Below are 108,813 nucleotides of genomic sequence, written 5' to 3'. Positions count from 1 at the left end.
GATCAAAAATCCGACATGCTTTAACATAAATCATTGCATTTAACTACAATTATGCTCTTTTTTTATCCCTGCCTCTTTTTTAGTACATAATAACCTTTTGATACAGGGCAGGTCACAGAAGTGTGTGTCTGTCTGTGTGTGTGTTGCAGGTGCTGTCGCTGCCTCATCGCAGGTTGGTGTGCTGCTGTCAGCTGTTCGAGGTTCCTGATCCAAACAGAGCTCAGAGGAGCGGCGTCCACCAGAGAGAAGTCTTCCTGTTCAACGACCTGCTTATGGTAAACGATGCACTCTGTGTGTGACATGTGCTTTTGCTTCTCACAGGGATATAAAGTCACCAGAACAACTCACTTAAATCTAAACCAAGGTTAGGTTTCAGTTTGCATTGCGCTTCTGGCCCGTCAGCTGTGGATTTAGTGGAAAACAGAGTCATTTAGTGTGACTTTGCAGAGTGTGTGTTTGGTTATTGCACCATTTAAGGACCAGTGTGACCACCGATTCTTGCACAACCTTAAGATTCACTCACATGTGAGATAAAAGGATTTTTGCATCACTGGAGTACCATTTTATCCCATAATGCCCTGCTCATGTTTAAGCAGTGCTCCAGAAATGTCAGGAAGTCTGACAGCGCGACTTTACGAGAAAAGACCAAAAAAACCAGGATTTGTCAGCGAGTTTTACCCATCGGGTCTCATGTTTCTCCACTGAGACTTTACGTTTCTGGTTTTCTCCGCTGTTTTCGTCATGCATGCTTCAACAACCTGCTCAGCAGCAAACTGCAGAGTTTAGAGTCGAGTGAGCGAGTGCAGCTGAACTGGAGAGAGTGGAGACCAAACTGCAGCTAAGGAGACGCTCAGTATTTGGCTCAAATTCTCAGTTTTCTGGTCAGATGCTGCTTGATTTTTGCTGTTATGTTTTTAGGCAGTGCTGCTAAGATTTAGTAGCTGAAGCAAAATCAGTAAGAAGTCCAGGGCCCTTTCTCAATTCTCAAGTACGCGAGTCCGGACTTGCCGAGAACGCGAGCACGGACAATTGGAAGACCAGCGTACTTGATGATGTCACAGGTCCGGAGTTTTTACTGCCGTCCCCTCTTAATTTAACTGTGAGTAATATGTTATGAAGCTGAACTTTAATCACAGCCCGATTTAATCGTGACTTATATATCATGTTTAACCTCAGCAGTGAAATCTCTATTAATAAAAATAGTGTACATGTATGTCTTAATAAAAACAAGCAGGTGAGATGTTAGAACGCTTTTATTTTTATTGTAGTGGACACTCAATACAATAGACAGCTGCTGGGGTTTGTTTAACCTGAGTAGCGAAAAGACCGCGGGGGGGGGGGGTTGGAAACAATGTGCCGGGAGTCCTCGACCTCGCTGTCTGCTATGGAGCTGGCGGGTCACGGATGTCTCCGAAAACATCGGAGCGCGTTTGGAAATATATGATATCTTGATAAATCGAGCAGATATTTGAAGTTTACACGCTTGAAAATAACTTAAAAGTTTATTTTGTGACCCAGAAAGAGTAATATTTAAACGTTTTTAGCCCCGCTCGTCCGCCATTGCCGCGTTTGAGTTTTGGACGAAATGCATTCTGGGATATTTAGCTGTACTAAGTCCACACAAGTCACCACCGATGCATGCTCGATAAAACGGGCGGAGAACACATCCGGGACTTTTTCGCGTTCTCGGCTTGATGCGTACTTCGAATTGGAACAGTACTTGGTCTCCGACTGATGCCGTATCACGAGTACACGAGAACACAAGTACGCACATTGAGACAGGCCCCAGGTTTATCAGCTGGGAGAGCTTGGTTTAGATTTCGACCTTTGACCTTCGTTTTTCTCCACTCGCTGATTCGTTTAGTCTTCACTCGCTGGTTATGGTTTGAACTCTCTGAGGGAAGACAGTGTTTTGTGTCTGCAGTCACCAGGAGCTTCCCACGGAGAGATTTTAATTATATTCTCTTTTCACTTGTTTCTTTTTTAAACTTTTTTACAGATGCACATCTGCTTGTTTTCGACACAGTACCTGTCGGTGTTTTGGTGTTTGTGTGTATTTTCACGCAGGACTTCTTTACCTTCTTTTCCCTTATTTTAATTCCTCCTCCTCAGGTGACAAAGATCTTCCAAAAGAAGAAGACTTCTGTGACGTACAGCTTCAGACAATCGTTTCCTCTGGTCGACATGCAGGTCCACACTTTCCAAAACACCTGTAAGTACTGCTCTCTGCTGCCTCCTCTCATCCATCTTCCTCCGCCTCTCTCGTTTTGGTCTCTATGTCTCCTTTTCTTTTTTGTACTTGCTTGACTCTATTTTTACCCAGCAGTCAGCAGGCGCACTGAAAACAGTCACACATGCATGAAACACATGGTGCTGTAAATATATGAATACCCTGATTGCTGCACACGTGTTGTCTGTATGGATTTGCCAGCTCATTTCTCAGGGCTTTGCTCGATTTAAGGATATTTCCAAGCATATTTTTGACATCCCACTGAAAAAGATGCTGCTGTTGTCGAGCTACTCAAATACTTTATTCTTTATGAGAAACTCTGAATCTGAACATGCTGAATCTCTGTAGAATTACAACGGTTTAATTTACAAGTCCTGCAACTTCCTGCTAATTTTGTGGCAGCTTTTCACATAATTGCAGGTCTCTTTCCAAGAACGTCCTACGTAATTTGGTATCGCTGATTGCAGGGGAAATGGAGAAAGTGTTAGTTGCTTCAGTAAGCAAATACCTCCTAGTTAACTTCATGTTTTAAGAAATAAAAATAAAAGTTATGAATATGGGAACTGAAAACGTTAAAAAATGTGGAAAGTCTAAACTAATGTGCCTCCATTTCCTTATATTGGAGGTATCAGCTACAGTAAAATACCAGCTGAGTTCAAAATGAAGCTTTCTTGATTTCTTTGATCATAATGTCAGACTCTCCGTCCATGCTAACGGACGAGGCTACACGGCTGCAGGTTGTCATTGTGTTATCGCTGTACTCATGGCAGAATGTAAAGAAGGTTCACAGAGGTTTAACAGATGCAGAGTTAGTACTCAAGGGCTGTACAGCTGCTGTGTGTACAGTCTGAGGGGACGGAAAGCTGCAGCGTAGCTACGTGTAGCGATCTGGTAACAGCATATCCACAAGGAGGGTTTAAGGAGACGAGACGTCACCCTGGGAGGTGCCTGTGTCACTCAGCATGTCTGCGATGCTTCAAATAAAAACCGTCCCAAATGTCGGAGTCATGGGAATTCATCAGGATCCGTCTTTAACATTATCACAATACATCTGGTGTCTGTTGGGGCATTTCACAAGTGTTGAACCAACCAGCCACAAATGCCGTCTTTAGGTTACATCTCTCTCATCCTTTGGACTTGTGAAGGTGAGTTTTTGCAGTTTGGTGCCATAAAACATCCAGACACAGCCGTCAGGTGGGTAATACATATTATACATGTCAGCGAGTCGAAAAAGGGGAAACATTAAATACATTAACTTACCTGAAAGTTAATAATGGCTTAGATATGGCAGTCAAAACACAAAAGAACATGTTCTTATTTCTTATGCATTCAGTGGGTTAATAATTAAAACTGCAGCTCCTTTGTAAAAGCTTGACCAACATTTACACGACAGGCTGTGTTTTTCACGTCACGTGCCTTCGTTTGGTACGAGCAGGACACTTTCTCTTGGATTTCATATAAAAAACAAAAATTGGAGGTTCTGTCCTAGTTGGAAATATTCTCAACAATCTGTTAATAATCACTTGGCAAAAGATTATTTTACTTCCTTTTCCAATTACAATGATCTGCCAGCCGTTTCTTTAAAAGACAGACACCGTCAGTCAGCACAGCACCAACAACACAAGCCGTGTTTGAAAGGAACGGTGGAAGCACATCACAGGATTTCCTAAATATACGTCTGTCAACCTGAAAACGAGGCTGCTTGACAACGTTTCTCAAAACATTTTTCAATAACAACGTTAACACAGTCCTATAGAGTTATGTTTGTTTGTGTGTGTGGGCGTGTGTGGTTTCCAAGCCTCTGCTTCTTCAGCAGAGATGAATTGGCTCTCAGCTCCACGCAGCAGATTGGAGTTGGAGGTGTTTCAAATCTGCCTGAGCGCCTGTTAACAGGATCTCTCACTCAGAGAGAGAGTTCGGCTCTGAAATTACATACCCACCCCTTTCTCTCAAAGAGCCTGTATGTATAAATATGTACGTGAAACGATGCAGAACCTCCCACAAAATCTCAGCTGACACAAAACTAAAGTCTCATTTGAAGCCATTAAATGGATCTTAACAGCTAAGTGATGTAGAAGCACCTAGAAGTGCCTACACCACCACCACTGCTGGGTGCAGTTAAAAGGGCACAAATCCACACCGTGTCTCTCGCGCGTGCACTGGGGTTTCCTGATGTCCTCAGATTATGGAATCAACCATGTGTCTCACACTTTTTGAACATTTTGAATCCCCAGTGCTAGCATTTTGCTACCTGCCGTGTTGTTTATTTATTTATTTATTGTTGGAGCCGGCAGTTTTCATCTTCGAATTAAAAGTGTGCAAACAGTAAACGAGCTAATAGGTGACACTGTAAGCCGTATTATTTGTAAGAAAACTACATTAAACTATTTTCCAGAGGAGACCAACTGCACGAAGATGGACGGAAAGGTTCATGACAGTGAGGAAGTCTGTCAGTGTAAGCTGCTGCACCCATAACTCCAGTAACCAGATATCCGAGTTATAAAAAGTAACCCACCTCACAGCTTTTTGTGTCAGGCTTTAAATGTCTTTCTTTCTTTATTTGTATAAAGTTGGACATTTTACAGTGTTTGGATGTATTCAGCCCCAGAGGTGTCCAGCTGCACACCGAGCATCCTTTGGTGACTCTCTCTGTCGTACAGGCTGCTACAGTATTGGTCTGAGGGACAGTAGTCCTGTTTTACAGAGAACACTGTAACATAAATCACAGCCATAACAGCTAAACCACTGTGGTCAGTCTCTTATTTCTGCTTTCAGTCAGTAGTTATGATTAGACAGTAAAAAACACTCGATTTGGTCAAGAAAAGATTGTTTGGATTAAAATGTGCCACTTTACGACATTAACCCTGTTTGACAGAGGTGGCCAAAATAAACACTCATATAAAAGTGCAGGTACTTGTCCTGACAAATATTCTGATGAAGGTTGAAGTACTGATTCAACTTTTTTACTGAACTACATGAGAAAAAGTACAGATGCTGAACTGTAATCAGAGTACAAAAGGAAAAGAGTAAAGTACTCTTCAAAGGGCATCTAACCAACTGATTTCAGCAACATCCAAACAGATATTACACAGACTCTCGTGGCTTTTATTCCACTCTGTTTTGTCCCGTTTTCCTCCATCACCCCCAACTGTCACAGATGGCTGCCAAAGGTTTCTTCCTGTCAAAAGGGAGTTTTTCCTTTCTATTGTCGTCAAGTGCTTGCTCATCTGATTGCTGGGGTTTTCTCTGTGCTAATGTTGGGTCTTTACATACAATATGAAGCACCTTGAGGCGTCTATTTGTTTTGATTAGGGTAAGCATCAACATCTTAAATTTAATTGAACTTTGTGCTGTCAGCTGTGGTGTTCATGTCACTGACCATGAACACCACAGCTGCTCTGCACCAGTCCCACAGAGTGCATTACTAAACATTACCACAGTACCACCAACCGGTATAGTTAACCTGCCTAGCAATTTCATGCAACATCTAAATAAACAAAATATTAGTGTACTTTAATTTCATACCCCAGCATCACATTTGCTCAAAGACGCTAAAATAAATGAGGTCCATAACATGTAAGCTTTAACTATCCAGTCTGTCAAATGTCACTGAGCAGTCCTTCCTCAGCAGCATTAGAAGATAACTCATGCTAATGCATACCGATTGGTCCATTAAGGATTTACAAAAGGAGACGGCTGTTGTACCTTGTTAAAAATAAAAAATCTAACGAGACAGTGGGAGTGTCTGTGAAACCACAGCAGAAACATTTGTGTATAAGAAGCAGCTGCTGGTGGTGGTTGAAGGTGATGCTCTGAGGAGGCTGTATGCCTCACATCATGGAGGCTTTACCGTGGCTGTTGCCATGACGTCATCAGAAGAAAAAAAGATTACCCCCCCCAAAATGCCATTGTGTATCCCACAGCTCCACAGAGCTTCATTCGCTCTCGGGAGCATTCCTGATATAATAGAAATCCTCCTGTGTTGCTTGGGTAAAATCAGACTGCGCCTCTGCACAGCTCACGATTATGCAATCTCCTGTCATTCCTGACACAAGTGTGCATGTTTTCCAAGACTCTACTTCTTCAGAGATGAATTGGCTCTCAGTTGCATGCAGCAGATTGGAGCTGTTGGCGTTTCAGATCTGCCTGAGCACCTGTTAACAGGAAGCCTCGCTCAGAGAGAGAGTTCAGCTCCCAAATTCAGAAAGAGGTTGTTTATTATGTAGCAGAGCCGCCCACAAACTCGTGGCTTACCTAACAGGGACATTACATACCTGTAGGGAGCCATAAGATTATCTCTGAGACTGTGCCGGCACACATGGATGAAGCCTGCTCCACACACTCACATTAACTCTGAAACAACCTCTGCAGAGTCACAGGTTTAGCCGCATTCTCAATGCTCGGCTTTCTCATCTCTTCTGCTCTCACCTGGCAGTGGTGTGGGTCTTTGCAGTGTGTTTCTTGTGGCAGACCACTGTGATGTGTCCGGCAGTGCTACTAATCATGGCACAAACAGCCATTTGTATGGTTCACAGAGTTAAAGGAGCTCTTTACACAGACAAATATTTGTGATCATGTGAGACATTTGCTTTCAAACCTGTGGTCAGCATTATGTTAGAGTCTATTTGAATCTTTTCCTTAACTTAACCAACTGTTCCATACCAGAGATGTGAAGAATAGAGTTCCAGGGTTTTCATTTTCTTTAGCTTCTGTTTTTATTTCGTTTTAATTCAGTTTAGGTTTCAGAGTGAAAGGTTCTTTAACAACAACAAGCTATCAGTTTAAAGCCGTACTAGACAAGAAGAATATCCAGGGGGAGTAATCAAACCAAAGCTGTAAGAAAGCTGATGATTCTTGGTTTGCTCTCACATCATATTTCCAGCCATAAAGCAGGACTGGACAGTCTCATGAGCTGCTGTGATGAACATTAAGGTAACTGATTCACAGCCATGACATCCTAGTCTCAATAAACACATGATATAAAGATTTCCTATTTTTATTTCTCAGCATCATCATGGCTAAAACTAAACTTTGGCAGCCTTCTGAAAAAGAAAGAAGACTGTTGGCTGTAGGTTTCGTGAGACAGAGATGATAATATTTTGAGCTGTCTTCTGTTCCTTACGCTGTATTTGACTGGATTGCATCACATTACATTGTGTCATGTATATGTCGGTTGTTCCAGTGTCGCCTCAGAGCTCGTTCACTTGGTGCTTTTTGTTGCTGACAGTTCTGGTTCTCCAGTTGGAGCTAAATGGGTCTTGGGCGCTGATGACTGAGACCAGGACAGATTGTCCCATGTGATTCATCAGCACAGTCATGCATCAGCCGCGTGGGTGCGTGTGTTTGTGTGTGCGCACGTCGCGTGGGAGGCAGGTAGGAAGGTTTGTGTGTGCGTGTACACAAATCTTATTTTCTCAATCAGATTAATGCCGCCCGTGAGGAGGGGTGAGGCTCAGAGATCAGCACACTGTTTTCTGATGAAATTGAAATAACACAGATTGCTCCAAATACCAATTCATTATTTTCAAAGTACAGGCTGTTAAATTACTTCAGTTTCATTACTGAACAAAGTTTAGGGTCTGTACAACTGTCAATCCAAGCAGATAAAACAATACAACATAAAACGCGCTTTAATGCATACAGTTGCTGCACATCTGCAAGCCACTTTGGAACCCACCTCCACCCCAGCTCCTCCTTTTAATGCATGTCTGCCTCCAGCTTTCCATCCATACACGTTGAGGCGTACATTACATCTGTTTGATTTGCAGAGCTTGGAGATGTGAGGAAGGATTTGAGGGAAGGAAATCAGTGCAAAACGAGCCCTTTAAAAAAATTGAATGGATCCATCCTTCTGGATGTCCCTTAGATTAGACTCCCACTATGAACTCCTCTTTCAGGGAGCGTTACTGTGCTCTTCATCAGAGTTATATTCCTATTCTCAGCTCTGCAGGGAAACCTTATTTATGTTATACTGCAGCCACTGAGTTCTGTTCACAGCAGGCCATGTAACCTGCCTCTCCACTGTGTCTCCAAAAAATATCCACATCCAAAAAAACAAGAAAAGACACTCTGCTCCCCCTGAAGCACGCAGGCGTGCAGCAGCGTCTTTCTTGCCTCCACGATCATCACTTCAGATTTGAGTTGCAGGTATTTTCTTTTTCATTTGAATCACTCTCTCTTTTACATATTTTGACCATTTATCAACACCAGAAAAAAAATATCACAAAAAAACGTGACAAAGAGGCAGTCTGAACCCCAAACAGGTTACTGACAGTTTATTAGACACGGCAAGGAAGCTGACAAAGAGCCTGTGAGGAGCTGGGCTGGTGTTAGCTTAGCAGAGAAAATACCAAGGAGCTAGAAATGGAGGGTGGAAAACTGGGAGTTAGGCTTGGATTTGTAAGTGAGAGCCTGAGACTGAGACCAAAGCTGGGGCTCGGGTTAGAATGAAGCAGGGAAGAGCATCGAAAGGACAAAGCAGGTCTGGAAACTGGAGGTGGGTGAACCAAAAGAAGTGCAGACAAAGGGAAACATGAGCGATTAAACAGAATTCTCAGGAGCAGAGATAACAACTGACTGCTGATGCAGAGATGACATTGTGCTGGTGAGCTGGGCTGAAACAGCTGCAGCTGGTGGCACTCCGTCCCAGCTCCAGGGTACGCACCACCAATCATGTAATCAAACATAAAGGAGGAGAGCGAAAATAGAGGGCGTGGCAAAATGTCCTCTTTAAATACTTTGAGACCATTTGAGCTACACTAACATGACGCAAATCTAACCGGATGTTGCTGACAGGTGCGCCAAATGCTAACAATCATCTAGTGGCTGGTGTTTGCAAAATTTGGGGGTCCTTTTACTTTTTAGGAAACTATTATAGTTCAAGTTAATCAACAATCATCTTTCTAACCCCCAACCCTCCAGAGATCAGAGGACTAATGAGGTTGAATGTCTTTGTGTTGTGTTTCACTCAGATTATCCTCACGGTATCCGGCTGACGTCCGCGAACCCCGGAGGAGAGAGGAAGGTTCTGATCGTCTTCAACGCTCCGAGCCAGCAGGACCGGGCACGCTTCACCTCTGACCTCCGAGAGAGCATCGCAGAGGTCCAGGAAATGGAGAAGTACAGGGTGGAGTGTAAGTGTTCCTGTCACAGCAGTGGGAGGCTCAGTGGGACCTTAAATGAAGGATAATTACACAAAGCAGTACTGAAACCAGCAGTGGACACAAAGGTTGTGGTGGACGTGGTTGTAGCTGTTAGCGGTGATCGTTACAGGGACAGAACCAGATACTTTACTCTGAGCGTGTCTGCTGCACAGGTACAAATAACTATTTAATTAAAGTCGCTTCATTGGACAATTTTTTTTTTTTTTTTTTTAAATAACCATTTTTCTGCACCTCGTCTGGGCTCTGCTCACAGGCTTTAGACAAACCTTGGCCAATCACAGGTGTTTTCATACACAGCGGAGGAGTTCCAGTAGAGCTTTGAGTCTGGAGAGCGGGGTTTCACATGAGCTGATTTGGAGTATGCACTGTGGGCGGGGCTTAGGACAGGGTGTGCCGTTGGAGGAAGACTATTTTCAGAATCTGTTTTCTCATTTCTTTTCTCTTCTGGATTTGTGCTCACTGCAGCTAATAATACATCAATTGTTATACCATTAGAGTTCAGGCCGGTTGCCAGCAGTCACGGTACATGAAGAACTTCCCACACACAGACTTCACTTTGGCAGGCTGCTCACATATATTAACAGCCAAACAATTATATCTGTCAACTCATCTTAGCATTTTAGCATCCATATGTCTGCGAGTACAACACCTCCCAGTATCAGCGTGGACCGTCCTTGGGGTTTCTGAAGTTCTTTTGCTGCTGGTTTCAGCAACCAAGGAATGAGTTGCTCCCCCAGGATGAGGAAGAGCTCAAGTATCTCAATCTTGTTCACTACTGAGAGAGGAAGGGAGCAGGAAATTGACAAATTGATTGGTGTGGTGTCTGCAGCGATGCTGTACCTGCCTGTTGTGGTGAAGAGGTAGCTGAGCTATCGGTTTACCGATCGATCTACATTCAGACCTTCGTCTGTGGACTCAAGCTGCGGCTAGTGAGCAGAAGAATATGAGTGGCGTACTTCTGGGTTCTTAATTAGAGGCAGTGTGAGGAGCTCGGCTATTTAGGAAAGAGCTGCTCCTTCTACACATCGAATTCCTCCTCCACGCGTCCTAGGTGAGGGGTGTCAGGCATGTCCAGCTGAGAGCACTCTGGTGTCTGACAGGGAGAGCATCTCTGCTTAGGCCTGCCCACACCCCAAGATAAGGGGCAGAAAATAGATGGGTGAAATTTACTGCTGACACTGTGGCTCCAGCCTTATAATTCAGTTATTTATGTGCAAATTCAAATATTTCAGTGTTATAAATGCATTGTTTAGCCTGCATGTGTTGCCTTTCAAGCTTCCACGCCTGACTTCACCAGCAGTAGATTCCAAATCTGCAGTGAACAGCGATCCAGCGAGTTGTTGTTAATGACAGCTTTCCTGATTTTCTTTTTTCCTTTCAGCTGAGCTCGAGAAGCAGAAAGGCGTCATGCGTCCTGGCGTGTTGACAGGGGGAGGACCGGGAGGCATGGGCACTCAAGGAGGCGGGGCAAACAGCGGTGGAGGAACCTTAAAGAGTGAGGTGGTGAACGGTACCCTGGGAAGGCCGAGCCTCGACGACACGTACGCAACAGTGGACGGACTCAAGCGCACGGCACTCAGCTCGTCGCTCAGAGACCTCTCAGAGACAGGTGAGGACAGGTGTACGATGCGAGGCTCACCTTGTTCACATGTTACAGATGCACTCAAAAAAATGAAACGTTGACTTTAATTAAAATTTTGTCAACAGGTTCCACGAAATTGAATTATGTTAGTTTAAAGCAAAAATCTTTAGTTCATCTAATTTAAAAAAAACTACTTAAGATTAACAAGACATATTTAAGACTAACTAAATCAAGTTATGTTGTATGAACATAGATGATATATTTTCAGGTTAGATAGTTTAGTTACTTCAACACATTTCTTATTTGTGGCAGTAAAATGTTAAATTTAAGTTAGATTAATTCAAATATTATATTTTCAGCCACCTTGTGCTTTATTAATTAGTTTTACATAAATCTATTTTGTCAACAGGTTCCACACAAATGAATTAAGTACATCCAACTTATTTTTAAAAATTTCTTTTATTGCCAACACATTCAGTGAGCATTTGTGTAAACCCAGTCCAAAATAAAACACAACAGCTCATTAGGGTTAGTAATTAACAGTATGTAGACAGATGCAACATCAAGACTTTAAATTAAATGTCTGTATCTACCAGAAATAGAAGAAGAAAAAAAAACGCATTGAAGATCACATAACACATTGATAAGATGACACTTGAGTTATGCACATGTGATGCTAGTAAGGTCTGTGAGTGTTTTTTTCTTTTAGTGTCTAAAATGGATAGCAAAGTTGCTATTTGCAATGATTGCTTAGGGTCAGTCCAGTAACACAATGCCAATGAAGTGCTTTCCTTTAACAATGCAAAGTGAAGTGTCCACCTCAACAGCCACAATTAAAAAAAAATTTATGTAACAACAACAACAACAACAACAACAACAATAATAATAATAATAATAATAATAAATAGTCCACTGATATTAGCAATCAAAGAAAATTACATCACCATCCCAAATAAAACTTTAACAAAACTTGCCAACATTATGGTCTAACAATAAAACAGCTTGTCAGCGTTCAGTTTTTTTGCAACAGCACAGCAGTAACCATTTAACACTTGCCACTGTCAACATTTATTTTACCAGTGTTTGGGCAAAAAACTTCAGATGTAAACATTTTAACATGGAAACAATTGTTCGTCTTTAAAAGTCCACAAAATATACATTCATCCTGCATTCCCAACTTGGATGATCTGATATCCTCGTGTTGGTGTTGTTCCCAGACCATCATGAAAATGTTGTTCCAGGTTCAACATTGCAAGTGACCAATCACATTGTTGTGACGTTATTCTTTTGTGCGCCAAGCCATTCATGCATTTATGAAATTCCAATGTTGCAAGGACAATATCAATTCTGCTTACCGTTTATTAAAGGGTTACGGTTAGGGTTAGGGTCAGTTGATCGGCGGACAGAGGCGGTTTCAGGCAGCTTAAGTACAGTTTTTTGTTTTACGCCGGTTTTTCCCGAAGTCGCAAAAGTATGACGTCACAACATTCTGATTGGTCACTTGCAATGTTGATCCTGGAACAACATTTAGTATGATGATCTGGGAACAACACCAACACGAGGATATCAGATCAACCTCCTAACTTACCCTTATTTTTAGTATGTATTGCAATTACCTTTACAATGCACACAATGTAACACAAACTGAATATGAACATATTTCCACCTCATAACAATATGCCTTGAACGCTAATATACACACCACCCTTCAACATTTCTGGTGCAGTATCATCTCTCAATTAAATCCTTTAAATCTCAATACTTTTGATTGTCTCTTACTAGCCCCCCCACAACAGTAAAATCTCTCAAATTGTAGTAGTTTACAAACTTTTCAAAATGTTCTAAATTTCTCTTAAATGTAATTTTCCCGTTATCTGTCATTTACAAATTACCATTTTATTCCCATTCAGCCTCCGAAAAACTTCTGTCCATCTGACAGAACATTCATCATCCAAATTAAAGGTTGGCTTATTCATTCAGTGTATTCTTGAGCATCTGTACCTTGGTCAAGAGTATGCTGACATACAGATGAAGGAAGAGCTTCTGAAGTACTTCAAAGAAAGCTTTCAGTCTTAAGGTTAACTGAGATTCAGTGCATATATCCCACCCATTAAGAGTGCACATGCAGAGGCCAGGTCTTCCAGGTCATGCAGGACACACTAGATGGTTATACCCACATCGGCTGGAGGAGTGCTGGCATCAGCTCTTTCGATGGTAAAGATAGCAAGGGTAATTTGTTCCAGCTCCCTCTGAACAGCTGTAGCTTAGACACAAAAACATAGAAAAATGGCATCCAGTTTTAAAAAAAAGAAAGAAAAAGGGCCAAAGCTACCCTTTAATGACGTAAACACAATATTAGGAACATGCACCCCAGTGCGCCACTATTTCAGACTACAGATTCAACGATAAATAGAAATAGTTTGGGTATACAAGAAGATTTCCCAAAACATTTAAACAGGTTCCATGCAAATTACAACAACAACAACATTACAACATGCAACAACATTAGTTATTCAAAATTTGGTTTAATACAGATAAAAAACTAAACTAAAATTACCAACCAATTATTCTTTGAAGAGGATGCTTGGGTCTTCATTCAGGTAAAAAGGTAGTGCCCTGAGGACACACTCCCTCCCCTTTTCAATAGTTTCCTTCTGTAGAGAGTGGCAGAGATACAGGAAGAGAAAACAGATATACTTTAGGATGACAGAAACTCACATTATACGCAAAATGAATGACATATCCACTGCACAGATAGACATGTACACAAGACCAACTAATCATCACATGGACATGAATAGTTAACCTGTTGGGCAGGGTTTCCACCACATTATATATGTCCATAATGGAGGTAAAGACAAACTAATACATCATCTTTTTTGCATTCAAAACATAACATAAAAACATTCACTTCTGGTTTAACCTAAATCAAGGGATCAGATTTTACATATGTTTAGGTAATTTAAATTTTCCAACGTTTTGAGTACCAAACTTTGTCTTGCTTAATATAAATGTAAGTGCACTGTGCAGCTACCATACACTAGCTGTTTAAATTTGAAAATGATCTTATTAGCCATAATATTTTGCTACCAACAGAATAACGCACCTGTGTGGCTGGGGCCAAAGTTTGTCTAATTTTCTTCCCTGCAACGCCTCCTTTTTTCTTGAAGACTTTTATGAGCTGGTCAGTGTATTGGTCAAGTTGTGTAAAAAGCCTTGGAACATGTGCAGCAGTAGTAATCCTCACATATTCTGCTTCCACCTGAAAATATGTCAACAAACACAACATACTGTACTGTAAATATACATACGATATGTACACATATACAAACTAAAACTAATGTAGTAAGACCTCATTAATATACACTGAACAATCCACCTCATTCATTTTTTTGAGTGTGTGTGTGTGGTTCTCGCTCTGCCTGTTCTGCGACAGAAGTTCTGCAGCTCCAGGTTTTTAGTATGATGTATCGAGTCAGAGCAAACCTGTGCTCTTATGCAACTGATGAAATCTAAAATGGTAAAATGCCTGTAAGATGGAAGTTTGATGTGATGCTGTGGTGCTCTGTCTCCCCCTGCTGGATAACTGTAGGAACTACAGCATGAAAATGCAAAAAGTTACTGTGGAAACTGTGTGGTTTACTGCTGTGATTTAATCAGCCAATACAAGTAATACAGCCTTCTGTTAATTAGCACTGATGCATAAGTATGTAAATATCAGGTTGGTCAGCCTCATTAATAAAAAGTTTGAACAGCAGGAAGAAGGTGTAGGTGATGACCATATAAGGGTATTCCCTTTTCATGACATCATACAGATCAAAGAGTGGAAAAAACTGTGTTTACACTGAGTGAAGAATGCATATGCAACCACGTTTTAACCTGCCTCGTTCTGATTGGGTGACAGGGAAGCGGGGTCGTAGGAACAGTGTGGGGTCACTGGACAGTACCATCGAAGTAAGTTGGGCGGGACACGACTTCCCAGCATGCTGTCTGTCACACACCCTGCTGATGCATGTTTGTCTGATTCATAACTTGTGTTTGTGAAAATATTTATGCACGTATGACGTGAGCGCTGAAACGTGGCTTCAATTGTATTCATGACCCTTTTTCATTTCAGAGTTTAGCCACCGTGTTAGCCTCAAAATAGGACGGGTCAGCCTTTCTCTAAAGTTCTCTTGAGCACTGAGGCCTTTTCTGTGAAATAAGTAAAACATGAAGTGAAGAATAAAATGTAAAGTAACGTAAGTGTAAAGTTGCTCCTATAAGGCATATTTGAAAATGTTTAAATAATTCAATCACTTGTTGGAATCAGTCCACCTTAGTCAGCTGATTTAAGGATGACTGACAGCTTTGTGAGCCAGAATATCATGGTCAGAGCTTCGAGTTCAGGGAGCTTCCATCCTTGGGATTACAAGACTGAAGAGAAGACGCCACTTGAGGCTCTTTAGACGCTCGTCCCTTTGGATTTTGTTACGTCTTAACACTTCAATTATCTGGTGCATGGCTACTTTGATTGGCAGGCCTTCGTGATCTATCTTTCAGTCATCAATAATTACTTTCCTCTGTGGCAGAAAAGCAGGTTACAGACACGTTACCTTCAGGAGCTCAGTGTGTGCATTTCTATCGTCTGTTTTTTAACCTCTTCAGTGATTCTTCTGCACGTTTGTCCTAAAATCTGCATGATTCATGTCAAGGTTTTTTTTTCCATCAGAAAGATGAGATGGTCTGTGAGAATCTGAGGTAAATGCTGACCCAGTATGTTAAACTCGTCTTCTTTTCTTCTCAGGGTTCCATTATTAGCAGCCCCCGGCCTCACCAGCAGCGCCCTCTGCCTGATGGAGGTCTTTCCTACAGCCCTATCATGGTTCCTACATCTCCAGCAGCCTACCGGCCACACCGCCCTACTCAGAGCCCCGGTACGGGGGTGGGGGGTGGGCCGGGGCTCTGTCACAACCAGGGAGGGGTCACCACCTCCCCACTCGCGAGCGGGGGAGGGGTTGGGGGCGGCGGAGGGATGCCGGCAGGGGGCGGACCGACTGGCGGAGGCCGACTAGGGAATTTCTTCGGCAGTCGCAGAGGCAAAGTTCCTGGTCCCCTGACGATGACCTCACCCCCTCCACAGGGTCCGCCGAGTCCCCTGATGATATCATCACCCCCCCACTACCCCGCCCCCGCGCCTCCCATCCCCCACCCATCCTCCCCTTCCCCATGCCCCTCCCCATCGCCCAACCTCGGGCAGTCGGACTCGGGAGGAGTTGGAGGGGGAGGCGGTACGGCAGGGGCACAATCCAAGCTCCAAGCGTTGCACGCCCAGTATTGCCACGCCAACAGTGGAGGAGGCGGAGTCAGTGTTACTGGGCACCAGCAGCAGCAGACACCGCCCCCACCTTACCATCACCATCACCGCTACCACATGCAGAGCGTCCCGCAGCACCACGTCCTCTTGCACAGGTTCTCCGCACCCCGACGGCAAGGCCCGTCCGGCTGCGCTCCCTCTCATACCCAGCAGCATCAGAGGATGCAACATGTCATCATTCCGCACCCGCGCTACAACATGGCGTCAGGCTTCACCACGCCGCCGCCGCTGTCCCCGCACTCCCCTGTCACCCCCATTACCCCACACGGACTCTTCCACTCGCACCCCGCGGCGGGGAGGCCAGGTGGAGGGGCCAAGCTCCCGCTGACCATCTCGCACTCGCAGCCCCACCCCCACGCTCACACACACTCTCACAACCACGCCGTGCACACACACTCCCCGCTCAGCCCGTCCCCGTCCGCCTCCCCCTCCACCCACTTCATCTTCTCCACCCCGCCACCCCAGACTCCCTCAGCACGCCTCGTCACCCAGACGCCTCCGAAACCATATACCCCCCAGTACCCACCGCTTTCGTCCATCCCGCCTCCCCCGCCGCATTCACCCTTGCCTCCCCCGTCAACCGCCCCGCTCTCCCCGCACCCCCCGGGGGTGGGGGGAGGCCAAGGGGGCGGCCCCAAATCCAAGCCCGTCAGCCGGATCAGCACGGTCGTGTGAGGAGGCAGAAGTCTAGGACAGTGGCGCGTCACCCTGCAGTGAGCCGCCGGGGGGTGGTAGTGAGCAGGAGAGGGAGGAGGAGAGGTGGAGGAGGGGGAGGACAAATGCAGCCGTATGAAAGCGGACGCCTGGTGAGGAGGAGAACGGTGAGAGCGGGGAAGAGGAAACTTCTCAGCCTGTGTTATTTCCACATCCACTTCCCCCGCAGGTAGAAAGACGCACACACACTGACGGATGCTTCTTACAGGGAGCAGATCCTCCCAGAAAAAGCTGCTCGCGGAGCGAAAAGCATCCAGAACGTGAATCATGCCGTTTTCAGTCACGTGAAGATGAAGAAAAAACACCCACATTGTCCCGATGTCTTGGTGAAAACGTCCTCATCTTCCCCCCGTAGTGCCCTTCAGAGGTGAGCTGGGAGGACATATTTGTAGTTCTTCATCGACAGGGGAAGTGTTCGTGCCACATCGTAGGAATTTGTGTGCTGTCGTGGAAAAAAACGGTTCAGGGACCAGACGTGAAGGGAACAGTGCCTGAGAATATATATCCCAAGGATTACGCCTGACATAATGTACAGAGAGCGGAGAACGAAGCGAGTCCGGGTCGCGTTTTCCAAAAAACACAGTCGTCTTACACCACCTTGTTTTCCGCACAAAAGCACTCTTGTTTTGGTTGTTGACATATTTACAAGCCATGAGGCGTTACGGACAAGCAGAGGTGGTTAGCGTTAATATGGTGCAGTTTCTGTGTCTTAGACAGGCATGCATGACCTGTGCAATAGCTAATAAGTGTCAGTGTGACTGTGGTTAAACTTCTATATGCAGGGGGAGGGAGTTGTTGTGATTTAAAGCCCCAATCCAGCATTTATTTGGCCATAAGAAGTGAAGAATACGGAACACTTGACCGTCTAGGTGGACAATAAACTTTCTAAAACCTTTAAATAAGCCATCATAACAAACACTCCAGGTGTCTTTTTACCTTTGCAAAAATAACTAAAAGCCTTTAGCGTCTGTGGATTACAGGGTTTCAGCAGGGACTGCTACGCTGTTGTTTTGGATTGGGACTTTAAAAAAATTCCCAATTATTTCCTCATGTAACGGGGATTTATTTGATCATTTGTGCTAAACCTGTGAATGCTCTCCCTTGTTATTAAGTGTATATGAAAGCATAAGCCTGAATTTGTCACAAATTATAATATACTCAGATAATATAATACTGCAGCTTTCAGCTGTACTTCATGCTCCATGTTGTATGTGACCCTCTACGTTGCCACAGACGGAGATTGGGCCCAAAGCTGCCGGACAGGGAGATGAGAGCTGCGGTACCTAAACGAAGCGATGTAACTGTTCAGGTTAAGTTAAATAAGGTGTAACTCTCTCTCTAACTTATCATCTTAACAGAACTGGGTGGGAAATTAAAGGCTTGAATTTACTTTACGAAACCAACATTTTGACGCAAGACTCGTTTAATAATTCTGATAATCAAGCTTCATCACAACGTACCAAAAGTTTCAAATGTTTCATTTCTGTTGGTTCCTTTTTGTTTTGCTTCACAGCAGAACGTTGATCACTGATGAGGCTTCACTACATTATGTTAAACATCTTCAGATAAAGATCCTTGAAATCAGGATTAGGAGACAGAGCCGTAAAGAAAAGAAATACAAGTGATGGTCTTTAGATGCACAGACAGATATTATTTAGATTATTTCAGGAGAGTACTTTTTTTATTTTAAATTACTGACATCCCCTAAACTCATCGCGTGCAGGTGATCATAAAGTTATTGATTTGAAAAGCTGGCAGCTATGAACAGACTCATGATGTGTGATTGTGTGTTTAACTGCATGAGTGAGTGACTGAAGTCATTTGTCACAACAAACCAAAGACGACAGTTAAACGAAATTCAATAAAACTCGCCAGGTTTCATTTGTAATAAACAAGATTTAGACAATCAGACTGGATTTTTTAAACTATCAGAACTTCCTCTTGTCCCGCTCTCTTTGTTACAACTCTTTAAAGGCACGTTTAAGGGTTAAGACTTTGCTTTAGCTTTGGCACTTAGCAGAAGAGGAGGCTTGGAAGAATGTTTCAGTCACACTAGGGCAAAGACACTGTGGCACCACCACTTGTGACCTTGTTGCCTTTGAAGTGGTTGTTTCAAAGATGGGGGCCAGGTCTCTAGCTGCCATCGTCAGCGCAACTTTGGTGCATCGAGACATCGATAAAAATGCAATATGACGAGTTGGTCTGCTATCGATCTGCTGCCAGTCTGTGACTGAATGAGGCGTTTACATGCAATCTGTTTGTGATCAGTGCAAATCTGCTGCCATCGACAGACACAGAAGTTCACATGAAATCCTTACAGTCGAACCTCATTGATTTGAAACAGAAATTCAGAAATTCCTTCACAAGTAGTGACGTAGTGACGATTTAACTCCAGAATGACGCGGGTGTAGGAGCTTAACCAGAATGCAACCGCCACCAGAGATGCAGAATATGTACGCCTATCAGGACAGGCTGACTCGGGCTGATTAACATGTCTCTGTACAAGCCTTCACCAGTCAGTCTGAACCGGACTGCAATTGTTTGGAGACAGGTGGCCTCCCATAAGGAGGTTGCAGTCCCAGTTTTAGTCCAGTGTGACGGAGTCATAGAATTAAATATAGCAACTCAGGTTAGTCTTTACTGAGGTTCAGACAAGTGGGTCAAAGGGTGTTTTTCCAATAAACTTGATACAGCCGGCCTTTGTTTTGTAACCAGACTAGTTGCCCTCTGACTGACTGCCGTCAGAAATAAATTGGATTTAAGGCGCTTCAGCACCTACGCCTGTTTTCATATGTAATGAGTAGAAAACACTGGTAACAAGGAGCAAGCTTTATTCAAATAAATAAGAACCTACTCATCCAGATGATCTCAGATTCACCTCTGCACTTACTTGGGTTCTCAGAAGTAGTTAGAAACTCTCTATTATTTTACTAAGATATAAAACAATTGAGAAAATATGATAAATGGAAAATAAGGGTTAATTTCCCACCCAGTCCAAACTGCGTTAGCGTGTGAAAAACTCGGAGGGTGAATCAACTTTAATCCCATTTGATGTGTGGCAAAATAGAGAATAAGGTGCCTTCAGACATAGTGATGGTACAGTATAAATAATAATGTTCACAAAAGACCTCCATGGAATACAAAGACAGTTCAGCGTCTAAATCAATAATATAATGATTTGTGTCCATTCAAAACAGCAAATCGAAGCCATTTACTGCATTTTTTAAAAGTCTGGCTGAAGGACTGAGCCGCTCGTCGCCTTGTTCATCCAACAAAGACACAAAGGAGCCTGAAACCTGGACCGAATTTCATTCGAAGGACTCGCTAACATCTCACAGGACTGAAGTGCAGAACATGTTTCCGTGTCACACCGAGTGAAATCTTCTTGAACAAACTCATTTTTACACATTTTTGCACTTTGAGTTCAAATCTACCATGCCAGTATTGAAGTGTATTTCCTTTCTTCCTTTAATCAGTCTCACCGGATGTCAGGGCAGGAGGCCCGTGATGGCCGGTAGAAAGTTCTTCCACCGCTTGAACGATTTTACCAGCCATTTGCATTTTTTGACTAGAAATGAAACTTTCAGTGTTGGTTGCTAGTCAGCCTCATATAAATATTTGCCAGAGTTTAACTGGTGGATGATGGGAAATTCCTCTGAATGCAAACATTAACGACATATTTTTAGTCTCCCTGTGATGACGTGAATGCACCAACTGTAGATATTAACTGTACAGTGTGTTCTATTTTCAGTGGGGCCAACAGCATCAATCTGTAACTGAGGTTCAGAATTGTTTGAATTAACAAAACGTGTGCTCTAAAAACCAAAGTTCATCTGGGTTCTTCGGGCTATTCGGGCTTCTTCGTGAGAACAGTAAAGCCCTTAGTGTGCGAGGTTTGTGGGAATACAGTCACATATTGGAATCGTTTGACGGCGTTCCTCAGGGAACCATCTTGGGTTCCCTGTTGTTTTCAATCTGAAGAACCCCTTTGACTTTTTAGAGCGTGCTACTGATATTATTATCAATATTGTTGTGTGGCAAGCTTCTACTAACATACTGTACTCCTTGGGCTGTTTTGTATTTTTAGCATTTTTAATTTTGTTATGTGCTTATAATGTGAGATTTTATTTCTTTTCTGATTTGGGCATCTTATGGAAGTATTCAATCCTTTTTATTTTAATATATTTAAAAAAAACAAACAATAATGATTTTCTGTAACTGACATACAAGTTCTTCTAATATTTTGATTATAGACTGTGATAATTACTTTGACTCAACCCACAGCATGCTCAAGCAAACACACGCCTGCACACTGAATCATCACAAAGCCTCTCTTCACTCTTTTAATGGAAACAAGCAACACCTCTGCTATCAAACAACATTGAAATTAACACTTCATGTTGAGCTGCTAAGAATTTTTGGACCGTAGGGCCATAGCATGCATCTACAATCACCTGCAGAAAGACTTTGTCTCTTTCTAAAGGCCTTACAGTGACCACGTCGACTCCAGACTAAAGCGGCAAACACCACAGAAACATCAAAACAAAGTTCTCGAGGAACACTGGATCAAACCTACCTCGTAAGGGAATACACAGCATTTCACTCAGTCTCAGTGCATGCCCAAGCACATCCTCAGTAAACATCCCATCTTAAAGCTCCATACCCCTCGTTTGCATGTTTATGAACTTCAAACCGTATTTACTTTGTGTTACGGCGCTACCATGTCGAGATTTCTTACCTTCCTACGTCCACTGTTCGGTTTAAGTTTCACTTGCATTGAACTTGACACTTGCTGCAGATAAATCATCCATCACTGGTAACATCTAACAAGGATCTAAGTCAGAGGTGTTAAATGTAAGGCCCAGGGGCCAGACCATTCCCACTGTAATTACATAAAAGAAACAGAGAAATGATTGTAAAGTTCCTGTTTTTTCACTTTCCGCTATAGAAATTTCAGTTGTTTGTTTGGGTTTGTTTTACAACAGGTCCACAGTAAAAAAAAAAAAGAAATTTTAAAAAGTGTATATATATATATATATATTTAATATATATATAAAATATATATATATATATATATATATATATATATATATATATATATATATATATATATATACTACAGGCTGATTACTGTCTATTCGCCCCATGGCAGGCATGACTGGAAACAGCCTATAATAGTTACACTGCTGGACTGCTGTGTCAAACTTCACCTGCACGTGTCAGATTAGATTTCTCTCGTGTTTGCTAGATTTTGCCTCCACTGCCTTAAACTGTGTGCTTTCTAAATTCTTTCTAAATTGCCACTTGGTCACCCAAACTGTGAGAACCCCAGATTTAGTCTTTGTGGACCAAAACAGTAACCGGTGACATATAAACGTCCTGGCTTCCTGGCGAGCCGTTGCCCACCATGTGCCAAGTGTCTGTGGGTTAGGGTTAGGCCAAAATCTGCTTCCTCGTGTTTCAAGGCCACTTTTTTTGTTAGTTCTTGGATTGCTTTGCTGCCATCGGAGGCCGTCGGTGCAACGTTTTTGTCAGGTCGCTGTCAATTCTTACACGCAAGAGATAAGAACAAAACTCACTGTGGTTGATTAGTTATCTGCAGCAGGATTCAAGTGTCTGTGAAGACATGAACTTGCAGTCTGGGAGGACACAAATCTGCTTAAACCGCGTCGGGACTCTTGTGAAAGTAATTTACAGTATATCCAGTTTAAGAACATGCAGAAAAAAAGCAGGTATGGTCCTTTAAACGCTTAAATTAGGTCTTTTTCTCCTGCCCGGGTCTGCTCTCCACTATCGGTTTGCATGTGGTATTTATTACAGTATCTGCACTGAATGAAACTGTATTATAACATGAATGTACATAGCAGCCGTTAAATGAAAATAACATTGCGAGTACTCACTTTGCTCAGTTTGTCTGTGGCTGGGTTTACATCGGGAATGGAAGGTCTGATGTTTTTTAAACACCTGGAGAAACAGATCTGGTCTGACTGCAGCAGGCAAACAGGGAACATTTTTCAAGATTCAAAGCACATCAGATCTGCTTCAAGTACAGTTAAAAAATGTTGGATGATTCTGTTCCTGTGTAAAGACAGTCTGTGTTGTGTGCATCTATACAATGGCGTTGGACGGGGGGCGTGTCCAAGCTGCTGGACCGCTTTCTGGAGAGGACATATTTCTTGTTTATAATGTAGAGCAAAGAGAGACTGGAATAGTCCTTGTAAAATTGTACGAGTAAAGTGTCAAATATGTGTCAACAGAGACGACATTATTTTAAAAATTACGTATGGAAAATTTTAGCTGTGTATATAAATATATATTACTTGTACTTTGTTTTTGAAATTGCAGAGAAATGGAAGAAGTGGAACTATTTATTGCTCTAAAGATATAAAAATCTGTTCATGTGGATGGAAACACGTGTCCTCTTTGTTTCACTGATTTCTCATTCAAGTGCTGTTTCAGCGCAGCATTACAGCAGGTGGAAATCACAATCTTCAGCAAACTTCATCATAAAACTGTAAATCTGTTGCTGCCTATATACGCAAGAAGTCACATCACATTAAGAGTCCAATCAGAAGCTGGTAAAAATAATAAAATACAGAAATTCCTACATAAATAGTGACGTAGGTGCTGTGGGACGGTGCAGAATAACATAAGTGCTCGCCAGCCTTCTATATCGGAAAATAATGAGAATGAAATTTCCTCATTGTGGGTTGTTTAGTGTCCTGTTTTTTACTCCATAAAAGAAGCATTTTAGCTCCTGTCTCCTTAAGACCAGGTGGTTGATTATACTTTTAATATTTCATAGGAACAGAGAGAAAAAGATGCATTTCAGTTTGTGGCTTTGTCAGTGTTTCTGAGCGTAATTCTTATTTATAGCTTGTAATTCTTCTTATCAAGCCAGTGACAGGAGGATCCAACCTGCGACAGTCTCCCAGGTATGGAGAGAAATTGAAGACACTAAATGTGTGGATCTACATAAGGATCTACCCCCGACATCTGCCTGCATATGGATTTGAAAACTGGTTTCCTCTCATGGTTTTACAGTTCACACATGGACAGTCCAGTTTCTTTTTGTTGTAACAACCTAACCTCCAGTCCACCCAGCATTGTGTGTATTATCATCAATATTCTCATCAGCTTTTAATGTGAAAACATAACAGCTGGTTCTCACACAGAAATTTACCAAAAAACGTGAACTGTGTGAAGCTTTTTTCAAATAACTAAATTACAGAGTCTAAATAATCTTAGCACAAAAAGTGAGGAAATTTGTGTTTGGTCAAACATTAAATCTTATACTATTGGAAAAACTCTTTATTTCCCCTTAAATGGTGACACATTTGTGGCAGAGAAGATGTGTTTTTCATGGGTGCAACCCACAAACTCAACACTGCTGCTCAACCCACACATGCACCTTCCTCACAAATATGGCGCCATTTAAGGGGAAGTAAACAGGTTTTTACATGCGGGAAGCATTGTTACAGCAAAGAAACAATCGACCGATTACAACTTTGTATCAAGCATTATGTACTGCTCAGAGAATTAAAGGAACACTTAAATCACATATCGGCTCTTGATAAATATTCAAGCGTTACAGAAATGCACTGTGTAATTTGTTGAGAACAAAAGGTTTTAACAACGCTTAGTGGAAACATCATAAAATGTTGTGTTCTCTTATTGTATTTATTTATTTTTGAGCAGTTTATATTTTTTATTCTTTCAACAACCTGCAACTTTATCTAAATATCTCAGTCTGGCCCATTTTTCCAGAATGATTCATTTCTTTAACATTTTAATGAAAATTTTAAAAAAAATGTTTTCAATTTTATGTGATTTATTGAATTAATTTTTTTAAAATTGATTTCGAAAATATAAAATAATAATCTTCCGTTTCCGGTAAACCGGAAGTTCTTCTTCTAACTCCTGCGCGTGTGCAGTTTGTTTAACAAAGTTCATAAATGTGGTGAGTTACGGTCATTTCAACATAAATTACAGATTATTTTCACGCAGTGGTGACCTGGTGGACTTATTAAACTCACCTGTGCGGCCGCAGAAGCTGTCACTTTGTACAAACGCTCATTTAAAGCTGAAGATTTAACACGAGTAACCCGCTGAGTTAGCAAGCTAGCACCTTTAGCTGTCTTTGCGTTTAGTTTACACCGGGCTAATGCTAACTGTAGCCGCTGAGCAATGAATGAGCAGAGGTCAGCGGTCAGTAACAGGTTCGTGTAGTTAGCACCTCTTAGCTCCGTTAAAGGAAACAGCAGTTATCGTGACGTTTCAGCTGCCGGTAGGTCAGCGGCGGATTTAATTCACACAATTTAATTTAGGAGTCGGAGCGATTTGTAATCATTGTCCAACAACAAGAAGGATTATTAGTGAAGTGTCGATCACGGAAGCGCGGTGATGTGCAGAAGCTTTCAGCCGCTATATCGTGCTATTGTCGGGGTAAAAATACCCTCTGCTCATTCTCTCCAGGCTCTTATTTTGAAATAAACCAGGAGAGAGCAGCTCAGCATGTGTTCACATGTGTGTCATAGTTCATGCTGATAAAATAAGAACTGTTGAGCCTTCAGATACTATGGAGAGACTTTATTTCTGCATGCTGAGGTTCAGGTTTTCATAATTTAGTAAAATGATTTAACACTGAGCATCACTTCATGTTGTACTTCCTCCTCCAAACTGTCCGGTACACCTTCCTCAGCGCCTCCCTGTCTGTCCTTGGATCGTGGGTTAAATAGAGAGCGATGGCCGGTCCGGAGCTCCTGCTGGACTCCAGCATTCGGATGTGGGTGGTCCTGCCCATCGTGTTCGTCACCTTCTTTGTTGGGGTCATCCGACACTATGTCACCCAGCTGCTCCACAGCGACAAGAAAGTCAACCTGGAGCAGGTCTCTGACAGGTGAGTCTGAGAGCACACACACACACAGAGGTTTGTTTTTTTTCTTTTTTTAGAGAACCAGCAGATTTAGTAATACAATTATATTGCAGTATCAGTCACGTAAGAGTATTATTGCGACTCGCTGAGCATCCTGATCACATATATTGGAATTTTCACCTCTTCTTCTTTTTTTCACCCCTCGGCAGTAAAAGGTTTTGGGGGTTTTGTTGTGTTGTTTTTCACAGAGGTCATGGTGAACCTGTTTCCCTTTTAGCTGGCAAATATAGCCATTACATAAGCTGCAGATCAACAATGTGTCAGGACCCAGACGCAGCTTGACCCGTGCTGCGTTCACTGGTCGAGGGAGTAACAAAGAACAGAGGGAGGGAGGGAGTCCATCGTTACCTTTTACCTCGTTTTTACGCAGTTAAGAAGCTTTGATAGAGCTGCTGTGTTTGGACTCATAAGAAAACTTAAGCTGTGTCTGTTTACAGGATCCTTTATTGTGTATTACGTCCATGTTTACTTATCAGACCAGTCGACAAGAAGAACTTCTAAAAAATGTTTGAAGTTAACACTGTTTGCCTTCAGGTGCTCAGCTCATATCTGACCTGTTATGATCCCTGACTGAGCTCTCCTCGCAGTCATGTTGTGTGTCTGAAGTGAAAGTGGCGCCCCGGGCAGCATCGTACCCTAACCGCTCCCATGTTCATGTTTCTGTTCAGCCAGGTGCTCATGCGCAGCCGCATCCTCAGAGAGAACGGAAAGTACATTCCCCGACAGGTGAGAGCCCCTTCGGTTTAAGGTAGAATTTGACCTTTATCCTAAAATATTACATATTAATACATTTACACCCTGTGCTTGAGGGCGTCAAATTTCCCCTCAGTACATCCTCCGTATTCTTTATTCTGTGGGTCCTTATTCCATGCATCATGTGTAAATCGTATTTACTTCTGATGAAGAGCAGCGGATGTTTGTCTGTCTGCAAAGTAACCACAGACTGTTCTGTTAGAAGTTACAGACATTAAAAAAATCATCCTTTAAATAATCAGCTGTGTTTAAATGTCACAGTCTGACTGTGAGTGCATGAAGTGTAAAACTCGCTGAGTGAAGTGTCTCCGCTGGTTTAGTCCTTCGCCATGAGGAAACATTACTTCAACGACGCCGAGACCGGCTTCTTCAAGAAGGCCAAGAGGAAGGTTGTCCCCAAGAACCCCATGACAGGTGTGTTTGAACACATGATCGTCCCTTCATTATAACCAGGTCTGCCTGTGTGAACTAACTGATGATCTGTTGGAGGGTGCAAATGTTTCTCTTTGGTTCTCGTCTTTAACGCGCCTCAGTTCTTTGTCTCGTGGTTTCTAAACAGACGCGAGTCCCTCAGAAATGGTTTAGCTGCTCTGTTCATGTTCAGTCTGTTAAATTCTCACTGTGATACTGCAGCCTGTGAACTCGCAGTGGACATTAAGCTCAGGATCGGGACGTCTGCATAGGGAGAAGCATTAACGAACCTCGTGCTATGGATGGATCACCTCAGACGTCTGTAGTTCGTTTACTTTGCTCTTAATCAGTTGACAAGTTTGTAAACGTGTAGCTTTTTTTCCATGTTTTGTTTTTTCCTTTAACCCAGATAAAAACTCAAACCTGTGAGAGCGTTCGCTCTGATTATTGGTCAGCTGTGTCTCAGACGGGAGCAGCAAAAGCAACAAGAAGAAGGTGCTAGTAGGGCAACATGTCGGGGCAACATGTGGAGGCTAGTTACCTCTACTGACCGATGCACACGTCCCAGAATGCAAAGCATACCTGGCTTTGAGAAGGTGTTTATTTGACTGAGACCACTTCCTCAGCACAGTTGTTTTGGTTCACACCTGAGTGACATCTCCAGTGAATAAAACAGTTTGATTTAAACGGACTGAACCCGCAGTTATGACATCACCGTCATCTGAAGTTCAGTCCGTCTTCTGCGTCTTCTTCCTGCCCTGTGTTTGTCTCCGCCCATCAGACCCTCAGCATGACCTGTGATTGAGGTCGGATTTAAGCTCATCATCCTTCATCTTCCCGTGCTGTGTGTTTAGGTCCATCGAACCACTGCAGGTCATTGTCTGTTAGCTACCTTTGCGGTCTTTGTTTACGTCCGTTTACAACAGATGTGTATTGTTTTAGGCTTCCTTCAGTCACAGTGTGGTTATAATCTTTGGATGGAAATCAGCCTCATAAGTCTCCTTTACGCACACCTGGACGTTAAACTTTATGGAAACACCTGCAGTGAGATGATGAGGGAACACACTCGTCATCTCACTGCAGCTGAAAGAATCTGGATGTTTTTATCCGTCAGTGGAGCCGTGCTCTGAGCCTGTTGTTTGTTGCAGACTCTAGCATGATGGTAGACATGATGAAGGGAAACCTGACCAACGTCCTGCCCATGATTGTGATTGGTGGATGGATCAACTGGGCTTTCTCTGGATTCGTCATTAGTGAGTTTGTCCACATCCTGATGTATGACACACACACAGTTTAGGAATGATCTGTGAGCGCTGTTAGATACCTGACACGTATGCGCATCACTACAATCACATCTGTAAACAAAGCGGCGCCCAGCAGGTCCGACTCGTCTCACTGGTTCCCGATGTTTTTTTCACAGCTAAGGTGCCGTTCCCGTTAACGCTGAGGTTCAAGCCAATGTTGCAGAGAGGGATCGACCTGCTGTCGCTGGATGCCTCATGGTAAAAACTCAACTTGAACACTGAAACGCACAAGCTGCTCAGCAGACCGTGAATGCAGCACAGCAGAGATCAGAGTGCAAACATTTACCGCTGTAATCCGCAGCGTAGAAACAGTTCAGTTCATTTTTATTCAGTTTCAAAAGCATCAAACACGACATACATCTGTCTTTTATTTACAGTCTGTTGCTTTGGCCCTGATGTGTGAATGAAATGTGATGAAAGTTTATTTGTGAGTTTCATGAAGGAGTATTTTCCTTCCAGCTTACTTCCTGACATGCAGCTTCTTTAAAGTCACGTGATTTGATGTTGCAGGGTGAGCTCGGCGTCCTGGTACTTCCTGAACGTGTTCGGGCTGAGGAGCATGTACAGCCTGATTCTGGGTCAGGATAACGGTGAGGTTTCACTTTCTCGTAAAGCTCAGCTCTGTTTCCTTTCACGGACTAACGCCAGCGTTCCCTCTCAGCTGCTGACCAGTCCCGGATCATGCAGGACCAGATGACAGGCGCTGCCATGGCGATGCCCCCTGACCCCAACAAGGCCTTCAAGGTGACATTTACACACAACTGCACAAAAATGCTGCTTTGATTGTCTGTTTCCTCTCCAAAGTGAAACATGAATTATGAAAGAATAACAGCGTTTGTTCGTGACCACACTAAACTTTGTGTGTGGGCAAAGCCTTCATCCTCCCAGTAACTCCCATTTAAAGTGAAGCCTGAGGATCAGGCTATGTCCACACTAATACGTTTTCGTTTGAAAACGCATCTTTTTCTCCCCGTTTTGGCCTCCCGTCCACACTGAGACGGCGTTTTCGGTCGAGGAAAACGCAGCGTCTTGAAAACGCTCTCCAAAGCGGATACATTTGAAAATGCCTTTTTTCACGGTGCAGTGTGGACAGCGAAAACGGAGCCTTTTCAAAAACGATGACACATTTTAGTCATGTAATGCAGTCATGTGACCAATTAAACTAAGCAGAGGGCATGTTGTTTTGTTTGCTCTCAGTTTTGACAGCCCTATTAAAGATTAATATCAGTCAGCACTAGAGCTGCCACGATTAGTCGACTATCAAAATCGTCGACGACTGATTTAATAGTCGACGCGTCGTTTGAAGCTTTGTAAGATCCTGAGAGACGCAGGAATAAGTAGCAGGATTTAAGAGTGTAATAACGGACTGAAACAGAAGATGGCAGCACTGCATGTACAAGGATGCCAGCTGCCGTTAAACCCCGAAGAAGAAGAAGCTGTGTCCCAGAATTCATAGCGCAGCCTAGAGCTGGGCGATAGAACGATAACGATATGTATCGCGATATAACTTTTACTCGATAGAGAAATTAAGCTATCGCGATAGACCTCGCCGCTCTTGTCCTCTAAAAAAAAAAATTAAAAAAAAAAAAAAAAAAAAAGGTCAGCCAATCCAAATTCAGTAGCGCAGAGCCGAACCAATCACAGCCGCAGCGTCACGTCGCGTGACTTGTTACGTACAGCACAAGTGCCAAGCCGCACGTGTGTTTGTTTGGGAAGCAGCCAGCGGGTAATGGAGGAAATGAGTGTGCCGACTAGAAAAATCAACCGAGCGTGACCGAAGAGAAAACAGATGATGGTTCCAATGCCGGAGAGATTGTCGAACGGAAGAGCCATAGAAGTTCCGTAGTTTGAAGGTATTTTGGCTATTTCAAGTCTGACAAAAAACAGAGTAGCTACACTGTAAATTGTGCCGAAAGCAAGTCTGGAAATACAATAAACTGGTGCATGCGTCACACTGTGCGCCACGTTATTGTTTCGGTGAAATGAATTTCTACAATACTGTTAATTCTACTCTCTGCAGTGTTTAAATGCTTACATATACACACAGTTACTGTCCCTCCACACATACGACTCTGTTCTGCTTCTATGCCCCAGCTTTGTTTACTTTTTCCCACCGAGGCTTCTAGACTTCTGATTGGCCAACATTTCTGCACGGTTAGGAATCTAGCGCCACCTGCTGCTTTGGCATGTTCATAGCAGCGTTTTCCTTCATTTCTGCCTTTATGTGTGGACGGGATTATTTTTTAAAACGAAAACGGAAAATCTCTGTTTTCAAAAACACCCGTGTACGTGTGGACGTAGCCTCAGTCTCTGACTGGAAGCGCTAATTCGTCATTCGGCTTTTGTCAGACTAAAGTAACTGTTAAAACTGTTTGAAAAGCTCAGCTATACAACAAGGAGAGATTGAGAATTTCCTTTTAGTTCTCAGTTTATTTGATACTGACAAAAGTTAGTCAGTTTTGTCTGTTCTTCTGTAAAACAAACTAAGATTTATTTTTAGAATTAATATTTTGTTTCTAAGTGGAATTGACAATTTAGTCTGTTTCATTTGTTCTATTTTGAAACTTAAACGCTTTAGCGGCTGCCTTTTGTGTAGTTTGCAATATTTGCCTTTATTTATCTGAAAAAGTCTCATGTTCCTTAAGTACATCTACCCTGTTGAACTTATTATGGGAAATAAATATTTAAATCAAAACAAGCTGCTGATTATTTCACATTTTACTTGTGAGCAACGGCACATTTAAATCTTACAAATATAGTTATTTGGCTTATATCGTGATAGATATCGTTATCGCCTGAAATGAAAAAAACATATCGTGATATGAAAAAATCTCATATCGCCCAGCTCTAGCGCAGCCCAGCTCAGTTTCCAACAATGGCGGCAGCTAGTTAGTTTTAATATAACTCTTATTATTCTTTCTGGGTCACAAAATAAACGTTTAACATATTTTCAGGCGAGAATGTAGCTGTGTAAACCTCAAATATCTGCTCAGTTTATCAGGACACCACATATTTTCAAAAGCGCTCCGACGTTTTCGGAGACGTCTGTTACCCACTAGCTCGTTAGCTAGGCGGGGGCAAGGCTCACTAGAGCCGTGAGAACACCGGACTCCCCGCAAATCGTTTTCAAACCCACCGCCGTCTTTCGCTACTCAGGTTAAACATGATATATGAGTCACTTAGATAACTTAAAATGTTATTGTTTGGCTTTTTTTAGTATTTTATTTGTTCCTGAGTAAATCGGTTTGGCTGAGATTAAAGTTATAGTTTTCACACAGCTGAATAAACGTCAAGCAGACAGCTGATTATCAGAAGTGTGAGATGCTGGAGAATTTACTCCGGTGTCCTGTTATATTTTAGATAGCAAGGAGTTTATTAAACTTCACCGAAACAATCTGCAGATTTCATTAAACTTTAATAAACTATCATCTTGTCTTTACTTTTTTTTTAAAAAACGTAAAATGCTGCAAAAATGTTACTACAGTAAAAATATAAAGATAAGCTCTGTTGAGACAAAGTGATCGTCACTGTGGAGTTAAATGCTGCGACTCGTGTCCCTGTTGTTGATTCAGAGCGAGTGGGAGGCGCTGGAGGTCGTGGAACATAAGTGGGCGCTGGAGAACGTGGAGGAGGAGCTGATGTCCAAAGACCTAAACTTTGGGGGCTTCTTCAGCCAGGACAAGTCTGCTGTATTCTAGGACCACGAGGACGCGCTGGAATCCCGGGGGTGTTCCTGAACCGCCCTGCTCTCCCCTCAGTCTGTCCTGAAGGCTCCGGGATAGTTTTCACAGTGCAGGATTTAAACACAGAGAATTATTTTTATGGAGCTGCCTCTGAAATCGTCTCTTTGCTGCCCCGGGCGCTTCGCTCACTCTCAGCTTTTGTACGTTTCCTGGAGTTCGAGCCGGGCTCCGGATCTTCCCTGGGTTGTTGTTAGTTTATATTTGAGAAAAATCTAAAAGAAAAGATTTTATTTGTACTTGAGATTTTACTTTGAAATGATGTTTGTGTCGTGGGTGTTTAAGTTACACATTTTTACATCTAAATTCAGCGATTCAAGTCCAAATCCATTACACAGGAAGTAGTGACTTAGGACACAGATCGGAGCTTTAAAATCCTCCACACCGGCAGGCTGAGCACCTGCTGAGATCTGAAACGTTTCTCCGGAGCAACGCTGGAAACCGAAGCATCGTTTTTAAAAAAACGGCTGGAACGTTTACAACAGGACGAAGCGGGCGAAGGCTTCATGTCGTCCCGCAGGACGTTTTGGATGTACCTCTGTATGCTGTGGTGTGACGCATGGAGTGAGTGAAATAAAGGTGCCATCACAACTAACCACATTTCTCATCCTTTCATCATTCAGCTCTTCATTCCTGAGTCTGCCGGCCTTTGTTTTTCTGCTTTTACCCGGTAAGCTGAGTCTGTTTCAGTGGTGGTGGGAACACATTCAGTGTGGCTCCACACACGGGTGGAGGAAGGTAAAAGACTGTCAGTGAAACAAAGCCTGCAAAAAGAACTGCAATTCCCCAAATGTCCACTAGAGGCTCCAGCAGTGAGTCCCTGTGTTAAAGGTTCACATGAAGCAAACATGTTGACAGTTTTTGGTGTCTGGATGTTTTGAGATCAATTTAAATTTTTAGTAAAGCTCAAATTTAGGGGCGTGGCCTATTTGAATGACAGGTGGCTGTATCTGAACGTCTGAGTCGTGCATGTCTTTGTGTTGTTTTAATAATCTGACCAATCATACGGCTGCTGTGCTGTTTACAGAAGTCTGAGCTCCAGATGTGCTGAGTGAACTTTGGGGTTTGGTGTGGTTGTTATGGAGCACTGATGAGCGTGTGTCTGTGCGCCTCGTGCTCCGTGCAGTAAGCTCGCCTTAGCTGATAACTTGGTTCTACTTCTCGTTCAGCTGTGGTCATTTTAAAAACGGATGCGTCTCCTGTACGATGTGTGAGCGCGTCCTCCTCGTCACACACGCAATTAAAGCTAAAATAACGAGACAGAAGCCAAGAGTACAGAAAAACTGGATGTCTGGTAATAATCGTGTTTTATTCATATCAAAAGATTGAAGTACAATAAAATATTCTCATCTGATATTTGACAGGAAGACCAAAGAAAGAAATCACCCCAAGCCTCCCTGCTGCTCCACCCAGGAATGATCATATTAATCTTACATTACTTACAATACAAAAATACTGTACACAGCGCTGGTTTAAAAATCAGTGAGCAGCTCGCTCTGCGCCCGCCTCTGCACGCGCACACCCGTCCTGTGTTTTCAGCCTGAATCAAAGGTTTGCGTATAAATACGAAAAATGTCCCACACCACCGTAGTCATGTGACAGCTGCAATTATTCCATTAAAACAATAAATACCCGAAACAAAACAACCAAAATATACAGAGAAAAATTCATTTCTCATCCCTGACAGCTTTGTTTGATCCTCTGATTACCCACAACCCCCTTCAGCGAGCGACTGAGGCGTGCCTGTTTAGAAAGAAGAAATAAGGAAGTGAAACTGTGCTTTATGGATTAGTATTTAATAGTTTTATCTGTCGTAGGTCGACGTTGAGCTGCAGTTCAGAGCTGGATTTTTAAACGATGTCAGATCAACAAATGTTTGCGCTTCAGGACGAATCGAAACTCGGAGGGAAAAACAAACTTCAGTCCTTTAGTTCAGAGGATGGTGTTTTTACAGGCGCTTACAATAAAAAAAATCACTGCATTAATATCATAAAGTCAGTCTGATCATCGTTAGTTCTGTTAAATCAGATTCAGCATGAACTCGCTGTGAAATCAACAACTTAAGAAAAGACTGGCCTGTTTTAGACTCGGATCAAAGCTGTAATCAGTGCATCTACGAACACTTTACAGCAAATACAAAAGGTCGTCGCAGGTTTGAGCTGCTCGCGAATTAAGGCCTTAACTGAAACCATCTCTGTGCTCGTTTCCTAAACGTGTCTTAGGAAGATGACCTTAAAAACTTTTATTATTTCATTTCTGCCTCAAACATTTGCTACGAGAAACTGGCTTTTCGAACTCGCTCAGCTTGAATAATTGTAAAAACTTTGAATGTGGAAAATGCAACAATGTGAACGTGAACTCGTCTGCACTCAGCGCGGCCTCTTCAGTCAGCTGACGCATGAGTGTCTGCGAGGTTTACCCCAGATAAACGAATGCTGGTGGGCACGTTCGCCGGTGCCCGTCGGCATCGTGTTTGTTGAGGGAAAGAGGGAAAAAACATGAACTGGAATGACCTCAGTGCAGGTGAAAGTGTGCGGTGACCTCTGACCTCTGTTAGTGGTAAATCTCGCAGACGTTGGCATGACCGCAGAAATAAAACAATGTGTGAAAGTGAAACTAATGCTGGTATTTTAAATCGGCCCTCTAACGACCACCAGGGGGCGACTTTCTGTGGCCTCACTAAACGCTGCTCGATGAGTCGCTGTTTAAGCCTCGCTCGTGATTATAATGAGACTGTCTGTCTTTTATATACAGTTTAAGGAAAAGAAAAAGTCAGCTGACTGCAGAACTGCTGCTGATTGGCCAAAGAGTCTCCCGAATGCGCGCTAATCTGGAGTTTGGTCTTCCCAACCTGGACGAGCATCAGACATCCAGAAAAATTCAAATGATTTTAATTAAACAGCTTTTCAAACGTTTGAATGTCAGATTACAAAAACTGAGTCAAGAGGAGATGAACTTATAAATGTGAACAGTCAGAGCTTAAATGCCAGAGTTCAGTTCCTCCCTGAAGCAGGAAGCAGACTGCTTTTCTGTATTCAGGTGTGAGTTTAAGCTCCGCCCTCCAGCAAACGTCACCTTCAGTCTTTGTGCACCAAACTACCTGAGTGTCGAGAGTTCACGGTGAAGGAGGAGGAGCAGAGGAGGAGCTGCGAGCTCCGCCTGCTGATGTGCTTTTTCCTGCTTTTGGAAACTTGGAATGAAGAGACGTCGTTAGAGGAAGTTCAAGTGTCGTCACCATAAAATTAAAAAAATAAATAGACTGAGAATTCTAAAAGAATAAAGACGAAAACCAAAGAAAAGGCTGCTCTGATGGAGAAAACCAAATTACTCAATCATTCTGTTTCCATAGTGATGCTGGAGGCGGCGCCCAGCTCTGCGGCATCCTCGTCGTCTTTGCAGGAAGCAGTGTCACTGGACGTCTGGCTGGAGGAGGTGGGGCCTGTGTTGGGGGCGGGCAGTGTGGGTTTTCTGATCTTGTCCTGTCGCTGGTAGAACAAAACGTAGGCAGCGTTGGTCTGTGGGAGGAGAGACGCAGACAAACATTACGTTGGTGTGATTCAAATAAAGACAACGCGCTGCTGCTTCCAACGATCATTAGTCAGGTGACAAGATCAGAGTGAAATCCGACTGAACAGGTGTGTGCGAGAGAGCGTGGGGGCGGGGGTACTGACCACAATCTGGTCCTCTGTGGCGTAGGTCACTTTACTGTCGTCAAAGTAATACCACTGACCGTTGTCCTTGTTCTTCGCATAGGTGGTGTCTGCAGAAACACGTGATGGTTAAAGTCATGTAGTCATGCGACAAACAAATCGCTGACCACAACATGAACGACAAACTTACAATGTCCATCTCTGAGTCCTCCGTAGTGATTGGACACGGCGATGAGGTCATAGCGGCTCGGAGGCTCCTCACTGGAGAGAGTCTTCCTCAGGAGGAAGCCGGAAAAGTCGAGGTCTCTGTAACATGAACATGTCAGCTTTCAGTGTGCGACTCCTCCATCAGTGTGTGCGTGCGTGCGTGCGTGCGTACCTGAGGGGGAAATCCACAATGCTGTCAAGCTTCTCTCTGGTGAACTTGGTGTAGGAGAACCTCTTGAGGTGGATGATGAGAACCTCTGGCAGAGACCAGAGATCCAGCTTCTTTGTGGCCAGCTGGTGCTTCTTACACACCGGACAGTACCTGAAGCGCACACACGGAGCAGATGTGAGTATCTGCAGTAAAGCTGTGCAGTGTAAAGGTTTTTAATACAATACAAATTGTATTTGTCACATACGCAGTACAACATATACTGAACATGTAGTGAAATGCTTGTGTCCCAACTGCGGACAGGCTGCAGATGTAGCCGCGACATTCAGGGGTTGTTGTTTTTTTAAGCACGGGGCGTCTAGCCAGGACCCTTTTTCGATACCGGATGGGAATCAAACTTGCGACTCCTGAGTGTTATTTTGCTGCTTTGAATGACAGGTTTTCATCATTCAGTCAAAGAAGCAAAACAACAGCAAACAAAGAATATCTCATCATGCCGGGGACGCCGCTGCTGGGTTAATCAAGCAGGAGGCAGGAGGACGCCGGAGTAATCGGGGAGAACCCCGACTGGATTCAAGCTCAGGACCTGCTGTGAGGCAGCCTTGCTACCCGCTGCACCACCATGCTGCCCAGCATCTCAGTTCATCAGATTTTACATGTTGATGAATGTAAAACCTTGAAGCATGCCCACACTCTTTTTGTTGACTGGACTGAAAGTGTGATCTGACTCCAGGGCTACCACTAGAGGGCACTGGGCGAGGTCGATCACCCAGCACCACAGCAGCTTAAATTAACACCACTGAAATGAAAACGTGGACGGCATCTGCTTTTCAAACTCGGGACAGAAGCTCCACCCTGGATCTGGACGTTACAGACGCAGATGTTTCGTGCTGGTCTTTACCTGAAACAGGTGAAACCTTCAGAGTATTTAGTCTTTTAATCGAGCTTGTCCCCCAGTTTACTTCTCACTGGTTTCCGTGTGGTCAGCTCTCCTCAGACTCTCACTACTGTGTCTGTGTGTGTTACCATGGGTTCTCCTCCTCCAGCGTCTCCACAGTGGTGAACAGCTCGATGCACTGCTGCAGCTGAACAGTCATGTGCTGCTGAGGGACCTCCATGCTGGCATGCTTCACGTACTTCTACACAGGAGGAGGAAAGACAGATTTTAATGTCAGAGGTGCAAGAAGACAAATGAGTGTCAAACGTCTGTCATTCAGGTTTCATCGCAGTCAGAGTCCTTCTGTTTGCACCTGTGTGTTAAATTACGTCCTCAAACCACTCAGCCTGTTAAGATGTTACAGGGATGCTGTTCTTGTACCTTGGATGTTTAGAGCCTCTGTTTAAACCACTGACCAGACACCAGATAATTCAGATCAGTCTCTAAATGAACCAACAGATAAGGTCATGTTGTTTTTGTGACCCACTCAGTGCCACTTGTATTTGAACACATGACCCTCAGTTATTCAGAACACGCCCTGTGAATGTGTTACATACAGGCTGTGCTTTATCGAGGGTTAAATGTTGGCGCTGACCTCAGCCTCGTTCTCGTTGTAGAATCTCTTCTTCATGTCGGGCTCCCAGTCGATGGCCACGTAGGGCTGAGCTGCAGAGACAAAGGAAGCGTGAGCTACGCTGATACGCTGACGACAGGATGTGACATCGTCTGATAACATGGTTATTCTGCTTTCCTGCTGCACTGATCCATGTTAAGCATGGTTCAAGTTTCCAGTAACTACCAATAATCCCCATTAGCCGAAAGCTGTGCTCCGCCCATCTGCTGTTCAAACCTACTGTTTAGCAGAGGCAGCCAATCAGAAGAAAGCTTACTTGAAGGTTGAACTGAGGGGCAGCAAATGGCTCCACTCAGATGTTTTCATTTTATTCTGATTCATTCTCATCTGAGGCTCTTTCATCATCATCATCATCATCATCATCATCGCACTGATGAGTGACATCAGTGTGATGTCACAGAGGTTGTGTTTGTGCGTTCACACTCACAGCTGAAGGACACGGCGCTTCCTCCCTCTCCCATCCCCCTCTCGGTCGTCCCGTTGGAGTTGACCGCCTGGATGCTGAACAGACGCTTCCTCCTGACGTGACACGCCCTCCTCTTAGCCGGATGCTCATTGGCTGGCGGGCTGGGAGAGCAAGCCTCCTCCTGCTTGTCTTCTTCATTTTCTTCCTCGGTTGGCTCATGAGGCTGCTCCGCTGGAGGTTTTGAGCTGCGGTCGGCTCCTGCGGGACCGCTCGACTGCTCGCCGGGGTCCATGTCATCGGCGCTGTTGGCGTCTCCGCTGCAGCCGGGCTCCGTCTGGCTCTGGGAGCCGTTACTGTTCTCACCGGGGTCTCCGTGGTCCGGTAAAGGCTGAATGTGGTTCTCCTCAGCCTGTGGCTCTGTTGTGTTGCCGTCTGATTTCCTGTTGGGGGTCGCGTCACCGCAGGAGTAATCTGTCTGGGACGGGCCAGCAGGCTCCACTTCCTCCTGCTCGTCATCTGAGAAAACAACACAAAAGCAGCAGCTGCAGAGCTCACTCAGCCCAGATAAAACGTGTGAAAAGCGCACGAACGCGTTGTGTCGTTGTGTCAGCGTTTTTTATATTTGCTCGAGGAAAAGTTAAAAAAACACTGCAGGAGCCAAACAAATACGTGTATGACAACATGAAACGAAAGGCAGCATCAGACCTCAGAACCAGAAAGTAAAGATTTATACCATCACTGATGCCGTTGGTCTGAGTCTTGTACAGCTCCTCTTCATCATCTTCCTCCTCTTCCTCCAACTCCTCAGACGGATCAGGCAGTCGCACGTAGCGCCTGCACACACAGCGACACCGCCCAGCAAAACTCAGTATATTCAAAAACTGTGCGTGCGTGCGTGTGCGTGCGTGTGTGCGTGTGTGTGCGTGTGTGTGTGCGTGTGTGTGCGTGTGTGTGTGCGTTCTGCTCACGCCAGTCTCTGCAGGAACAGGTTGTAGAGCGCCTCCTGGCTGCAGCTGCTGCGCGGCACGTTGAGCAGCAGCGGGTGTCCGAATAGCGACGTGCCGTACGAGCCGCCGCCCGAGCCGTAGTCTCTGTAGTGCGAGCGCTCTCTCAGGTAGAGCGCCAGCAGCACCTGCTCCTCAGGCTGCTCCTCCAGCACGCTCAGCTCGTACCTGAACACGGGTTCAGCAGGTGAGTCACAGAAAGGCTTTTGTGTTTGGTCATTAGAGGACTGATTTTTTTTCCTTACACAAAGATGTCGTCTCGGTCGAGAATGGCGCTCAGACTTTCGCCCATGTTGTAGATCTTGTAGAAACGATGATTGAAGACATCAGCGACCACCATCTGGAACACAAAGTCAGGGGGAGGAGCTTTAAGGGACAGTCTGCTTCATACAGGATGAAATGAGGCCCAGTGTAAGATAAAGAAGGATTATTTTGAACTGAGTCGTGCCAAGCTGCCCTGACAGAGTTCACACGTTACAAACTGAAGCCAGAAACATACAAAGGCTGGATTAATGTGCAGCCAGTGAAACCACTTTTGATCTGCACGTGATCACAATCTTCAGTTTAGGTTAAAAGTGTGTTTAACCGAACCGAAACCTTCTGAACACACACTGACCTGAGTGGGCGGCACGCTGGTCATCTCTGACAGAGCTGAGCAGAGGTCGGACACTTTTCCTGCTTTAGGAACCACAACACGATGCTGCAGACACACACACGCACGCACGCACGCACGCACGCACATCACAGAAGTTAGAATTTTCCTGGATAAGAGGAGAACCAAAGACCAGAAACATTTATTCAGTGTAACTGCAGAGACGTACACGACCACGGTCAGTGATGAGCGGTTACCTGGACAGGTTTGGCGTACGGGTCCAGGGAGACGAAGAACACCTCCATGACACGCTCCTTGCTGACAGGAAGCGGGACGCTCAGGTAGCAGAATGGGTCAAAGGTCACAGAAACCTTATGGCACTCTGGACAGACCAGCGTGGACTTGAAGAGGCCGTGAAAAGTGTCGACGATCACAGAGTCGTTCCGCCGAAGGTGGTTACGCCACGCCTCCTCCGCCACTTCCTGTCAGATTAAACAGGAGCTGAATTGATCACAGCTAAAACCAACGAAGACGCTTTCAAACATAGAAAATGACTGAAAGGTGAAATTTAAAGACAGGAAGTGAAATGAAGCCCATCACACGCCTTTGCTCTGGCACCGCTCACCTGGTCCTGACGCCCATCGGCGTCCCGCAGCTCGATGTACTCTTTGTTTTTGACTCTGTTCAGGTCTTCGTGCAGCCCGTCCAGCAGGAAGGACAGCAGCTCCTGACTGTCGTGCTGCTGGTAGCCCAGAAACTGAGAAGCAAAGTGGCCCACCTTCGTCTGCACATAAACAGGAAGCAGGGAAACGTACCACTTCAGTCAGACCGAAGCTTCTGCCACACAGACTGAGATTACTCCCTGCCCCCCAGTCTCTCACCTACGCCCAACACCACTGCATGTAAATTTACTACAATTTACTTAAGTAAATAAAAAGAAGTAAATTCAAGAAGTATTTCTACGTTTGTAGCTTTCTGCTCTTCCTTCAGTACATTTGGGATGTTAACGTTTCATTTTTCAAGTTTTAGTTTAGTTGCAGAAACATCAGCCTACTAATATGTGCACACGTCCTTTAGTATATATTTAGATATTTATGTGCTCTGTAAAACACTGAGAGTAGCAGAGAAGTTTTGGGACATGAAAATAAAGCATTTGACTTTCACTTCACTGAACTTATGCATTTACTTTTTGAGTTTTTCTGTTTTGCATTGATAGTTTAGTTTATTTGGGATTTCATGACATTTCCTTCAATTGGGAACAAAATAGAGACAAAAGTTTTCTACTAAATCTCTGATTTCACATTTCCTCCTGTTGCTTGTCCTGCTGTAATAGGTGGGATAATAAAGTCTGTGTTTATATCTGTTTTAGTTTCCTGTGTAAATGTAATCACACTTAAAAATGTTCATTTAAAATGTTTTCAGGTCAGTTCGTGTCATTTCTGTCGTGCCGAGTCACAAACTCCGGCTCTTCTGGACGACGCGTCGCAGCCTCAGCTTTAGGGTACGTCAGTGTGTTTGTTTGGCTCGACGGGTGAAACACACCCGAGTGTAACGGGACACCTGTCAGGGTAACGTGCGGCTACCTTGAAGACGCGCGGCACCACAGAGTAATGCCTCCCTGACCACATCTGCTTGATGACGTCGGCGTAGGCCTCGGCGATCTCTCCCTTCATTCCCAGAGGGTTGGTGAAGTTCAGCTCATCCACATAGGAGTTCTGCAGGAAGTACTCCGTCAGGGGCGGGGTGTTACTCAGACACTGCAGAGAGACGAGGACACGAGGAGTTACTACACATCTGTTAGTGATGGGCAGCCAATCAGAACAGAGTTAGCTTAAGGGGGGAGGAGCTGAAACAGTTGCTTAAGCCCGAGGATAAACTGAGGAGTTCGAGGGCCAGAGGAAAACCGTTTGAACCGCGAGTTCTGCAAAGATCCTTTAGTCCGGGGATAAAACTACACAGAGATGGACGACTGTTTGCTTTTATTATTTTACACAAGAACGTTGCTGCTGCCGCCTGGTCAGAGCACGCTGCAGTGATGTCATCTGATTAAAACGTTAAAAAAGTGTTCTCGTGCATGAAGTGATGTTTTCAGTGAATATTAAACCGAAGCTCAGCTCCAAGTGAAATCCAAGGAGCAACACTGACACCACACAGGTGTTAATTATGCACCGAGCAGGTTTCATGACTCACTGCGAAACAAACTGCTAAAATCCAGTTAGAGAACTTCAACGATGCACAAATGTCCTCGAGTTCTGATGAACCAGGGATTTCCTTCACAAAGCTCGCCGTCAGAGCAACATAATTACAGAGCGAGAGGGATCAGACACAGGGAGGAAGACGCTGCAGCATTTCACCTCTGCCAGGAAATGCAGAAAACCTTTATGTGACTATTTTACAAAACAACCAAAACATACAGTCTGTGCCATATTTAGACAGTTACACATGTCTGGACGAACCCTGCGCTTTATTCTGAGGTTCACACCCTGCACATGTTCAACAGTACCTGAACACTCAGCTGCCAAATGCATCATTTCAGTGTCGAGCAGCTCACACGTGTCGGCGTTCAAGCTGCAGTCAGAGTGACGAGTGAAAGAGAAGCAAACGTCTCTCACTGAAGGCGCCAAAATGAAAACAAGCTTCAGTCTAACAAAAAAGTCTTCTAATCTGGTTCTCTAGTCGAGCGGGACCGTAGCACAAACGACAAACCACAAGTTGGAAGAAGAAGAAAAGCGTCTAATGTCCAATTACAAACTAAACTAGTTCAAATCATTCTATTTATACAGCGTCAAATCACAACAACAGTCGCCTCATTGCACTGTACGGTCGACCCTACAATAACACATACAGAGAAAAACCCAACAGTCATATGACCCCCTATGAGCACTTTGGCGACAGTGGGAAGAAAAACTCCCTTTGAACAGGAAGAAACCTGCAGCCTCTGCCACGACCAACAAGTCACTGCATACTTAATAAAAACAGAACACGTCGGGACGCCGTGTAAAATCACAAAAACACATATTTGGTTACAGCAGAAGATAAAAACAAAAGGTTTGTGAATCACAGCGTCCTGTTTTCATTCATGTTCGACGCAGCAACATCGTCAGTGCTGGGTTTGCATTCATACAAATGGTGCTGATGGTCTGGACTGACTGACACTCGCAAGTATCAGGTATTTGTGTCAGTGGTCCCGGCTGGAGTCCAACCCAGGCCCCGCCCTGATGGACGTCACCTGCTCAGCCATGTGACATCTCTCTCTGTCACATGATCCATGTGTCTGGTGTAGCAACCAAAGTAAAAAAGATCAGTTTAAACCTGTAACGCTGAGTTCATGAAGCAGGTGTTGCCCAGGTTGGTGAGGCCACAGACGCCCGGCTGCCCTCTGTACGAGTCCTGCTCCTCCACAGAGTTCCTCCTGCAATCGAGAACAGAGTCAGCCGCAGACTCGCACACGGGAGCATTTACAACACCTGAGCAGCGTTACGGTGACAGAAACGCCTTTTTGCTCTTGAACAGGAAACCAAAACAAAGGGTCAGCTGACCAAATATGTGGGAAAGTCAGCTGAAACATGCTCGGACCAGCTGAATTCATTAAAGCGCACAGCTGTCCTAACATTTCATCATTCAGATCAACAGTCGAGTCAATGAAGGAAGCATTTTAACACTTTTTGTGACATCTAGTGTGTGAGAGAGCGACAGACAAACATCACGATGGTGATGGTATCACGCAACTTCTCCAAACAGGAAGAGGTGAAATCAAAGATGAGGAAATGACAAATAAAAAAAGGAACAAGAAAAAAATTCCTGCAAAAAAACTCAAAGTAAGCAGGTGAAGAAAAGCAGAGACGACGGAACGTGGAGAAGGATGACAGCGACGAGAGAGGCGAGTGCGCTTACATGATCTGAGGCCTGGAGCTCGGCCAGGTGCCGTCTGCATTCCTCGTCTCCATGATCACCGTCTGACACACACACACACACACACACACACACACACACACACACACACACACACACACACACACACACACGTTCCAGCTTATCTCTGAGGTGGACAGCTTGTTATTTTAGAGTGGTGCTATGAGGAGAATTATTCCACACATGCAGCGACGTTAAGACTGTAGCGTCATGCTCACCATCCCCGAGCTCAAGCAGGCGTCCAGCACGCTCATGTGCACGTTCCTAAGACGCTCGCAGCTGCTGTCCGAACTCTTCATCCACAGGCGGCACTCTGAGCCCGGAGGTACCGAGAAGGCCTGACACATCGCCCTCTGGATCGAGTCTACACACACACACACACACACACACACACACACACACACGAAGCACCGTGTTTGAAACAGCTGTTCGCGAACCCTCAGGGGAACATATTCTGCCCCTGACATCAGCTTCCTGTTAACATAAAGACGAACACGTGTTAGCACGACGCTCGTGATGAACCGCCCCCTTCCTGCTCGTGAAACAGAGAGACCACAGCACTGAAACTGATGCGAGAACTCTGCAACGCCGCGGAAGTTAAACTTCCTTTAATTAATGCTGCGACCCAACAAACTGCAGCGCAGCGTGACTTTGTATGTGGTGACGGAGGAATCTGTCCTCAGGTGAAGTTTCATGAGTGAATGTCATCAGGTTTAGTCTTTAAATCTTTCTGAGTTATTCGTTTGTAGAGAGACGACCTTTCACAGGCTTCAGTTTTCCTCAGTAATAAGTAACTAAGCAGTGACCTCTTTATCACTGTATATATGTATTTATCACACAGCTTCACAGCTGCTGCTGTCAAATTTGCTCTAAAACTGAATCTGATTCATAAAAAGAAAATGAGCTCACATGTAAAGCAGGTCCCGCCTTCTCCTTACCTAAACAGGTAACCTCTGAATGAACTGACAGCAGCTCCCCTTCACAGCTAGTTGGTTGAGAACAGGTTGGGTAGCCTGAGCTTTATCGGCTCATTGTTACCAGGCGGTTATTCACTCGTTTCCAAACTCTGTCTGCCGCCTTTGTTTGTGTTTCTGTTGCGTCACGCGGTGTGAAGCCGCTCCTGTGCATGTAATCTGCCACATGCAGTCACCTGGATGACATGGATGCACCGGCAGCCGGCAGGTTTGGACGAGTGTGGTTTAGAAAGTCTGGGAAAGTAACTAAACTACGAAGCATTTTTGTCTTTAGGGAGAGAAAAGGCCGATTAAACGTGAACCTCTCCTCTCGTTAGCATTAACCTCGCCGACACACAAAGCTACAGACGGACTCACGTATGCTGTCGGTTCGGCTGAACTTTGTGGTGACGGCGTTCTCCATGTTGCTGTGGAGGCAGAGGAAGATCTCGATGGGGTAAACCTCCACCTTCAGAGTGCTGGGCAGGTCCACCACCTGACACACACACACACACACACACACACAGACACACACAGTTGTCACTACACTAACCTGTCTGAGCCATAACCATTACTAATATTGCTTCCTACCCTTTGATCCAACATTAAACCAATGCTTCACACAAGCGAATGATTTACTTTGCTGGGACTTTCCTCCTGTCACCAGTTGAGGGTCGGCTCACCACAGCGTGGCTGCCAGCAGACTCATTATGGTAAAAGTTCACGGCTCTGCCCATAAAGCTCTCTGCTCGCTGCTGTTCCTCGCCTCCTCGTGCAGCTCTGGCTGCTGCTGCTGCTTCTCATCAGAAACACGAGTCTTCATCGTGAAGTTTTATTTCAGTCAACAGACAAATTTGCCAAATCTGTCACGTAGCGAACAAAGACGGTGATGGCGTGCAGACAAATGTTTGCCTAAGGACGGATCGGGACCATCATGATTTAAAATATCTGAATTTACGTGGAAGTTACATGAAAACGATGCGCAAACTTCACCAGGAAAAGAGAGCATGTCACGAGTCTGTTATCCCGGCCGCTTAATAAAAAAGTCAACGTTTTCATTCGCCCTCTTGTTTCTGTATCATTTCATTTTATTCCACCCGTCATATCAGTGGCAAGCTCATACTAGTTTTGCTTAAAAGACTCGTCCTTTCTCACGAGATTACAGGAAAACTCGTTGACAGTCGGAGGACGAGAAACAGAGAGAGTGACGATCACGGTGACGTTCCTGCCCTGCTGCTCCGCCCTCGGGGGTCAGCACTGATCCTCAGTCTGACGGCGGCGCTCAGATGTGAGAAAGAGATGCAAAACAGGGATTCCAGGAAGTGATGTAAACACAGCAGCCAGACTACAAGCAGCGCAGAGCTGTGCGAGGAGACGCCTTGAAGACGAGAGCAGCCAGATTTACATCAGGGGAGGTTTTTCATTGTTATGTGTTTCAAACCTCACCAACAAAAACTCTCCGCTCTCATTCTGGACTCAGGGTACCGCGCGGCGCGTGGTGACGTTACCTTGCGTTCTAGCGGCGGCTGATCGTCCACCATGCCGTACCAAGACAGCAGCTTGTGCCACGCCTCTGCCGGCACCAGCACAAAGTCCTCGTCCTCCACCAGACGATCCTTCAGGTGGTACGAGTCCAGATCTGAAAGCAGGACACGACACTTCGCTCAAGGAAACAAATCATTTTGTGTCTCGCTGAAGCAAACGAAGCGTAACTGACCCTCGAACAGCTCCGCGTTGTCGATCTGACCCGGGAAAGACGTCGAGTTCTGATCTCCAGTCTCCACAAACTCCTTCCATTGGTCAAACCAGCGGCGATCTACCACATACCTACAACACACACACACACACACATTATTACACTGCTCTTTGAGGACACATTCATAAAACACTGCTGCCTCCATCATAAACTTTACCGCTAACGAATCAGCCGAACACGAATGAATCGACGTCTTACCTGAGATTACTGCCAGGAATGGGAGTAAGAATTACTTAAATAATCAGTTAATACCTGATAAACAAAACAAAGAAACAAAGTGGCTGCTGATCATTTGTTTTCTTCAACCAAAATGTGGAAACCCCCAAAATATCCTGATGAAGGCACCAAAACCTTTGAATGAGTCGTTATTTTCATTATTTTTGCCTAAAAATGAAGTGACAGGATGATGTGTCAGAGACATTATTTCTGTGTCACGGTTTTATTTTAGTGGATTTTCTTTTTAAGAACAGTCCAAACAAAAGCAGCAGGCTGGGAAATCACACTAATGTGAAATCAAGAACAGATTACATAAATCACCGTAAACAGTTCACATTGGTGTGACATCGCTGCTCCTGAGACGCCAGAAGCAGCAAATATCGGATGTTTTGCTAAAATAAATTCATGGTAATCTTAACGTTTGGCATTTCTTCTGCTTTCTTTGTGGCCAGAAGCAAAAGCCGGAGCTTAACGTAGTCATCACTTCATGATCCCACATTTCTAACCTGTTTTCATCAAACCAGAGACTTTCTGTCATATTTGAAGCTGCAGCAGAGACACGACCTGCTCCAAAATTAGATGTGAAACCAAAGCTGCTAAAACCAAAGCAGCAGAGCAGGAAGCGTCACAGTGGCAGGCGTTAATAAATCTGATGGTTTGGATTGGAATGAAAATCCATCGCAGCATCAGTCCTCAGAGGTTAGACTGCAGCGCTCGGCCTCTGTGCTGTTCTGCTTTTAAGGACTCATTATTCTTTTATTCCTGTTTGACAGAAAACCGCTTTGCCTGCCGACGCTTCATAAAAAATGTAGCTGGCACTTTCTTGTATGGATAAATAATTTTCCATCTGTGGCTGATCTCCTGCAGGAGTAAATGTGAGCAGAAGCATCAAACTGTCAGCCTGGATGGCCTCACTGTAAACCTGTGAGCAGCCGCTGGCCTGCTTTGTGATTTATTTGCATATTGAACAGAAAGTAAATCCCGGTGACGTCTGACTCTGCAGCGCCACAAACCTGCAGAGTCACGGTGCTTCTGCTTCTGAGACCCTGAAGTCGGGTTTTTTCAAGTGTGAAGGGATGAGGGGCGTGTTCTAACCAGCGTCTGGATTTTATTGTTTATTTCCTGTCGCATGTCTGATGCAGCCGTTGTCAATCAGCATTTCAGTTAATCAGCAGCTCGCTGCACCCGTAAACACACCGAGTTTCCCTTTAAAGGTACTTTCTGTGATCGCAGCAGAATTCTCACTGACCGTCATCGTCTTTTAAATGTTTTAATAAAACAATATTTCACTGAAAGCTTTTTACAAATGAAATAACTCGAAATAAAAACGTGTTTTCAAAGACTTGCCGGGTTTAATAAAGGCTGCACTCACACAGCGCTGAATCCTTCAGTGTCTGCTGAAGTTTGAAATAACTCTGAAGAGTTATCCATCCATCCAGAAAAGGTGAAAAATAAAAACGCTGTAATAACATTTAACGCTGCTTTTACTCTCTGCTCAGCTAAGTTCACTTGGCTGAAACAAGACGTTTTCATGGTGTGGACTTTGCACGCTTCTCCTGTTTGTGCAGTCAAATCTAATCTCACCGAGCAAACAAGGAAAAAACAAACTGTCGTGGATGTGTGATGATAGCCTACCCAAGTTCTTTTTGATGCCTAAAACGTAGAAATAAAGCTACTTCCAGCTGCTCCTCGTGGGCACCAGAGGGAATTGTGTTTCCTGCGGTGTGCACAAACGGTCTGAACCACTACACTGTGGAGTCGGCCCCTAACAAGGGATCGTCACAGCAGATCATCTGCCTCCTGCCCACCCCATCCCACCTCTGAGCATCCTCCTCTGTCACACCAGCCATCTGTATGTCCTGCTTCACTACATCTATCAATCTTCTCTGAGGTCTTCCCCTTTTCCTCCTGCCTGGAAGCTCTGTCTTCACCATCCTTTGTCCAGTATATCAACTATCCCTCCTCTGCACGTGTCCAAACCATCGCAACCATGCCTCTCTAACTTTGAGCTTGTGTACTCATTTCCACTCCCGCCCGTCCTGCTCACTCCTTGTGAAGATCTGAGCACCTTAAGCTCAGCCACCTGTCTTTCAAATCACAATGTCTTCTGTGAACATCACAGTCCACAAAGACTCCTGCCTCGTGTCCTCACCTCACCTGGGTGTTAAAGCTAATTCACTGGAACTTTCTTTCCTTTTAAAAGGGCAAAATATTAACTGTGAGTAAGTGGACAGAGATCGGTATATATGAGACCAGACAGATGAAAACTCAGAGTCCACAAACAGGTTAATAAATTATAGATTGTCACTATTTGACGAACTAATTAGACTATTTTGAAAAGCCGGTCTGATGAAGAGCTGACTGATCAGCTGATTTACAAATATCATTCCTGCTGATAATGTTTCAATCATATTTTTCTATTTCACTTTCAGTCGTGACAGAGTGTTAAATCTTTCCTTCTTCACTGGAAAATGAAACTGAAAATATTTACTGGCGGCCCTGCTCTGCATTCCAACACCTAAATGAGCAGGAGGTCGCCCAGAGGAGAATAAACTGGGACTGAAACCGGCTCGGCTTCGGTGATAAATAAACACACGATCCGGGGGATACGAGGCGACCCTGAACGCCTCACCGGAGATAGCTGGTCGACAGGCTAACGTTAACAGCGCATGCTAGGTCAGAGCAACGTCTGCCTGCTTAGCATAAGCTAACACGGCTAACACGTAGCATTGAGCCGTTAAACCGTCCCAGAAAAACTCCAGCAACCACACCAAAGCTGCTCCACCCCACAGTTAAAGCGGTTAATCACCGTTTAGCAGCGTTACCCGTGTGGAGATAATTGTTAGCCCTGTCACCGTATTTATCTGTGTGTGTGTGTGTGTGTATGTGTGGAGCGGAGAGGCGGTCGGACTCTCACCAGCTCTCCCCAGCGCGGAGCTCGCACTCCCGTAGAAGAGACTCGATCTCACGTCGCTGGGTCTCCAGGCCCGGGGACTCCGCGGCGGAGCAGCGGCTGTTGGCCGTCATGACGCCGATCAATCACTCATAAATGTCAGAGGTGTCGGAAATGTTAAAGAGAGCCAGGAAATGAGAAGCAGAAGTCCGCCGCCGCATTGATCTGCCGATAAACGGGGAAGCTCGCAGCCCTCTGTTTGCGGAAGTAGGAAACGGCTCAGACCCGGACGATGACGAATTCCGGCAGGAGACGCGCGAACTACCCCGGAGTCACCAGCAGGGGAAGCAAAACACCAAAACTAATATATTAAATTAAAATAAAATATTAAATAAAACAAACAGACTACGTTTAGATAAGTAAGAAAAGATTTAAAAAAAAAAGAAAAATATATATTTTTTATAAAAATTTATATGGAGAGAATCATAAACAAATAGCAGCAAACGTAAATAATTCATTTAAATAAATTTATTTTTTTAAGTTAATAAAACTAAAATTGAACACAGCAAAAAATTAAGAAAATTATTTCAATGAGAAGATCGATTTAATTTGTCCCGTTCTGTGTTGTATCTTGGCTGTGAGCGGCAGTTCTCTGGGATAAAATGTGTTGTTGAGGCCAGAGGTCAGAGCCAGTGTTGGGACTAACGCGTTATTAAGTAACGCGTTACAGTAACTACGTTATTATTGTGGTAACGAGCACGGTAACTAGTTATTATGCCAAAACCGGGAACGCGTTACTCGTTACTGGGATTTAGATAGGCTCGTTATTCGTTACTTCGTGTGGTGGCTATCGCGGAGCTTCCACAGATTCAGTAACATTAGCAAGTGGTGGAGGCCAGCAGGTGGATGAAGGAAAGGGGACGCAGAAGGAAAAGAGACCCGAGGCTGCCGCCGGTCCGAGTGTGAACTGAACTTCAGGTAAGAAGTTATGACCTGCAGTCTCTCTGGGTCAGATATGAACCAAGTTTAGGTGGAGTTTATTTTCGTTGTGCTGACTTTTTCTGTACTGCGTGCTAGCTAGCATGACGGAGTTTCTATACAGCTGGGTGGTGCTATGAAGTTAATGATGTTGAACTTTATTTTGTTCATAAGTTATTAGAGTTGCCAACCGTCCCGTCTGGTATTCAGAGGAAATATTACGGTTTCTTATTGAGGTGAAAAGGAACAGTTTGTCCCGTAATTCAGCTACAATGAAAAAGACACAAAGCTGGAGTTATTCTGTGTCTTTGCTGCACAGCTGCCTCTTCTTCTTTCATTCTCCCCCCTCCCTCTTCCGTTTCTACTTCAATCATGAAAACTGATCAGTGATCAGCTGATCGGCTCTCTTGTTTGTTTATCGCCCACTTTGCGCCGAAAGAGGAAACCAGCGGATGTCGCGCTAAACAACAGCAGCACGTTTAAGCTTGATCAGCTGTTGTTAGAATTTATTTAATATTAATTTCTAGTATCAGCTGATGTTTGCTGGAGCCACAGCTGTAAAGCTGCTGGTCATGATGTTGGTTTGGATATGTGGTGAGAGGGAAACATGAAGATGAAACCAGGAGATGTCCTTACTGAATCATCAGAGCTGTGATGGAGAAACAGGTTTACCTTTTAGGTGACATGAATGAGTTGAAGGGAAGTTATGAACTGTTTCTGAGAGACAAATAACACCAGGATCCTTTTCTAAGCAGCTGACAGCTGGTAACTGTGCAGGGGCGGCTCTAGCAAAGTGTTGCCAGGGGGCAGGTAGGGCATTAACAGGGAGAGGGGGGCACAAAGAAATACTTTTCTTTCTTATTCTCATTTAAAATGTCTCGCTTTTAAAAAATAATTATCTGAGTCTTGCAACAAACGATTGATAGATTGATGCATATATACCATCAGAACAGTGCACATCACTGTCACAACAGTGTTTATTATCATTCAAAGGCTTTATGATTTTTCCTATAATGGCGGCCGGTCTCTAGTCAAAATGCCCAGGACGATTTTCTGTCCCAGTCCAGCCCTGTATGCAGCTCATCTGCAGTCTGGTGTTACCTGCATCTTCCTATTCAGAAGGCAGAATTTCCGAGTTCTGAGTACAATCGAAAGCACCACGACTGCAGTTTTTGTGTTGGATGTAAAAGGCGCACATGACGCTGTGACGTAGGCTAGAATCATGGCAGCAGTCAATGACGGTCCAGGCGTGGGATTTCTCTCGTGGAAATGTGCACATTATCTTTTCCTTTCTATTGGTAGGTGGCACAGTGCACTGTGGCAAGTAAGCAAGCTAGAAGACTGGAAAAGTTATGGAAGCAACACATTAACAAGAGAATTCTGAGTAAAACCAAAGTTACTTTCCCTAGTAACTAGTTACTTTGAAAGTAACGAGTAACTTGAAGTAACTGAGTTACTTTTGAGAGAAGTAACTAGTAATGTAACTAAGTTACTATTTTAAAGTAACTTACCCAACACTGGTCAGAGCTGATAGGAAGGCAGCAAGTCATACAACCAGTTACGACCGAGGCATGTAAAAGAACATCTCTGAATACACAACACCTTGAAGCAGATGAGTTACAGCAGCAGAAGACCAATACTGTCAGCTAATAACACGAAACTGAGACTGAAAAATGTTACGTGCTCTGAGCCTTGATTTGTTTTTCAGACGGTTGGCTCAGGATTTGGGATAAACAACGTGGATCCAGCCTTGTGTCAACAGTTCAGACTTCTGCTGGTGGTATAATGGTGGTGGTATTGGTGTAATTTTCCTGGAACACGTTTGGCCCATTAGAACCAACTTAAACTGCAGTGTACCTAATAATTGATACTGAGCATGAGTGTGCCTGTGTGTAAGAATACAACCCATTTCAAAACTACGTGCAGCCACTGAAAACAACGTGTAAATAATCTTCATGTAAAATAGCAAGAAAACGGTGAGAAATGTGCATTACTGATGTATTTTTGTTTAAACAGAAGGAAAAAAACTTCAAGCATGACAAGAAGGTCCTAAAATGTCAATAACAAAGGAGCAGGAATGAGTAAATGTTTAGTTAAAGCTACTAAAATGATTATTTAAGTTGTGAACAGTATGTTTCTGTTCTGAAATAATCGACTAATCGTTGCATTTTTAAAGTAAATCATTCATATTGGATTTTGAAAAGACCCCCCCAAAAAATAAAAAAAAATAAAAAAATTAAAATACGATTACATGTAGTTGAAAGAGTAAATAAATTCGTTTTCACGTGAAACGTTTTTTTTTTTTTGTTTTTTATTAACATCTCGCGTTTATACCGTTGTGAATGTGAAACATCGCGAGGTTTTCCTTGGCCAATCACGACCTTCGCCCATAAACACTCAGCCAATGAGGAGTTTGTTTGCTGTGGCGCTGTTGTCAGGGAGGGAAACCTCCGTTCGCGGGCTGTCAGGGAGCAGAAACAGACATCATGGATGTGGAGATGGAGACTGAGTGTAAGCAGAAACCCACAGAAAGCGGACAAAAGGCGGACACGGAGGCCGGAGAGTCCTCGTCTAAAGGCTCCGGGAGCGCTTACGAGCTACCGTGGGTGGAGAAATACCGGCCGCTGAAGCTGAACGAGATTGTGGGAAACGAGGAGACGGTGAGCAGGCTGGAGGTCTTCGCCAGAGAGGGAAACGTCCCCAACATAATCATTGCAGGTCAGTGAGGACTTTTACACGGTTAGGACTTCTCATGCACAGGGTTGGAAGGGTTATGTGCTCCCCAGGCTGCCGCTAGGTTAGAGATTAATTTACAGGAAGCCTGTATGGAGGAGAAGAAACAGTACAGCTACTTCGAGGAAGAACTAAGTTACCAAAAAGTTTGATTACCTGCTGAGAAACTCCTAAATGACTTTTGTACCTGCAGGGGGGGGGGGAAGCACATTTTCAGAGTTGAGAAGCACAACTTCTTTATGGTGGACATTTGACCATCATTTTACCAAAATGTAATGCAACATTACAGATCTCTGACACATGGTGTTATGTTCCTCATCGGTTTACTTTAAAGACCAAGATCACGCTTTCTTTGACTGAGCTCAGTCACACACAACTTAAAAAACTAGATCCCAAATACAGCTGTGCATCCAGTCATCAGAGGTATGACTATCAGGGTCATTCAGGGTTTTCATTTCTTTGACCTTTTCTTTTTCCAAGATGAAATGATTGTACAGCATACATCTTTAATAAACGTAAAAATTAAAAATATATATGCATTCATTGGATTTATGAATGTTCAGAGCCTGGTGTAGTTCTAACAAGGACAACTGTAAATTCACAAGTTGGAGAGTTGTCTTTTAGTAATTTGTAAACAACTGCAGTTTCGAGGTTGTAAGGTTGGAGATGTGTCTGGAGGAAAACCTAAACTTTTCCCCTCAGGTGCAAGGAAATTTGTTAGGATGTTCTGGAACAACTCAGGACCTGTCGTGGCACAACACTGCCATGAGCTGGAAACTGCTGGACCACCAGTGTCACAGTCCACAGTGAAGCCAGTTTTGCATCTCCGTGAACTAAGACGACCAAGGAAGAAGCCCATAATCCAAAATCAACACCTTCAAGCTCACCTGAAATTTGCAGCTGCCCAGATGAACAAGCCAAATGCCTTCTGGAGAAGCGTTTCATGGTCAGAGGAGACATTTGTAGGAGTTAATATGATGCTTGAAAACCCAAGAACACTGCACCAACTGTCAAGCCGTTAGTAATGGCAGCATCCTGCTCTGGGACTGTTTTGCTGCCAGTGGTACTGGTACATTCCACAAAGGATGAAGGAGGATGACAATCTCCCAATTAGTCAGCTTGATATCAAATCAAATCAATTAGATGGTTGAAACTAAGACACAGTTGTGCGTTTCAACAGGACAGTGATCCCAAACACACATCAAAAGTAGTTTTGGATAACATTAAGGAATAGTCTTTCCAAAAGTCTGATCGCAACTCTGAGAATTTTGAACTACACTTAAAAGTTGGTTGTGGGGCCGCCAGTGTAGCTCACAGTGATGAGCAGGTGACCATATGCCGTATGGCTGAGGACGGCTGGCCCAGGTTCGAATCCGAACCCTTTGCTGCCTGTCTTCCCCTCTCTCTCCTTCTGCTTTCCTGTCACTCTTCTGTGCAACAGGCTAATAAAGCCTGTATCAGGAAACTCACCAATTCACCACAGCGGTCACATATCCAGTCAGTTATAACAGAAGCTAGTTGATGGCAACTAAAAGGATCAGGTCAAAGTGCAGCTTGCTAAGGGACATTTAACCAAATATTAGTCTGGGAATATTTCTACATATGAACCCGTGTGGATTAGAAAAAATAAAATTAAAAAAAAAAACCAAGAATTGTGTTCTCACGCTTTAAAGTCATTAAAGATGTGTGCTGCATAATCACCACCTACCACCAGGCAGATAATTGGGAAACACTGGCTGAGTCATGCATGTTGTTATTCAGGTCCTCCCGGCACTGGAAAGACCACCAGCATCTTGTGTTTGGCCCGCGCTCTGCTGGGAACCTCGATGAAGGACGCCGTGCTGGAGCTGAACGCCTCCAACGACAGGTGAGGCGCCGCTCAGGACGACCTCTGGTTGTTTGGTGGACTGGGAGTTGACTAAGCTTTTTATCTGCAGGGGCATCGACGTGGTGAGGAACAAGATCAAGATGTTTGCTCAGCAGAAGGTCACACTGCCCAAAGGACGGCACAAGATCATCATTCTGGACGAAGCCGACAGGTAAGCAAGCCGTGCAGTGACTTTTTAAAAACAAGGAAATTCCAATACTTCGGCTAAAACTTCAAGGTAACATGAAGTACGAGGGCGCTGCCAGCAGAAAGATCTGCTGGCAGCGCCCTCGTCGGTCATGTTCACACTGAGCTTTTGTCTCTTGGTCCCCGTCTTTGTGAAAGCTCCAGAAAACATGCTTTGCTCCCACGAAAGCCACAGAACGAGTCAAGCTTCAGTAGCACTGCATTGCACACAACGGCGAAAGTCAACTGTTCTCTAAAAAAGCACAAAAAACCAACAAATCTCTCAGCCGAGGTCCTTCGGTCGTAAAGTCCGTTTGTGCAGAGTGAAAAAGACAAGCAAGTAAAACTTTACTGACATCACACACTTCATCAGAGGTAGAGTAGATTGCAGTCAACTGAGTTCTTTTCTCATCCCTCCAAGTCTAGGGTGTGCTCCTGGCTACGGTGGCTGCTGTAGGACAAATCGGTTTTAGTCCGCCGAGATATCAAAAACATTAAATCGATATCGTCCCATAACGGTGGGGACCGGCTCCTTCTGTGTCATAATATACATTTTGCACAAACAACATTTTAACATATTTGAATAATATCAACACTAATAATTGAATGATAAATAAAAAACATAAAAAAATTTAGGCTTTTTTACATTTTATCAGAGTGAACTTAATATAAGCTGTGAATGAAAATAAAAAGTTTACATCAGTCATGGTGTAACTGATGCGTAGATGCAGCCGGACAACCTGCTCAGTTGCACCTGCCCTCCATCACATGTGACTCGGCAGCAGCTGTTTGACAGTAAAGAATAGAATTGAATAGAATAGCCCTTTATTGTCATTGTACATGTACAAAAAATGATGGGTGCTCCACGCTGTGCAGTAATAAACAACAAATAGGAGAAAAACATAAGTAGTGCAAAGGACTTGATGCGAGTATAGAGTCTGTGTGTGTGAGTGGCCTGAGTGACGTGGGTTACCTCAGGCCGTGGGTGGGCAGGTGGGGGTGTAGGCGAAGCTGTTTGACAGTAAAATAGTCAGTCTGGCGTGAACGCTGATTTGAGAGCAGTTTCTGTGACGTTTCCATCCTCCCAGCATGACAGACGGAGCTCAGCAGGCACTGAGGAGGATCATGGAGATCTACTCGAAGACGACGCGCTTCGCTCTCGCCTGCAACGCCTCCGATAAGATCATCGAGCCGATCCAGTCCCGCTGCGCCGTGCTGCGCTACTCCAAACTGACCGACGGCCAGATCCTCGTCCGGCTGCAGGAAGTGGTGGAGAAAGAGCGCCTCTCAGTGTCCGACGATGGACTGGAAGCCATCATCTTCACTGCGCAGGGAGACATGAGACAGGTGAGGGGCGGAGCTTAGTCAGGCGCTCATCCCAGAGGTTGAACATGGATTTTCTGAACTTGTTTTGGCCTTTTCTCTCCAGGCGCTGAACAACCTGCAGTCCACTCACTCCGGCTTTGGCTACATCAACAGCGAGAACGTGTTTAAGGTGTGCGACGAGCCCCACCCCCTGATGGTGAAAAGCATGCTGGGACACTGCGTGGACGGGAACATCGACGAGGCCTACAAAGTCGTGGAGCAGCTGTGGGCGCTGGGCTACTCTCCAGTGGACATCATCGGGAACATCTTCAGGGTCTGTAAGACCTACCAGATGGCCGAGTACCTGAAGCTGGAGTTCATCAAGGTGAGTTCATCAACGGCGCCGAAAAAAATCAGCTGATCGTGACAACTTGTAAACCTCTGGTGGTCCCAGCACATGGCAGCTGCTCTGTGAAGGCAGATTTTTATATCAGCATCAGCAGTTTATAAAAATAAATAAAGCCCTTCACTCGTACGCCGCCATTAGTGTTTTCAGAAGTGAGTTCGTAGGCAGGCGTCGTTATCTGGACTCATTTACCAAACATCGGGGAAGAGCAGGTAAGCAGTCAGTGTAGAACTACACTTATACATCACCACAGTAATTCAAGGACATTCCCGTCACAGCATGATGCACTTTTGAGATTAAATATATAAACCGAATTCAAATATAGTGTTTGTACAAGATATGAGTTGAGAGTGTAGTTGTTCTGTTTTAGTATCAGGGCGTGTCCAAATTCATGGGCTGCGTCCTCCTGAGGCCGCATTCGTAGACCGATTACGTCACAGCGACGCGCCGAAGGCTGTCCAAATTCGTCGACTCCTCCGAATGCAGCCGACGAATGCGTCCTCCTTTTCCCCGAATTTGAAGGATGGGTCGGGTGTGTCCTTCGTGGCCCACCATATCCCAGAATTCATAGCGCGGCCCAGCCAATTCCAGTTTTCAACAATGGCGGCCGCTACTAAAATTAAAATTACTCTTATTATTCTTTCTGGGTCACAAAATAAACTTTTAACATATTTTCAGGCGAGAAAGTAGCTGTGTAAACATCAAATATCTGCTCGGTTTATCAAGATATCGCATATTTGCAAAAGTGCTTCGATGTTTTCGGAGTCGTCTGTTACCCACCAGCTCGATTGCTAGTCGGGAGCTCGAGGGTCACTGAAGTCGTCGAGAACGGCACAACTCCCGGCACATCATGTTCAGATCATCGCTGTCTTTCGCTACTCAGGTTAAACGTGATATATAAGTCACTTAGACAACCTACAAATGTTACTGTTTGGCTTTTTCAGTGTTTTATTCGTGAGTAAATCTGTTTGGCTGAGATTAAAGTTAGTTTTCACACAGCTGAATAACGTCAACCAGAAAACTGATTAAACAGAAGTGTGAGACATCGGGGGGCGAGCAGGTAGAACTACATTTATACACCACATTCTTGACCGAGACAGTCAAGAATTTACGCCAGTGTCCTGTTATATTTTTAGATAGCAAGGAGCAGACGGCAGAGTTCATTAAACTCCACTGAGTCAGCGGTGACACAAATCTGAAGGCGAGACCGTCCCATTTCACATCTGTTTATTTCCGGCCTACCCGACCTTCTGAGGACCCGGCCCACGTAGACAGAGAAGGCCGGGTCCTCAGGAGGATGCAGCCCATGAATTTGGACACAACCTCAGATGTTAATGCTAACAGAAAAGTGTCTGATTGTGCTGCGAACAGGAAAAAAAGAAGTAAACATTTGTTAGTGATCAGGCAAACACAAATTCCTCAGACGCTCCTGCTCTCCCAGCAGAGAATCGTCCAGGAGTGATGACAGTCTTTTTCTGGAGAATTGATTGGTCAGTAGACGATAATTTCATACCTGTTGGTCTGCAGTATAAGTTGCCATGGCGATTTACCCCATTAGGAAGTGAACCACCTTCGGAGTACAGAAACCCGAGAGTTAACCCTAATGTTACTTGGATACGGTGAAATCCTGCCGCGTGGAACAGATGCTGCTGCTGACCCTGAGCGCGTCCTTCTGTGGCCGCTTCCTCTTTTGGTGTAACTTCTGACTCAGCTTTCACTTAAACGCTCACGTTAAATCACTGAAATCTTTTACAGTTGAGTTCCTTTATTTCATCACGTTCATCGTGGAGCGTCAGCAGGTTGCTCAGGACTCTGCGAGTTACTCGCGTGTCAGTTACTAATTCACTGCACCAGCTCCTTGTTAACTTCAGAGTGGAACTCCAGATTCTGGAAGGTCCTGCACAGATGAGGATCAGCATACATCTGAGAACTTTTACATGCAAACGTGCCCAGCGGGTCTGTGAGATCATGTGATCAGGGTCTGAGCCCTTTGCTCAGAATAGTAGCAGAGGTCAGATTTATTAGTGTGCATCTGACGGTGAGGTCATGTTTTTCTGTTTACCCACGCTCACTCAGAGGAAACGCCTCACTCATTGCTTTTTCTTCCTCCTCTGACGTTTGTGTTTCAGGTTCTTGAGGCTTCTGCTTATTTCTTATTTTTAAGCACTGTAGGCAATGAACTGAAACCAACTTTCAACCAAAGGTTTCTTCCGCAACAGAACAGGAAGTAAAGTCTCACGCTGCTGTACAAAGATCCCTGTTAGAGCACCAGATGTGACTGAATTTCCCTCCTGAGTCACCTGACGGGGAAATCCCCTGCTGACTGGATGGATGGAGGAGTCACCCGCGGGGGACTGTCAGCACTGTTCACACACTCTGGAGGTTTTCTGTTAACTAGGGGACGGGACTCAGAGCTGCTTCTCTTTGCAAGGCTGACTTGTAATATGCAAATCTTTGTCAGACTGTGACTGTGAGCGGCACCCAGGCATAAGTCAGCGGCTGCTAAGCCACGCCCATGCAGGATGTGATTACTCAGTGCTCCGGTAGAGCAGTTGAACGCCTGTTTACTCTCACTGGGCTCACGTACCGCTGTTTGTTTTCTAAATTTAAATTACTGTCAACTGTGCTGGTTCGAGCAGCTGTCATCTGCTTTCCTTTTCAGCTTCCTGTCACGCAGAGAAACAGGAAGGACGATGCTGCTGTCTGCTGGGTTGCTGCCTTGGGCGGACGGTGGCCACTTGCGTACATCTGAGCGCTCAGGAAATATGAATAATAACTGAGGAGCAGTTCTACTGATGGCTACTGATTTAAGGAAAGCTTAAACAAAGTGCTGAACACCATTGATGGACTGCTCTGGTAGCACCACAGGACAGGCTAACAGACGCCCTCCCCGCTGCTGTTATAGATCTGGATGTTTTAGGTTTTCGTAGTGGGAATTTTCCTGAACTTTCTGAGCTCAGGCACCCAAACACTGATTTTTACCTGGATCGTGTTCCTGAGGGCAAATGTCAGAGCTGAGATATCCAGACTTTCCTCTCCACAGCCACCTCCTTCCCCGGAAACTCATTCCAGCTTCCATGATTTATTTATGTTGTCCTGTTCTGAGGTGAGGACGGGAACAGATCGAGGAGTGAAACGGCTTCACCATGACAGACCGTCTGCATCCATCAGTCCCACTCATCAGCTCGTCTCTAGGCAGAAACCCGTGAGCACTTTATGGCGTCGTTTCGGTCGAGCACTGCAGCAGCTTCAAGCTGCTGCTCAGTCTGAGCTGGAGGAGCTCAAGTGTTGAAATCTGCTTTGTAGAAATCCCTGTGTTTACTTTTTATTCTAAATAATTTCTTGAAGCAAGTCTTGGCTTCAGAGCTCACGGATCTTTGTACATTTTAATTTCACTGGGATACTCTTGGTGTACTTTCAGGCTACTTTGAGTTGCTTTTATATTTTTTGTGGGAAACATCTGAAGTTATTAAAATAGAAACCAACTTTACCAGGTCAGGTGTGTGACTGAAGTAAAAACTGTTGGTAATCTGAGTATTGTGACTGATTCTTCCGTTACTATACTCAAAGGTAACTTCATTTAAACTCTGTCTCATTTCTGACCGTCTGAGTCGAGCAGGCGTGCAGTTTCACGCTTCCTAAAGGTTTCAGCTGTTCCTTTAACAACGACTCTACACGCAGATTCGTCCCATCTCAATGTTTCTCTGTTGCAGGAGATCGGCTACACCCACATGCGGATAGCTGAAGGCGTGAACTCCCTGCTGCAGATGGCTGGTCTGCTCGCACGGCTCTGCAGCAAGACGGCGCCCGCCGCTGCCAGCTAAACCCCAGCGACCCGCCGAGCGCGTCGAAGCTGCCCGCTCAGTATCAGACTTGTTCACTGCTGACAGAGTCAAGACTGTAACAGCACATCACGCATTCCTGCAAAATAATGTAAAGAAACTTAAAGCTGCATCATTGGATTAGATGTTCATCGGTCAGATTTTGTCTTCTGCTGCTTTCTGGGGGTTTTTTTAGCTGTGAAAAAAGTTTTAAATTCAAACCTCAAAAGCTGTTAAAAATATTTGTTGCTGACCAGCAGAAGTGTTCTGTATGCTTTGAGATCTTTGAGAAAATAAAGGTGAGACTGTTGTGAAGGTAAACATGAGATATCACTGATACTTATTTGAACCTGTAGGGTCTACCTTACAATATAAAGCACCTTGAGGTGACTGTTGTGATTTGGTGCTGTTAAATAAAACGTGATTGAACCACAGAAGACACAGAAAGCCCACAAAAGACCCCTACTTGAATCAGAATCTCTCTCGCTGTGGGACTATTCTGGACCACGTCCCACTATGGACGTGCCACTCAGCTTCATTGAACAGCTGATTTATTTCCAGTAGAATCTGAATGTGAGTATTTTTAGCCACTAAAGAAAAGCTGAGACGCTCGGCCTCGACCGTGTCTCTGGATAACGAGTTTTATTTCATTACAAACCGTGTTTACATCGTGGAACATCCAGTGAATCAAACTTCTCTGTAACAGAACCGCTACCAAAGCTTCAGTAGAAATTTCCAAAGTAATAATACACAAATGAGTGTAATAAATACAACAAGGACAGAACCACAGTCAGAATATAGAGAAGAAAGGAAGTGAACAGTTTATGGGTCGACCCTGCTGTCCCCGCCAAACCTGAATGTTTCATAAGAGTCGACATGAAAAGCTGCTGACAAACACTGGCGTTCGTTTCCTGCTGAATCGTCCAGCAGGGGGCAGCAACACCATGACCAAGGTCACCCTTTGGCCTCGGCTGTATTTTCCATCACGTTCCAAGAAAATGTTCCTTGAAAGCTGCAGGACATTTCCAAGAAAGCCAAACAGCCTGCTGTCAACTGTAGGAGAAAAGCAGCTTTTCAGTGGGTGAAAAAACCCTGGTTCATTCTGTTTCTTTTACACATCAGCTGTTTGTTTCCAGTAGAAACGCCTTCTGCCAAGTGTGACACTTTTATTATGCAGTGAGAAAACTGACAGCAGCTCCCATCTCATGTCTACAACATCTACGTACTGCAGAGATCTCAGCCAATGCTGAAACAAGGCTGAGCTGTACTATCACGTAATACCACTTTGATCCACTAGATGGAGCCGTGAATCAGTGTTAACATCTGTACAGTAGTGTTTCTTTCACAGTCATCACAGCTTTCTGGTAAAACACCGCCACCTTGTGGTGAAAGTTTTCATTAACATTTTTTCCCAAAAAACAATTCCTACAAATAACCAGAATCCAAGAAATGCTCCAAGATTTCTGCAGCAACTACGACCACCTCCAGCGCCCCCTGCTGCCAGCTTCAGCCTAGAGAATCCTCATCTGAGGTTTGGTTTGTTTCAGATGGAGAGCAGCAGGTTTACAGCTGAACAACATCTCATTACTCACTACACTGACACCACGGCACAGTTTGCATGCCAACACTCTACAAGGAGCATGCTGTGGACGGGCCGAATGAACCGAGCTTCAGAGACGGGAAAGAGAGGAGACTGTGGAGGTAACAGGCAGACTTCAGGATGTTTCGCTAAATTATCTGGAAAAAAATCTCTAAGTTGTTTTTACACTTGAAGCTCAGGCAAAACAAATTGTACGGCCACAGAAAATCCCGTTTAAACATCAGCAAAACAGCATCGGACGAAACCAGCTCAAAGTTCAGTCCCACTGACCTTCATGTTTTAATGTGTTTACTGAGCTGTACGAGGACCCGGCTTCATGGTGCACGCTCACAAACACCGAGGGAACCATTTAGGGAACCGCAGCTCGCGATGCCGTTTTTTGTCGTTAAACCAGGTCAAACTCGCGTCACAGATCTTCTGTCAGTGCGATTACAAAAATACATCTGGGTCGGAAGCACATCCACTTTGTAATGGGCACCAAAGAAGGGTTCATTTAAGAAACGAGCTTCATATCAACCAACACCACCAGCAAAGATAAACAAAATATTGATTATATAAGAGTAATGACTAAAAGAAGAAATCAGGAGTGAGAAAGGAGCAGTGAAGGAACACAACAGCTGTGTATACACACAAACCGACTGACCTGTGTGCAGTAACGCCTACAGAGCGCAGGAAAAAGGAGCCAACATGGCGGCAGCTAACACCAAAATGTTTATGACATCATTCAACGAACCCTAAACTCACAGGGAACAACTTTAGAGAACAGGCAGCTGGAAGTGAAGCTTTTGAGGGCTTTCTATTTTCAGGAAAAACATTTACAACTAAAAGAAAGGAAGGATCTGATTGGACGAGAGAACTGCAGGTACACAGAGGAAACGGGAACAGTCCTATGCAGTCATTTCAACGGTGTGTACTGCAGTGTTGTCAGGCTCGGCGCAGTTGGCGCCCTCGTTGGTGGTGCTGCGGCTCCGGACGCCGTCTGTGGAGCCCACGCTGGAGGCCGAGTGAGTCCTGGAGCGAACCAGCCGGGTCATCCCCGCCGTGGGCACTGAGGGGGCGACACAGATGAAAACGCGTTAGTGACAGAGTAACAGAGGGCGGAGCCAGCGAATGTATGAGCGGAGGCTGATTTGAATCGTCCGCGGTGAGCCGAGCCGCTGGATTCAAATCTGATGACAGTCTGTTCACACTGAAGCTTTGTCCTGTCATGCGTGACGCTCACTTTACACACAGACGAAGAGAAGCCGCTGTAACACTCAGGCCTTCTGCACAACAGGAAGTCCACGTGTTCTGCTTTCACTCCACTGCTCTCATTGTCCGGACGGATGACTACTTTTCAGGAGGACACGACTCGAAGCTAATGGTCCAGTGTGTGGGCTCCCTCTGCACGCTCCCTCATCTAAACACAAGCCCCGCGAATGGTTCAGGTGCAGACTATCACCTGCAACACATCCTGACCAACTCTCCAGCCCTCTGTTCATGTGAGAAAACTCACTTCGACTTAAGCGAACACAGATCCATCTGACTGAGTCATGATTGTCCTGCTCTGTCTCTTCTCTGAGTGTCCCGGTGTTATGATTAAACTGTGTTAAAAGTGACACTTTCAGAGGTACTTCGTTTTGTGCAGCATGTTTCTGAAGTGCTGAGGTTTGTACAGCAGTGGAAACAAAGCAGAAGAGTTCACAGGAAGTGTTGGATTCCTGCAGTGGGACAGGTGTGTTCTCGGCCTCATAGCTTTCTCATGTCACAGTGTTTTCAGCCTTTCAGACACGAGCAGCAGCTCAGAGTCGAGCCCGAGAGCCGACAGTGTGAACAGAGAGATGTGCTGGCATGCAGCGCAGCCTGCTGGTCGCTCACTGCAAAGGAAGAAAAACGTCAGCGTGATCAGCTGATCGACAGCATGCACACACATATGAGGGGGAGGACGATGGAGAGGACGAGAGGGGTTCAGATTCTGGTTGGAATCCTGATACCTGATTGGCTGCTGATGTGGTGTAAAGCAACATGAGGGACTGGAGGAAAAGAACAACAGAGAGAAACAGGAACAGAGAGGAAGGAGGGCAGGGTGAGAAACCAACATGCTGTAGTTTAATATCACACACACACGCACACGCACACGCACACACACATCAGGTGTGTGTGTTTACAACAAATCCTAAGGCAGGTCATGCTGTGCAAACTGTTACTTACACAGAAAATCTAGTGAAGCTGAGCTACAGACGGACAAACAGACAAAGACACGAGTGTGAGGGCACCACACGCTGCGTTAGTCCTGCAGGAGGAAATGTCTACAAACGTAACGCACAACCACTGTGGGCGTGTGCAGCTAGCCAAGACCTGTAAACGTGCTGCCATCAAATTGATGGTGAAGAGGAATGTGGTGCTGCTACGGCTGCCAGCAGACTGCTGAGGTCGCCCGTAGTTTGTCTGCAAACACTCGCTCACTGCTCTCTAAGTAGTAATGAAAGTGAAAAACACAAACTGGAAACGGCTCACTTTCAAAGTAAAAGTTGTGCTCCAGCAAAACAGCTAATATGTTTCAATGTGTACCTTTACTTTAAAAGCAAGCATTCTGCATTACTGGTGATGTCACTTTTTCCTGAACTGCGTGTCTGAACTGCTTTACAGACGCGTCGGCGTCTTCCATATAAATTGCAGGCGACTGTGGCCATGTGACCAAAGTGATCACAAAGAGATTTTTGGTACAGCACCGTCGTTGTGACCAGTTTCACCCGGCGACAGCCAGCAACTGCAGGAACCACTGGCCAGCTGCTCGTAGAATTCATATGTTTTTACACTGAATACAGTGCACAACTCTCGGGTAATGTGCAAACCATAAACCAAAGCTGAGATCATACTTAACAAACTGTTAGACGCTTTTCATTTAGTATTAAGGGGAGTCATGAAATGGTACTCACTGTAACCCATCCCCTGCACAAAGTACTTGAAGGCCTCGGCTAGTTTTCCAGGCTGGTGAAAAACAAAACACAAATTTCCTCAATTTGACACAATTACTAACAACTACAAACATTAAAGTTGTATTAAGTTTCAAAACTTCAAATATGAAGGACAAATCCTGGTCCTAATCTTTATTACAACAGGATTATTTTCTTATTATTACAACATGGTGGAGGAGAAGGAACAAGCAGGGAGTTGCTGAGGCTCACCTGAACCACCTGAGGAAGTCCTCCACAGTCTGCCATCTAGTGGAGACACAAAAAAACATCATGGGGATAAAACAGCGACCCTTTAAACCAGGGGTCTCAAACTCCAGTCCTCGAGGGCCGCTGTCCTGAAACCTTTCCATGTGTCCCTGTTGCAACACACCTGAATACAATTAGTAGCTCATTAGCAAGAGTATAGAACTTGACTGCATGCTGAGGTGGCAACCCCTAACATTCATTCACTCATGAGCTGCTGTAACATGAATGACTGAATTGCCTCCTCAGCATGCAGTCAAGTTCTATACTCTTGCTAATGACATACTAATTGTAGTCAGGTGTGTTGCAACAGGGACACATGGAAAGGTTTCAGGACAGCGGCCCTCGAGGACTGGAGTTTGAGACCCCTGCTTTAAACGCTACGATGACCAAAACTAACAAGCGCATTAAAGTCTAGGTTTGTAAGGCTACGTTCACACTGCAGGTCTTAATGCTCAATTCAGATTTTTTGATCAAATCCGATTTTTTTGTCTGCTCGTTCACACTACAAATAAAATGCGACAGCAAACGCGCTCTAGTGTGAACCCTCAAAGCGGCCGCATGCGCAAAAGAAGACGTCACACACAACGCGCCCTGTTTAGACCCAGAGCAAACAGTATGTTTGACTGATGGCCCTTAATATAAAGACTTTGGACTTCATGTTTCCCAATTTTTGCTTTAAGTTATTTTGTTATTTACATAATAATGTAAATAACCTAATAATCAGAATCAGAATCAGAATACTTTATTGATCCCTGGGGGAAATTATTTTTTGTTACAGTGCTCCATTTTAAACCAACATTAAGACAAGACAGACAATACGCTAACTAAGAATAGTACAATATATACATATATATACATACATACATACATAAGTCACTTATAAATAAATATTTGGAAAAGAAACATGTGTAGTTGTAGCAGCAAACAGTGTGTTAAGTGGATGCGTTGTACAGGGAGCCACAGGCAGGAATGATTTCCTGTGTCGTTCAGTGGTGCTTTTCGGTAATCTCAGTCTCTCACTGAACGAGCTCCTGTGACTGACCAACATGTCATGGAGTGGGTGGGAGGTGTTATCCAACATTGTCTTTATCTTGGACAGCATCCGCCTCTCCGACACCACCTTGAGGGAGTCCAGCTCCATCCCCACAACATTGCTGGCCTTACGGATCAGTTTATTAAGTCTGTTGGCATCTGCGACCCTCAGCCTGCTCCCCCAGCATGCAACAGCATAGAGGATCGCACTGGCCACAACAGACTCGTAGAAAATCCTCAGCATTTTCTGGCAGATGTTGAAGGACCTCAGTCGCCTCAAAAAATAGCGTCGCCTCTTGCCCTTCCTGTAAAGTGCTGTGGTGTTTTTAGCCCAGTCCAGTTTATTGTCAATGTGTACTCCAAGGTATTTATAGTCCTCCACAATGTCAACACTGACCCCCTGGATTGAAACAGGGGTCAAGTGTTTCCTGGTCTTCCTGAAGTCCACGATCAGTTCCTTGGTCTTTGCCACGTTGAGCTGCAGATGATTCTGCTCACACCACGTGACAAAGGAGTCGACCACAGCCCGGTACTCTGTCTCATCATCCCTGCTGATGCATCCAACCACCGCAGAGTCATCAGAAAACTTCTGAAGATGGCAGGTCTCTGTGCAGTGGCTGAAGTCTGTGGTGTAGAGGGTGAAGAGGAAGGGGGAGAGGACAGTCCCCTGTGGTGCCCCTGTGTTGCTAATCACCTTGTCAGACACACACTGTGGGAGACGTACATATTGTGGTCTTCCTGTCAGGTAATCAACAATCCAGGACACCAGAGAAGCATCCACCTGCATCGCTGCTAACTTATCACCCAGGAGGGTCGGCCTGATGGTGTTGAAAGCACTGGAAAAGTCAAAAAACATGACCCTCACAGTGCTCGCCGGCTGGTCCAGATGGGTGTAGACACGATTGAGCAGGTAGATGATGGCGTCCTCTGTAATGATCCTTATTGCTGTTTTAGAGGAGCGGTGCTTCAAAGGATAGCTGCAGATTTCTGTCAGAATCTGCAGATTATACAGTACAAATAAAATGTTCACGTTTCTCCAACGTTGTCTTCCCAGCACTTTCACCAGATGGCCAGGAAGCGTTCACGATGTCTTCTCGGGCGCTTCTCTGGCGCTGATAATTAGCATCTGTCTTGTGTCAGTGACGTAAAAGACGGATTTAATGCGACTTGACCGTTCACACAGCAGTCGCTTTCTAAAACATCGGATATGTATCGGATTCAGGACCACATACGAAAGTGACCCAGATCGGATTTGAAAATATCAGATTTGTGCCGTTCACACTGTCATAGTATGATCGGATATGGGTCGCATAGGGTCAAAAAAAATCGGATTTGATGCGCTTTCGCCTGCAGTGTGAACGTAGCCTTAGACATACAGAGACTCTTTTAAACAGTCTGAACAAGTCTGAGAAATATTTATTAAGAAGATTAATTTTTGGATATTCAGATCACATTTCAATAATCCCTCATCAGTGGTGGTGGAGTATGATGGGAAGAAAGATTAAATTAACCCCCATGAAAATCCCACTTTCACGATAAATTCATAGAAACAAAGACAAACAATTAAAAGTTAAATTCTAAACTCAGAAAGTCAAACCGTGTCATCCGCCCACCCAGCGGGGTGAGCGGATGACCTTTTAGCCTTTTACAGCTGAAGGACAAAAATTAAAAATCCAGATCTGTGGAGGGTGGGAGTTTTAAAGGGTGCAGGGTATTTATTATGATATATGAGACTCTATTAGAAACATAAATACTGTGCAGCCTAACATAACAGTACTGATATGGTTAGCTGTGCAGTTCAGACCATCCAAGATGTTTGTGTTTCAGCTGCAGTGAGTGAAATTCGGGTGTTTTTATGGGTCCCTTACTTGGTATGTGTACGCTGATACATGTGTTGCATCCACATAGTTTACGACTGCAGCTAATCCAACTAACTAGCCCCCCCACCCCAGGTGACATCAGGTTTCATAAATAAAATGATGAGTAGAGACGGTACCTTGAGCAATGTGGTCTTGGTGGGATTCATTCTGGAGTTACACTCCACCTGCAGAGCGCACAGACAGTGTTCACTAGAATGTGACATCATTTACTGGCTGTTGTCATGGAAACAGGGCAGCCACTCACCACGACATCAACGGCAGGCGACGAGTCCCCGACGACCAGCAGAGTGGGACACCTGAGAAACGAGCACGCCGAATAACGGAACGAGTCACATGACCGTCAGACATGTTGAACGAGGTGAAAGAAGACGAAGACATACCTGACGGTGGTGGCTGTGTTCTCATTCAGACCAGAGACAGGACGCTCCATCTGCAGCTCGGCGCGACTAACACACACACACACACACACACACACACACACACACACACACACAGTAAGGCAGTGAAGTGGACACAGTGAGCTGCAGCATCAGTGAGTCTGGGATTTTCTTTCTTTCTAAGGAGCTCGGATCAGATCGAAGCAACGATAAAACCAATGAAAATCTGAAGCTTTCTGAAGGGTCCTTCAGCCTGTTAGCACTCTGCTCTGAAACTTGATGTGAATAATGATTTGCTCACACCTGTGATGTGAGGATGTCTGTTCTGCCACCTGAGCTGTCAAAACACATGTGTCTTCTTCCTAAAGATCAGCACAGCTCTTATTTCCAGCTCCCGTCCGCTGTCACTGATGATGATTACAGGGGCTTGAAAGCAAAGCTGTCAGTGTGCGCTCTGCAGCCTGCTCTCTGTTAAACACTGTTTCTCAGATAATTACGGAGCATTTTGTTGCCCTGAAAGATGCAATTAGTCCAAACAACCTCAGTGTTTGGGTCAGGGTGCTTCTGAAAAATGAAGCATCACTTTAGCTTCAGATCGAGCTCTGAAGCAGGAAACATCCAGGTTTCCACCACATAAACCGACAGCTGTGGAGGACGATTTGAGGCGAGGATTAATCGCATTTATAAATTGCATTTATTCATCACATCCACAGTGTTCAGTGTCCTACCTGCTGTAGCTGTTGTAGAACATGGCCAGGTTGTCCTGTGGTATATCCTGAGAGATGTGGAGTCGATACGTCTGGATTATTTCCTTGTTCTCTGTTAACTCGTCCTAAACACACACACACAGGTTTCAGTGGTGGTTAACCACAGCTTAGAGTCATACAGAACGAGCCTGCAGTGCCTGCTGTCCTCACAGTGCTGAAGTGATGCCCCATGATGATGTCCACCAGGTTGCTTGTCCAGCCGCTCAGCTGCAGGAGACAAAAGACGAACAGACAAACTGATTCTTGGTGTTCGGCTGACAGTTTAAATGATGCTGTCTCTGTTCACACGCAGTGACTAACTGTAAGGACAGTTGAACTCTGGAGCTTGCAGACAGACCTGAGCTCGTTCAGAGCTCGCCTGCAGATGTGTCTTTCTGCTCCGTATTCTCACTCACTCGACCCGCTCTCTGCGGTTTAGACGAGGATGCTGCCTGAGCACAGCTGAACCTCTCACTGTGCATCCATCGAATAATTACCGCTCGGACATCACACAGACTTTTTGTGGCAAAAAAAAAACAAAACACCTTAATAATAATTTTCTCAAAACTGAGCATGGTGACAGTTTTCTGTGCATCCTCTTGGTAAATATTATATGGCACGTGCCACTTTAGCTGCTTCAGCCTGCTTTCAGTTGCTGCTGGCTCTGCAAGCCACTCTGCAAGCCACTTCCACTGCAGCTTCTCGATTTCATGCTTTGCATCCTCTCACTTTTTTCTGTGTGGGTCTTAGTACTGCACTCTCTTCCTTTTGGCTTTACATGCATGCACATGGAAAAGTGGTGGTGAGAACATTTCTTTCAAACCATTACCGATAAGAAAGTATCTGAAGTTGACTTAAAAAACTTAAAAACTTAAAAAAAACAAATCATACGTATTCATTTTATCCTGGCTCCACATTTCTCCACCTGCAGATGTTTAAGGACAGCTGGAGTCGGTATCCAGAGTTTGTGTGTGTGCGCGTGCGTGTGTTACCTTGGAGGCAGCCCAGTCGATCCAACCCTTGGCACACGGGTCAACGTTAATCAGAACTAAACCCTCCACCAAACTGGGCTCATTCAGCTGAAACACGACAACAACCGTCATCAGTTACATCATCTTCATCATCATCATCATCAAGACTGAAAACCAGCGACCCTCCTGTCCCGTCCTGTTTGCTACTTACTGCCAGTTTGGTGAGGACGTATGCTCCGGCTCCAACGCCGATACCAATCACGCTCTTTATGCTGATGATGTCACACAGATACACATTAGGGTATGCTGTCTGTCTGAAAATTACCCATCATGCACTTGACTGAACAGAAGACGGCAGACTTACTGAAGCTGGGTCATGACAGATGGCAGCATCTCAGCCAGCTCATCCATGCTGGGATACTGGTACCTACACACACAGTCATGTTTACATCACTTCAGAGGACATCACACCCACTTGGGGACGGAGTAACTCACATCTGACACACAGATGTGTGTCAGATAGTGTGTCAGTGTCAGATAGTCTTCGTTTGTGTAGAACAGAACTTTTGAGAGACGGGGAACCTCGGGGAGAAGCTTGTAAAGAAGACAGCACTGCCACTGACTTCTATAAATAACTGACGCCTGGAGAATAGTTGAGTGGGTTATTATTTTGTCAAGACAGAGACCATCGTAGGCGGTCTGTGTGTCATTTTACTTCCAAAAGATGGAAGGTTGTCTTCAGGTTGTTTTGTTGCTTTAATTAATTTATTATCAGCAACAATATAAAATTATGCACAAAAGGAATTACTAATGTAAAAAAAACAACTTGGTTTTGTTTATATATGTTTATATATAAACAAAACTCCAAAACACATTTCTAGCTTTAACTGAACTTCAAAACAGAGCTACTAGATCACTTAAATTACACAACTGAAAGCATGTGTGTATTGTTTGTGTATTTATACACAAGCACTCATATTTATTCAAATAATTTTAAAAAAGTTCATTTACCTGTTACTACCACACACCAAATCTGGTCGTTGGTACTTCTTGGCTTGTGTAGCCACCAGGTAACAAAAGCTCAACACTGCCCCCTAGCATCCTGGAGCACTTCTGTTGTGTTTTGTACGTGTTTTGTATGTAGGGGCCACCGTAAATATACTTTTATTTATTCGAATAAATCATATAATACAAAAACCAACTATTTACATTTTAACTTTTAACTATTTAAATTTTCAGCTTTTTCCTTTTAAACAAATTTAAAGTGAAACAACACAAAACACTGCAAACCACAACACAATTAAATATAAATTAAAATATGAAAACAAAAAGAAGATGCACATTCTCTGTCATATGGACCTGCATGAATAAACTTTCTGAATCCTTTATCATCCACAGCTGTAAATAGTTGTGGATGATTACTATACCTTTCTAATGTGACGTTGTTGTCCCTGGCTCTCTCTCTCTCCCTCCCGCTCTGTTCCTGTGCTACTGAGTGTAACTACCGCCCCTCCCCCCTCTGCCCAGCGCAAAGCACAAGGCTCACGTGCGGAGTGAAGCGGAAAAAAGTGAGAGAGAGAGAGGAAAAAAACAAACCACGGCTCCCAATAAGGAGCCGGCTTGCGTCGTTCACTTTGAAGATCTGGCTCCAAGAGCAGTGTCGTTCGCGACTGACACATCACTAACCAACATTTTAAGCGCTGTTAGAAAATCATCTTTCTTTGTTAGATTTAGTCTGCTGTTGTTTACTTTGTAGGTCATTATTTGTTGTCACTACTACTATACCGGTTTGGATGAATTATTATAAATTATTTTCAACATTTTCTTTGTGTAATGTAAACCCACTACATAATATAAAGTCATTTTTATTGCCTGAAAACAAGAGAAAACAAAGTTCTTGCTGAAATAAAGAACTGGCATTCATCACAGGCCACATTAACCCTTCCACACAGTCAGTCCTGCAGCACTTTGTTCTACAGCTTTTCCCCATCATGCACACACTGATGGATGCATCAGGAACGTGGCTCAGCATCCTGCCCCATCCAAACCTGCTTTAACTGCAACCAGTGGACAGTTAAAGCAGTGCAGCGATCATAATATCCAGTGCTGTGAAAATCATTCTTATCAGATGTAATCGTATTCATAACAACAAACTGCTTCTGCTGTCACAGTGTACAGCCGCTGTGGGTGGATTGTCCGAGCTGTGTTTCCACACACCAGCAGAAGCTGCTACTGCACAGCTGAAGGTGGGAACAATCACCGTCTGACACCGTCTGTCTCTCTGCTTTATTATTTACAAATCTGAGTGGAAAATTAGAAGATTGTGAAGAAGCATAATCTACACAATAGCTCTGCATAGATTTAGGGTCCAGTGTTAACGTGACACTTACTAATGTAACCGACCACTGTAACTGTGTGTAAAGGAAGAGTGTTCTTCCTAAGCTGGTGCAGGTTTCTCTGACAGCTCCTGTTTCTGCTAACAAGTCAAAATGCTGCAAATATCAGGACACTTCAGGTTAAATACGGGTTTTTAAAAAAAGCAGCAAGCATTCCTGAAGTATGTTGTTGCAACATTATAACTGTTTTTATTAAATATAGTCTTTTTCTATTCTTTGCAGAATCTATTTTTGCATAAAGTCTTTGAGGTTTAGACTAAGATTTGAACTCCAGAAGGTTTTATTGCACAGTAACGACATAAAACTTCAACTTAACTTAATATCTCTGATATTCTGGATTCAAACAAATCTGATGCATTTTCTGATTTCAAAATAAAAATCAAGTCAATGACTAACGTCAGCTCTGACACTAAACAGAGTCCTCACAATCCTCCGAGGTAGTTTTCTTGATTTAAAAACACAGCCTCACAGAAACACAGCAGCTGTTCAATGGGGACAGTTTTGTGTTAACAGCAGATCAGCCACAAGAAAACACTGGTGAGTGTTACACCATGGAAAACGGCACCTGTGTGTGTGTGTTAATACCCAACAGAGCATGCTGAGTGTGTGTGTGTGTGTGTGTGTGTGCGCGCGCGCGTGTGTGTTTTACCCTGTAGGGAATATAGGAGCGTTCTCCTGCTGTCCCGGAGCATCAACATGCAAAACTGAGAAGTGCTGCGTCACTTCCTGCATGTCTTCAAAGTTAAAGAGGCTGTTGAAACATGACTTATCTACACACACACACACACACACACACACACACACACACACACAAACACAAAGAAAACAATGTGTTGTGTTTTTGTTGTCACATAATTCGTTGCTTCATTAACCGTGTCCGTGTTTTACTCACGGTTGAGTCCGATGTCGTGGTAGGTGAGGATCATGGGCCGGTTGCCTTTAGCGGCCCCCCTCATGGTGACGTGCAGCACGCCGTGGGCCGTCTCCACATCGTGCTCCTGAGCAGCATCGCGAACAACACACAAACCCCGCCCTGTCAGCACCGACAACAAACATGCACTGCAGCACGGAAGGGGGGGGGGGGGCTCTAATATCTGGAGTCATTTTAAAACAGTAAACAAGTGTCAGCAGCTCTGAACAGATCATTCATGTTCATGTGATCAGGAACCACGCCACACGAACGCGTGGCGACTCTCAGCCTGTCACAGGCTGTGTAGGAAATCATCCACATTCATCTGGTAACAGATGGAAACACAGGCAGGCGCACAGACCTGTGAATGGATTCATGGGTGCTGTAATCTCATTACTGACTCATGGAACCACCTGACAGATCCCATTAATGGATCTCAAGTTCATACTTACTCACATGCACACACAGTTTTACATGTTTGGATCTGCGGCACAGTGTTACAGCTGTTCCTGACTTTGGGGAAACAGTGTATCTTAAAAGAATAAGAAAACACATTATGAAGCCTCTATACTGAACTGAACTCAAAAATTAGTTTTCACAGTTTTCCAATGCAACGGCTGAGTCTCTGCTTTGACAGCACGCTTTATTCAAGTGGACCTCACACGGTTCTGAGGTCCACTTCGGCGACCTCTGAACCGTCTGAGGCAGGAAGTGAATTCCCTGCAATCAGAATTAGTGGTCTCAATGCTGTTACTCATGCAGTACCATCAGAGCAGTGACAGTGAGCCCAAACACGCAGCCACAGTCATGAAGAACAGTCCTCAGACACGATAGCGCTGTACATAGACGGACGTGTTGTAAGTAACATTTTAACGGATTAATATCACAGCATGGAAAAGCAGCCAACTCCTCTCCAGCTAACTCGAGGCAACTAAAAGCAGAGAGCAAGCTACGAAGCAAACTGGCTCAGCAGCTGTAAGGTATCAGCTGGTGAAGCATGACTCCAGAGGAGCTAATGAGCAGCTGACTCACCACCCCAACTTCTAAAGAACAGAAGATCTGGTGCAGATCCAGAGAGTCAGACATCCTGACAGAGGACAGGAGGAAGAGAAAAGGTTTCAGAAAGATGGAGGTCAGCCGTGCTGACGTCCTTCAGCCTTCTGCTGAGTGAACACAGAGACGGGAAGCGGGGGTGGTATGATTGGATCAAGAGACATAATCCATGTGGTCATTGGCCGAGAAGTGGAAGGTCTTAAAGTCTAAACAGTCGAACCTGCCCTCTCTCTATCTGCAGTCCCCTTCAGCTTCAGGTACTTTATTTCTACCTGCAGGAGGTTTGATGAGAGCTCCCTCCACTCATACAAACCACACAGACGACACAGGCGTACTGCAGGTGCAGCTGCCAGCTCAACAGGTGGATTTAACACCATTACCCAGAAATCAGTGGATTTATCCACCTGGCTGTTTTTAAGAAAAGCTCAGATCACTAGAAAAGAAGCAGACTCACAGCTGCACACTCTGAGTGAACCACCTGAGACGTTTGTGGAACTTTTTAATTAAACTTCATCTCCTGCTCTTGAAACTGACTAATTTAAAAGTCTGCTGAGAATTTACTGTCCTGATTAATCTTCAGTCCTCTAACAGAACACACAGACACCTGAGTCTGGACCTGTGGACCGTGCTGTTGTGCTGATTTGGGAAGTTCTAGGATTTTTTTCTCCAGATGTTGTGGAGCGCTATCTAGCAGGTATCTGTGTGACGCAGCTGTCCAGTTTATGGGTGCAGGCTGATATCCGAGCTAGCTAGAATTAGCTAATAACTTAGCACTGTGCCCACTTGACTAATTCTGATCTACAGCAAAAATACCCAGTCTGTAACCAGTGGGTGATATGAAATACACTGAATGTCATCTACTGTATTATTGGCGTTTTTATTTTTGTTTTAAATTGTGAGGAAAATGTCGATTTCCCTGACACGAACACAGCTGGGGAACAAACAGTCCGAGCAGCAGCTCACTGCTCTACATTTACCCCGTCGCTGATGCAGACTGACCTGCTGTGACGTTAATATGACGGGTCCAGAGGATCGATCCATGTGCAGTCCTGCTGACTTCAGCCTCACAGTTCTCCTCAAATATGACAGACTGGGACACTTTCCATCCATACAGTTAAACTCTGCTTGTTTGTCTTTTTTTGGACCAGCCTTTGTTTTTATTACAAGGCAGGAAGAATGCATAGTGTATTATCACATCAGCTGACATCATGCATGTCATCTCAGGATCGGTCCAAGCAGGTTTAGAAGACCCTAAACTCACACTGAGGTTGGACCAGAGGGCCACAGCTAAATCAGCTGAGAGAGTCCAAAAACTGAACAGCCCCTTTCACAGTCAAACCTTCAGATTAAAACACAAGAACTAGATCAAAGTGAGGGGGAAATAAACACTCCAAAATGAAGAAAACCTCCAGTTCTGGACAGTTAGAGTGCTGAAATAGCCCAAACACATACCACAGCTGGGTGCTGATACAAAAACAGGCTGCTCTGTAAATGCTTCCACCCCCTCTGCTTCCACGCATGTAAAGGTGAACAACAGTTCAATAAAACATGTGCCTCCATCAGCGCCGCTTCTAATAATAGCTAATATTGAACGTGACTGATCAGTGTGGACTTGTTTCCTCCTAAATCGATTCTGCTCAACAACACACAGCAGCCATCAAACAGCAAACACTGTTTGATGGGCCTGTAATTACACAAGGATGAAGTATCTCTGAGGTTTTATCCACTTCTCTCACACAGAGTCACTTTCATTCTCAGCTACAGGTTATCAAATAAACTTGTACTGTTCACTCTAAGAATTTTAAAGAAGACCCTGCTGGGGTCATTACTAAGAACTCTCACGGTTGGTGGCCGTGTTACATCTCAGAAACAGTTAAATGTTGTCCATGAATACAATATGAACAGAATTTCTGCTGATGACTCACCTGACAATCGAAATCCTGGAGATTCCTCCCATTCTGAAGAGACAGAGACAAAATTGTCACTTTTTATGTCAATCGCAGTTTCCAGGAACTGAACACAAAGACGACTGTACCTCTGTATTTTATAATTCATTTGACAGAAAATCATTTTCCTCAGAAGTAGCTTAATAAAAGTTTACAGTTTACTTCATCCAACTCCTGGACTCCAGGTCTGAGGGCACCCTGTAAGCCCCGCCCCCTCACCTGTCCTGTCAGCAGTGGTTTGATCTCAGTGAGCTGGACATCATGTAGCTCCTCCATCATAGGACAATCCACCTGTTAAAGCACACAAACAGGAAGAGGAACAGTTTGTTTTACTTGCAGTTGTCGAGACTTCTAATAAATACATATATAAATAAAAACAACGTTCCTGTTTGTTTTTGGGGGGGGTGGTCAGAAGCATAAGAGGAAGCAAAAGTAAGTAAATAAAAAACAGCTGACACTGTTTCACATCCACAACAATTTAACTTTTAAACAAACAAACATTAAGAACAAACTGTGTAGGAAGTAAAACTTGACTCATTTTACTACAGTTTATTAGCCTTTAAAACAACGAGTTCACCAAAACTAAGCCTTCTGATTCCTGTGCTGCAGGAAGGAAACCACACAGCCTCAGACCTGAAGCTGCTGGGCGTATGTGGCACATCAAGATGCTAATGTTTAATCCAATTTTATCCATGCATGTGTCTTAAAGCCCCTCAGGCCTGAACATGGCAGCTCTGTAGTTTACCTGTAACCCTTCAGGCCAACTTTACCAGCACAAAAACGTGAAACTTTCATATCCAGCTTTGAAAGTAGACTCAAAGAAACAGCCCGCTGTGCCAAAGCCTTGACCCCTTTGTTCTTTGTCGGCAGCTTCTCTTTACACTGACGGGAGACGTACCCAGTTTCTCAACTAGCTTGGAAATTCTCTTCAGCATCAACTTTCATTTTTGCTGCACTTTCTGTTGGCTGCGCCCGTCTCTTTAGTTTGCCCTGCGTGGACTGCAGCACTACAGCTACAACTCCACTAAGAAACTTCGGACACGCATGTTTTTAAGATAAAGATTTGCTAAGAGCTGAATTTGGTTTCAGTTGGTACATGTGAGCTAAATGAGCACATAAAATGTTAGAACAGACTCACAAAGAATTTAAAGAGTTTCAAAGTTTTAATTCAATGGATTTTATAAATGAGTGCTGGCATTAAAGTTTATGATCCAGCAGCTGTGAAGATCTCACAGGTGTGACTGTCACAAGTATTTAACGATGACAGTTTTCTTCCTGAAGGTTTCCTTTAATACAGACAATTTCATTTTTGTGAATGTGTTTCCATGACGTGTGTGAGTGTGGAACAGATATGTTTCATCATGTAATAAAACAGTTGTGAGAACATTGTTTTCTTCTTTTTTGATGTCTTATTCATGACACAATTATCTAATTTATTTTCAAATTAACTTGGTTAATTTCAATGGAATTAAAAATAACATTTTCATGACTATTTTAAAAACAATATTATAAATGAAATACCTAATACCATGATGCATGAGAGTGGAGGTGGAGCTCTATCAGTGGAAGAAACACTTCCTCACCCATCTAAGTGAGCTCCTCAGTCCCAGCCAACAGCAGTACAGTTGTCCACTAACCAACAATGGGCCGTGAGCTCATACAAACTAATATAGCGTACACGGTTATGTACCAAAATCAACACTGCAAATTAGGGCTGGGCCATATTATACCGTTCACGGTAATACCGGTACAATGTTAGGCAACGATAAGAAAATAAAATATCGCGATAGAATATGGGTAAAACTTGCATGTGCAGTGTCTTTGTCTTCATACGCACGTGGCCGAAAAGCATGGCGGCGACGGAGAATGAGGGACAGCGGATCGTTGAGTGAAACCGATGAACCAGAATTGTTTGTAAAAATGCTGCAACTTCAGTGATGTGGAACTGGTTTGGTGTTTGTCCGTCAGATACACAAGAAAGCACTTTTTTTTGTAGAACATGCAAGCGGCCGTCGTTATTGCCGTATTTGTCGGACTAAGGCGCTCGTAAATCTGGGAGTAATCTGGGTCCAAAACGCCGTCCACTTCAGGTCCCAAAGTCAAATGATCACTGCAGCATCACTGAGCGTTAAAAACTGTCTAAATTCTTTCATCTTTAATAAAAGGATCAGCATTGCTGCTTTGCCAGCCAGGTGTAACTATGAAGTTTAGCATCCAGGCATCCATCAAAACAAAATTTATTACATTTAACGGAGTTAGAAGTTAGCAGGAAACTAGCGGAAGTTAGCTCGCTAGTTTCGCTATTTACCTAAGCATGATATAGCATGTTCTGACTGAGAGATTTCTGAAAAAATTCAAACGTACAGCTCTGCTCCTCTCTCTGACTTCCAACATAAATGAAGACAGAAAACTAAACAGCAGTGACGTTTGTAGGGTTACTGAAGTTGGACTAGCTGGTATATAATGTGCTGTAAACGGACCAAACTTCAGTCAGGAGAACAACTGAGATAATCCATCCACAATACGAGGTTAATCATTAATATACTGCAACAACATGGGAATAGAGCAGCTGTGATAGAATACAGCATTAATGAATCAATGGTACAGAAGTGGAGGAAGCAAGAAGAATGAGTTGAGTAAAGTTTGATTTATCTGACTGCTTTGTTTTGCTTAATGTGTCTTATAATCCCGAGCACCTTATAGTCCGAAAAATACATATTTGACTTTTTTATTTGGCACACTGCACTTAATGTAGCAAAGCACCTCTTTTTAACTTTAGTGGATACTATACATGGTGAACTCAGGATATGCCAGCCCATTTCTACTGGAAATGCCTTGCTTTTCAGCAAGGAATTTGCATTTGCACTGTTACATTTTTATATAGCTTTAATGCACATAAAAAACAGCTGCTTGTTTAAATGAAAATAAATGGATGGGGTTTTTTGCGCTAGTAAAGTCGTGGAGTTGTATCTTGTCTCGCATAAATTATATCGTCAGTTATATCGTTTCAAATATATATCGTGATAAATATTTTTGGCCATATCGCCCTGCTCTACCGTAAATCACATATTGGGTAAACCAAACAACCAAATTAGAGGAGAGCAGAACACAGAAATCATCAGGCTGGGACTCGTCAGTCAATTTAACACCTGCAAGCCAGTGTGCAGGTGTTAAACCAACACAGAGGAACGTTGGTTTAAACAGAGAATCAAGGATGACGCTTACGTGAAAAGGAAAAAGAAACATCTCTGAAATGAGGAGGAGGTCTTAGAGTACATCTTTCACCATCTTAGCAATGTAGGATTGCATATTAACAATCCTACATTGCTAGTAAATAATGCTAGTTCCAGTAACCACACAACTGCACCGTTTGTTGGGGAAACCTGCAGTCGGCTCAGAGTGCAGAGGTCACCCGGACAAGTGACGAAACACCCCTCCCACCCAAAATCACACATCCAGATGAATGGAATCGACTTTCACTAATACCAGAAAATGTCATGGTGTGAATTAATTTGATTTCCATTGGACCGACATTCTATCCTTCCATCCATCCGTGGATGGATGAACCCAGTCTCTGTGCCTCTGTCACAGTCTACCTGTGGGACAATTCACCCTGTGTAATCCAACTGTGTGACTCTAATGGAAACAGTGATCTCTGGCTGGAAGTAAGCCATCCTCCTGTGTGTGTGTGTGTGTGTGTGTGTGTGTGTGTGTGTGTGTGTGTGTGTGTGTGTGTGTGTGTGTGTGTGTGTGTGTGGGCAGACAGCTTGGGTAACAGTGTTTCAGCAGAGTGGTTTGGATGGATGTTGAGCTTCCTGTGGGCACTTTGGCTCCAACCCAAACACACAATCGGCGTGCGAGTCAGATGGAGCTCAAACTGAAAACAAAACGAGCTCAATCCCAAACCCAAACATGAACGGTACAGAAATTAAACTGATCTTTTTTACAATTAGATTTTACTCTTATTATGCGGCACTGAGGTGAAACAGATTTATGCGTCTTCTAAAAGAAAATGTCTTCTCAGGACCGGGGATCAGAGACCAGGGAGGATGACTGTTTCTATGCAGTAGTTGAGGCTCCTTTTGAACATTTGCAGCAACCTGATATGAGACACGCGGCGAATCCAAAAACTACACCTCAACTTAGACATGCTGCAGTTTTTATTTTAACTACCATTCTGAGGAAAAATATAGACATTACCTATTATATCAAAGTTATATCAAAGTCCAACAAGAGCTTGAATTCAGTGCAAAATTAAAATTCAAAATTAGTGTAAAAATCCATCTGATTTCAACATGATTTATTTCAAATGTGGCTCATCACAGCACGCTTTTAGAGCTCATCTGGCTGAGAATGATGGGCCTCGCATATAAAAGCCACTATGTGATGAGCTGGGAGTGAGAATCTGGGTTTGTGTCCACCCCAGGCTCTTTGCTGCATCCACAGTCTGCAACAAAACCGATGACCTGATGGTCCAGGCCCAATAAAGCTGACTGGCCAGCCATTGGTCTGTTCCTGCCACTGATGCTGTTTCCAATCAGCAAACAGACTGGTACAACCCTGACTAACCAACAGTTTTTCTTTCCTGATGGTATCTCAGTGTTGTATTAAGGCAGCGTGTGAGGCAACTGAAACACAGAGGCTGTTATTAGTGGTGTGGTAAACACAAGTGAAGGTGTCTGTGGTGACGGTTTCATTCATGTGTCTAAAAATGGAGTGCAGACTTTAAAATGTGTTTCGCAGCACACCTGTGACTAAAACAGCAGCACAGATGGTGCTGTGGTAGTTTATGGTGAGCTGATGCCTCTTCTCTCACAGCAAGTGGCAACGAGGCGGAGCCACGACCGAGGCGGCGAGCCCAGGTGGAGTGAAAGAAAAGGACTCAAAGCAACAGCAGCACCACTCGTCACTGTGATTAAAAGCTCAGTGGGGGAAAAGCCATTAAGAGTCCTTTAATAAACCGTGTGATCAACTGAAATATGAAGAAGTGACTTTTCGAGCCGCTCCTGTCTACCACAGGTTTGTTTAACACAGAAACAAAGAACAGGTTAAATAAGTTTATGCTAAACTTTGCTATCCTCTCAGTTTCTAGCAGCGATGCCTGCAGCATGAGAGCGAGGCTGAGCATTGCCGCTCCTACATTAAAGCTCAAGGTACCAGCAGTACAGTAAAAATTTGTGTTTCATTTATTCGCAGCTTCAGTTTTTATTTCTCTTATTATTATTTTTTACATGTTTCTGTGATATAGTGACTGTAGAGGCTTATATCAGCTTCTGGAGATTCATCCCTGCCTCCCAGTCTGTGGGCTTCTGCTTGTCCACCTGCTTTTTAAGGACTGACCAACGAAATAGGTTCTAAAAGACCAATTCAAAATTCCCGATGACCCAAGAGATATATGGTGATCTTATTATTATATTATTACTATTATTAGACTGTGAAACTGATAAGAAAGCTGTGCTGTGAGCCTAACACAGGAGTCCTTAAAGTCATCATATATTTGCTCTTTTAGTGCCTTTGTGTGCGTTTCTGTAGCTCTTCATCTACAGATTCATACATGGTCTCATCCTACACCATAGGTGTCAAACTCTGGCCCACGGGCCAGATTTGGCCCGCAGCCTAATTACATTTGGCCCGCGAAGCCATACCAAATTATTATTAGAGCTGGCCTGCTGGTATTATACAGCTAATATATATCGTTTAGTATTAAGCTTTGCTTGTTCCATAATCAGTTTTTCAGCAAAACTTGTTTGAGTCCAAAAGAAAAGATTCATTCTTAAATCTGGAGGAAGATTTTTTTCCTCCATAAATATTAATGTTAGCCCGCGACCTTGTTCCAGTTTTGAATTTTGGCCCACTGTGTATTTGAGTTTGACACCCCTGTCCTACACATTAATATTTATCGGTGATTCTTGCAGGGTTTATGAAAATGCTGTTGAAACACATTTAATGGCCATAAATCTCAGGAACCCGCACAGACATTTGTTATGTCAGATAACACAGACCCTCTGCCTTAACTGTATATAGAACAGCCCCATTTAAGCCAGGAACCTCAATAAAGAAATCAATAAAATTGATTGATTATGCCCAGACTATAAACAAATGGAATGAACTGCAGCTTTATATCAGAAGGGGCTGAAAATGAGCTGATAAAATCAAAGGTAAATGATCAGGACGTGCGGCACTAGCAAAAGTGAGGAGACTGACATCATGAGCGGATTTATTTAATCCCAGCTCTATAAACAAGCCTCATCACGACGTTCTTGTAAACGCCTCAAACAGCTACGCACCTGCCGACATCCATCCGACTAATTAACGTGTAACAACAATAGATGCGAGGCTGGGCTGAACGGGATGTACCGAGGCTGTCCGCCCACACGCCCACACACACAGTGGCAGGAGTTATACTGTGGAGGATCATTAACGTTTAACGTTAATGAGCGCGGATGCTAAACCGCAGACCGACCGTTGCTACGTTACCGACACACACCTGTTACCAAACACACCGCCGCCATGTAAGCTAGTTCTCCGAGCTAATAACCTCCACCACTAACTAGTAAGAGTTAACACTGAAACTAACCCGCTCATTTACCCGTTAACTGGTTAATTATCCTGAAGAGCAGTCATTAGTTCGTGCCGAGCCGAGTCGGACCAGACGCTACTCACCGTGTATTGTTAACGCCGGAATCTGCTCAGGTTACCGGTTTAATCCAGCAGCCTGTGACCGTTTCAACGTCAAAGACAGCCGTTAAGATCGACGTGGTCGCGAGGATCCTCTCTCACTGACTGAGCTCGCAACCAGCAGCACGCGGACAGTCCGGGGCGGAGCTACGTCAGCGTAAACAACAGGTCACGAGATCAGCCGCCATATTCTCAACAGGTGTCAAAATTTTCCACGAGCACCAGAAGCTTTGTTTCTGATATATATATATATATATATATATATATATATATATATATATATATATATATATATATATATATATATATATATATATATATATATATTTTTTTTTTTTTTTTACTGCTAAACTTTATTTGTAGTTTTTAATTTGATTAAATTAGCAAATTAGCCAGAGGTCCCTTTACTACGGTTCGGAGCCGCGGACCTTCAGTAACAGTAATAAATCACACGGCAATAGTACATTCATGTAGTTGTAAAAGCATGGTAATATATTAAGTAATCCAAAGTATTCAGAATACGTTACTCTCGTTTAGTAACGTAACGGAATACGTTACAAAATACATTTTGGGGCATGTAGTCTGTAATCTGTAGTGGAATACATTTTAAAAGTAACCTTCCCAACACTGAGTCATGTTGCATGATTTAATTTGATCTGAGCTTTAGCTGTGGCCTCGCATTTGACTCCAGAGTACTTTGGTATAGAAAACAGTTCATGGTCAATAACTGCAAGGTGCCCAAATCACCAACCCTCAGCCTCCGTGCATACAGTTGGTGTGAGGTGTTTGTACTGATGTGTTTGCTTTACTCCAAGTGTTGTTCTGTGCATTATATATGCAAACATCTGCATTTAGCTCTCATCTGTCTGAAGGACATTGTTCCAGAAGTCTTGTGGTTTGTTAAGATGCAGTAAATCTAAGCTGTGCTGCCATGTTCTTTTTAGAGAGACGAGACTTTCTTCTGCAAATCTGCTCAATAAACTGTACTTGTTTAACATTCAGTCTTTCAATGGTCCTGTCCTGATCTTAAACATTTAAATGCGGCCTGGGATCTTTTACATTTCTCTGAGCATTGTATAGTCTGACCTTGAGGGGAATTTGCTGGAACATCGACCACTTTAAAGATTGTGGCACTATGTTCACACACCTGAATGCTCTTGTACAGCACCTCTCTATCACAGAGGTGCTCCCAAATCCTGATAATCGGTTAATCAAACCAACTGACCTGCTTAACTTTTATGGGAGCAGTAAGGGACTACTACATTTTGTACACACCTCTTGAGGAGTAAACAATGACACAGTGTAATATATCACGTGTTGTTCGTTTAAGGTTGGATTTACCTCATTTCAAGTCCTGAAATAGACACAATGCTTTTTATTATGTCCTGATATATTAAATGTTGTTACTCAAAGAGTGTACTTTCTGTTTCATGACTGTATGTAGAGACATTGGTTTGTTCTTCCTCTTACTGTAAATGTGTTAAAAAAGAATGAAATATTTAATAAACCTTAATAACACACCTGCAATGACTTTATGTTATATTACGATATATTTATGCCACACTATATTAACAAAAGTATTCGCTTGTCTGCCTTCACATATATGTGAACTTGAGTGACATCCCAATTTTAATGCATAGGGTCAAATATAATGTCGGACCACCGTTTGCAGCTATAGCAGCTTCAACTCTTCTAAGAAGGCTTTGTGCAGGTTTATTAGAGTTTTTGAACATTCTTCCACAAGCGCAGTTCCACACCAAACTCACTCATCCATGCCTTTGTGGACCTTGCTTTGTGCACAGTCCTGTTGGAACAGGAAATAATAATCAGTCTGAGACAAAACACAGGATTACATTTTATCTCTCTACCAACTTTGAGTTGGTAGTTTCTTCATTAATGTAGGAGTAATGGAGAGTTAACCAGTGAGGAAGCCAGATGGGATGTTCGGTTTTCTGGCAAGAAGAGAAACAAAATCCTGGCATTTAGTTTCAAACTGAAAAAACAAAAGAATGGTTTCTTTTTGTGCATGTTGTAAAAACAGATGAAATGAAACCAAATTAAAGTCCAAATTATTTCAGCAGCAGCTGAAAATCGTCCAGCACAATGAGATTAAGCTCAAATATTGGTCACCATGCAGAAACAAATGGATCAAAGACCTTAGTTCCTCTGAGCAGCTTTATCCACCAGGACTGTGTTTTTGCATTTATATTCTGATCAGCTGATCTGTCTTACAGGCTGTTGTCCTGGGTTTTTTGGAAATTGTGTGGAGATTACAGGCCTGTTTATCAGACTAATGATGCAATCCTTACTGTCCCAGCTCGTCTATAAAATCCTGGAAATACCATTTTTATGTTGCTGCTCAGTGGACTGTAGTGTGTAACACAGTCTGTGCCAACAGGAAATGTCCCGGTGGTCTGCGGACGCACAGTGAGACCATCTGGCTGACTGGACCTGAACACAACACTTTCTGTGTCACTGCACACACACTGACACATCTATCAAAGGACAGGTGTCTCAAAACTGTTGCTGTCCTGAATATTTTCACCATTTTTTCTCTCATTGTTAACATGAACACGAGTTAAGTGAAGATCATGGGATGGAAAGAACCATAAAATGTCATCCCGTCCCTTAATGATGAAATCCTGGTCAAATCTAGTAAACTAACTGCTGAAGATTGCAGGCCATTTATATCCCTTCTTCACTCGTAGGTATCAATGACGCTGGTTTGCTCTTGAGATCAGAGCATGACGGCACCGCATACTTCAACAGTGAAGAGCGGCAGATGATGGACGTCAGAGGTTTAAACATGAGTTTTCTCTTCTCTGCTGAGGACTAATCTGTGACCTAAAGTCTGGATCAGCATAATCTGTAGATGCTGTTTGAGAGACGATCACACATTTAACAGTTTCCATCTTTTCATTTCTGTATGTTAATTTTTTGTTTAATTTTCCAACCTTTTTATTCTTTATCATTATTACATTTTTGATTTCGCCTGGGAAAACCTCTCATTCAGATTAAAGCCTCTGATTTTAGGTTTAAACACAAAGAAAAACCCATCAGTGTCTCAGCGGGACAACAAAAACTGCATGAAACAAACAGGAATATGCTTTGGGTTAGGGAGTAACTCGTGCTCTGTGTGTTACCTTGTAAACATCTCGGGGTCAGTTATATTACATTTGAAATGATAAATATTTGCCAGTTTTATGGATAATTTTCATCTCATATTTGAAGACTGGATTTTAGATTATATTTGAAGCATAATCTCAGCTCTTCAGTAAGTATCAATCATTTCTAATCCGTTCAATTCCAGTTAAAATAAAAAAGCTCTCCAAGCTGTTCTGTTTGTGTGATCTGTATAATTCCTTCGCCCAGCGTGACTCATTAATGCTGGGATACATGTGGCCTAAAAAGTCGTCTCAGTAATGCAAATTATATCTTTAAATAGCTGAAAAGCATCCAGATGTGCTCATTTGTTGAACTAAAAAGTTGATCATAGTAAATAAATCTTTAAAAATAACTCAAACCACAAACAGGAGTAATGAACACGTGGGCACGTATTCAATCTGGAAAGCACTGCGGTCTTTAAATCCAGACACTTGAATGTGATACAACCACACCGACTGGGATTTTATACCTTTATTCAAAGCTACAACTCCTCAGAAAAACACATTTCCTCGTGCTTTAAACAAGAGTATGAATATAAAAATGAAAACTTGGGACTGTATATGAAAGAAAGACGTAAATGCCTTAAACCTGCTTTCTGATGACCAGCAGAGGGCGGCGACTGTGGCTGTGAAAAGCGGTCTGATTGGATGAAATGTCTATGAGACGCTTCCTGATATTGCCAATCTCAGGAAGCGCTGTTCTGGTGACTTTATGTTATGTGTCCATCTTTTATATACAGTTCATGTGGTCTGAGTCAGACGCCCCTGCGGGCTGCGATACGTAACACAGCATCTTTAGCCGGCGTGGTAATAAAACTTTAAAAAACTGAAGAGAAGCAACAGGTTGGATTAAAGACACATCAGCGTTAAGCAGGTAAGTTTTTCAGAGTGTAACGAGACGCTGAAGGAAAAACTGAAAATAACATGAAATGAACTGTTTTCCTGGAAAGTTCCACTTTCAAGCCATTCTATCAAAATAAAATCTACAGCTATATACAGTTAGCTTCTTGTTCAAGAATATAAAACTTCATTCAGACATATGTACATTTTAAAGCTGCTGGGGTTTCTTAATCTAACAGTAGGCTGTTTGCTTTAATGGCAGACTGCACCAACAACAGCACCTGCAGTTTTCTCCATCTGATTCTGTGCAGGACAGTCTGGTTCAGAACTCATACATATAAAACTTATTATGAGCCAGCTGTTAAAAAATAAAAAGCCGGGGACATACTCTGCTTTTCCTTATTTCTGGGGCCAGCCGTGGAAGTTCATGTTTAACATGAAGAACAATTTGCTGTGAGCCCACATATCAGGCAGCTTTTTTTCTATCCCTGGATCTGTATGATGTCACAGAAAGAGGATATTACTAATATGGTCATCTCAGGCACATAAGCCCCACCCACCTACTGTCCAAATCTTCTATTTAAGAGGAGCAACCAATTAGGAAAGAGTAGCCTTAAAGGCAGACGAGCTGAAACAGTTTCAAACAGAGCAGATAAATTATTAACTGTGAATTAAGCAAAGCTAACACTGAAGAGTCCAGAATAAAAAATGTATCATGCTGTTCACAACCCAAGATACTGTCTATTTGAACAACGAGGACAGGAGGAGGGGAAGAAAACTGTTCCCTCAATGAGGCTTTTAACAGAGAAACACCAACAGGACGCCAAAGCTGACACTGTAATGACAGTCTGCCACCACAACCTCATCTGGGTGACCTCTCACAGCTCGAGCCAGCAGTGAATCATACCACGAATGGATGAATTCCTCCTGCAAAATGATTCCCAGAATTTCCCCGAATAACTTTCTAACAGAACTGAATGTGATCGGCTCTGCAGTTAGCTGTTTACATCCATTTAAACATGCGTGTTTTTAAACCCTGTTTTTCCACTGAAGACACTGAAAGTCTGGAAGCATTTCGTTTGTTGGACACTTGTAGTGAAAACAGCGCTCAGCAGAGGTGACCGGAAAGAGGTGAGAAACGACAGATTAGTACAAAGAGCTACTGTTTCTGTGCTCTTTATAAGTGGTTCACACCATTTGGTGTCGAGTTTTTGTGCTTTTAAAAGATATACTGTTTGATTCTGAATGAGTGAAAAATGCAGGAGCAGAATTTTTAGTTGTCTGAAACGGTTAAACTGACCGCATCAACTTCAAATTAGCAACTGAAACAGCTCGTGAAAGGAAAACCTCAGTATCTGTTAACCTGCGGCTGATTTTTCCATCTTCCTTCTGCCCGTCTGCTGGTGGCAGTGGGCTAAGTAGGTATTCCAGGCGTGGACTCCCTCTGCAATTTTCATGACCGGGCTCCTTTAGACGTGGAGGTGCAGCGACTACTCTGAGCTCCCTCGGGGACGCCACAGCCCCTCGTCCGCTCTACGGCTGAGCCCACACGTTCTTTCAGCTGCATGTATCTGTGACATCATTCCTTCAGTCAAAGACCAGGAACAAACCATGGCCCGTGGGACAGATCAAGGCCATTGCTCACCACTGAGTCCCCAGTAGGCTTTGCCTGGTTGTTGCTGCAGTCTGCACAGTGATGACCTCCTGCATCTTTGTTGACTGGTTCAGAGCTTTACGTACATGAAAACTGAACCATATTCAAGATTTGTATAACACCAGCCTAAACATGCCTCACTGTTCACAGTGTGGTACAAAGCCCGCTGCTCCATTCTGGGTTTAAATTATTACAGAAGACAAAAAAGCTTGGAATCAGTCCAATGCTGAGCAAAAACGCTGAAACCTGAAACTGCTGCAGAGTCCCACAGACGCTCACGAGTCGTCATAATCAGTCGTGGCTTTACACAAACGTGTAAACGTCTCTTCATGCTGGAAGTGACAAATAAACTAAAGGTGTTTGGCCTCACACTGGGCATAATGATTATTGATCAATGATTAATTAACCTGTGGTGCTGCCCCACCCCAGCGGTGATGACATCAGTCATCAGGAACCACACAACAATGAAGCAGTGACTTTCAAAATAAAAGTAAGGGGTATGTCCTGCAGTAAATTAGTCAGATTAAATATGTGTGGGTAGGAAAATAAGCTGCTTGAAGGGTATCCTTCCTGAGGAACACTGAAGCCGTTTTGTTGTTGCTCCACATCGCACTGATTCCTAACATTAAAAAAAAAAGGCAGTTAGTGGTCACCAACCCTTAAGAACCTCCTGGTCTCACCAGACTGTAAAACCCTCCAAGAGTCTTTCAAACAAACAATTATTAGTACTGGCAATATTAGTACAATTAGAAAATATACGATATCCAAATCCTTTGTGTGCGTTGTTACACTTCGATGCTGGCTGGCAGAAAAACAACGAGCTGATGGCAGACGACGCGTCCGTTCAGCCTCCACAGAGACAAACATCATCCCGTCCCGATGAGACGGATGACAGCTGATCAATGACCTAACTCGTCCTCGCCTGGTGCTCACACGGGCTCTCAAGTCCGGCTGGAGGCGTTTCAGGAACAGTCGCGTTGTATTAAAAAAACAAAAAAAACAAAACACCATCTTGTTGCAGAGCACCTTTTCTCCACCACAGGGGGGCGCTGTCCTGTAACTGCAGGGAAACAAACCACAGTCAACTCAGAGTTTCACGCTCTTTGTCTCGTCAGAGTTCAGAGGGAGGGCGGTCAGCGGCAGACCGACAGGCGCCTCACGGTGCACAGGTCACACAGCAGCCGTTTGATTCGCTGTTTGAGCTGCGGGAGGCGGGACAGAGGGTCAGGAGGCTCGAGCTCGCCGGAGTGGTCCAACCAGGACTCTAGAACTGAAGACAGAGAAGAGCGAGTTTTACGACCAGCAGCGAGCACATGTGGACACAAACTAACACCGAGGTGTAACTTAGGAGCACAGCACGACTCTGACGCCTCATCACGTCCAACCCAGCGTTGCTGTATCACGCTCAGGCACGCGCTGCTGTCAGTCACACAAGATACATGATGTACAGCAGTGAAGCGAGACCTCTCTAATCCCAATTAAATTAAAGGCCAAACATGCAATGAAGATGCGATAGATACTTTTTCACAATAATGTCAGGTCTAAATAATCAATACGGTGAAAGTGGAGCAGCAGGCAGGAACACGGCGATCAGGATGCATGAGCTTCACGACCCCTCCAAGTGAAGCGACGCAAAAACCGAACCTTCTCTCTTCTTCCTCCCACGCCTCAGTAATTATTCTCCTCCAGCTAGAATGGCTCTAACTCGCGGTGGATAATTACTTACTTGCTTCTTTCTCTAAATATTTCTCTCTGCTTTCGTAACCAGACGAAGCCACCGTGACTATTTTAATAACACTGAATGATGATTAATGTGGAGTGTTGTGTGCAACTCTGTCTTTTACATTCAACGTGTGCGTTACCGTCCAGCTCTCTCTCGATCACGTCCATCCTGGCGCTGATCTGCTGGTGCAGGGACTCGATGTGCTCCAGCAGGTTCAGCTGACACTCGGCCACCGACGCCGCGCGAGGCTCCGCTGCGCACGTCCGAGTGTGCGCCTGCTCGCCGCCGCCTGCGTGATTCTCTGTTTTTATGTTGTGCACATCTGTGAGTGCGGTGGCGTCTCTGTCTGCGGCGGTGTGAGCTGCGCTCCTGTTGACATCTTCAGGTTTTATTTCCTACACGGAGAGAATGACAGATGCTTTTAACAAACAGCAGCCAGAGACACACGAAGACTAATTCGTTTTTCAGTGAATTTGACAAACTTGGAGAGCAGGTTTGAATAACGACACTCTGCCAATGATGCTTGAAAATTCCCTTTTCTGGAGAAAATGCGGCCTCCCCCTCGCCCCCACAGAACCCCAGGTCCTTGTTTCTGTTACATCACAGTGTTAAACCTCTTGCAGCTACAATACAAGCCGTGATGCTCAGAGTTGGTTAAACAGATAATGAAGCTGGCTTTGGATTCTGAGTCCTGCAGTTTCTGCTGTATTTAAAAAGTTCAAAGAGATCAGCTGATTCTGAAGGGTCAGGTGGACATTTTTCAGTTTTTATCGATTTTCATCTAATAGCCGAACTGAAATTAGAATATTATTAGATTACATCTCCAGTTTATATTTCAGTAACTTTACAATTTAATATGAAATTTAGGTTTTACAAGTCATGGCCTGCTTATTCTGTAATAAATAAATAATTATTTTCTTTTTTACAGGTGATCTCCTTAAGATTTAGATAAAAATTCAAAGACAGTTTACGGCCACAGCCTCTACTGCAGGAAAAAGACACCGGTGGCAACAGAGTCATGAGCCAATCACAGGAGGAGCGTACAATCCCTCCACAGGCTCACCTGTCGAAACCTTTTATTTCCGTGACCCTCTCTGGATGTAAGAATCTCTCTTACATCTCACATCTTGTCTTCTGGTCCACTTAAGTAAATTCACTGTGATCTGCTCGTTTCACTTATTGATTCTCCATCAATCGTTTATTTTTAGCTCCATTTCGTTGCTACTAATGATGTATTCTTTCTATTCTACAAGAATTCTACAACAGTTAAGAGAAATAAAACAATTCAGGATCAGAAACTGGTCTGAAAAACGACAAAGTCCCCATGAAATCAAACAGATGACAGGTTTTCATGATCTACCCGACGAGCCTTACGTTTGTAAAATCTCTGGCTGTGTGATTGTGCAGAGGAAGCCTGTTACAGCTTTTCTGTTGGTGTATCTTCACAGAGTATCCTCTGCAGCTCTCGCTCCCCCCCCTCACACTCAGTAAAAGGTAAAAATAGTTCCACATTCACCAGAATGAGCTTCTAACTGGTCTTCACTGGTCTCATAGCAACAGCAGGAGCTTAGCGCTGCGAGCGTGAGGCGCTGCTTCTGCTCAAGGTCTCAGTGAGCCAGGCTTTGTTTTTTTTACTACACCTAAACCTCCCAACAGCTGAAGATTCACGCGTCTCAAATTCACAGCAGAGAAGAGCTTTGAGGAGACAGAAAAAGAGATTCATCGTCTTTGCTCAAAATAATCAGCTCTGATTTTATGATGTTCAGCCTTAATGCAGGAGTGAAATCCGAGCTTAGAGTTTATTGCTCATGTACGACTCATTCGGTCGTCCGTTTCCCCCCCATCAGTGTGAACAGCACAAATAAATGAAAATGTTTTGTGTCCTGTTACCTCGGGCAGTGGAGCGAGTTGGTGAGCACTTGTGAACGACTGTTTCGGCTTTCTGAGTAGGAAACGTGTGAACAGTTAAAAGGCTACACGAGTGTCTGCTGAGTCTCTACCTTCTCCTCGCCACTGCGCTCTTGCTTCACCGTCACCATCGGCCTCTCTTTCTCCTGCTCCTCTCCTTTTTCCCATGATGCTCCAGGCTTCTGATAGCAGTGCTCGCTGCTGACGTAGCAGACGGGCGGCTCTCCTCTCGGGCTGGACGTCAGTCTGTGCCTCTCCTCCTGCTTCCACGGTGACCTCCACAGCTGCTGGTCGGGGTGGGACGGCGAGCTGCGGGGAAAGACGGCCACAGTCAGACCGAGCTAACGTCTCTGCGGGCTCGAACAGATGAGCCGAGCCGCCGGAGCGATCGCACTCACCGCAGCAGGCTGATTTTGAGTTGCAGGGCGCTGAGGACCTGGCTGATGCCGTACGTGTGCGCCAGCAGGTGGCTGGTGTGTGAGATCTTGGAGGCGTTGACCTCCGAGTAGTTCTCCTTCACACACGACAGGCCAAACATGTGACCGGATTTCAACAAGTCGGGCTCAGACCGGAAACGCTGAGCACACCGCCAACCTGGACCAATGAGGATTACAGATGAAAACAAGATGAGAGGAGAAGCACGAGCACCACACAGGAACCCACAGAGAGCCAGCAGGTCTCTGAAAACGGCTTCAGCCTGAGCTGTGGAGCTCGTGTCGTCGAAGCCTCACACACTCACTGAGGTACAAACACACATAAGTCACATGTCCTTCTCCAACCAGTCAGAAAAGGTTACAATACAAACACACACTTTGACTTTCACCTAAACACAGAGAGCTATCCTACGACCACTCGACAAGGGGTCGAGGAACTTTTCCAGGCCTTTGCTGTAACATATAAAATGCAAGCTTTGAGTTTTATATTACACCAACTATCAAATAATCCACCTTTACCTGCTTTCTTTCACAGGCTCGGCACAGCAGTAAGTGCTCACAGTGTGAATCCTACCTGCGGTCTGTCTGCAGTAGTAGCAGATGTAGTTGTGTGGGACGTTGTCCTCGTATAAACCCATACAGGTCCCGTGCTGCCAGCACAGACACGACTCGCACTACAGACACACACAGAGAAAACACTGGGATCACGTCACAGCAGCATCACGAAACAATCCTGTGTTTCTGAGCATTCCTGACACAAAGGCCTTCAGTGACAAAAGAAGTCCTAATAAAGACAAAATTTTCACATTGAACAGAACCTGATGGACATGAATGATGTAAAATATTTCCCATGATTCATTTCTCTCCTTTCAGACTTGTTTGTCAGTTCTGTGGATTCGTTTTAAAAGCAGCTACAGACAAATCATTCCTGTGTGTCTCACCTGGATCATGAAGTCATTCTCCTCGTCCACCTCGCACACACACCTCACCACCTCACACTCCTCCGTCTCCGTGCCAACAGGCCAGGAGGGCGTGTCTTCTCCACTCTCTGCTGTCAGCGTTGACCAATCGCTGCCATCGTCGGCTAAAAGTACAGAAACTCAGTTTTTGAATTTTTACATCGTATCAGTGTTTGTGATATTAATGTGTGTGTGTTTTCCCACCTTGCACGTGTGTGTTGTGATGTTCAGTTGAGAGCTTGAGAGTGATCGGAGGTCTGTCTGAGCTCTCATCGTCGCTGCTGCAGAAACCTGATGAGAAGAAGAGAGAAGCAACAAAATGATTGGACGCTCGGTGCTCGCATGGACGCTGTCAACCTTGTTCTGGTGCTCAGTAACTCACAGTAATGACAACAACTAATGAGAAGCAGCTGAAAAAGAGGAGTTTTAAATCACAAACAGGTCGTGAAGGTGCTTTAGCTTCGTCTGCAGCGTTTCCAACAAAACATAAATGTTTTTACTTTCCCGTTACACTCGTGTTTGTGAGCAGCCAAAACGCCCTCAACAGCAAATCTGAGCCAAACACGCTGCAGTTCATTTTCTGCAGTGTTACTAATGCGCAGGTTCACACTTCTGTCAGATAAATTTGAGGATGCAATAAGTGCAATAACAGATAAAATGTGAGTTGAAGATAAATAATAAATACAATTTTATTTATGTAGCACCTTTCTAGACAGAATCACAACGTGCTGCACATAAGAGAACAAATAATAAAAATGTAAAACAGACAATATAAAACAGGCAGAAATTTAACTAAAAACTGTTTTAAAAGGTGAGTTTTGAGTTGTTTTTTTAAAAACAACGACCGAGTCCACAGTCTTAATGTCTGAGGGAGAGAGTCCACAGTGGCTAAAAGCTCTGTGACCCTTAGTTCTCATCTTAGTCTGTTTTATAGTCCTGATCAGATGACCTCAGGGACCTGCTGGGGACATCGGGCTGTAGCGGATCGGAGATGTAAGCTGGTGCCAGTCCATGCAAGGCTCTAAATGTCAAGACCAGGATCTTAAAATATACTGAAAGTCAACAGGAAGCCAGTGTAGCTGAAATGGATGGAGACTGGATGATCTCCCCGTGTTTGGGGGGTCCTGTCTTCCTCAAAGTCCAAAGACATGCAGTTAGTGGGGTTAGGTTAATTGGTGATGCTAAACTGGGCACAGGTGTGAATGTGAGTCTGAATAGTTGTTTGTCTCTGTCAGCCCTGCGACACACTGGTGACCTATGCAGGGTGTACCCTGCCTCTCGCCCTGTGGAAGCTGGGACAACCTGACCTCCCCCATGACTCTGACTTAGATAAGTGAAAGAAAATGGATGGTAAAATATGACACTTCTACAGCGAACTTCAAACTGTTAGATGAGAGCAGACCTCTGATTTTAGGCTCCAAATATCTTACAAACCTGTTAATCTCAGTTTAAGAAGGTCAACAGACACAATGAGTCTCACCCGTCTGACTTTTCTTCTTCTTCTTCTTCTTTTTCTTCTTCTTCAGTTTGATTCGCAGGAAGTTCTTCCTCTCCTTCTTATCCAGTCCTCCCGTTTTCTCCTTCCCCCCATCCTTCTTGGCTTCTACTAACAGGCACACATGAGAGAAATGACACCAACGCTGCTGGTTGGCCTGGTTTTCTGCTCCTATGTGCTGATGTTGTGCTCTGCTCTGTACCTGTTCCCATGATGCCATGTTCTCCGCTGGTTGAGTTCTCACTCCTCCTGTCTGACACCAAGTCGCCACCCTCTGAAAAAGATCGCTTCCTCCTAAAAAAACCCAAAATAGCTCCAGTCAGCGTTAAACTCACCGCCCTCTGCTCACCATATCTAATCCGTGGGACATAAAGCGACCTCACGGCCTCCTCCGCGCTGCTTTGCTCCTCCAGCTGCTGGTCGGTGTGGTAGTACTTGATGTGGTAGTGCAGCAGGCTCGCCTTCCTGAATGACTTAGTGCACCCGGGAGCAGGGCACTTGAAGGGGTTGTGGTCCAGCTCAATGGAGAGGATGGGTGGAGGCTGGTTCTTTATCACCCTGTACACTGAGAGGAGAGGACACACCGAGTGTTTCTAACTGCTGTGGGACTGGATTAGGAAACCTCAGCACTTTCATGCTTAGAAAGAAGAAGGGAGCAGCTGCACACTGATAATATGCCTTTGTATTGTAACCCCAAGCACGAAGAGAGGACAGGAAGCTACATTAAATGTCTGCTCAGAAGCACAATTTGTCAATTTAAGACGGCATCTAAAATTCCTCTGGAGCTGAAGAAAAACCACAGTTCCACAAAAGTTTGGATGCTGTGCAATGATTTGCAAATCTTATGAATTTTATTCACAATAAAGCAGAAAACAAGTTAAATATTTCAACTGAGACATTTTACCATTTCATTAAATGCTTCAGACAACAAAACGCTGGAGAAGTGAGTGACAGTAAGAAAGGACCAGCTGGAGGAACGTGTTGCACCTCATCTGGTTAATTAGCAGCAGGTCGGTATAAAGAGAGGCAGACGTTCTCAGAACTAAAGAGGTTCAGCAATCTGCAAAGAACTGTCTACAAACTGAACAATTTCACAATAATGTTTCTCAATGTGAGATTGTGAAGACTTTAAATGTCTCATCATCTACAATAAAATAAAATCATAAATTATTATTATAGATTATTTGGAGAAGTATCTGCGTGCGGATGGAGGCTGAAATTCAGCATCGATGCTCGTGATCTTCAGGCCCTCAGGCAGCAGGTTAAAGATCATGCAAACACGTCGCCACATCTAAACACGGTCAGAAACAACGTCGTCTTCTCTGAACCAAAACTCACAGAAAACTGTTCCGATGTCAGACAAATGTTTTAATGACTTTTGGAAAAAGAGAAGGGAGACCCTGTGGCTCAATATCAGCGCTCAGTTTAAAAGCCTGCATCTCTGACTTCTACATCTTCTTCATGTTTCAGCACAACAATGCTAAAATCACATAAAGCATCGATTCCAACAGCACGGCTGAAAACATTTGGAGCATGGTGACACCAAAGAAGAGCCAGGACTGCTGAGCAGCTTTAACCTAAAAATGGGACAAGATTCCTCTTCCAAGAGTCCAGCTGCTGGTCTCCTTGGCTCGGAGATGTTTAAGACACAGAGGAAACATCACCCTGTACATGTTCTCTTGAGAGGCGTCGCTTCCATCAAATTTTCTCAATTAAAACATTTGATATCCTTTCATGTTCAATCTGTTCCCGCCCCATTACAAGTGTGGATTGAGCAGCCGACAGTCTTTATCTGTCCTACTTTTTTCATTAGACAAAAAAAACAACTTTTAAACTCTAAACTTTTGTCCCCAAAGTTTGATTCTGTTCATCTGGTCGTAGCAGTCCTGGGATTTACTTACCTGGATGATTCAGCATGCATCGAGACGTTCTAACCTTTTGTGTTTATGTGGAGGACTGAGGGACTTACATGGTTCTCTGCTGAACTTGTGTGTGGTGGGAAGGTGAGCCTGACGCTCCAGCAGGACATCTGAAACAAAGATTAAATAAAACAAACAGGTCAAGTACGTTACAGAAGCATAACCACTTACTGATCCAAATAAGAGAAGCACCTGCGAACAAAGTTAAACTGTGTTTCATCTGTTAAGAACTGGATTTTCTCACATTCACCGTGGTTTTATCCTCGGGTTGGCTTGAACGTTCTTACCGGTCAAAATTAAGATTTTACTTTATTATATGCTCACATACACTAGCACTATGTACTCAAAGTACACCTGTATAATATTCTACAGCACATTAGTCACGTTCAATGTGTGACACAAAATAATTAATATTTAAGTCAAAATTAACATTTTATCTTCACTTTGGAGTAGAGGTCGTCTTTAAGCTGGACAGAAATAGTGATTTGACTGGTATGAAAAACATGTCACAGTTTTGTCCATCTCACCCAGGTCTAATAAGAACTATGTCTGCTGTCCTCCTGAGTGAGACAGTCCCCACAGACATCGTCTTAAAGCTAAGAGAACCATGTAAAATGTGCACATGTTCTGTGGAGTTCTCATGTTTGGACCAATACACGCATGTCTAAAGTCCTCCTCTGTCGACTTCAGGCACCATCAGTGAGTCTGCTGCTGTAGGATTTGCTGGTGCAGAGCCGCCGGTGTCGTCTGTTGATATTCTGGATGAGACTTGCAGCCCCCTGCCCCAGTTGTGGCTTTTCTAATGCAGACATATTTAGAAAAGCTTATAAAAGCCTAAGTTGTTGTTAGATTGTAGCTGAAGGTTTTCAGGTTTCATTTCGGCAAACAGGACCTCACTTTTTCGTGCATACTCAACCCGGACTACAAGTGGAAACCAGAAACCCTTTATGTATTCTCCATATTCCTGTGCAGATATCTGTTTACAGAGATAAGTGTACCTCTGTCTATGTGGGCAGGGTTAAGTGCTGCTGCTGCTGGGGGGGTGGAGTTAGCTGTGATTGGCTGATTCTGAGTTCCACTGCTTCTGCCTGGAAGAGAGACAGACCATTGTTAACCATTTTAATTTGCTCCTGCTGACGAGCTGCAGAGCCTCCAAACATCTGGACAGATCTACAGTGTGCGGGCGCTTGGGGTCAGAGGTCATCTTACTTACTGTCATCTGTTTTCTTCTTGGCAGGTGGATTTGAGGATGAAGGTTCTGCCTTCCTCTTCCTGTCCTCCTCCCTCTCCAAAGCTGCATCGGTCTCTTCTGTTGTCACCTTCTCATCTGCCTCCTCTTCCTCCTTTTTCTCCTCCTCCTCTTCTTCTTCCTGTCCTTCTCCTCCTTCCTCCTCCTCACTCTCACCTTCCTCCCATCCCTCGCTTCCCACAGCACTTTTCTCAGATCTGGATTTCTAAGAACGACAAACAAACAAAAACAAACACATTAAGGATCAAAGACGTTGTGATTGTGTGAAACACTGAGTAGACGAGGACCAATTAGAGAGAAGCATTTCTTACTTCCTGGAAAGGTTTGACTTTGGTGGGCTTCACAGTCCGAACCACGCCATCATAGAATCGCACTGTGTAGGAGTCTGACACAGGAAAACACAAACACCAGGTTTAGATCAATCATGTTCCAAAAACAGCCGATTCGCTTCAGTAACAACAGGAACGCAGCACAAACAACCCAAAGACGGACAGCGGGAGTCAAACAGCATGAAGGGAGGACATAAAAGACGCCCATCCATTCACTGAGCTTATCTGGGTCAGAGCCGACCGAACCACTTCAACCGGCACCTTTTGATGCAAAGGAGCACGGCTGTGCTCTGAGCTCTGTCTGAAGGGAGAGCCCAATTTTTGCCACTTGAATGCACAATCTTATTTTCTGGTAACTACCCACAGCTCGGGGTCACATATGAGAGAGGGAATGTAGATCAACCAGTAAATTGACAGCTTCGCCTTCAAGCTCAGCTCCCTCTTCACAACAGACCGGTCCAGCTGCACCAGCCCTTCTGTCAATCTCCTGCTTCAATCTCCACCTAAGTGCCTCAAACAAAGCCCAGAGATACCTCACCTCTCCCACCTCAGGCAGCAACTCGACTCCAAACCAGAGTTTTTAGTATGAATTAATCAGGATTTATTTGACTTTTCTTTAATGAAACGTTTTTAACAGTCCAATGTATCAGCTTCAACTGTAAAAATAATGTAAGCAGCATTATATCATTAATATCATTGAATCAGGAAAAGCACTCAGGATTAGCTGACTTATATTGTAGAGTAACTTAGTGTAATTAATGAACCCACACACAATCCTAGCTCCATACTAGTCAAGTTACTGGAACAAGAAGCACAGAGGGGTGGGCTGAAATTTTGGGCCTCTCACCTCATTTTTTTCCCAGTATTATTAAGACCTCCTTACTTCTTAAGTGCAGAAGCAAGCTAAATCTGAATCGTTACGATATATACTATGAAAGAAAACATATGCATGGGTCCATTGAATAGCCAAAAGTTAGTGAGGGGTGCAGATGGTAGGTGCTTAGTGATTTATCAGACAACCTTGTGATAAACAGCTGCACTGACCTTTTCCCCCCCAAATCAGTAAATCAACCAGCAGTAGAATACAGTAGAAAAACAGCAGAGGTAAAAGGTCACAGCTGAACCTCACCGTCCTTGTTGACACGGAGGATTTTGGCCGGGTAGAAACGACAGTCGGTCCAACAGGCCAGAACCTTTGAGCCTGAAACAAACGTCTGAGTCGCAGAGAAAACATCTGTTAGCTTACGCAGTCAACATTCTCCTAGCTTCAACTTATTATTGTCATAATCTTTCTAGTCTTCTTGACCAACATTATTAAAACACACTAGGGCTGCCACAAACAATTATTTTGATAGTCGACTAGTCAGATCATGCATCCATTGGCTGTAAAACTTACAGCTTATTGCACCAGGATGCATCTGCTCTTATATAACTATCATTAGCTTACAGCTTTAAGTGTTTAAGGTATGTGCTAACTAAAGACAAGATGATAGTTTATTAAAAACTTTTAATGAATTTTGTCTCGATGGAGTTTAATAAACTCAGCCGTCTGCTCCTTGCCATCTAAAATATAACAGGTAGTGTCTGGTGTTTTACGCCGGCTCTAGTGAGCCTTGAACCCTCCAGCTATCGAGTGGGTGGGTAGCAGACGTCTCCGAAAACGTCGGGGCACTTTTACAAATTTGTGATGTCTTGATAAACCGAGCAGACATTTGAAGTTTGCACAGCTACATTCTCGCCGAAAAATGCGTTAAAAGTTTACTTTGTGACCCAGAAAGAGTAATATTAAAACTATGTAGCTGCCGCCATTGTTGGAAACTGGAATTGGCTGGGTCGTGCTATGAATTCTGGGAACATTTGGGCCACGAAGGATACATCCGACTCATCCTTCAAATTCGGGGAAAAGGAGGACGCATTTGGAGAAATCTTCGAATTTGGAAAGCCTTCGTCGCGTCGCTGTAACGTAATCAAATGCGGCCTCCTAACGATGCAGCCCGTAAATCTGGACACAGCGGCTGTGTCCCAATTCAGAGACCGCACGCTTGAAGTACGCATTTTGAGTGCGATTACATCACCGCCACGCAACGACGGCTGTCCCAATTCGAAGTGTTTTTTTTTTTTTTTTAATTTGTACAAATTAACAATTACAGCGCATATCTTACAAATCAAAAAAATATGTACAAGTAAGGGTGGTTAAGAACAAAGCAGCCATCGAACAAAGAACAGTATAGGTCAGAAATAACATAAAGTACATTAAATGACCTTCCATATAAAGTAAAAAAAAAGAATTAAAAAACAAAAACAAAGAAAACAAAACAAAAACAAACGTACGCACGCACACACAGTCCAGCTACATCAGTCTAAAAGCAGCATCAAAAATTCAAGCTTTATTTAAGTTATGCTTGTCTAATGAAGCCTTCAATAGGAGGACTTCATTTTTAAAGCCAGCAAAAATCAGAGTAATTTTCAAGAAGCGACATTTATGAATGAAAAATTTTGCAACTATAAATAAGTTGTTAATCCCAAATTCTATTTTCTTATTTTCTGTTTGTAGGCCAAATCTAATTACTTGAAAGGTTAGAGAAGGGCAGTCAATATTTTTAGAGGTTAACCAGGACTGAAAATCATTCCAAAAACATCTGGAGCTTTCACATGAATAAAAAAGGTGCTCTGTAGTCTCAATATCAGTGTAGCAAAAAGTGCATGCGCTCGTATCTATATTGAATTTCTTGTGAAGATAGTCCTTGGACGGGTATATGGCATTTAAGATTTTAAAGTGATTTTCTTTTGCTTTTGGTGGAATTGGAAAAGAAAGATACTCAGTCAAAAACCTCGAATTATAATCTTTAAACAAATATTTTCTTTTTAATTGAGAAGGAAAAAGTTGTTTGGTTAGAATCGTCCTTAAAAATTTATTATTGCATGTCTTTCCTTTAAATTGACGATCATCAATAATTAAGGACGGTTCACGAATTATAGAGGAAGAACAGGTTAAACTGGCTTTAGCCATCTGAATCATTGCAGGGGGAATGGCTTTCACAACTTTAGTGAATTTACTTTGAGTACATGATAAGCCATAATTATCTATGAATTTATTATACGATAATAAATTGCTGTCATTGTCTAAAAGGTGTAAAACGGTCCAAATTCCATGATCCATCCAATCCTTATAAAAGATGGATTTTCTTTTTATCAATACACATCTGTTGTTCCAAATCGAGTTTGTATGTGGAGAAAAATTATGCTTGTAAATCATTTTCCAGTACTGGAGAACCTGTTTATGAAAATTGGATAATTTAATTGGTAATTTGGAAATTTCAAAGTCACACTTTAAGAGAAATTCAATGCCACCAAGCTTCTCGAAAATTACTTTGGGGAAATAAAACCAAATACTGTTTGAGTTATTTATGAAAGACTGCAAACATTTGAGTTTGATGGAACCATCATTGCTTCAAAATCAGTCGCATTCAAACCTCCTCCTTCAAATGACTTCACTACATCATTCTTCCTAACATAATGTTGCTTGTTTCTCCAAATGTAATTAAAGTTAATTTGATTTATATTGTTGATTAGTCTATTGGAAACATAAGCATTGTGATGGATAAATCAGTGGAGAGATACCTTCTGTTTTAGTAAGATGGAGAGGTGTCTTTGTAACCAGCTGATTAGGCTCTTTTTAGATTTCTGGGTAATATGCTCAAAATTTAGATTTTCTCTATTATTTGCATTCTTTGAGATTATAATGCCTAAATATTTAATTTCAGTTTTAATAGCTATGTTAAGAGCGATACTGGGTTTACAATCATGAATAGTTAATAATTCACATTTTCTAATATTCAGGTACAAACCAGAGGCCTTTGAAAATAGTGAAATTTCATTTAGTGCGAGAGAAACCTGTGACAGGTTCTTTAAAAACAGTGTAGTATCATCTGCTAATTGACTTGTGATCAATGGGGCTCCCATCAAATTCAGTGGTTGAATATTTGGATTGCGTTTCATGAAAGTAGCTAAAAGTTCCGTTACAATAATGAAAAGTAACGGAGAAGCTGGACACCCCTGACTCCTCAACTGATGTTAAATCGTTTAGACGTTCCAAAAGGTAAAGAAATAGAACTATTGAAGTCAGAGTATAATAAAGAAATTAAATCTATGAATTTTTTACCAAAATACTGTGAAGCTTTTAAAATGAAAGGATGTTCGACCGTATCAAATGCTTTATAAAAGTCTAAAAAAAAGAATCACACCATCATCTTCAATTAAGTGATTATAATCCAGTAGATCTAAAACCAGTCTAATATTATTGTGGAACGATTTTTAAGCAACCCAGATTGTGTTTCACTAATAATCTGATCTAAGCCGTCCTTTAATCTGTTTGCAAGAACATGAGCAAGAATTTTATAATCTGTATTCAATAGAGTAATTGGTTGTAGATTATCGATTAATCTTTTATCTTTACCAGGTTTGGGAATAAGGGAGATAAGACCCTGTTTCATTGTCGTTGCTAATGTTTCATTACTAATGATTTCCCTAATAGTTTTGAAGAAAAATTCTTTTATTTCTTTCCAGAAGAATTTATAAAAGATGGCAGTCAAGCCATCCTGACCGGGAGCTTTGTCCATTTTCAGTTTGTTTAAGGCTTGATCTCAGTCATCCAGTGATATATCAGAATCACAAATTTCTCTGAATGCAGAATCGATTTTTGGAATATAAGTTTCATCAAAAAAGGTAAAGGAATCAGTAATTAAATATTTAGATGAGTATAAATTTGAATAAAATTTATGTATTTCTTCTGCTATAGTCTTATGATTTGTGCATTCTTCCCCATTTACACTTAATGTATTAATAGATTTCTTCTCTTGCCTCCGTTTCTCCAGATTGTAGAAATATGAAGTACTTTTTTCACCTTCTTCTATCCATTTTGCATAGAAGAAAAAAAATAAGCATGCAAACTTGCACTAAAAAATCTGCAAAACAGCGAGGTGAAAGGTGAACCGTGTTATAGCGAGGGACCGCTGTAATTTTGAAGGTAAGTCACAACATACCCTTCGTACATACTAATGTATAGAAACCGTTACCAGCAATCATTCATTTTTTGTGTGGCTTTTTTCACGGTTTGTTAACATGCTGTGCAGGTGTGTACTTGACTAGCTGATATCAACATAACGGGGAAACATCTGGTTTGACTATTGTTCACCTGTAGTTTGAATGCTGAACATTTGCCTGTTTAAATCATGAGACCAGTCACTATACAGAGATGTGCTTCTGAATGTGGACGATGTGTCTTCTGCTGCAGTGATGCAGTTCTGCTTGTGTTGAGTGATGTAAACAACTGATCGATCTAAACGCTTTAAACGTCAAAATTGATCATTAGATTTTTTTATGACACAGCAGCGGTGAGTGTTCCCGCCTCTGCTCTTTGTAACTTAACGCGATCTTTCCGTTTTCGAGTTTTGGACATGATTTTGGAGGATATCTTCGCAGTAGCGATTGACCGCAAAGTAAAGCTACCGGAAATGTACAACCCCACATCCGGTCTCAAACCAGGAAGTTAGCATTTTCTCGTGCACAGGGTCTATTGGGACACAGCCAGCTATGATACTGGAGACTGCTTCTTCTTCTTCTTCTTCTTCTTCGGGGTTTAACGGCAGCTGGCATCTTTGTACATGCAGAGCTGCCACCTTCTGTTTCAGTCCGTTATTACACTCTTAAATCCTACTACTTATTCCTGCGTCTTTCTGGATCTTACAAAGCTTCAAACGACGCGTCGACTATTAAATTTGTCATCGAAATTTTTGATAGTCGACATAATCGTGACTAGTCGACTAATCGTGGCAGCCCTAAAACACACACCCAGTTTCTGCTGCTCTGTCCACAGCAGCTGCTTCACTGTCAGTCTGTATTATGAGCCTAACCTCCTCAAATGTATTTAAAATGATAGCCTCATTGTCTGTCCACGTCCTGACTGATGGTGGGGTAAATGATAACAGAAATATATTGTGGATACGATGAACCAAGTTGTAGTACAGGCTTCTGATATTTTCACATTTACTTCAAATGCAGAGTATCTAGGATTTATATGCAGGAATTAAATATATTATTTCAGTTCATGCATCTTAGAAAAATAAAATCTTATTCAGTATCAGCATCCCTGCCATGACACTGATACTGATGTTTTAAAAACTATTTAAAAAGAAACATCTGTGTACGTCTAACATGTTCTATACCGGCTGTGATCGCATTGGATTCAGGCCCTGCCTCCTCAGGCTGACTCGCTCCTTCGGCCGCAGGTACGGTGAGTTCCACTGAAACCACTCGTCATGGCGACGGCTCCACTGCAGATAGTGGATCAGGACCCGCTCTTTGTCATAATCAATCTTCTCAATGGTGGCCGTGTACCTAAAAGAAGGACAAACTTTTAGTACACCATTAAATTTGAAGTATGTTCTCCCAAAAATCTTTATCATTTCCACATTCAAAATTAGCTTTTGTTTAGCTACAAATTAGAGGATATTTACGCACCACAGGAAAGGTTGGGCTTTTTGAATTCACACATGAGCACAGCTGGTTGCATATCTTTAAGGCAATGAGTCAGTGTTACTTCATTTAATATAAGTCTGTTCCTTTTTTTGTTGTTATTTGGTGGATTAAAAATCATAACAAAGTTAAATACTTTATTAAAATCCTGGAAAAAAAATCATCACCAGTATCTGAAAGTTTCCTGTATGTTGGCTGAACTGCTGTGGGAACTTAAATGAATCATCCACTCATCGGATTTCCACAGACCAGACTCATAACAAAGGGACTATTAAGAAGTCGCTAACCCACACTTTACTTTAAAAGCTTGAATGAGTGGGTACATCATAACAGCAGAAGCTCAGTAAAACAAACAATTAATTTTTGTTATTTTGAGTGTGTTAGTGCAAGGAGGGTGGACATGAGTGTCGGGGTGATTAGTGACAGAAGGAGAGCAGCAATAGTGAAAGGGAAGGTTTAAAAGATTGTAGTGAGGCCCATTGTGATGTTTGGTTGTACAGGAGGCAGAGCTGAAGATGTTCAGATGTTGACTAGGAGTGAGCAGGATGAACAGCATTAGAAATTAGTGCATCAGAGGGAGGGCTCAGAGTCAGGGAGGAAAGGCTGAGGTGGTTATGATGTGTGTAGGAGAGTGAGAGTGGATATCTTGGGCAAAGGCTGTTGAATATGGAGCTGGTGGTTGGAGTAACAGAGGAGGATGCAGGGACACAGTGAGATGGAGGCAGATCATCTGCTGTGACGACCCCTAAGGGAAAGAATAAGTGTGTGTGTGTGTGTGTGTGTGTGTGTGTGTGGAAGGTGGTGGGGAGGAGTCTTCTGACCAGTTCTTGTGGTGGTCTCGAGCTTCTAGTTTGGCTCCGACTTCAAATGTGATGCCTGATCGGTCCGGAGGTGTCTTCATCTGGTACAAAAACACAGGAAGTGTTGATGTGAGCATTTTCTGTCATTTTACTGTGGAGAGTTTATTTGACAGTTCAATATTTTTAAGCCATTTTCTTTTGTTTTGATGGAGCACAGCGGTTATCCTCAATGTTGGATATAAATATTCTATTTGCTATGTTTCATTATTTGTGGAACAACAAGTGTAAATGGACAAGGTGAATAAAAACTCAAAGGCGGTCCATTCTAATAACTTAAAAACAGAGTATAGGTTGAACTAAGCAAATTCCTAAATAAACTCAAACTCTAGATATGCCAAAGATTTATTTTCTTTACAGTTTCCCCCCCATATTGTATTTATTATCTTAACAAATAAATGTTTGAATTTTCTTTTTTCTTCTATTTTTGCAAACTATTGTTGTAAGTTAAAAAAAATAAATAAGCAAGAACACACAAAGGTCAAAGGTCGCGAACGCTACTGTACGTCAAGTTGCGTGATGACGGCATACATATGATGACGTTGCGCCCGTCTCTGATAACGGTTGCAGCCCAACTTTTTTTAGTGTAGTTATTATCAGCTTTCCACGGGTGTAGTCTGAATTTCGACTGAACAAATGTGCGAATGTTAAACTCGAACAGTTTGTAATGAATGAAACAGACATTTTTTGACTTTCCGCTTGATATTCCTTAGCTTTCTTAGTAGAAGAAGATAATTGGTCTTGAAGACTCCTAAGGACGCCTACTCTAAATTTTATTGGCTGTCTCGGTCGTCAGTCGCTCTAAATGTCCCTCCCCTGTCTAGCTTAACAGATATTTGACAGCGGCTAAGATGCTAATGCTATCAATGTTAGCTCTAAATATTAGCACAGATTGACACCGGACGAAGCGGAAAGTGCTTTAAAAGAACACTTCAGTAAAAGACACCAGCGTAAGAGAAGATACAGTCGCATGTTTAAAGCTGTCCTCTGAGCTGGTGCAGTTCAGCGGAGTTGGATCGCCTCTCCATTGACTGTGAATACAGAAGCTAACACAGCTAACAGTTCGCTGCTGCTGAAGCAGCTTAGGCTGACAAGTCCCACTGACCGCTGCGAGCAGCCGCAGGCCTCCTGTCGGTCAGCGGAATATTTAATAAAATGTCTCTGCACTTTAATTACAAACATGAGCGTGGAATATGTAAACGAGAAACATAAAAGCTTGTTTACCTCTGACGTTACTTGTTCTCTGCACTCCTCATACTGTGATGACTATAGAGCGCATGCGCGAAGGGGGCCGAGTTTCTGGCAGGGATGGGACGCTTGAAAAGCGTTTCTTCGCTGTGTCGAGCCTCCGACGCGATGTTTCAAAATACTGCACCGAACACAGAGATCACATGACCACGAATAAACTAGGCTTTGGTGCCCCAGTTCCGACAGGTGGTGTACCCTTCTCGGTGTACCTGCTGCTTCCGGGCACTGCGAGGCGTCAGGATTCACATTTTTTTTAATGAGCCAGAGTCATTTGTAATTACTGAATTAATGTTTTTGTATTTATGACACGCGCATGTGTAACAGAAAACAAGGCCCTCTCTCTCTTTATTATTTTCTTTGTGGTTAATGGAGACCGATATTATCTAATTACTTAAACACGGGAATCCACAGAGAAAGAGACGTCGGCGCTCTGTAAACTCATTAAAGTATCTCAGTAAAAAACCTCCTTTCTGCTTTCAAGGAGAAATAAAACAGACAGAAATGTTCGACTCTGACTCCGTCTGTGCTCTAATTTTATTTTTTCTTCTTTCAACAGAAAATGTTATTTGCAGGATTGAGTGACGTCATGCTCCCTGTAACTCCCATAAAGAATTTATTTATATTGTAAAAGAAATGTTAGAAAAACACATGAATACAGGTGACCTACTTCTTAACGATTTTCACGACATGCGTTTTTTTCTTTCATTTTAAGTCTCACTGACGCTTCTGCTGCGAGTATCTCATAAACAGCATCTCCAAGATGTGGCGATAGTAAAATTGTCCAGCAGGTGTCACTGTGGAGATGTTTTCAGATCGTCTCGAAGCCTGAATATAATTCCAGCACACATGCGTGGCGTGTTTCGTGTTTCATGAAGCCTCGCTTTGCACATCACGG

General features: G+C 43.6%; 6 protein-coding genes across 10 annotated transcripts in view; 3 read left to right on the top strand and 3 right to left on the bottom strand.

Annotated features, from left to right (window-relative positions):
- Positions 1-17,006, top strand: part of LOC146611446 (IQ motif and SEC7 domain-containing protein 2-like) — a 164,063-nt gene extending 147,057 nt beyond the window's left edge. For both annotated transcript variants that reach the window (XM_085344124.1, XM_085344123.1), the window contains 6 exons: positions 150-275; positions 2,113-2,212; positions 9,202-9,363; positions 10,775-11,002; positions 14,880-14,929; positions 15,762-17,006. In XM_085344124.1, coding sequence (XP_085200250.1) covers positions 150-275; positions 2,113-2,212; positions 9,202-9,363; positions 10,775-11,002; positions 14,880-14,929; positions 15,762-17,006 — 1,911 coding nt within the window. The remainder of the gene's footprint in view (positions 1-149; positions 276-2,112; positions 2,213-9,201; positions 9,364-10,774; positions 11,003-14,879; positions 14,930-15,761) is intronic.
- Positions 17,007-24,952: 7,946 nt separating this feature from the next.
- On the top strand, positions 24,953-32,781 carry LOC146611445 (ER membrane protein complex subunit 3). The gene is made up of 9 exons (XM_085344276.1): positions 24,953-25,005; positions 25,747-25,944; positions 26,649-26,706; positions 27,054-27,147; positions 28,293-28,397; positions 28,565-28,646; positions 28,959-29,038; positions 29,110-29,192; positions 32,021-32,781. Exons 2-9 carry the CDS (start codon positions 25,790-25,792, stop codon positions 32,144-32,146), a joined length of 783 nt encoding a protein of 260 aa, XP_085200402.1. The 5' UTR covers positions 24,953-25,005; positions 25,747-25,789; the 3' UTR covers positions 32,147-32,781.
- A 695-nt stretch (positions 32,782-33,476) lies between these two features.
- usp11 (ubiquitin specific peptidase 11) lies at positions 33,477-49,777 on the bottom strand. Of its 3 annotated transcripts, none has more exons than XM_085343952.1 (21): positions 49,542-49,777; positions 46,370-46,479; positions 46,161-46,291; positions 45,031-45,148; positions 43,918-44,063; positions 43,682-43,743; positions 43,100-43,199; positions 41,371-41,544; positions 40,413-40,571; positions 40,045-40,269; positions 39,812-39,895; positions 39,441-39,535; positions 39,160-39,363; positions 38,925-39,025; positions 38,213-38,707; positions 37,747-37,817; positions 37,241-37,353; positions 36,218-36,367; positions 36,029-36,144; positions 35,860-35,948; positions 33,477-35,703 (listed from the first exon to the last, which is right to left on the bottom strand). In XM_085343952.1, exons 1-21 carry the CDS (start codon positions 49,649-49,651, stop codon positions 35,521-35,523), a joined length of 3,036 nt encoding a protein of 1,011 aa, XP_085200078.1. In that variant the 5' UTR covers positions 49,652-49,777; the 3' UTR covers positions 33,477-35,520. The 3 variants fall into 3 exon arrangements, 2 of the variants coding, with proteins under 2 accessions (XP_085200078.1, XP_085200079.1); XM_085343953.1 differs by lacking the exon at positions 49,542-49,777 and adding an exon at positions 47,997-48,122; XR_014904995.1 differs by lacking the exons at positions 33,477-35,703; positions 35,860-35,948; positions 36,029-36,144 and having other exon boundaries at positions 36,322-36,367; positions 37,116-37,353.
- A 3,204-nt stretch (positions 49,778-52,981) lies between these two features.
- rfc2 (replication factor C (activator 1) 2) lies at positions 52,982-60,821 on the top strand. Its single transcript, XM_085344522.1, has 6 exons — positions 52,982-53,213; positions 54,990-55,095; positions 55,166-55,267; positions 56,370-56,628; positions 56,711-56,971; positions 60,706-60,821. Exons 1-6 carry the CDS (start codon positions 52,982-52,984, stop codon positions 60,814-60,816), a joined length of 1,071 nt encoding a protein of 356 aa, XP_085200648.1. The 3' UTR covers positions 60,817-60,821.
- A 584-nt stretch (positions 60,822-61,405) lies between these two features.
- Positions 61,406-83,696, bottom strand: LOC146611442 (protein NDRG3-like). Of its 2 annotated transcripts, XM_085343911.1 has the most exons (17): positions 83,591-83,696; positions 77,147-77,218; positions 76,907-76,939; positions 73,911-74,016; positions 73,668-73,788; positions 70,987-71,049; positions 70,834-70,894; positions 70,644-70,730; positions 69,823-69,879; positions 69,634-69,737; positions 68,909-68,974; positions 68,773-68,824; positions 68,645-68,692; positions 65,581-65,616; positions 65,332-65,383; positions 64,387-64,425; positions 61,406-63,461 (listed from the first exon to the last, which is right to left on the bottom strand). In XM_085343911.1, exons 2-17 carry the CDS (start codon positions 77,204-77,206, stop codon positions 63,301-63,303), a joined length of 1,146 nt encoding a protein of 381 aa, XP_085200037.1. In that variant the 5' UTR covers positions 77,207-77,218; positions 83,591-83,696; the 3' UTR covers positions 61,406-63,300. The 2 variants fall into 2 exon arrangements, with proteins under 2 accessions (XP_085200037.1, XP_085200036.1); XM_085343910.1 differs by lacking the exons at positions 64,387-64,425; positions 83,591-83,696 and adding an exon at positions 74,961-75,015 and having other exon boundaries at positions 77,147-77,206.
- A 3,537-nt stretch (positions 83,697-87,233) lies between these two features.
- Positions 87,234-107,958, bottom strand: LOC146611441 (PHD finger protein 20-like). The gene is made up of 18 exons (XM_085344633.1): positions 107,895-107,958; positions 106,635-106,714; positions 105,504-105,675; positions 100,409-100,493; positions 99,262-99,335; positions 98,915-99,155; positions 98,700-98,789; positions 97,752-97,811; positions 96,161-96,347; positions 95,985-96,076; positions 95,768-95,893; positions 94,492-94,578; positions 94,270-94,412; positions 93,903-94,002; positions 93,293-93,488; positions 92,987-93,203; positions 91,126-91,381; positions 87,234-90,533 (listed from the first exon to the last, which is right to left on the bottom strand). The coding sequence occupies exons 2-18, from the start codon at positions 106,712-106,714 to the stop codon at positions 90,397-90,399; spliced, it is 2,343 nt and encodes a 780-aa protein (XP_085200759.1). The 5' UTR covers positions 107,895-107,958; the 3' UTR covers positions 87,234-90,396.
- Positions 107,959-108,813: the final 855 nt, after the last annotated feature.

This window comes from Diplotaxodon limnothrissa, linkage group LG20, assembly GCF_057381915.1.
Source record: "Diplotaxodon limnothrissa isolate DT_005_m linkage group LG20, D_limnothrissa_male_GT1.1, whole genome shotgun sequence".
Taxonomy (NCBI): domain Eukaryota; kingdom Metazoa; phylum Chordata; class Actinopteri; order Cichliformes; family Cichlidae; genus Diplotaxodon; species Diplotaxodon limnothrissa.
The sequence above is the reverse complement of the archived record's forward strand: the minus strand, read 5'-3'. Positions and strand labels throughout refer to the sequence as shown.

Bases quoted from the DNA above. Each gene is read 5' to 3' on its own strand.
- usp11 (XM_085343952.1), bottom strand. From the start codon at position 49,651: ATGACGGCCAACAGCCGCTGCTCCGCCGCGGAGTCCCCGGGCCTGGAG. The intron at 44,064-45,030 runs GTGAGTCCGTCT...GTGTGTGTGTAG, and splicing joins CAGCCGAACCGACAGCATAC to ACTCGATCCAGAGGGCGATG. The intron at 39,026-39,159 runs GTGAGCAGAACG...CTGTGTGTGCAG, and splicing joins CTGTTCCTGCAGAGACTGGC to GCGCTACGTGCGACTGCCTG.
- LOC146611445 (XM_085344276.1), top strand. From the start codon at position 25,790: ATGGCCGGTCCGGAGCTCCTGCTGGACTCCAGCATTCGGATGTGGGTG. The intron at 28,398-28,564 runs GTGAGTTTGTCC...TTTTTTTCACAG, and splicing joins TTTCTCTGGATTCGTCATTA to CTAAGGTGCCGTTCCCGTTA. The intron at 28,647-28,958 runs GTAAAAACTCAA...TTGATGTTGCAG, and splicing joins CTGTCGCTGGATGCCTCATG to GGTGAGCTCGGCGTCCTGGT.
- rfc2 (XM_085344522.1), top strand. From the start codon at position 52,982: ATGGATGTGGAGATGGAGACTGAGTGTAAGCAGAAACCCACAGAAAGC. The intron at 53,214-54,989 runs GTCAGTGAGGAC...GTTGTTATTCAG, and splicing joins CCCCAACATAATCATTGCAG to GTCCTCCCGGCACTGGAAAG. The intron at 55,096-55,165 runs GTGAGGCGCCGC...TTTTATCTGCAG, and splicing joins CTGAACGCCTCCAACGACAG to GGGCATCGACGTGGTGAGGA.
- LOC146611441 (XM_085344633.1), bottom strand. From the start codon at position 106,714: ATGAAGACACCTCCGGACCGATCAGGCATCACATTTGAAGTCGGAGCC. The intron at 96,077-96,160 runs GTCGCTTTATGT...GGGTTTTTTTAG, and splicing joins AGCGCGGAGGAGGCCGTGAG to GAGGAAGCGATCTTTTTCAG. The intron at 95,894-95,984 runs GTACAGAGCAGA...TGTGCCTGTTAG, and splicing joins ACATGGCATCATGGGAACAG to TAGAAGCCAAGAAGGATGGG.
- LOC146611442 (XM_085343911.1), bottom strand. From the start codon at position 77,206: ATGATGGAGGAGCTACATGATGTCCAGCTCACTGAGATCAAACCACTG. The intron at 76,940-77,146 runs GTGAGGGGGCGG...CTGTCTCTTCAG, and splicing joins AACCACTGCTGACAGGACAG to AATGGGAGGAATCTCCAGGA. The intron at 65,384-65,580 runs GTGAGCCTCAGC...GTTTTTCACCAG, and splicing joins GACTTCCTCAGGTGGTTCAG to CCTGGAAAACTAGCCGAGGC.